Below are 144,179 nucleotides of genomic sequence, written 5' to 3'. Positions count from 1 at the left end.
TCTGACCTACACTGCCCCTGCTGGGCATCACAGAGAAAAGCGGTCCGCAGACATCGACCAAGCAGACTCGGCTGCATCCCAGTTTCTGGATGCAGTTAAAGGCCTTGTTCCATTTTGGGGTCCGATGGCAAACAGCCGGGCCATTCGACATCTATCTCAGGCAGTTGAGATAGCTTTGAATGTGACAGCTGGCATCCTCACCAACAACACTGCCGAGCTTCAGGCGGTCCGCCTCATGACTTTGCAGAATCGTCTTGTACTCGACATAGTACTGGCAGACCGCAGAGGAGCATGCCGCATCATCGGTGCCAGCTGTTGCACCTTCGTTCCTGATAGTTCACCTTCCGTTTATAAGGCAATTGAACATCTGCACAGACTATCATCAGAGATCCATCAAGAACAGGAGACTTGGACACTTGGAAGCTGGTTTTGGGGGATATTAAAAAGAGTGGGGATGGAAAGTGTTGATGATCCTCTTGATTCCAGTCTTTATAATATGTGCCTGTTGCCTGGGGATACACTGCATACCTTCTCTGTGTTCTCTATCTACGTACTCCTTATGCCCCAGAAATATGGATTCACACACAGCCCGAATAAATGTAATACGTGATACCGAGATAAAGGACATTATGGGGATCGAAATAGACTAGCAAGATGTCTTGGGAATGTTCAAAGGGAGGACTGTTAAAAGTAGAATCGACAAAGGTGTACATCATCGACGCCATCTTGCTTAACAAGAGCCACCGGCCGCACGTAAACGGCATCCATTTTAGGTGCCACAGCCATCTCACGCTTTGCGAGTCACCTACACGTCTCCCTGACTTCGCAATCATCCTCCGCGCGCTTGCAGCCCTCAAGCACACATGCTAGAGTCATAAAGCATCCTCAGGGCGACCTGCCACGGAGCCACTTCCCGTGCCGAACCCACATGCCCTTTCATCCTCCCCGCTCGAGCAGGCCCTTTTGATAACCCCCAACCGCACCTGGCCACTCGATCCGGTCCAAGGCTGTAAACCAAGCCTTGCGGACATACTTTATTGCCCCCACACTGCAGGACATGTTGCACACACAGAGATGCATGATCTTATCATCTACATAACTCTTACATCTGACCGATCCAACGCATTTACAGTCCCCATTGGAATGTCCGGCTGTGTGATACCAATCACCAATCAAGACTCGGGTGGGGGACTACCAACTGTTGGGACTCTGTGGGAACCTGCTGGGGGCGGGAATTCCAAGGATGTTTGACCACCAATAAACTTATTGTAAACTGTATATAATGTGGGACCGCGGAGACGTTGTTAGAACACCTCCTGAAGACATTGACTTGTGTCAGGCCTGTTGTGTTCTCTATTGAAGCAATAACCCCGTTCTTGCTTTCCAGATTACCAGCGCCTGTCTCTTTATTTGGTAAATATCGATATTGGGATTAAAGGCGTCCTACGCTGAACAGTCTTGTTATTCGTTAAAGATTGGCTGTTTTCCTACACATCCATGTCCACACAGTTTACCTTTACAGGTTTCTTTTGAAACCTACAAACTTTCTGAAAATGGCAATTTTTTTTACAAATGGAGCAACGTTTACTCAAAGCAGGGCAGCCTTTAAAATTCCCAATGTGAAATTTAGAACCACACCTATAACAATAGTTTTGATTTTTAGTTTGAGTTGATTTCATGGGTTTATCCTTCCCTCCAACCGCATATAAACCCTCATCGTCCCTTTCATCAGAAACCATATTCACCTTAGGAGCAGAATCTGCAATCATCACCTTCGTAGAAATTATAGATCTTTCAATACTTAAACTCAAGTCTATAACCTCTGACAAAGAAGGATTTTTACAACTGAGAATTCTTTCCTTAATTGTTGGTGAAGAGCAATTAAAAACAAATTGATCTCTAATATAATTGTCTAAAAGAGGACCAAAATCACACGAAATTGCCAAGACCCTTAATGCGGAAATATACTCTTCCACTTTGTCATCCTCTTTCTGTTTTCTTTTATAAAAATGATGCCTTTCTAACATAATGTTGGAAGATTCTTCAAATTGTTTTTTTTAATCTGGCGATGGCTTCTAGATAAGTATTCCACTGTCTATCACCCGATTGACCAGCAGGGGAAGGAATAGGTGTTAGACTATTAAAAATACGTTGGGCAGCCAAACCTAAACTACCAAATAACAATGCAAACTTACGAGGAGGAGAATATTCCGCAGCATCAATAGCTACTATGTGATTTTCAAATAACCCAAACCATTCTGCCCATAACATCACAGGTTTTCCTGTTTTTTCCAAAAAGGGAGGAGGTTGAGTAACTTCTCGCAGTGAAGACACTGTGAAAGGAAAGAGAGTAAATTCTTAGTATTCTTAACTTTAAAATCGATTACCTAACAGTAGTAATGACCCTAAGAGTTTCTATGTAAACACACTCTCTAATAAAGGTGAGCGTGTCACCGACTGTTTCCTATAAATATATCAAATAATACCAAAAAGTCTATAGTTGTAATGACCCTAAAGATTTCAATATAAGCACACTCAATGATAAAGGTGAGCGTGTCACTGACTGTTTCATTTAAGTATATCGAATAATCCCAAAAAGTCTTACTTGTATCCAAGAAAATAAATAAATTAGCAATCCAATTCTTTTTGTTCATTCGATATAACCAAACATCACGTCAAAATTGAACGAAGGAGACTGACTAAAGTTGAAAATAAGCTATGTCCAAAAACAAAATGGAGTCACGTTTATTCCTCGCTCAACCGGATGGCTTTCGGCGCACATAAGCTTGTCCTTGTACAAGTTGCACCGTCCGATGACGAATGAATGAAGTCCGACATAATGACGTGGATGATGTTCCCGCAGTTGGACGAAAGCTTCTCAGAAACACAGCCTCGCCAAACAAATCCAGAGGGTCGCGCATCTTTCAGGTAAGAAGCGCGAGGTTTAAACATCCTCTCCACTTGCTTTAAATAAAAACAAGCTGCGCGTCTTAGTAAACCAAGGTTCACTAGCACTCAAACACTGACCACTCCACTTGACAAAAACAGTTCCAACTTCCAATAACTGTGAAGAATAAAGATGGCGTAATTCACATCCGAGTGAAACCCAAGGCAGTTCAACACGAAACTTCATTCCACAACCGCTATCACTTCGGATCGTTCTTACCGTGACTTCGTTGAAAGGATCAATGATTCCTGAGTCGCAGAGTGACGTCAAGTCCATAAACAGATGAAGACCAAAAGGATCACTCGTGCAACTCCATATAGAAGCAGTACCAATATCTTGAAAATCTGCAAAAATCCATAAATGTTGCATGGGTCGGTGGGTGAAAAAGCAAGAAATCCCATTCGTCGCCAATATGTAGAAGTAGGATGGCACATAATCCAAGAGACCAATTGAAGTTGAATTAAGTAACTTTATTCCAAAGTGTTTCACGCACAGGAGGAGTGCCTCTTCAGTCTAGAGTCCAACAGGCAACTGCTGAAACCCATCGAACACAAGACTGAAGAAGACTCCATACATTCAAAGGACAACATTCTGTAAAAGGAATACATTCTAAGTTGCGCAATAAAGAAAGCATTAACACAACATATCAAATAGAAATACATCATCACTACAAGGTCCCAACCATGGTTACCTGTTCTAATGGAGATGTGTTGCGCAAGCCCGGTCCAGATTCCTCTGTTCCCGGATCTTCTTCAGGACCCGTCTGGATCTCGACAGCCCTTACAGGCCATCTACATCTCATGGCATGGTGCATTTCAGGGACTGTTGTTTCCTGCCTGGCCTTTCGGAGCAATCTGAGAGATTCCTCCTCCAGCCCTGGTCTGATACACACACAAGCATTTTGCCTCTGCTTGGCTATGCTGGCTAGGTTGGTGCGACCAACGGAATGTAAATCCACTGGGGGCCTCCATTGTCTTTGGAATACATTTCGTAGCAGAACTTGCCTCTTCAGGGGATACTTATTCTTCGGTCAACAATTACCACTCTGCCATCTCAGCGGGGCACGCATTGGTGAATGGGAAACCAGTGGGTGATCATCCCTTGGTGTGCCGGGTTATGCACGGTATTCGAATAAGTAATCCTCTAAAACACAAATATAATTATTAATGGATGTTAAAATTGTCTTTTCTTTCCTACAGCAATGGCCAACTAATTCTGATCTTTCACAGAAGCAATTGTCGGCAAAATTGACTATGCTGCTCTGTTTGGTTTCTTGCAGAAGGAGTGTTTACTCCCAAAGGAGTTTCTTTCACTTTATCTAGAATGACTAAGATGGATTCCAAAATGATTACTTAACCTCATTTTGCAAACAGCCCAAAAATGTGTATTGTGCAATGTTTGAAAGAATATGAGGACTGGACTTGAGAATTCCATCGATCTGTTGGTGGTCAGTTTTTTTTTTTTTTCCAAAAGCCTTTTAATGTTGTCTCTTCCACCACTCTGGCTAGATGGGTGAAGTGGCTTTTAGGGGAAGCAAGTGTCAATATCAATAAATTTGAGGCTCACTCAGTCAGAGGCGCAATGTCCTCCAAATCATTTTTCTTGGGTTGTCAGTTACAAGACATTATGAAGGCGCTGATTGGCCCTCAGATTCTACTTTTAAAACATTCTATTACAAACCTATTGTAGATGTAGCCTCAGTGGTGGTAAATCAACTTTGAACAAACATAATCCCAAGCCTCCGGTCCTGACATAGAATTAAAAGATTTCTAGCTAACGTGTCTAAAGATTTTTTATTCTATTAAGAACTCGGAGGTGAGGATTATCCCACCAGACTCATGTTCCAAGTTAGGTCTGTATACCGCATAATATTTATTGCCCACCCTTATGCTGAATTAATGTGTTTGACTGAATTCTTCCAATGATAAATTTAGAGTATTGGCTTAATAGACGGTGGATCTTTTGCAGTATTCATGGAAATTACAAATTCTTTCCCTCTTTTCCAGGTTCAAAGCAGAAAACAGAAAGAACAGATTTCAGCTAGTTAATTCCAGATTCCTGCCTCACCTCGGATTTTTCCACAAGCATTCCGGTTTGGGTCATCAGTCACGTGACCAGTTGGGTTCTGACCAGGAAGCTGTTTTAGCCAGCTTCAGCACGGTGATCCTGGGGACCAGTTACAGTTTGGGATGTTTTGACAAGCTAATCGGCTTAGTTTGTCAGCCGAGGGGTCAGTTGTGTTTTTACAGTTTCCAAATTTACAGCACTACAAGAATTATGAACTGTTCGCCGTAGCTGGCAAATAAAGAGGATTGGAGGTGGCGCTTGGGGAGTTTGTTGGCAGTATCGTGGCCTGATTGGTTTACTAGTAGTGACATCATATGAAGAATGATGGGAAATTTAGTTTTTTCATTTGTTAAATTTGAATTGGCTGTAGAGTTGCCGCTCTAGTGTTCGCGCTACGTCACCACGTAGCGCGAACGGCGGCCATTTTTGGGTCGACGCGCGTTAGGCGCGAGAGTCGGGTGCCGGAGCTGGTGAGACAAGCAGCTCGCTCGGCGCTCTCTGCAAATATAAGATTTGTTAATAAATGCATATAAGGAACTCCGTGTCCTGTCTTCAATCTGAGTAAACAACCTCCCTACAGTGGCGACGAGGCTTGGGATTTGGAAAAAAAAAATCGGAGGTTTGGAGAAAAAAAACCCTCATCAGGAACGGAGCAGACATACAGCACCACAAGTTGGCCACAGAAGACATCCGGCAACACAGAGAGCGTGGCAGAAGCGGCCGTGCATCACCCCGACTGGAAAAAAAAAAGAAACAAACTTGAGGAGCCCAGGTACAAGTGAACCCATTCACCAGGGCTGTGTGGGAGAAGGAAATGCGCCCAAGAAAGTGAGGCAGTGGGGGAAAACAGTACACCTGGGCAAGAATAAGGCACTAGGAAGAGTGAAAAGGGGCCACACTGCACAGGAAGATCCCCATAGGACAGGAGCGCTGGCGGAATCAGGGAGTAGAGACAGTGGTGAAGCCGGTGGTCCCCAGCTCTATCCAGAACAGGGTGAGGAGAGCAGTGCACCGGGCAGCCCCAAGAGCCAGAGCGCGGCACCAGAAAGGCGCGAAACCATGAGCGCGCAAACGTCTTCCGTGACGGCACCAATTCCTTTCCTGACCAAACCGGGAGAACCCCTAATGAAGTGGGAGGACTGGAGAGAGTACATCTCAAATTATATCGAAGTCCTGGAAGATGAAAATGAGGAGGCGTTCCCAAGTAAGAGGAAAAGAAGGATTTTGTTACACAACCTAGGCCCGGAGGGGATCAGGGTATTCAATAATCTGGTACCTAAACCACGGCAAGCCGGAGATGATGATAAGCATCATGGTGGACTCAGGATCGCCATACACGATAGTATAGAGGGCAGTATGAACAGAGAAATTCATGCCACAATTGGGTCCGCAGTTGGAACCGCCAGACATCAGGCCAGTCATGTACCTGGGGACCGCATTCCCATAGTGGGATTTAGACCGCTGAAATTTGAGTTCAGAGGACGCAGTACTGCTTGCAAATTGTACGTAGCGGAAAAAGGCCCGTCAGTACTGGGCTGGATGGACCAAGGAGACCTGCGCATCAAGCTAGACCCCGGAGGAGCAGTACAAGTACTTATGACGGAGCCGGAAAAATGGCCAGACAAAGAAAAGTGGAAAAGGGACTACCCTAAGGCGTTCGGCAGAAAGGTTGGGAAATTGGAAAGATTCTCCCACAAGATCGTCCTCAAGACGGATGCCACGCCGGTATCACACAAAGTGAGGAATGTGCCAATCGCAGTGAGGGAAGCGGTGCAACAGGAACTGCGTGAACTGGAAAGGAATGGAATAATTGATCCCATCACATGTGCAGAGTGGCTGGCGCCCCTGGTCGTGGTCATGAAACCCAGTGGCAAGGTCCGGTTCTGCGTGGACCTGCGTGAACTAAACAAATGTATTGTGGTAGAGAAGTTCCCGTTACCCGGTATCGAAGAGATGCTGGCGAAAACCAGAGAGATAAAATAGTACTCCACCATCGATTTCACGTCGGCGTACCACCAGATAGCATTACACCCGGAGAGTATGAAGCCGACGTCGTTCATAACTCCGTTCGGGTGCTACCAATTCTGCAGGATGCCTTTTGGCCTCGGGTCAGCAGCGGCTGTCTTTCAGAAACTCATGCACCGCCTCTTTAAAGACATGGAAGGGATCCAATACCTCCAAGACGACATCCTGGTAATGGCAGAGATCACCAAGACCACGACACCAAGTTGTCCAAGGTGCTGAAGGTGCTGGAGGATAAAGGACTGACTGCAGAGTGGGAGAAATGCCGCCTAGGAATGGCTTCTGTCCCCTACCTGGGACATGAAATTAGTGAACAGGGAATCACTCCAAAGAGGGAGAACGTAAGAGCAATATGTGATGTCCCTCCCCCCGTTAGCAAGGTAGAAGTACGGTCCTTTCTAGGGATGGCCGAATATTATAGCAAGTTCGTACAACACTTTGCTACCAAGACCCACCACATGCGGCAGCTTACGAGAGAGAAAACAGCGTTCGCATGGACGGAAGAGACACAGAAGGAGTTTGAAGGTGTCAAGAGGGATGTTGTCCAGGCCATACCCCTCCAAGGGTACGATCCACAGGGCCAAACGTTGGTAACAACAGACGCCAGCGACAAAGGGCTGGGAGCAGTCCTAATGCAAGACAGAGGGGGAGGAACAATGGAGACATTGAGCTTCGCTTCTAGAGCCCTGACAGACACTGAAAAGAAGTTTAGTGTCATCGAAAAAGACATACTAGCAGTGGTATGGGCCATGGGTAGATTTAGTCAGTTCTTGTGGGGCACGAGGTTCCAACTCAGAACGGACCATAAACCCTTGGTGAGAGTGCTCACGTCCAGTGGGCATGCGAGTGCCACCCCGAGAAGAGTAAAAATGACACTAAAACTGTTGGAGTACCGATACGACGTGGAATACATCCCAGGCAGCAGGAACAAAGTGGCTGATTACTTGAGCAGGACTGCAGCAATGGAAACCACAAATGAAGAGAAGGACAAGGGGGAAGAAATTGTGGCATTGATGGAGGACCCGGAGAAGGTGATCAGCAACCAAGAATTGATGGACGCGTACCAAGCGGACAGGAATATCCAGGAGGTGATAGAACACATTGTCGGAGGATGGCCTGAAAAGAGACACTTAAGTGGAGACATGAGGAAGTATTTTGAAGTAAGAGAGGAATTGTCTCTGGGCGACAAAGGAGTGTTCGTGTACAGAGGGGACAAGGTGGTACCCCCTGAAGGACTATTCCCGAGGCTACTAGCGATATTACACGAGGGCCATCTCGGCATTGGGAAAACAAAATTGAGGGCCTTCTCCTACCTGGCGGCCAAGACATGGAACTCCCTGCCCATCCACATTCGGCTGACCCAGGACCACCTCGCCTTCAGGAGACAACTCAAGACCTGGCTGTTCGAGCAGTAGCGAACCCCCTCTCCCAAGCGCCTTGAGACCCTACCGGGTGAGTAGTGCGCTATACAAATGGCATGATTGATTGATTGATTGAAACAGGGATACTGGTGGCCAGGCATGGACATACAAACAGAACAACATGTAAGGGAGTGCGACCAATTTCAACGAGCAGACAAGACAATGACACCATTGAGACCGGCCTTAGGAAAATTCGCCACCCCGAAGAACCCTTGGGAGGAACTCTCCATTGATATTTTGGGACCTATTCTGGATGAACAAGGGACTCCAAAATATATGTGTGTCCTGGTAGACAGATACTCGAAATGGCCTGAAGTGCACATCAAAGAGGAGATGGACACAGAGACTATACTTAGGTTCCTTACGACCACCTTTCTCATGGGAAGCATTCCCAAGTCCATATTGAGCGATAATGGTCCCCAATTCATTTCAGAAAAATTGATCAAATACATGGAAAGGAACGGAATCATCTCTAAACACACGTCCATATATCATCCTGCGGGGAATGGACAAGTAGAACGATTCAACAGAGTCCTAATGGGGTCCATTCAGGCAGCCATCATGATTGGAAAGGACTGGGAAAGGGAAATCTTACACATGATTTGGGCATATCTCATCACCCCCACGGGTACGGGATACAGCCCCTTCCAGATCCTTAGAGGCAGAGATCCCTTCACAAAGGACAATTTGGCATGGAAGGAGAAGACAGTGACCAGCAAATGGTCTCCTGCGATTGTACAAGCAAATTTGGAAAAAGCTCAAACAATATACTCTGAACACTACAACAAGAGGAGGAATGTAAACGACACGTCATTGGAGGAAGGAGAATGGGTAAGAGTCAAGTTGGCAGTGTTACAAAGGAAGGGGGACAGCAAATACAGCCGACCGCTCCAAGTCAAGGAAGTCTTCGATCGAGCTGCGCGATTGAGTAATGGGAATGTGTGGTCCCAGTGGACTCCAGGAGACAGGGAGCAAAGAGCCACGATGGATCAGAGCACAGATGAAAATGAGAATGCCACCCAGGAAGAAAGCATGGAAGGTATGGACACGGGGCTGGAACAAAGAGTCAGAGAAAACCCCAAGGCAGAGTCAAGAGGTCAAGAGAGAAGAGAGCCAACCAGCGGGGAGAGGCCAGGTGTCCAAGAAGGTAGAGAGAGGGGGTCCATGGAGACTGGAGGAAGACAAGAGACATCGACCCCTGTAAGGTGCACGAGGGGGGGGGGCGATTGGTGGTGAGGCCCTCCAAGTTCCGAGACTATGATATGGGTGATGGACACTGACCCCCTGAGACTGTGTTAAATTCATTGGGACAAAAAGGGGGAGATATGTAGAGTTGCCACTCTAGTGTTCGCGCTACGTCACCACGTAGCGCGAACGGCGGCCATTTTTGGGTCGACGCGCGTTAGGCGCGAGAATCGGGTGCCGGAGCTGGCGAGATACGCAGCTCGCTCGGCGCTCTCTGCAAATATAAGATTTGTTAATAAATGCATATAAGGAACTCCGTGTCCTGTCTTAAATCTGAGTAAACAACCTTCCTACATTGGCTGCTGTGAAATTTTCATAATAAACAGCGAAGAAAATGAAATCATAATCCTCGCCTCCGAGTCCTTAATAGAATTGAAAATTCTTAGACGTATTATCTAGAAGTTTTTCTTAGACTTTCCTACCCATCGGAGCTGGGTTGTAAATGTGAATAGAGGAGGCAGGAAAAGCCAAGGTGTGTGAGTGACTGAGAAACAAAGTGTTTTGCATTGCAAGGTGGTGGAAAAAGAGTTAGCAGAAGTCCTTTGAATCGGATTTGAACCAGTGACCAAAAGGACATTGGCTTTTCCACTACAGTCCTCCTTTCAACCACTGAACTATCGAAGCCTGAACTAGAAAGAACTGATGAGGCATTAGATGCCATGACAGGTGGCCCAGAGGCAGCCCATCTAGGCAGTTTTCTGTTTCTAATTCCCTCATGGGCTTGAGATAGCTGCAAACCCACCAGATAATCTAACTTGTAGGGAAAATAAGTGCGTAATTAAGTATTTGTCATGTAAATTTAATTTCAAAAATGGTTTTCAATACAATACAATAAATACCCACACAGGAAATCTTCTGAGCAGGAATGGAACTTGACAATAAAGAAAGAAAATGTGATGTTCCCAGACCAAGAATCAAACCTGGACCGCAGAGTTGAGAGCGCTAAACCCTAACCACTAGACCACCAAGAAAATATTACTCCTTTCGAAGAATATTTTATAAGATACAGTATCAGCGTCATAAGAGTTGTGTGAATATGTTGTTTTGGTTATTGACAATAAACAAACCTACATAAGGAAAAAAAGATCAGCATGATTCTCAGGGTAGCATTTACTATCACAAGGAATACATTACTTGTACAACACACCGCCTTGAGGCAGACCATGAAGAAAGAAATGTACTGCGCCTTAAATAAACTGAATTCTGATGGGGATTTCCACCAGTCAAAGATGTACAAGAGCCTCGTAACACACTAAATAGCAAAGAGGAAAAACATCAATACACAATTAACCAAGATGAATAGTAATAAGGGGGCAGATTTACAATAACTGGCGCATATCAGCACGGATGCGCCAGTTATTGTGCGCCGCAGCTCCGCCACCATGGATGTGCCGCATTTACAATGCGGCGCACCATTGGGCAAAAACGGCATAGATGCATCACGCATCTGTGCCGTACAAGTGGCGCATTGCTGGAGTTGCGTCGCAAGCGTGACGCAGCTCCAGCAATGCTCTGGGGGGGCCCTATTGTTAGAATGCTGCGTCAATCCTTACGCCTGCTTCAAGCAGGCGCAGGGTTTTGACGCAGCATGGGCCCAAAAGTAACTGAGTTAAATCTTGTAGATTTCACTCAGCCCCTTTTAGGAGGCGTTCCTGCGCCGGAACGCCCCCCCCTGCACAGGAAGGCCGTCTTCTGGCACAGGGCTTTACAACGTGGCGCATCTCCCAGAAGCATCACGTTGTAAGTACCCCGCACCATGGCGCATCTTTTGCGCCGCCGCTGCATCACAAAAGTGACGCAACGGCGGTGTAAAAGGGGCGCAAGGGGCTTGTAAATCTGCTCCTTCATTTCTAGGGATCAGTGCTTCTTCTCTGGGATCCCTGCAGGAGGACAGCTCTCAAATTTCCCAAGTGCCCACGTGCACCAGCAGCTCCCCCTGTACAGGGTTGTACTTAAAAAATGCTGGGACCTGCAGTCCTATTGTATGATGATATACATGTAATGTAATGTAATTGCCAATTTATATCGCGCAACAATCGCTCCAAGGAGCATCTAGGCGCCCGTATTAGGTCAACCAGGTCACATGTTGCCTCTCCACTTGACTTGACTAGATCTGAAATCACACTAGGCTTCTGACAGTTGTATCTTGGAGATTAAAAATCCAGGTTTTTAAGTGTTTACGAAAATCTGTTTCCTTGTCCAATGCACTCAGATATAGGACTCCAAATCCCAGAATGCAGTTTAAATAACTCACCTGTATTTGGTATTCATGCCTGGTCCTAGGAAATATAAAAGTTCTGATGAGGGTGGTGAGGTGTGTACGTCCGGGTCAGTGGTTCTTTTGCTTTGACAATGTGTTTGTAAGTTATACCATTTCACTTCAATAGATGAAAAGTTTTCCTGCGTATAAAGCAATTCCCCTTTCAGAGCCAGCCCCAAAATTCCATTTATTTAGCATGAAAAAATACTTACTTGAATACTTTTTATTTATCATGTAGGTGTTTTATTTCTCATCACGCGTTTCCTTTGTCAAGAAAGTACATAGTGGCAAAATAAAAAGGCACACATGCTGTCCAAAACGTAAAACACTTAGAAATTGCCGGTGATAGAGTTTGAAAGGTATGGCATTGAAGTACTAAATATTTTAAATTACGATGTGTGGCCACAAATAAAAAGTCTTAGCACTCGATAGTACTAGTATCACATTAATAATTGCATTTAAAGCAGATTTTACATCGTCCTACGTTTAAAATGTGGGCTGAATGTTTTAAAAGAAAAAAAAACGGTATCCTCCCCGTCGGGGAATTGAATCCCGGTCTCCCGCGTGACAGGCGGGGATACTGACCACTATACTAACGAGGATTCGACATCACCGAGTCTGCGCAGCAGCTCCTCGTTGAAGCCTCAACCCGCCCTGTCCTGCCTGTGACTGATGTTTCTCATTTTCCAGCTCCTCTACACCTACCGGGGCCCCCGGCTCTGTCTGATGATGGGGGGTTGCAGCGGGGGCTGCACACAGGGGGGTGGGGGGGGGGGTGAAAGATATTTTGCAAGATCCAGTTACAAAGAGTGTGCGTAGTTGAGGCAGGATCCAATCAAACATAGCGCATTATACAGGCAAGATGACGTCTAGGCACTCTGAAGCCACCAATGACTGATGGAAAAAATACACACCCCGGATGGAAAGAAAGCTGTCTTCTATAGGATCCAATATTTGCTGCCATGTGGGGTGCCCCCTTGAGTTTACTTCAAACCTCCACTATACACTTCCACCTACGTCCCAAAGGGACCCTGGGACTGGGAGGGGCTTTTCCAAGAGGTAGGCACCTTCCAAATGGGTTGTCAGTGCACGGGATACCCCATAAAAGCAGGAGGGCGACCAGAGACAGTCTCTGGGCAGTCCTCGCCCTCCACCCTGCCCGTGTCCCACCAGGGTCACACCTGAGCCGCCTGCCCTTCTCGCTCTGCACCTCAACTCTTCCCAGCATCATTACTTCTTTTAACTTTTTCCATCATCTACACAGAGGATAACTAATAATTCTCTCTCTCAGTTCCTTTCACAACTCACATCCAGACACCCGCCATCTCTTAGTCACCCGGAGAGCTCTTCTATGCTGAATTTTCCAAAAACAGAAAACAAAAATCCTGCTACCTCTCCCTCCACCCCTTGTGCTCCCCTCAAACATCTGAAATCTTGGGGTACAATTAAACCCTTCCACGCGCTTGAAAATGTTCATTACAAACGCTGCCACAGCAGCGGGTTTACAGATATTGAACACATGGGCCACACACACAGGAACCTCTTTCTGTACATCCCAAACCCTGATGTCTCCGCCAGTCTGTACCAAACTTGACCACAGTAACTCTCCATTAGAATGCCTCGCCCAAGATTATTTTTACCCTCTGGATACATTTATACATTTCACCTCAAGAGCTCTGTACATCTCTCCAGACATGCTCTGTCGATTGACAAACTACCTGCAGATTAAATTAAATTCCGCTCACGTTTGATAACATATTAAAACAAGAGTTCGGTGGAATCAGCACAAAGATTATGGGCAGCGGATAAAGCATCCCTGAGAGGAGAGAGGTTTTAAGGCAATGTGGGCTCTGGTCCAGGGCCCCAACCTTTTAGGGGGCCCCTGATAGAGCCAGCTCTGTTCAGCAGAGTCTTGCCCCAAAGGCCTTTAATAATTCTAAATTAGATTGTTTTACATGTCGGTTTCCTTTCATTTATTTTTAATGCAGGTGATGTGTGAGGGTCTATTACAGACATTTTGCAGGGAAATGTGTTTACATTTCATGCAACATCCATGAAAAAGTGTCTTTTAGATCAAAACATGACCTCATATATGATAAATGGGAGGGGTCTACAGAGATTATTTGCAGTCATATTAGTGAGCTGCTGCTGTGTTACAATATTGAAAATACATGTCGCTATCGCTGAATATTAGATGTAAACACCTTTAGAATTAAGAGAGTGGGCCTTTATTCTGTCAGTGACCTGGCCACAGAGGGCCTGAAAGAGCTGAAATTGGATCATACATTTAAAGCTCTTCCGAACAGAGCCCCCCAAATCCTTATGATGTCCCTGCCTGAGAGAAGAGAGAATGGGGGACACAGTCATTGCTCAAAGAAAGGCCATGGAAGCCATTAAACAGACAGAGAGAAAAATTGTCAGATTAAGAGTTACAAGGGGAGACAATGTGCCATTAGGGGAGAGGTGCTGACCTTGAAAAGAGGGAAGCAGGATGGAGTCTCAGAGTGCGCTCAACATCCTGTGATTCTGGGCGAATCCCTTAGAGGCATATTTAGCAAACTTTCGCGCAGCGCGGCAAGCCTCCTTGCTGCGCTGTGCTGCGTGAAGGAAAGGGCAGAAATGCATAGTACTTAACATGATAGGGCGCATTCCTGTCCTTTCCTTGCGCGGCGTACAATGTGCTGCCTAGCACCAGCGCAGGCTGCCTTAACTATGGGGCAAGGGGGCCTGCATTGCAGAAAGGATTGTTTGTGTGCAGGAAGGGACAATTAACTGCAGAAAAAAACATAACCTGAGGCATTTTCTGCAGAAAGAGGAAAAAACAAAGAGAAATAAAGATATTTCTCCTCCTTATGCCTCATCATGGGAGGTGTAGCTTTTTGATGCATTCCCATGTCTACCAGTAATGGTAAAGATAGGAATTGGCAAAATCCAAGGGTGGATACGTGGGAACACTCGCGCTCCAACCAGCCTCCTGGGTCAGAGTGATGCAAGGTAGTGATTTGTGCTGCGTTGCGTTACTCAACATTTGTCAAGCACTCAGTGCCATGCAAGGTGGCCTTGCGTGGCTTGATACATCTACTTTGGTGTTGCGTCACCCTCTCGTCCCGTTGTGTGGTGCAAGGACGATGCAGCACTATGATAAGTTTCACTCTAAATCTCTTCTCATTGGGCCCAAAAAATGAAAGTGACCTTGTGTAATGCAACTGGCGCTCATGCAGACCTGCCAACTTACAACAATATTTCACCAGGTGAGAAGTAGGTGGAGCCTTGACCGAGATCCACCTAAGAGGAACTCTGCCAACACCCTCAACCAACCCTCTTCCCACAAAAAGGAAAAACTGAAGCTTGCTGAGTCGGTTGCCGATGCCCAGGGGTGTTTTCACACCCTTAATAGATATCTGACCAGATTCTCCAAAAACGAGTTGGAAATCCACTCTTTGCGGTGTTTTTCAGCTCGTCTTTCCTGCCACTATGTTATATAGTTTTGGGTAGCACTGGGACGCCACGTCGCTGGGGCAGCTTTGCGCTGTACAAATCCACTAATAATAATAATAATAATATTGGCTCCTCAACGGGTGATAACATGTGGCACCATGTGAGTTGGCAGGTCAAGCTCACGTAAAGCGCTTCGATACCTGTAGGTCGAATTTGCACTATATCAGACTACATTAAAAAAAAGTTGAGTAAGCGCTACAGGGGATTGGGGTTAAGACAGATTGCACCTATCTTAAGTCCTATATTTATACAAAGATTTGTAGGTGCCACGGACCAGAGATTCAAAATCCCCTAAATCTCCAAAGACATGAAAAATGCCCTTACATATAAGCACAAAAAAAAGTTGGCCTCAAATAAATTTGTGTCATTTCCGTTGCTGAAATTATGTGAATTTTTTGAAAAATTACACAAAAGTGTTAGAACTGCTGATCTGATATTTTGCACTTGTCATTTTAGATGCAAGAATGCATTTTGCGCTTACAAAAGTAATGCAGAACTGCATGTGATGAGAAGAACAGCCACTTACATTCTGTTTGATCACGTTGTCCCCATGCTTTGACAAAAGGATTGTCCCCTGAATGGAATATCAATGACATGATGTGGCATCAAATTGTAATCACAAGCGTTTTGCGTAGCAGACCAGGCCCTGCTGCCAACTCCATGCCACGAACGACTGAAAGCTGTGCGTGGAGCAAGATGGCGCTTCTTAGTTATGGTAGTAAAATATTACTTTACGTCACAAAAAAACACTGGAAACGCAAAAAAAAAAGTTAAAGTGACGTTATCATTAGTCGAAATTATCAGTGAAAAACTCCCCCACCATGTGCTGTTGATGACCTCAAATATTACTTCACTGTAGACACCTGATCTGACATCATAGTTGACAACACTGTGCATGGCGGGGAAGCGTGTTATAGTTCCTTGAGTTAACTATAACTGGTCAATTTCTGTGGTTTTCGAAGTTTAAAATGTGATGTTTCCCCTGAGATAGTCTTATTACTATATAGTCACTTTAACTTTTGTTTTTTAAGTCATATATATTGAAGGACTGTAATATGATGTGGAGAAAATATAATGAAATGGAATTGGCAGTTATTTTGCGCTGAAAGAGCTACTATGACAGCAATTCATCAAGGATAAAAGACACATCTACACAATCCATCATGCTTTGATTATGAGACCTACTTGGAAGCATCTTAGTTTTTTGAATGTGCAAATTATGTTTCTCTTCACTTTCCTCACATGAGCCCTGAAGATATTGTTGGCTGTGACTGTATCAGAGTATCAAGAACTATTCAGGGAACTTGTACTTTGTCTGAAGGTGATTAACAAGTTACAAATGTGGGGGAGGAGCCAAGATGGCGATCGGAACAGTCGCATAACCGCCTCGCTCCGTGATCTCTTCCTCCCCGCCACCTATCCTGTATTTCATCCTGTTCGGGGTGTTCCGAATTCGGTCACTGAGGAAGAGCCTTCACTTACCATCCTTTTCTGGGGCTCTGGCGTGCAGTGATTTCGGCGTTCTGCCCTGGTCACCTTGCTGGCCTTCCCGGCCCTGACGCCGGGGCCTCGAGTGCTGTGCCTGCCCGGAGATGTTCGGAGTGCCGGCGGTCCGGAACCGGTGGAGAGACCCGATGGTGGGAGCCTGAGAGCCGCGGGCCGGAACCCCCAGGGCGGACCCGCCCCCGCTGGTGGGCCACCCCGTATGTCCGTTTGCCTGCCGGCCCGAAGAAGAGAAGCCGCGCTGTCCGGCATCCCTCAAGTGAGAAGCCCGCTCCTGTTGCTTGTCCCGCCCGGGGTCCGGTGCTGGGCTCCCCCCGAGTGTTGTGGGGGGCACGCCCGTTCTTCTGGTGACTCTCCTTTCTCCGCCGAGCGCCATCCGCCGCGGATTGGCTGTGTGCCCTGGGGCCGCCGGTGCTCCTGGTGGACTTGGAGGCGCCTGCGACGGTGGCGGCGGGTGCTGTGCTTAAGATGGCGGATGGCCCCTCGGAGTGTCTTTCTCCTGGAGACAGGGAAGTAGCTGCATTTGCTTTCTCCAGCCCTCGTTTGATTCGAGCGGCCCCTACTCGGAGTGCTGTCTGGTTTGCCCTGGCTGCTCTGCGGATCGACCTGTCCTTGAAATGCCGAGACTTGGAGTTGCGGATCGCCGCCATGGTTGCTCCGCCATTTTGTGACGCGGTGTCGTCTCCCCGAATTGTAATGGTTGAAACTTCTCCGGCGGCTGTGCTGGGATCTCCGGCTGGGTGTTCGATTCTATGGGATCAAGTGGACCCGGTGTTGATGCTGCAGTGTTTCCTACATCCTGATTTCTTTGCTTCGTGCTGGACAGCCCAGATATTGTGCTTGGCCACGTGGATCTTTGAGGAACTTTTGCATTCTGACTGCTGCAGATTTCTCCTAGTTGCTTCTTGTTGGCCGGGACGGTGTTTTGCGGAGATCCCACCGGCTTTCCCTGACTGGTATGGACCCACTGTGTTATGCTGTTTTTTGGCTGTGGCGGGGTCTGGAAGCTCGACTCTTCATAAAAGTGGACAGGGCTGATCGTGCCTGGGTGCCTGTGGGACCCTTTTTAAATGGCATCTCCGGGCCTCGTTATTTTGGATGGTTCCTGTTTTCATCCTTGTGTAGGCTTTTCTCATATCTCCTTTTCGACCTCGATTAGTGATTCATTGTTGCGGATGGGGTAGTGTTCTATGTCTCGATCGCTGGCTCCTCTCCTCTCCCTTCCTTCTTTTTCCTCTCCTTCTTTTTCTTTCTCCCCTCTCTTTCTTCGTTATTATTCCCTCTCTCTTTCTTCTATATTTCGGGTGACTCTGGGCGACAGGCACACTGTTTAGTGGGGTAGGCCGTAGCCATTACAGTGATGTAGGGTGGGGGGGGGTGTTTGTTATTTTAGTTTGTTTTATTCTATGGTCCCTTTTTGCCTTTTACCAGGGGGTGGGCTATGTCCCTTTGTGTTTACTCCTCTGTTTCGTAAGTGTCTGCACTTTCTCCTTTTTCGGGGCGGGTGGGCTGTACATGTGGCGTCCACTGTATTTGTTTGCTGGTATTTGTCCTTTATTTTGAACCTTGTATGGGCGTGAGAGGTCCTTGGGCTTTGCCCTACTGTGGTCATCTGATTGCGTGGGGGGCTGTTTCCCTCCCGCCCCCCCCTCTTTTTCTGTATATGTTGCATGACGCACTGGTAGATATGGTTGCTGCCTCCTTTATATAACGTAAAATGAAACCTTTCTTATCCTGGCGCTGGCTGTATAATGACTTTATTTACGTCCATCCTGTATTCATTTTATCGTACACATTGCTGTTGCCTTTTTTGACTCTCCTGATTTTGCGGCCGGCCCCTGTGGTTGTAGGCCTGCGCTTGTAATTCTACGTGTCTTTCAATAAAGGTTTTAAAAAAAAAAAAAAAAAAAAACAAGTTACCAATGTAAGTATCCTTGGCTGAAATGTACTGGTATAACAAGTAAAAATGGTTTTTGAAAGAGGATTTTAAAAGAAAATTGTTTTTCAATAAAAGAAAAGAAAAGAAAGAAAAGAAAAGGCAAAAAGAGTGAAGGTGCGTGGGTTAATTGATATGTAGGTAGAAGATAATGCCTCCCAGCTGATGTATATATGTGTTTCCATGAAACATATCTGTTTATTGGGTTACTGTTATAGTGGGTAGTAGCCTAGCGCAGGGCCATTCACATCTGTAACCGATTATATATTCTCAGTGGGAGAAGAGGGCGTGGCGTTGGCTGAGGTCTGTGGCTGTGGTTTCCCCCAAAAAATTGTGGTCACCTTTATTTTTTTTGGTCCGACTTTGCAAGGGAGCTGTCTCCAGACAATACGTGATCAACAGAAAAAGAGCTTTCTGAAGTACTACTGAGATGGGGGCTTTGTCCAAATGTTACATTCTTTGAGTACCTTATTTGGAAAAAATGGGGCCCCTGCCTAATAGGATGAACCCTGGCAAGGTAAATTTGTTTTTTTAAAAAGGAAAGTGCACACCGGGTTTAGTGTATTATTAATCTGAGAGTAATTTAGACATGTGTTTTACAATAAATCATTCTTCACTCATATAATTGTAGTTCATATCATTTTTTTGTTTTATTTAAGAATATTATCTGTTCTTGTTTTTTTACGTTTTTTTTTTTTTTCCTTATTATACTTTTGCACATATATATCTACTTTTTTTGTTTACCAAGGACATTGTCATATACAAAAACATTAAGAAATTATCATATAAATAATCGCTTTTCTTAAAAATCACCACATAATCATTATAAGAAACTTAATGTAAACGCAGAATTAATTCCTTCAACGCGTTTCGGCCGTCGCCTTCCTCAGGAAATCTGCCTTGTTCTTTACTATAGTTAGCAAAAGTATAATAAGGAAAAAAAACCGTAAAAAAACAGGAACTTTTTAAAAATACATTCTTTGAGTACAGCATATGATTGGACAGAAGCTGGGCGCTTCTGCTGAAAAACAGGGATTGCATTGCACGTTTTTGCCCTGTGGGAAAGCTTATAATTAGTACAGTCTAATTAAAGTGATTTTGGTAGCAAGCCAATGATCAATGCTATTGTCTGGATCTGTGTATTAATTGAAGTGACATCAAAGGCAGTAGGCCTGACTTATTTATTGTGAAAGCATATATTAAAGCCAATAGGAATTAGTAGTGAATTGATATTACACTGTGGTAAAGTCAGTAGGCCTATTTTCATGCATGAAATCTCAGACTGTCATCGTTGGCATGGGTTATGGCGATTGGTGCCCCCTCTGACAAGTATGAGGAGTAAAATATTTTCACCGTGATAATCTTGCTAAGTCATTTTAGGACGGATTATATATGATTTTGTAGCCACACGTTTGTTCTTATTTTAGTTTTACAATTGTATGTCTGATGAATACCTTGAGGGAAAGCTTTTAATCAATACAGAAGGACTGAGTTGGCTAGAGTGGCAAATCAATGATCAAGGATATACGCCTGATTGTTTCACTGGGTAGAGTTCTGTAAGAGGCCATGGGGCTAATATATTTACTATGAAAAGTTACAACAAAGTCAGCAGAACGGAGTAAAGCCTATGTGGGCACCAATAGGTATAATGATCTATTGTTATTACTCTGTTTTAAAGACTATAGACAGCTTTTTGTACATGGAATCTCACAGATAACTGCATTAGGCAAGAGTTTGAGTTTTGCTACCCATCTGAGATACCCTTGCAGAAATACATTTGCGCTGTGATGACCTTTATTAGGGTATAGTATATTGGTTTGTTCACTGTTGTTAAAATGTTTTCAGGTTTCTATTTTGTATATTATTAATGCTTATTAATATGTCTTTTTATACATTAACTTGTATATTTAGGCTGAATGATGTGTAGAAATGTGTTTATTAATATGTTTTAGTTATGCCACATTTCCTATGTAAAACGCCATTTGCATAATATGGATGCCATCTCAATCACTCACTCCTTCTCCTCTCCACACATATTCTCCCACCACAGGGGGAACACCAGAGACTTGCCTGATCCCTCGCTGTTAGAATTGGGGGTCTCTGGTTGGCGCAGGTTGGTGCTCGCGACAAGCAGGGACCCTCTCCTCTAAGTCGGGGCAAAGGATTACTCCCAGAAATAACCCCTACTCGCCCTTTAGGTAGTGTGGCGCAAGCAGTCTAGGCTAAACTCTGGAGTACATAAGGTTAAACATTTGCAACATCACACACAACGACCATCAACCCACCACACAATGACACGAGACTGTACTTCTGTAAAAATATCTTCTTTATATATATCTTTAGATCAGGCTTGTAAATACAGTCTTTGCGTAGTTTAAGAAAAATGGTTCCAGTTACTCTTTGATTATGCCACAGGTCTTTGTATCAGCGTTAACGAATCGTTCTGGTGCTTCAAAAAGGGTTGCGGACTCTTCCCTAGTCCTGGTACGTTCCTTTAGCAAGAACTTCAATCAGCCAGGGCCTCTCTGCGCCCACGATCGGACCCGGTCTGCCCGATCTCACGCTTCTAGCGAGATCGGCGGCCGGGGAGTCACTGCCGGCCTGACGAGCGCGCTGCGCGGCTGTCAGGGGAGAGAGCGGGGGCCCGGGGAGCGCTCACTGCGCGGCTCCGGGGGCTCGGCTGAAGTAGATGTCGGTGCGAGCGAGGTGGGACAGCGGCTCGCACCGCGGGACGGGAAACAGTACCTTTGTCTTTCTGCAGGGGTCGGGTGTAGGCCGGCTCGGCGGTTCACGTCGCGGTGTCTTCCTCTCGAGGTTGGAGCGAGCGGCGGCTCGGCTCTGGCTCTTAGGTTGGCGTTGCGGCGCGGGTCGGGTAGACGGCGACACACCTCAGGTCCTGGAAAAGGGGGGGGGGGCAGAGCCCCGGGTAGCAGCGTGAGGCACACACAAGCCTCTCAGGTCACAGCGGGTACTTGGCTCAGTCCGTTCTTGCGGTGCTTCGCAGTTAGGCAGGCGGTAGGGACGGTGATTAGTCCAGCGAGGCTGGGCCTTTCGGTGTCACCTGGTGCCGGCCAGCTAGCAGATGCGGTGCTCGGCGGGTCGGGGTGCCAAGGGCCTCGTAGGAGGGGCGCAGGGATTCTTTCACGGCGCGCTCCTCTTTCCTTCAGCAGCTGTGCCGATCAGGTTGCTGGCTCACAGCGGCTCCTTCTTCCAGGGGGACAGGGTAGCGCCCACTGGTCCTGGGGCGCTGGTCAGGGGGCAAGTTCACAGCAAGCCCTTGGAGATCTTGGTAAAAGTTTTAGCACAAGGTGGATAAAAGCAAAGTCTTTCAGTCTTTCTTCTCCTGCTCTCCTTCAGCAGCAAGGCACCCACTACAGGCCAGTCTCTTGGGATCAGAGTCAGTACTTCTCCTTGCAGCGTCCAGGGTCCTTCTCTTCAGGCAGAGCTTCTTCTTTGCGCAAACTGGATCTAATTTACAAGGAGCAGGGCTCCTACTTTTATACACAGTTTCTTTTGTTCTCACTGGCCAGGGGGGCCTCTGCATAACTGCTTCAGTCTCTGAGTACTTGTTGTGGGTTCTTATGACTTCTGCATTCAGTGTGAGGGCAGGCACATCAGCCGCTCCCCAGGGGGGCGGAGCCGGCATTGAGAGGGCAGGAGTGGCCTGAGTACTTTGTTGACAAGCTTCGGTCCTTCCTGGGCCAGGTGCAGGCTGAGTCATCAGTCGCCCCCCAGGGGGGCGGAGCCAGCATTGTGGTGGCAGAGCACAGCCTGATGCATCATTCAGGGGAAACTCCCACCACCCATTAAGGGGCCCTCCTGCTAATCACTACCTGTCAACTCCCAGCCCTGTCACTCACACACACCAGACAGTCAGATCCACATCCAAGCAGAGGCGGGCTGAAATGGTTAGGCAAGCAAATGCTAACTTTCTAAAAGTAGCATTTGCAAACACAGGATATTAAAATAAACTTTACTAAAAGAAGTATTTTATTATTCTGAGTTCAGGCATACTAAACATGAATTTCTACCATGTTCCCTGAGCCTGCTGGGATTATAGAGTGTAATAATTCCAGCAGCCCATCTGGCCTAGAAGGGAACAGGTAGCCTTACAATAGTGAAAAACGAATTTGGCAGTAATTCACTATTAGAACATGCCACACACATCAGGGCATGTCCTACCTTATCCTTACAATGCACCCTGCCCTCAGGCCTACCATAGGGGTGACTAATATGAAGTTTAAGGGAAGGTTTAGGGGCTGGCAAGTGTGTGCACTTGCCCAGCCAGGGTGACAGTACCAGACTGCACGCAGGATCTGCAATGGCAGACCCTAGACACATTTTAAGGCTGCTTCTGTGGGTGGCGCAACCAGCGCTGCAGGCCCACTAGCAGTATTGGCATTCACAAGCCCTGGCACTCCTAGTGCACTTTACTAGGGACTAACAGTAAATCCAATGAACCAATCATGGACATCAATCACATGTACACTTTACAGTAGGGAGCACTTGCACTGCGGCACGGGTTGGCCGTGGCGCAGTGCCCTGAGTAGCAGACACCATCAAAACATTCGAGGCACAACAGCAAAAAGTGGAAGGGAAACTCACGCCAAGGTGCCAGGTCTAACACGTGTCCCCTCCAGCTGAAATGTGGGGAGAACTACCCTTCCCCAGGGAGTTCCTCATCACTAAGGCGGAAAAATCTGGACAGACCATCAGCGTTGGCGTGATCTGTGCCAGGGCGGTGTTCCACCGTGAAGTCCATACCCTGTAGGGAGATGGACCACCTCAACAGTTTTGGGTTCTCACCCCTCATTTGCATCAACCATCTGAGGGGCCTGTGGTCCGTCTGAACCCGGAAGTGAGACCCAAACAAGTAGGGTCTTAGCTTCTTCAGCGCCCAGACCACAGCAAATGCTTCTCGCTCTATTGCACTCCACCTACTTTCCCGTGGAAGTAACCTCCTACTGATGAAGGCTACGGGTTGGTCCCAGCCCTCCTCAGTCATCTGTGAGAGAACAGCCCCTACACCATGCTCTGAAGCGTCTGTTTGCACTATGAATTCCTTGGAGAAATCAGGAGCCAGGAGCACGGGCGCCGTGCACATGGCAGTCTTCAGGGTGTCAAAAGCCTTCTGACAGGTGTCAGTCCAAATCACATTCCTGGGCTGCTTCTTAGAAGTCAGTTCTGTCAAGGGGGTCACAATAGTGCCATAGCCCTTGACAAACCTCCTGTAATACCCAGTGAGCCCCAGGAAGGCTCTCACTGCAGTCTGGGTCTTGGGGGGTTCCCAAGCCAGGATGGTCTCAATTTTGGGTTGCAAGGGTGCCACCTTGCCACTCCCCACTTGGTGTCCCAAGTACACCACGGAACCCTGCCCAATCTGGCACTTGCTTGCCTTGATTGTGAGGCCTGCCTTGCGCAGCGCCATCAACACTTCCCAGAGGTGCCGCAGGTGTTCTGGCCAGGTGCCACTGAACACTGCGATGTCATCCAGGTAGGCGGCACTGAACTCATCCAGCCCGACCAACACCTGGTTGACCAACCTCTGAAAGGTGGCAGGGGCATTCTTCATCCCAAATGGCATAACCCGGAACTGGAAATGCCCATCTGGTGTGGAGAATGCTGACCTCTCCTTTGCCCCATCGGTCAAGGCGATCTGCCAGTACCCAGACGTTAAATCAAACGTGCTGAGGAACCGGGCAGCCCCTAGCCGATCAATGAGCTCATCAGCTCTGGGGATAGGGTGCGCGTCAGTCTTGGTGACTGAATTGAGTCCTCTGTAGTCCACACAGAACCGGAGTTCAGGTGTGGCTCCCGGCGCAGCAGCCTTTGGGACCAAGACCACGGGGCTGGACCAAGGACTGCTGGAAGACTCAACCACCCTAAGAGCAAGCATCTTGGAGACCTCCTCCTTGATGCAGGCCCGTACCCTGTCAGTTACCCTGTAAGCCTTGTGCTTCACAGGTAAGCTGTCCCCTGTGTCCACATCATGGACGCACCAATCTGTGACACTAGGAACCAGGGAGAACAGGTCTGGAAACTGCCCCAGCAACTGGCGGCAGTCTTCCTGTTGCTCAGGGGTCAGGGTGGGTGAGAGGTTAACTCCATCCACTGACCCATCTTTCTCACAGGCCACTAAGAGGTCAGGAAGAGGCTCAGACTCCTCTTCCATTCCATCATCAGTGGCCAACAGCATGCCCACTTCGGACCTTTTCAAGTGGGGCTTGAGGCGGTTGACATGTAAGACCCTTAAAGGATTCCTGGGCGTCTTCATGTCCACCAAGTATGTCACTGAGCTCTTGCGCTCCACAACCTCAAATGGGCCTGTCCACTTATCCTGAAGTGCACAGGGTTCCACTGGGGCCAAGACATATACCTCCTGTCCAGGCTGAAGCTCTACCAGAGTGGCATTCTGGTCGTACCACCGCTTCATCTCCTCCTGGCTTGCTTCCAGATTTGCCTCAGCAAGTTGTCTGAAGCGCCTGGTTTGGTTTCTGAAGGCCAGCATGTAGCTATATACATTCTGGGGAGGTTTCCTGGGAGATTGCTCCCAGCCTTCCTTTACCAAACTCAGTGGTCCTCTCACGGGGTGACCATACAGCAGCTCAAAGGGGCTGAACCCTAGAGACTTCTGTGGCACCTCGCGGTATGCAAAGAGCAGGCATGGTAAGAGGACGTCCCACTTACGCCTCATTGGGCCTTCCAGGCCCATGATCATGCCCTTCAGGGTTCGGTTAAATCTTTCAACCAACCCATTTCCTTGGGGATGGTAAGGTGTGGTGAATTTGTAGGTTACACCACACTCTTGCCAAAGGGACTTCATATACTTGGATATAAAGTTGGTCCCCCTGTCGCTCACCACCTCTAGAGGGAACCCCACTCTGGAGAAAATTCCCATTAGTGCACGCCCCACCACGGGGGCCGTCACTGTCCTCAGAGGGATGGCTTCAGGGTACCGGGTGGCATGATCCACCAAGACCAGGATGAACCTGTTGCCCATGGCTGTCTTGGGGTCCAGAGGCCCAACAATATCAATACCCACTCGTTGGAATGGCGTACTGACCACAGGGAAGGGTTGGAGGGGAGCCTTGTTCTTCCCTCCGCACTTCCCGCTTGCCTGGCAAGTTGGACAGGTCCTACAATGAGCATCTGAGCTCTTGTGCATTTGGGGCCAGTAGAAGTGGGTGACAAGCCTGTCATAGGTCTTGTCCATCCCCAAATGTCCTGCTAAAGGCACATCATGAGCCAGTCCCAGTAGGAAGGCTCTGAACTTCTGGGGTACCACCAGCACACGGGCTGACCCAGGTTCAGCAGCCTTAGGCTCTGAGTACAGGAGGTCATTCTCCCAGTACACATAATGTGTTTTGGCCTGAACACCATTGGCCTGGTCTGCAGCCTGCTGCCGCATACCCACGAGAGAAGGGCATTCTTTCTGCTCCCTGCAGAATTCCTCCCTGGAGGGGCCTCCTTCTTGCTGCCAATGGGTCAGCTCAGGCAGGTCCCCCAGTTCGGCAATCTGTTCCCCAGTAGGCTCCAGGGCATCCCCCTCAAGGTCTGCTTCCTCCTGGACCGTGGGAACTTCAGGGGCCGGTTTCCCGCGCGCCCTGCGCCTTCTCCCTAAGGCCGGTTCCTGGGCCTCTCCGTCAGGCCCCAGGACCTCTTGATCACCCCTACTGGCTGCCATTGACCGGGTGGTCACGCACGCCCAGTCAGGTAGACCCACCATCTTCAGGTGAGTCGTTTTCTCCACCTTTTCCCAAGGGGAGTCCTCCAAGTCATTCCCTAGCAAACAGTCAACAGGCATGGTTTTCCTCACACAGACCTGCAGAGTACCAGAGACCCCCCCCCACTCGAAGGGAACTTGAGCCATCGGACACTGACTCTCTGAATTGTCAGCGTTGACAACCCTACAGTAGGCATGGGGTACAACCTGCTCCTGAGACACCAGGTGATGCCTCACTGCAGTCACACTGGCTCCTGTGTCTCTAAGAGCCTCAGCTTTCTTACCATTGATGGTAACCACCTGCCCATATTTTTTAGTGTTAGAGGGCAGGTAGCTTGTAGGGACCATCTCACTGTCTCCTAGTGAGACTAGGGTCATCTGAACAGGATCTCCACCCCCCGGGACCATCACTTCTCCTCCTAAGTGAACACTGGTCACTTGTCGGGGCGGAGCACCAGTGGGTGCTGGTTTTCCAAACAGGCGACACTTGGGGTCACGGGCTATGTGCCCCGGGTCACCACATTTGTAACAATTGAAGGGCCCCTTTGGAACAGGTCGACCTGTCGGGGCCCCATCCTGCTTAGGGGGTGGGGGAGGCTGAGAACCTTTCTGCTGGTCCCCTTGGGGATTACTTTGGGGGCCTTTTTGGAACCCTTTCTGTTTTCCCTTGTCCCCACCACTCTTCTGCTGGGGACCCTGCCCACCCCTGGCGGAGTCTCCCACTGGACCCTTGTGGACCCTGGTGCTGAGCCAGCGGTCCGCCTCCTCAGCAAGTTTCCTCGGGTTGGACAACTTGCTATCAATCAGGTGCTGGCGTAACTCAGGAAAACATTGATCAGACAAGTGCTCCCATGCAATTAAATCAAAGAGACCTTGAAAATCATTCACTTTGTTACCCTTCACCCAACCATCCAGTGCTCTGCAAAAAAAAGTCACAAACTCCACATACGTGTTCCCAGGCCGCTTATTACACCCCCTAAACTTCTGCCTATACATTTCAGGGGTAAGCCCATACCTGGTCATTAAAGCTTCTTTCATATGGGGATAGGATCTCTGGTCTTCAGTGGGCAAATCTAGCAGGGTGTCCCTTCCTTCGCTAAGGAACCTTCCCCATAACCCCGCTCCCCAATCCTTCTCAGGGACCCGGTGGGAAAGCATGGCTACCTCATAGGCCCTAAACCACTGTCCTATGTCATCCCCCTTAAAGAACTCTTTAACTACATCTTTGGGGATGTGCACTCTTGACTCTACCTGCACCGGCGTTGTGCTGCCACCAGAGGGAGGATGATCCAAGGCTTTCTCTTTTAGACTCATCTCCCTCATTTTCACATCAAACTCCAACTGGAGTTTTCGCTCTTCCAGAGCCATCCGTTTGCTCTCCAGCTCCAGTTGGCTCTTCACGTTTAATTCTGCCAGCTTCATTTCATGATTCCTGGTTTCTTTCCTGTCTGCCAGCTCCTCTGGCGACAGGCCTCTGCCAAAGCTATGGACGCTGCCTTCCTTGTCAGGTACACCAGTATCATCAGGTAACTCCTGATCCTCAGGTGCATTCCTAGATTCAATCCAGGCTTTCAGGGCTTTGTAGTAATCCGTCTTGTTCTTGCACCCTGCACGTGGAACCTTGAATCTCTTGGCAAAGAAGACGAGCTCATCTTTCTTGTATTCCTCCAGTTTTGACACATCCCATTCTATTTCCAACACCTCAGAGGTCACAGACGCGGTTTTCTCTACGCTGTTGGTTCCAGGCATGGCTTTAGACAAAAAGGGATCTTCTTCTAGCAGAGCAAAGTTACTTAAAAAGAAATCTGTGGCTCAGTTACTGGATTGAAATCACTGTGCAATGGTCACTAGTCAATGTATGGACACTGCAAATGTAAATTCGAGATCCTCACCGCTGCGACCAATGTTAGAATTGGGGGTCTCTGGTTGGCGCAGGTTGGTGCTCGCGACAAGCAGGGACCCTCTCCTCTAAGTCGGGGCAAAGGATTACTCCCAGAAATAACCCCTACTCGCCCTTTAGGTAGTGTGGCGCAAGCAGTCTAGGCTAAACTCTGGAGTACATAAGGTTAAACATTTGCAACATCACACACAACGACCATCAACCCACCACACAATGACACGAGACTGTACTTCTGTAAAAATATCTTCTTTATATATATCTTTAGATCAGGCTTGTAAATACAGTCTTTGCGTAGTTTAAGAAAAATGGTTCCAGTTACTCTTTGATTATGCCACAGGTCTTTGTATCAGCGTTAACGAATCGTTCTGGTGCTTCAAAAAGGGTTGCGGACTCTTCCCTAGTCCTGGTACGTTCCTTTAGCAAGAACTTCAATCAGCCAGGGCCTCTCTGCGCCCACGATCGGACCCGGTCTGCCCGATCTCACGCTTCTAGCGAGATCGGCGGCCGGGGAGTCACTGCCGGCCTGACGAGCGCGCTGCGCGGCTGTCAGGGGAGAGAGCGGGGGCCCGGGGAGCGCTCACTGCGCGGCTCCGGGGGCTCGGCTGAAGTAGATGTCGGTGCGAGCGAGGTGGGACAGCGGCTCGCACCGCGGGACGGGAAACAGTACCTTTGTCTTTCTGCAGGGGTCGGGTGTAGGCCGGCTCGGCGGTTCACGTCGCGGTGTCTTCCTCTCGAGGTTGGAGCGAGCGGCGGCTCGGCTCTGGCTCTTAGGTTGGCGTTGCGGCGCGGGTCGGGTAGACGGCGACACACCTCAGGTCCTGGAAAAGGGGGGGGGGGCAGAGCCCCGGGTAGCAGCGTGAGGCACACACAAGCCTCTCAGGTCACAGCGGGTACTTGGCTCAGTCCGTTCTTGCGGTGCTTCGCAGTTAGGCAGGCGGTAGGGACGGTGATTAGTCCAGCGAGGCTGGGCCTTTCGGTGTCACCTGGTGCCGGCCAGCTAGCAGATGCGGTGCTCGGCGGGTCGGGGTGCCAAGGGCCTCGTAGGAGGGGCGCAGGGATTCTTTCACGGCGCGCTCCTCTTTCCTTCAGCAGCTGTGCCGATCAGGTTGCTGGCTCACAGCGGCTCCTTCTTCCAGGGGGACAGGGTAGCGCCCACTGGTCCTGGGGCGCTGGTCAGGGGGCAAGTTCACAGCAAGCCCTTGGAGATCTTGGTAAAAGTTTTAGCACAAGGTGGATAAAAGCAAAGTCTTTCAGTCTTTCTTCTCCTGCTCTCCTTCAGCAGCAAGGCACCCACTACAGGCCAGTCTCTTGGGATCAGAGTCAGTACTTCTCCTTGCAGCGTCCAGGGTCCTTCTCTTCAGGCAGAGCTTCTTCTTTGCGCAAACTGGATCTAATTTACAAGGAGCAGGGCTCCTACTTTTATACACAGTTTCTTTTGTTCTCACTGGCCAGGGGGGCCTCTGCATAACTGCTTCAGTCTCTGAGTACTTGTTGTGGGTTCTTATGACTTCTGCATTCAGTGTGAGGGCAGGCACATCAGCCGCTCCCCAGGGGGGCGGAGCCGGCATTGAGAGGGCAGGAGTGGCCTGAGTACTTTGTTGACAAGCTTCGGTCCTTCCTGGGCCAGGTGCAGGCTGAGTCATCAGTCGCCCCCCAGGGGGGCGGAGCCAGCATTGTGGTGGCAGAGCACAGCCTGATGCATCATTCAGGGGAAACTCCCACCACCCATTAAGGGGCCCTCCTGCTAATCACTACCTGTCAACTCCCAGCCCTGTCACTCACACACACCAGACAGTCAGATCCACATCCAAGCAGAGGCGGGCTGAAATGGTTAGGCAAGCAAATGCTAACTTTCTAAAAGTAGCATTTGCAAACACAGGATATTAAAATAAACTTTACTAAAAGAAGTATTTTATTATTCTGAGTTCAGGCATACTAAACATGAATTTCTACCATGTTCCCTGAGCCTGCTGGGATTATAGAGTGTAATAATTCCAGCAGCCCATCTGGCCTAGAAGGGAACAGGTAGCCTTACAATAGTGAAAAACGAATTTGGCAGTAATTCACTATTAGAACATGCCACACACATCAGGGCATGTCCTACCTTATCCTTACAATGCACCCTGCCCTCAGGCCTACCATAGGGGTGACTAATATGAAGTTTAAGGGAAGGTTTAGGGGCTGGCAAGTGTGTGCACTTGCCCAGCCAGGGTGACAGTACCAGACTGCACGCAGGATCTGCAATGGCAGACCCTAGACACATTTTAAGGCTGCTTCTGTGGGTGGCGCAACCAGCGCTGCAGGCCCACTAGCAGTATTGGCATTCACAAGCCCTGGCACTCCTAGTGCACTTTACTAGGGACTAACAGTAAATCCAATGAACCAATCATGGACATCAATCACATGTACACTTTACAGTAGGGAGCACTTGCACTGCGGCACGGGTTGGCCGTGGCGCAGTGCCCTGAGTAGCAGACACCATCAAAACATTCGAGGCACAACAGCAAAAAGTGGAAGGGAAACTCACGCCAAGGTGCCAGGTCTAACACTCGCCAACGGGCGCAGCCGTGAGGGGAACGGCGGAGGCGACGCCGGACCGGACACCAGGGCACTACAATCCCCAGCAGCCTGTGGGGCGGAGGCGCGCTCGTGACGCGACGAGAGCGCCCGGAGGCCCCTGCAAAAGGCTGACCCCCCGGGAGCCCAGGGGGGAACACCAGAGACTTGCCTGATCCCACGCCAATGGGCGCAGCCGTGAGGGGAACGGCGGAGGCGACGCCGGACCGGACACCGGGGCACTCCAATCCCCAGCAGCCTGTGGGGCGGAGGCGCGCTCGTGACGCGACGAGAGCGCCCGGAGGCGCATGCAAAAGGCTGACCCCCCGGGAGCCCAGGGGGGAACACCAGAGACTTGCCTGATCCCTCGCCAACGGGCGCAGCCGTGAGGGGAACGGCGGAGGCGACGCCGGACAGGACACCGGGGCACTACAATCCCCAGCAGCCTGTGGGGCGGAGGCGCGCTCGTGACGCGACGAGAGCGCCCGGAGGCGCCTGCAAAAGGCTGACCCCCCGGGAGCCCAGGGGGGAACACCAGAGACTTGCCTGATCCCTCGCCAACGGGCGCAGCCGTGAGGGGAACGGTGGAGGCGACGCCGGACCGGACACCGGGGCACTACAATCCCCAGCAGCCTGTGGGGCGGAGGCGCGCTCGTGACGCGACGAGAGCGCCCGGAGGCGCCTGCAAAAGGCTGACACCCCCTCTCGCCCCGTGAGTCGCGCGCGGGAGAAGCCCGGGACAAGGGCGGGGCCGTCTGTGGCCGTCAGGGGCAGACAGAGGCTGGGCTGGGCCACGTCCCTTTCCACCAGCAGTGAGTACAACCATGTCAACCCGTTCTGGAAAAATTGCTCAGGAGTGAGGGTGAAAGGGGAGTTGTTGGTGGGAGCCCTGTGATTGGAACTATGGACCGTTTTATCACCAGGGTGGCGGCTGTAATAGATAAGGAGATTGCTATGTCAGAGCGCCGCCTATCTGAGGTCTACCTCCCTTCCAGACGCTCATCCTTGGGGGCCGCTGCACAGGCCCTGACACCGGCTTGTGAGCGGGTCCAACTTGTCCCCCCTTGTGATGTCCCGGGCTGCTCCTTAGACCCCTCGCAGCTCCTAGATATAGGGCAAAATATAGACAGGTTGGAGCATCTGGCCGCGCTTCTTCCTAGTGGCATTGAAGAAGTGGGTGGCCCCAGTATATCTATTCCACCAGTTTCACCTATGTTTCAAAATAAAGCCATAACACAGTCATCACTGCTAATACCGCCAACACCCACTATAGTAATTCCGGATGGGGTGCCCTGTGTATCTGAAATCGATGCAAGTAGGCAGAATAAGAAGGCTAAAAGCAAAAAGGCAGGTTACCTTAAAAAGGGTAGGTTGGTGAGACAGGCCGCGCTCTACCAAAGAACAAGAAAGCCCTTTTTCCCAGGTGGGAAACACGCAAACGGCCTGTCCCCAGAAGATAAAGTCGAGGTAGTGGGGGATGTTGTGGTCTCTCCCAAGGGATCGCCTACTAGTGATAGTACTGATAATGTCCCCAAGTTTTTCGACCCTGTGACTATTGAAATAATTTTGGAGAGGGTAAATAGTCTCTTGACGCCCCTACTTACTCAGGTTAAGGGCCTGGGGGCTAGAATAGATAAACTTGAGCAATCAACCCTCGACGGGTTTTACTCACTTAAAAGTACATTTAAACAGTTAAAAAGAGTGAGCGATAACCAGGATATGGGACTAAAGGGGAGTGTGCCCCCAGTAGTTTCCTTACCACTACAGGTAGATCCCAACCACCCAAAAAGGTCAAATAAGGTTGAAACTAATAGAGTGCAAGCTCCAGCACCCAAAAATTCGTCCCCTCCTAAAGTAGGGCCCCAATCCAAGGGAACACCAACACTCATAGAGGCTGCCAAAACTGTAACTAAGCCACTTCCACAAGTACAGCCCCAGGCAAGCAGAGGTAAATCAAAAGCCATCCAAACATCTGGCTCACAAGATAATGCTCAGAGATTAGCGACAGGGAAGGTTACCAAAATTGCTCCCCAATCAATAGCCCCAGCTACTACCACAGTGGCCCCTCAAAATTTCATACGTCGGATCCCCCCCGTAAATCTCCCGCCAGACTGTCAACCATTCGTTGCTGTTCTGGTAAACGTTCCCCCTTTAAAGGAAGGCCAGTTGGAGAACCACCATTCTCTTAAGAATAAGTGCATCCACTGGCTTAAGTCAAATAAGCCAATTCCTACTGGTGTGGAGGGGATTATTCTAAGTGTCCGCAGAGTAGGGTGGGTAGGGCATGGGAAAAAAACTCAGGAGGGGGACTGCATATTAATAAACTTTCAAGACCCCAGAGTAGTGAGCTCCATTTGTACTCCTATAAAAAACATGGATGCACCAGGGGTTAAAGTAGTGGACCTAACTTACTTTTACCCTAGGCAAATTGTCATCTTGCCTCGGGAGAGTCCAAGTACCCCTGATTTTTGCCAAAACTGGGACACACGCTGGGCTGGGGGTCTTGGGGGTAGTGGGCTGAACCCTCTGCGGGTGCCAGGGTGCTGCTGACTGGAGGAGGGCGATCCCAGGGAACATACAGATGTAGTTGCAGTTAAAGAAATTGTGAACAGAATAGACCCATTGGTAGCATCACCCTCCCGAACTACCTCCCCCTCAACTGTAAGTGTTAGTGGGAAGGTAGCCATTATGGACACTCCTCTAGATTACTGTTATTTGCAAGTCCCCTTGGTTGGGGCTACAAGCAGTAGTGTTCTTGCGACCAGTGACACACCAGCTGTGACGGACCTAGTTTTTAAGGTTTTCAGCTGGAATGTCGCAGGCATCGCAAGAAAGCTGGCTCTCCCTGATTGGAAGGCCTGGGTTGATGAACACTCCTTATGCATCTTCCAAGAGACCTGGAGCTTGGAGCCGGTACATAGGGTGGGATTTTCCTCCTACTCTGCACTTGCGCTAACCTCGGAAACAGGGAAGGGACGTCCCTCGGGCGGTCTACTCATATGGGTAGCAGCCTCCTTAGACTGCAGAATAGAGGAGCTACAGACAGGTTGTCCGGATATTCAAAATATCATTTTAAGAGACCAAAGGGGAAGAATAGTTCTAAATGTTTATAATGTTTACGCCAGAGGGACCAAGGGCGGGAGGAAGTCGCCTGTACTATCCCTCCTTGAGACCCTCCTGAATAAAACTCCACACAAGTTATGTACCCTGGTCGCGGGTGATATGAATTGTACGTTCGAGCCCTTGGGCTCCGATGTTGCCCTTGACCAGGACGAGGAGGACACTAGGATAGGGATCCCTGTATTAGAGATTCCACCTATTAGGAGATGGTCAGAAGTGGCGCTACAGCTGTATTCCCTGAGCCTCGAACTAAATCTAAGGGCAGTGAATGGAAGGACAATTTCGGACAGGGGGGGGGCCCACACTTATAATAGACCAGGACACTCCTCTAGAATAGACTACATCTTATTAGATGTATGTCTCTGGAACCATGCGAGGGATATGGTTGTGGTCCCGACGATTGAAAGTGACCACAATTCACTTTCCTTAACCATGACCCAGTGGTGGTGCCCTGTAAAAAAGGGTCCTAGTAACCCCGTATTAGCTCCCCCCGACGAGTCTGTAGTCTCACTCTGTGGAAGACGCATAAAATGGGCTAAATTGGTCCTTTCCGAGGAAAGGGTTGGAGAAATCTCAACCCTCTTAAACCAAGCAGTGACAACTCTGGGGTCTCTCTTGGAGGGGGTGGGCAGGGTGAGTGGACTCTTTGCCTCTTTAGTAGAGGCCTTGACCAATGTGTTCACCATCCCTCCTAGTAAGTCAGGAAATAAGCAAAGTAAAAAGCAGGGTGATGGTTGGTATACTCAAACGTGTAGGGTAGCTAAAACAAGGCTTGTTGAGGCAGTGAAGCATAAATCCCATAGCGGCATACTGGAAGCAAGTAAGGCCTACAATAGATCCCTTAAAACCGCCAGGATGGAGTGGGAAGAGAAATTCTGGGAAGACCTACTCCATGCTAGCAAAAGTAGGGACTCAAGGGCCTTTTGGAACCTTGTAGGTTCCCGGGACAGGCCCGAGGCAGCCATGAGACCCTGTAATATTCCCCCACAAAGTTGGACAAAACATTTTGGGGCTTTATACCTCCCGGCAGATGGGGAACTAAATGTTAGGGTGATCTCCCCACTAGCACTCGAACCCCATACCTATGATCTCTTTACATCTTTAGAGATCGAAAAAGTAATTGGGTGGGTAGCCCCCCGCAAGGCAGCTGGTCCTGCGGCCTTCCGGGGGATCTTATGCGGGCATATCCAGCGGAGTGGGGAAGGGTTATTGCAGCTCTCCTTAATGACATCATAATGGGAGGGTCAGTGCCAGACTCCTGGAAGGGGGCGGTAGTGTTCCCGATTTATAAAAAAGGATGTAGAGAATCCCCGGGGAACTACCGCCCAATAAGCCTGATAGACTCCACCCAAAAGATAGCAGGTAAAGCTATACTTGGTAGGATTTTGCACTGGGTGGAGGAAAATAAAATATTATCAGACTTCCAGGCAGGTTTTCGGGCAGGAATGGGGACAATAGAGCAGGTGTTCAGGTTGGCACTTCTGGGGTGGAAGGTGGTGGAGCTAGGCAAGGGCAGTCTATACTTGGCCTTTATAGACCTAAGGACTGCCTTTGACCTAGTCCCCCGGGAGGAGTTATGGAGGCTGCTTCATGAGCTGGGATTGCCTCCATACATCTTGTCTCTCCTCATTAGCCTCCACACCCATACCTTTGCTCAGGTCCGCTGGGGTAGAAATGGAGAACTAATAGAGAAAATACCAGTGTCTAGGGGTGTGAGGCAGGGATGCGTTTTGGCGCCCACCCTTTTCTCACTATATGTGAATGGGGTGGTGGAACATCTCCAGCAAGAACCAGCCGACGCCCCCTGTCTCGGAGGAGTGCGGATCCCCACCCTGCTTTTGCGGATGACACGCTCTTGATCTCCAAGACTCCGCAAGGCCTCCAGAAACTGCTAAACCGTTTCCAGGATTTCTGTGTTGCAAAGGGACTAGTAATCAACGTGGATAAAACTAAGTTCCTAGTCCTAAACCCTCCAAGGAAACTGGGCCGCCCGCCTATTCTTAACTCTGTTGCCTTGGAGAAAGTATCCGAATTTGACTACCTCGGAATTCGGATTACGGATAGCATGAACTGGTCACCTCACATTGCTAAGATGGTCCTCAACCACAAGACAGTAGGAGGAGCCCTCCTGAGGGAATTCCGGGCATCACCTAGGAGGTCGCTTACACCAGTAATTGACATCTACAAGGCCAAGGTAGTAACATCAGCCTTGTATGGGGCCGAATTGTGGGGGCACTGCTGCCTGGACGCCTTGGCAACAGTAGAGAGTAAGCTCCTGAAATCCATAATTGCCATCCCTCCGAGCACCCCAACAGTACCGGTGCTGTTGGACACAGGCTGTAAAAACATTAAAGACCAAGCCCGGCTTCGCCCTCTCCTTCTATGGACACGTATCTGGAGGGGTGAAGATTTAAAATCATATGCTGATGGGTTGGCGGAGATAATGAGCTTGGGCGGTTGGGCAAAAATAAGATGGTTGAGTGACACTAAAAAACTTCTGGAGAAAATTGGACTGGGGGACTTTTGGCGATCAAGATCAGCTCCACCAAAAGAGGTGATAAAGAGACTATACTGGAACTGGGTTGCGGAACAGCTAGTTACAAACCCGGAACATTGCAAGTCCACTGCTACCTTTTTAACAGTAAAAGATGTCGTAGTGTTTGAGCCCTATCTGGACCTAATTACTCTCCCATACGACCGAGCACTGTATTTTAAATTTAGAGTGGGCTCGCTACCACTTGGGGCTCTGGTATCAAAGTGGAAATCAGGTGCTCACACGTCCCCTTATTGTGCATGTTGTCCTAATAGGATAGAGTCCATTACGCATATCCTATTCGAATGCCCGGATTATGCAAAGCCCAGGAGCTTTTGGCTCAATCCCCTCTGCCAGAATATGGGCACACGTAGTTATTTAGTAGCACTGCGCATCTTAATGACGGACACATCCCCCCCTATTGTATGTGGCATGCCACATTTTTAAAACAGTTTTGGTTGATAAGATGCAAGAGATTGTCAGTAGCGGTTTAATGTATTTTTAGCTAATTTATTGTGGGCACTATATGCCCTTTTACTTTTTTAATGTGCACCTAATATTTGCCTTTTTAAAGGATGTTTTTTGTAGATTTGTAATCGGCTGTATTGCGTGTACGCTTATAAGATATCTTGCATATTGAATAAAAGCTTATCAAATCACAGTCTTTGCAGAGCACATAGGTGAGCTGATGACATATGGTTATTTCCATTGCTGTGGCTGTCCTGCTAGTCATGAACTTGTTATCGTGCAGATGTAAAATTTCATCAAATAATATTTTATCATGTTTGTTTTTACACTGGATCCATTTATTGAGAAAATGTCCTATGGTGAAAGTTTCATATTAGTTAGAACATGTTCGGATGACATTAGCATATAGGGGGTCGAATACATTTTCTTGAAAACCGGAGTGGTGCTTAGGTGTTAAGGTAATGATGCTAATGTTAAGGTTCTGATTTGCTGCAGAAATAATACTTTTGCTCACAGTATGATGAGTTTGTAGTTTCCCTAATTTGCTATGCAAGAGTTGTGTATAAGAACCCCTTCTTTTTGGGAATGAGACAGAGAGCGTAAGCTTTACTTGACGCTACTATGGATGCTGTTGAGTTTCTTACTAATTTAGATGCTTATTTGAGACTTTACATACCTTTCTGAATTTGTATTATCTGTGTAGTTTTGGATTTGAGAGCCTTTATGCATTGATTTTGTACCACTACTTTCAAACTTTAGTAATAAAACCCTTTAACATTTCATTTATTTAGAACTCAATTATTGAGTCGACTCAATTGCTTTACTCTGCTAATAAATGTTTTGAGAGGTACCTTAATGCCGGCACATAATGCTTTAAGAAACTGAGTTACAACACCGTCTCCGATCCAGCAAACCACGGGAGAACTGAATAAGGGAAATGTTGAGGTGTTCACATTTTGGGGTACAGCTTTACTACCACTGCAATTTTGCATGTAGTTTTTATTTTATGATTGTTTGCCTGATGGTTGCCTTAGAGGAAAGGTCGTGCTTAGTATGGTAGGCCTGAGTTTCTTTTTTTTTCTTTTTTTTATTGGCATTTCAACAAATTGACATACATGTCAGATTAGTCAGTAAACTTAAAACGTACAGACCACTGCTCTTCCACATTCCTCCTCCACACATGCGCTTACGTCAATATACATAGTAACATTTGAATATATTACAGTTGGCTTACACTATTCATCCACTCTGATGGTATTCAGATATTCTACAAGAAATTTCCAACAGTCCCTAGGCCTTGATCTTGCCGGTAGTTCTTCTTCATAAGTTTGTAAAGTATCCCTAGAGTAAACTAGATCTTGGAGCCATTATTTGGTCCGTGGCACATTTCTACTGCCCCATCCTAATGACACCCTACGTTTTGCCATAAGCAGAGCAATCGCATAAAACCTGCGTTTCACAGCACGGACACCTTGAAGCAGTCCTAATAAACATGTACATATATTACATTCGATATGTGTGCCCACCATAGTACTCAATATTTGTGACACCTGTAGCCAATACTCCGCTATTCCAGCACATGGCCATGCAAGGTGAATAAAATCTGCGTTTTCGCCATTACAGCGTTGACATCTGGAATTTGCTCTTAGGCCAAATCTGGAGAGTCGTGCAGGGGTAGGATACGTTTGATGCAGATATTTCAAATGCAATATTCGTAAGTTACCATTTGGTGTCAGTAAACTTGTTAGTGTTCCAGCTATGGCCCATTCTGTTCTGTCAAAGGAGTGTCCAAGCATGCATTCCATTTGTCCAGTGCTTTGTGCGCAGTATCCACTATATCTGCCTGTAAGTGACTGTATAATGTGGATACCAAGTGAGTAGGAGTAGTGAGTAACATTTGCAATGTTGTCAACTGTTGCAGTTCTGCTGGGTAAGATGGATATAACTTCTTTACTGCTCCTTGCAGTCTGTGATAAGTGAATTTAAACAGAAGTGTCTGATTACTAACAAATGACAGGTCCTCTAGTGTTTTGAATACCCCCTCACTGTACAAATCTCCCATAGTGTCTATACCCACTTGTCTGAGTAACCCCATTCCGACCTCTTCTTGCGTCACTGATAGTTGCGGGTGATGATGTAACAACAGTGCCGATGCATAAAGTGGTAGTTCATTTGCCTTTCTGCCCATCCTATTCCAAGCATCATTCGTTGTATCAATAGTATTTATATCTCTGTTATGTAGTGGTGGTCTGCGATGTGTTGTAATTGCATCCAGTGGTATTGGTGACGCGTCCCCTTCTTCAATGGCTAGATGTGTGAGATAAGGTATTTGGTGATACCAGAAATGAGCATACTGTGCTTGGGCGCATAAGTTATATAATAAAAAATCAGATACTTTAAACCCGACACGCGAGTAGAGTAATGTCAGTGTATACAGATCAATTCGGGCCTGCTTACCTACCCATATCAGTCATAGTGTCATAGTGGAGATTCTGCGGAACACTACCATAGGTGGTTTAATTGGGATAATATTAAAGAGGTAAAGGAGTTTTGGTAGAATCACCATTTTTACAATGGCCATACAGTCAGATAGCGAGAGCGGTAACTGGATCCATCTATCTATTTTCTCCTCTAATGTACTTATCACCCTCCCATAATTAGTACGGATGACCACTTCTGGGTCCCTATGAAACCATACAGCCAAGTACTTCACTGGGTCATCCTGCCACTCTAACAGGTAGTCCATCAGGTGTGGTCTGGTGGTGTCTGTCAGTGGTATAATTAGTGACTTAGACCAGTTTATCGTAAGTCCTGAGTGTTGCCCGAATTTGAGATATTCTCGCAATAATGGATTTGAGTGTTGCGCTGGATCTCTGACATATAGCACCCTATCGTCCGCGTATAATGATATATTCAATGGCCTTTGTGGAAACTGAAGTGCTGAGTCTCGGTGACCCGGTCTTATTTTACAAGCTAGTGGCTCCAGTGCAATAGCGAATAATAGAGGGGATAGCGGACAACCTTGCCGCGTCCCTCGTCTTATAAAAATAGCATCTGAGATATATTTATTGATTTTTATTCATGCTATTGGTGCCGTGTATAGCACTTACCCATTGCAAAAATATTGGGGGAAATCCCATGCATTGTAAAATCGTGTGTAGGTAAGACCATGCTATAGAATCGAAAGCCTTGGCCGCATCTAATAAGATTGCGGCTGTAATGGGATAATGCAAATAGTGTTGTGGGTTGTTGATCTCTCCGGGAAAAATCCCGACTGGTCGAGTAAAACCAGATTCGGCATCAAGGGCTTTAGTCTTGTGGCTAACAATTTAGATAGGATCTTTGTGTCCACATTTATTAGGGATAGTGGCCTATAAGAATCGCAGAGTTCCGGATCTTTGTTGGGTTTCGGAAGCGCTAATAACAGGGCCTCACTCAATGTTTGTGGTAGTATTGATTTCTCGTGGGCATCTCCATACATTGCCATTAAATGAGGGGCAATCTGATCAGAAAATGCTTTATAAAATTCACCTGTATACCCATCGGGGCCTGGCGATTTGCCATTGGGAAGTGATTTAATTACCTCCGTGACCTCCTCAATGGTAATCGGTAAGGAGAGGTACTCTCTTTGGGCATCGGACAACCATGCTATTGATACATCTTCCAGATATTGCATGATTTCTTCTGGTGAGGCCGTAGTCCTCGCCGTGTATAATTCCCCGTAGGTGGAAATGAATTCTCTCAGAATACTCTGAGTATCAAGCTGTAGCACCCTCTCTGAGTCTCTGATTCCTCGAACCACCGGCGGTGGGCATCCTGAACATATTTTAGCCGCTAACGCCGCCCCAGGCCTACCTCCTTCCCCGTACGATCTCGCCACTTGCCATTTAGCAACATATCTAAGTTCTTTTTCCGCGCATGTTTGATAGTCTGATAATGTGGATCTGATGTCCCCCAGTAGTTTAATATCCTGTGTTTCCGTATACTGGCGTTCTAATTCTCGGAGTTAATCCTCATATGTGGAGAGCTGTTGGCGTATATCTTTTAGTATGCCTACACTTGTGCTTATGCGAATCCCTCTTATGGTAGCTTTAAAGGCTTCCCATAGCAACCCTGGATCCTCCGTGGTAGGCTCATTCAGCTCAAAATATTCAGTAATGGCCTTGCTAATGGTATCCGCGTACACAGGATCAAGTAACGCTTTCTCATTAAATCGCCAGCTATATGGAGGGGGTATGTAGTGCGGTATATTGATCGTAAGTAATACCGGGCTATGATCTGATAGTGTTCTGGGTAGGTGTGATACAGAGTCTGTCCATAGTGCTATGTCGGAGGTGCCCAACCAGTAGTCTATACGTGACCAACTGTTGTGTGCAGCTGTTACGTGTGTTGCTTCCAGAAGGGTGGGATGTCTTGATCTCCATATATCAATAAGCTCTCTGTCCTCTATAATATTTTTTAGTTTACGTAGAGCTCGTTTATGAGTTTATGCCGATGTACTTGATCTCTCCACCCCCTCATTAAGCACAGTGTTGAAATCCCCTCCTCATATCAGTGGAACATCTGGTAGTTCGTTTAACTTCTGCCATACTGTTTGGTAGAACTCAGGGTCATCAATATTTGGTCCATATATATTGACCAAGTTCAGCCTCGGACCCCTCAGGGACCCCGTTATCGCAACATATCTCCCCTCTCTGTCTGTGTGAGTTTTTTCTACCTGGAAATGTAAGCCCTTCTTAATCAATATCAGGACCCCTCTTGAGTATGATGAGTAGGTAGATCCATGTGTAAACTCTGCCCACTTGTGTCCTACCCGATTAATCGTATTCGGGGCAATATGTGTTTCTTGCAGGAATGCTATGTCAATCTGTAATCTAGACAGATATAGGAAGATTTTACGTATTTTTTTCGGGTTTTTAAGGCCACTGACATTCCAAGTCAGTAGGTTTAAACGTGCAGGCAGTAATTTCTCATTAATCTTTACCATCTCAGGAACATTGGCACAATTTATCGCCTGACGGCCAGTGTATACAGTCAGTAGCCAACATCATAAGAACAGCATTATATATGAACATTTCGCTCAGGAGTACGGCAATGTATCTCAAGTGCAGCAGTCCGCAATACTTTCCCAAACTTCTTCCCTCCCCCAAACTAAACACTTTAGCATCCCAATCATGCCAAAGACATCTCCCCGTACCAACCACAAATACAGTTGAACTTTGTTTGGGGAACACCCATTTAGGGGGTCCACCGAGTGCACACATCTGCATCCAACATAGTGGATGTTGCCAGGTATACAATAACATTGCAGGTAACCAAACTTTGACGGAGGTATAATTGTGAGAAAAGTAAATAATTAAAATCGGGGATGAATGAAGGACAGGATTCGGGGGGTGAAGGTAATGAAGAAAAAGCAGAAAAGAGGTCTATGCTGTTAAGCAACGTTCCTCAAGTTTCTAAGACTTTTCAGTCAGCAAAAACCCTCTGCCGAAACCCTGGATCTTTAGATCTTCGGTCTAACGCTCTCCCAACGGAGCCATTTCGGAAGCTAGACTGTACAACACAGATGTGATTGTTCTAATTTTAGTGGAGGCACCTGGGAAGTCCTGTACATCATTGAAGAGTTTAATGGACCCGTCCCCAGGTTCACAGGACTCATCGCAGCAGACAAAGAAAACACCCTACACTGAGACAGGCCATGAAGAAAGGAATTTACTGCACCATAAATAGATGGAAATCGTGGAAAGTTTCCTTCTGTCAAAGATGTATAAGACCCTCATAACACACAACTAACTGGAGAAGACAATGTGCCTGTAAGTTATAAACCATTACACTTAAATAGATGAAAAGTTTCACCTTCGTATAAAAATAATCCTCATTCAGTCTGCCCCAACATTTCATTTATTTGGCGTGTAAAAATACTTGTTTTAATGCATTTTATCATGTACTACGTTGATATTAAAATTTAAATAACTCCCCAATTTAGACGTTTCCTTTTGCAAGAAAGTACACAGTAGCTTAAATTGAAAAGACACAAATACAATAAGTGTATCAGTTAAAAATTGCCTGTGATTGATTTTGAAAAGGTATGTGATCTCATTAGCAATTTTTTTACTTATAGGAAATGAGTTCCTTAAGATGGTTTAAAAAATTTACATCGTCCCTCCCGTCGGGGAATTGAATGCTGGTCTCCCGCGTGACAGACGGGCATACGACCACTATACTGACTAGAAACAAACGCACTAACAGATGCGAAGCCACTCCTCATGTGGCCTCCAACCCGCCTGTTCTCGACACGGCACAAATTTGTGTCATAGCTCCATTATAGGCAACACTCCCCACCCACACCACAACAGAGTATGCATGCATAAATAAATACACAATACAACTTTTGTTTGGAGAAAATATTGCTGCAGGTTTATTCCATACAAAAGTATGCAAATATGGTGGGTTATCTTACGGGCGATCCAAGGGCAGGCAGCTGAACCAACCTATGCAGCCCTGCCCGTCTGATGAGCCAAGCACTGTGGAGAACCCAATCAGCACTACCCTTATGGGGGTGATCCCCTTACTGGATCATGTGACACCCCTTATTACTCACGCCCCATTCAGGGAGGAGTGTAGCAAGACAAGACCCCGGTTGTTCAGGCCCACAACCGCCCAGAAGACTAACGGGGCGCCGATGTAATTGTTCCAAGACCCTCCCACGAGGCACTGGCACCCCTATTGTGCTCTTGCAGAGGTACCCTTCTGCACCCATACTGCTTCCAGATAGCCCTGTAACTCCGCCACAGCTCTGGAGACGACCCCCATCACTAAAGAGGACCCCACCCAAACAGTAATTTCTCACTTGCAACCTGCTATTTCCAGGGCCTCTTGCATGTCCAAGAGGAACAAGTCCATACCAACCTGTGACAAGTGGACACCATCAGCATAAAAATAGCCCGTCACCTTCATTTGGATCAGCTCCTGTCGGATAAACCCAAAGCCTCTTTGGTCTGTGAACTTGCGCATTGCACTATTCACCCTTTTGCGTGAATGTTCCACTGCTTCATTTGACTTGGCCCCGTGCCAAGTCAGGCACGGCACTATTCCAGACCAGTAGAGCTCACATTGCCCCATTTACTTGCTGATCTCCCCCAAGTCAGTCTTCATTGCCTGTACGAGAACACCCCTGCCCATGGCAATGAGATTGTTGCCTCCTAAGTGGATTACTAAGATGTTGGGGAGACCTTTCTGCCCAGCCAGACCCTGCTCTAGTGTGTTCAGGAGGCTGTTCCATCTCATGCCAGGGAAACCCCACCAGACAAACTTAGTATGTGAGAACCCTTGCATCCACTTCCTGCGTGCGGCCCACTGAGCCAGTCTGGCGACAAACGAGTGGCCGATCCCCTACACTTGGAATCCTGGCAAAATAACCAGATGTGATTTTCACACACTTATTTTATTATTCTTGGTGTTCAAACAATGCACTACACGTTATGCTACTGAAATTCACTGCACACAATATACAATTGATACCTCGTTATGCTACTGAAATTCACTGGACACATAATATACATTTGCCCCTTGTCACAGGGGGATGCAGGCTCAGCTTACATTTACCTGTCCCACTCAAGGACGAATGTAGCGTTCAAAGCGACAGAACTCCCAGCATCCCACTTTCTTTATGCTTCCCTGCCCTATGCGTGCCTTAAACGCTGCAGTGGCTGCCCCGATCCAAAACGAGTGACTAGAATACTTCCTGTCAGGACACATCACCATATCTATTTGGAATTTCGAGAGTGGCACCTGGTCTGCGTGTATTAAAAAGTAACCAGGGACATTGGGGGCGAACTGCCAAGTACTCCTTGACTCTAGAAACTGGGCAGTGCCTCTGATCCCCCAGCGGCATCAGTACTATGTCAGTCCCCGTCCTCCTTGATCAGTTTTGGATCTCCTGGATTGGATCACCAACCTATCCATCACTCTTACATCTTGGCTGCATAAGGCGTCTCCTGACTGGTCATCAGTTTTGGCCCTAGCCACCAGTTCGCTAATTCGGACTGCCCCAAAAAATGCAAGGCAGAATGCAGCCGCAAAGAGTCGGGCCTCAAAATGTGAATGGGTAACCTGGTCTACTACTTCTAGCATGCCCTGGAGTGTGTGGAAATCAATGGAAGCCCTGTTATCTGGAACTCTGACTTCTCCCCTGGCCCACCCTTTTAGAGTCGCCCTGATCAAGAAAGCCTTGGTCGGATCTTGCTCTGATCTCTCAGCTTGGCGTCATGGCTTACTGACGCCAAATGACCACGCACCCGTGAATGACTCTTCTCCTGCCCTTTTGCCCAGAGTTCGAAGCCTTGCACCCTGTGCTCTAAGGGATGTGATGATTGACCCAACGCCATTGAAATGTTCTGGAAGGTGGTGAGCTGAGATTTGTATCTTTTCCTGGTCCCCGGTGTAAGAGAACGTTTACCCATCGCTCTTAGTTGCTGTTCCATTGCAGAAGTCGCCATAGTTGCGCTGGGAAAGGGGTCATCGCTGCTCTCGCTCATGTCCAGGACTCCCAGAAATGGAGCTACTGAAATAGAGAGAGAGCGTCAGCAGCTACATTCTTGACCCCCTCAATGTGTCTCGGCTTGAACCCGACATTGCAGTGTATGCACGCCCTGATTAGCTCCCTCAAAAGACACAGCACCAGGGGGCATTTGGCTGTCTGCCCGTTGATGGCTCAACAAACACACATTCACCTCCCTCACATCTCACAAAAACCCTCTCACCTCCTAGCAGGCGCTCTCAGCAGCCCTCCTCAGCAGCAGCATCTGATGCCAGCCTCACAACAACCAGCTCCCAGGGCTGCTTCAGTCGGGGCCCCGGCCTGGCTCTCCATCCCAGGGGCCCCCGGCTCTGTCTGATGATGGGGGATTGCAGCGGGGGCTGCACACAGGGAGTGGGGAGGGAGAAGTCAGGGGAGGGAGCTGGGTTGTATAGGGGAAGAGGAGGCAGGAAAAGCCAAGCTGTGTGAGTGTCTGAGAAAGAGGCGCTTTCTATTGTTGAGTTTGCAAAAGTCCTTTGAGACGGATCTGAACCAGCAAGTTGAGGATGTCAGTCACTCCACTACAGTCCTCTCGTCTACCAAATGAGCTATCAAAGGCTTGGCTGAGTAGGGATGACAAAGCGCTATATGGCATGAGGCGTAGGCCCCGAGGCTGCTCATCTAGGTAGCATTCTGTTTCTAAACACCAACTCACTTAACAAAGATGTAAAGCCTACAATGGAGAGTTTACTTTCTACAACAACACCCCCTCACACGCCTCAAAAGGGCTGAAATGAAACAAGCACATCTTCCATTTCACTTGTTCGCAATCCACAAGCACAGTCACTTCTCAGACACATGACACTGGGAATAACACCCCTTAACTGTTGCACTAGCTCTCCTCCTGGATGGTTCCAGGGCTGTCTGTGTGGACACTATCAGGCTCTCACCCTCTGCGCACTTGCTCCTGCTACGTGTGTTCAAGAAGGTATGTTTCTGTCTTGCTCTGGCTACACATCTCCATGTTTGCCTGATTTATAATGAAGTGCCCATCTGTGTGGTGTTTCTCAAAGCAAAGCCCACAGAGGGAAAGAAACAGGCCACCTGGATTTGCCAATGCTTCTTAGATACATATGGTGAGAAAAATAAGCTTGGCGAACCAGCATTCACTTTTCAATCAGTGCCAGGGGCGACTTCTGTGCAATAGCGGAGGAACGTCGACCCTCTGCTGGCTCACAGCCAGCAAATGAAAAATAAAACAATGTTCTAACATCATTTTAGTTTTCATTTGATGGCTCTGAGCCAGCTTGTGCAGGGAGGGGTGGAGCACAGGAGGAGTGTTGTAATTTGACGGCGATTAAGTTGAGCGTTAGCGAGAGACATCTTGGTTTTACCGTTATCTTGACATTATACGGCACCCATTTTGAATTCACGGCAGCCATTTTGTCTGCCACACGCTACCTCGTGTCGACCATGTGCGTTGTCCTACCTTCCTGCTCATGGCCTTTGAATCTGCCCGGCAACAGGCTATTAATAGCATCTCTGTGTCTGCTGCTGACCGTTAGGGCCCACATCTGTTAATTGTTAACCTTAGATTGGAATGTGTTAGCCGAGACCCCAAGACTGTTAGCTCCTCCCACTGATCGATTGTGCTTCTCGATATTACCTTGTATGGACATAAAATGTGCTCTTATGCTTTGTACCGCCTTCTTTTGAGCCCCTGTGTGGGTATAAATAAACCATGTGTCCAGTAGCCTTTTGTGCTACTTCTCGCAGTACCGAAGGGTACTGGTTGAATTATAGCACAACCTCATGAGGTGTAATAAATGTTATGTTTTGTATTTCCAGTTTCCGCGCCAACTTTTTCCTTTGAAGTCTGAGGACTTTGTGCACAGAAGGGCGAACCCCTTGCACTAGCGGGTCTGGCTGAGGCCTGTACGACAAATTGGTGCCCGGCACGTGGGGCTCATCGGTTACTCGGATGCCCGAAGGATTGGTTGTGACGAAGGTTCAGAACCTCACTGAGGACGTGATCGCTGCCAGAGGAGACACGAGTCTTGGCACCCGAGGCGGTTCTTCCCTACTTCCCGATCCGACCATCCAGGCGGCGCCGGTCCTCGACTGAGATCTCTTCTGTTGGTCTGCCGTGCAGTGACCGTTTGGTCGAATTTAGAACTTGGCAGTTGGAACCTGGACAGCCTATGATTGGTAAGAGCCGTTTTGCGGCGCCTGTTGTAGGTTTTGGAATTTGGATGCCCTTGTGTGGTATGGTAGTTTTAGGAAACGCTTACCATGGCATATTTGTATTTGGCAATAGACTAGTCTACTTGGATGTGTATGTGTATGTGGGAAATATATGCGTTGCAACTCATATAGGCAGGTAATGCGAGGATTTTTTCCTCAACTTTGATTTGTATAGCGCAACGTATTAAGAAGGTACCTTAAGCGCTCTTTCCCTATAAATAGAGTATATCTTGCACTGTTTCGTTTGACATGCCTGTTTTTAGCGCACTTTGAAGGTTGTGCTGCTTTTGTAAGGGTACCAGTTTACGACTTGAGGAATCGCAGCCGGCTCCCCCCGAGGGGACGCCTAATAGAGATATGTATGTGAAGTTTGGTCTTTCTGCCATAATGTACAGCACGTTGTGGCACAAATATACCAAGAAGGATCCTGAGTTACGTTGGCCACTGCATGGGTCATTTGATGCGCGAAAGGTTGAGTATGTGGAACGGTGTTTGTTTGAGCGACGGTCTAGACGTGATATGTTTGAGAGTTTGTGATTGTGGGAGAAAGAAGTGCGACAGCAAGAGAAGCGTGAGCAAGCATTGATTGAGAAAGAGCAGCGAAAGAGTGTGTATGAGAAAGCGCTTGAGTTAAGAAAGAAGGAAGCGAAAGAACTGCAGGAGTGAGAGGAAAAAGAACATAGGTTGCAGATATCTGGCCAATATTCTGTCCGACAGCCTCTCTATCCTGTCCTTAATAAACCGCAAGATGATTTTTTGTTATTAGATCGACCTCCACCTCCGTATGTCGTTCCGTCCGCTCCGTTCGGAGATGACGAGGACTCTGGTTCGGATCAACAGAAAGCGCGGGACACCCGATCTATAATGTCTGTTGACCGTGCATCCCAACTCCAACAAGCTGCTCGTAAAGCATTACGTAGCGCTGATCCTGCTTCCGATCTTTTTGATACTATAAAGGATTGGACAGAAAAGGAGCAGATATATTTCACTGCGGCATTCGCTGATGAAGTTGTAGAAATGTTTCGGAAATATTCTTTAGTATTAGAACCTACTGATATAGCAACTGATCGTCAACACTTGCGTGATGGTTCTTTTGTTTTTTCCCAGGTAGAAGACATGATTAGACGACTGGTTAAAATACGAGATGAGGCATCCCGTCTGAAGGAGCAGAAAAAGATTGCGGACGCCGTTCCACAGTCCAATCCGCCCGGAGAGGCGCAGTCTCCTATCTTCGTGACAGATAAGATAATACCAGTTGCAATGAAACCTATGCGGGAAGCCGCGCCCTTGTATGTTCCTCCTAAAGGAGCCGGTGATAATGATGATAAAACGTCTGTGGATTCTAAAGGATATTTTATTTATAATTGGGTGTACACTCCTTGGAATAGAGCAGATGTAATGGCGCTTAAAACAGCATTGCCTGACCCGCGTAAAAATCCAGCCGCCTTTTATGAGGAAGTTGAGGGTGCTTTAAACTCTTGTACTATGACCTTATGTGATATAGATTTGTTTTTCGGTCCAATTTTGCCCCCAGACATGTGGAGAACTGTTCGAAAAATTGATGACCGTGTTACTTTTGGTGCTGAATGGAAAGATCTGGAACTGCTCGATGCGGATAGAGAGCCCGCCAAAAAACCGCATCGATTAATATTAGATCTTCCTGCCGCCATTTTGACAAAACTTAAAACGATTATCCCCCCTAAAAAGATTGATTGGACTGTTTTAGCATCGTGTAAACAAAAGACAGATGAATCGGTTTCTGATTTTTTCACACGTTTCGAAGATGCTTTTCATGATTTTAGCGGACAGTCTTTAACAGATGATACCGGCAGACATTTGTCTGTCGATAAATATGTTACGAATCTGTTACCAGGGATAGCCAGGCGTCTAAAAACTAGCAAAAGTTCTTGGACTACTTCCTCTCCGGCCTCTGTTTTAACGATGGCTCAATATTATGAGCGCCAAGAAGCGGAAGCAAAGGGGAATGAGGACAAGAAATCTAGAGAGTTAAAAACGAAAGTTATGATGGCCCAAGTTTATGGTCTGCCTTCTAGAGGTTACGATAGGGGCCCTGATAGAAACTATGATAGAGGTGGACGAACATCTCTCAATACTCCTTACACCCGTACGAATTTATCTGTCAATCAATGTGCGTATTGTAAGCAACTTGGCCATTGGATGCGTAATTGCCCATTATTACGTCCGTAGCAGGACGCCCGTGGGCGGGGCCAAGGGAGAAATGGTTCAGGATCCTCGGAGGCTCGGGGAAATGTGAATGATCGTGCTCGATCTGACGCAAATGTACGTCAACAGTATAGACAGAACACTTTTAATAGACGAAATCAATATCAAATGTCTGATTATGTTCAGCCTGATCTGTACGATTCTGCTCATGCATAGGATTGCCTAGGATGGGGTAAGGAATCAGTTGAAGTTCCAGTAGATCAGACGGGTCCCTATGTTACAGCACATGTTTTGGGTACTACTGATCGGTTTCTGGTTGATACAGGAGCTACACGTAGCGCTCTGTCTAAGCAATTGGTTCCGAGGGCTCCCCTGTCTGGCACAACTATTACTTCGATAGGTTTCGATGGAACACCTTCTCTTAGCCCATTGTCACAGCCACTTCCATTTTATGTTGATAAATTCAGTGCACCATGCCCGTTCCTGATTTCTCCTAATACACCAGACAATATTGTGGGCCTTGATATGTTGAAGCATTTTAGAGCCACGATACGATGTTCTCCTGAAGGGGTACGAGTCATTTTAAATGATAACCATTCCGATTTTGACAGAATTTGTCTTGTTAAGGAAGATGTCTCATTAGCCACACTTCCTGAATCTCTCTGGGCTACCTCAGACACTGATGTGGGTCAGATGGTCATTCCTCCGGTTCAGATTAGCGTCAAGGAGGGAGTTGTGTTGCCTCGTTTGCCACAATACAGGATTTCACAGGAAGGAGAAGAAGCACTCATACGCATAGTACATGATTTGATCAGAGTTGGGGTTGTTGAGGAAGTTCCCTACAATGTTTGCAATAGTCCAATTCTCCCGATTCTGAAAAGAGATACTGACACTCGAGTTTACAGGTTCATTATTGATTTAAGGGAGGTGAACAAGATTGTTGTACCACAGTATTCCGTGGTTTCCGACATCACGACACTCCTTACTATGGTTCCTCCGACTGCCACTACATTTTCCGTGATAGACTTGAAGAACGCCTTCTTTTCGATCCCTATTCATCCTGACAGCCGCTATTTGTTCGTTTTCACTTTGAATAATCAATCGTACCGATTTTGTAGAGTTCCTCAAGGCTATACGGAGAGTCCGAGTATCTACAGTCAAGCTTTAAAGAGGGAACTTGATTCTTTTGCATTGCCCGAAGGTGTGGCTCTCATTCAATATGTTGATGACATCTTGTTGGCAGCCGTGAGAAATGCACTTTGTCTTTGCTTTCTTTTCTTGCTTTACATCATCATAAAGTATCTCGGAAAAAGCTGCAATATTGTAGACCAAAGGTAACCTACTTAGGTCACCTTTTGTCTAAGGAGGGACGTGCATTGACATCAGATCGCATACAAGCAATTTTAGATACGCCAGTTCCCACCACACAGAAAGGAGTACGTGCATTCCTGGGTCTTACTTCCTTTTGTAGACAGTGGATTTTGGGATTTTCACACATTGTTAAGCCTTTGTTAGCACGTTTGACGAAAGATACTCCAGTACCTCTTCCATGGACAGAGGAATGTGAAAATGCTTTTCGACAGTTACGACAAGCTCTTTGTTCAGCACCAGTGTTAGGTACACCAGACTACACAAAACTTTTCACACTTTACGTACACGAGAAAGACAGATGTGCATAGTCAGTGTTGGTTCAGTTACACGGCGATAAGCAACGTCCGTGTGCATACTTCTCAGCAGTTCTTGATCCTGTTGCTAGAGCATTACATGGGTGCTTTCGCTCAGTTGCAGCAACAGCTGTGTCAATTCGACAGAGTGAGGGAATAGTTTTGTCACACAAACTGTTAGTGTTAGTAACACATGCTGTTGATGCCCTTTTGAATCAGACAAAGACGCAGCACTTAACTAGCGCTCGTCTCACGGGATATGAACTGACATTGCTAGCTCCCCACATTACATTGAAGAGATGTGCAACTTTGAATCCAGCCACTTTGTTGCCATATCCGGTGACCCAGCCTCAGTCACAAGAAACGCATGATTGTATTTTTCTGACTGAGGAACAGACAAAGGGTCGCATTGACTTACAGGATACGCCCCTTCCAGATGTGGATGGTGAATTGTGGGTTGATGGGTCCTGCCTGAAGCTACCAGATGGTACGACTTCAGCCGCATATGCAATTACCACACTTGAGACAGTAGTGGAGACAGCTCGCATACCGCAGAAATCGGCTCAAGCAGCTGATTTGATAGCTTTGACGCGAGCATGTGAGCTTAGTGCTGGTTTGTGTGTGAACATTTATACAGATAGCCGCTATGCTTTTGGAGTAGCGCATGATTTTGGCCTACTCTGGAAGGAAAGAGGCTTTCTTACATCTCACGGAATACAGATAATGCATGGAGAATTAGTGCATAATCTCTTGACTGCATTGACATATCCGAAGAAAATAGCCATAGTGAAGTGCAGCGCACACAAGACAGTAACGCCTTTGTAGACCACGTAGCACGTGAAACTGCGATGCAGAGAAACACTACTCCCATGTATGTAGTGAAGTCACAAGCTGAAAGATGGCACGATGCTAGGCAAGAAGTACGAGAGATACAGAAAACAGCTTCTGACAAGGAACGTGAGCAGTGGTCTAAATATGGAGAGTTGGATGATGAAGGTTGTTGGCGGAATAAGCAGATGGATCGATGGAAGCTGCCTATAGCTTTCGTACAGCCTATGGTTCAGATGGCACATGGGCTAGCACATGTTGGAGCTTCCGCAATAACAAGAATGCTTACGCAAGTTTGGGAGCATCCAGAAATTGCTAGCACAGCTAGAAGAGTAGTACAGTCCTGCTTGATTTGTTTGCAATACAATCCTGGAAAAGGAACACGAGTTCCATCCGAAGGTTTTGTCACACCAACTGCACCTTTTGAAGTCCTGCAGATGGACTACATTCAGCTTGAGCGGTGTAATAATTTAAAGTATGTTTTGGTGGTGGTTTGTGCTTTTAGCAAATGGATTGAAGCATACCCCACGAAAGACAATACTGCAATTACTACTGCTAAGGTTCTACTGAAGGAATTCTTCCCGAGATTTGGTGTTTGCAGACTCTTATGGAATGATAACGGGCCTCATTTTGTTGGGGAAGTTATCAAGTACGTTCTGAAGGGATTGGGAATCAAGCAGAAGTTTCATGCTGTGTTCCATCCACAATCAGCAGGATTGGTGGAAAGGTATAATGCTACTCTGAAACTGAAAATCGCGAAAATCCAAGCTTCCACGAACTTGATTTGGCCAGATGCATTGCCATTGGCATTGTTGTGCATTAGATCAGAACCACATTCTAGGACGGGTCTCACCCCGTACGAGGTGGTATTCGGACGGCCAATGAATATATAGGGAGTTCCAAAACCGAGTTCTGTGTATGATGTACCTTGTGTTTTAATGAATGACTATTTGGCACAATTAACTGATAGCTTGGTTTCCATTCATCAACAGGTTCGAGAAGCGCTCCCCGATAAATCCCAAGGTGAAGGCCATGAACTCCGTCCTGGTGACCACGTCATGGTAAAAGTTTTCGAGAGGTCAAGCAGCCTGGAGCCAAGGCGGCGTGGACCAGAACAAGTACTCCTCGCCACAAGAACGGCAGTCCGGGTTACCAACAAGAAGAACTGGGTGCATAGCACTCATTGCCGGAAGGTCTTGTCGACCTTGGTGGAACCTGCTGTGCTGACCGGAGAAAGGCCCTGCTGTATCACCTGACGGATCTTCGGAGCTCGTCCCGGACCAGACAACTCCTGGAGCAGTGCGATACAATTTGAGATCAAGAAAGTGAATTTTGGTAGTTTTTCTTTGCAAGACTGGTTGAGCAACCGCTCTGGGTAGTGGAAATGAAATGCCAATATGACACGGGAGGGGGATCAGCCCTGCGTAGTGTAGTGACACCTGCCTTGATCTGTGGTGAAGAAATCAACGTGTACCCAGGGTAAAGAGCTCATTGACTATTTTGTTTTTCTATTTTTTAGTTTGAAGATTTGACTTTGTGACTATGATAACCACTAAGAAAAAGATTTTTGGAGTATTAGGTGTTTTTGTTGTTCTGAAAATTATAGCAGTGATCACTTGGTCTGTTGCAATGATGATTCCTGCTCGTGTGTTTGTTTTGGTTCCTACTACTCCTATTCCGGAAGAGCATCAGCATTTCACTCTTCCCTATCATGAGTATAAGCATCGAGAGTCCTATTTGAATAATTCGTTTGTTCAGATGCTCCACCACACTCACAACACCACAAACACTACAAATTGTTGGATATGTGGTATGCTTCCAGCTCATCAGAAGAAAGGTGGAACACCGTTTATTCCACTTCCTTTTTCGCATAATGGTTCTTGTCGAGCTTGGTACACTCTTTTCGAACAGAAAACCTGCAGTAGGTGGACTTCTCTTCCGTTTGAATAAAGAGTGCTACCAAGATGAACATGGATATCCCCAAGCAAATGGAACTATATGGGAATGGGAAGAATACCGACCGGACAATGCTTCTACGCCTTATGTTTTCACTCACACAAAAGACTCTACCACAAGCAATGAATCTGTAATTACTGTAACACGGACAAAGGCAGACCTGTGTGTACAAATTACTGGACGAATTCCAGTTGGAACTAGTGATTGTGTTGTTGTATTAAATATGGATGGAATAAATGAGAGTACTTTCTTAGCTTCACATAACACATATCTAGTATGTGGGAGCCATGGATATCACAGATTGCCTGTAGGGTGGTCTGGCATATGTTATGTTTCTTTCTTATTGCCCCCTGTTTTTCTAGCACCTGCTTCATATCACCGAGATTTTAAACTGTTTAGGAACATTTCTATGAATCGTTATAAACGTACGATACGAATTGATGATATAGATCAGACAGACACTAGTTTGCAGCAATATCTTGATTTTAATTTAGGCTGGTTTCCTTTCGTGGGTGCCGCATTGAACAGTAGGAAAATACGACGATTGACTAGAGTTGCAAGTTGCTAGAATTGTAACTCTTCAGAACAGGATGGTTTTAGATGTTATGTTAGCAGATAGAGGAGGGGTATGTAAAGTTATCGGAAGTAGTTGCTGTGTTTTTATCCCCGACAACTCGCCTTCTGTATATGAAGCAATTCTTAAACTGCATAAAATCGCTTCTGATATTCATGTCAAAAATGGCACCTGGACTTTTGCTGGATGGTTTTGGGCTCTGGTCTCTGCTTGGGGATGGAAATTATTGACTATTCTGTGTATTGCAATTGCAGTGATTTTCACCTGTTGTATGTGTATCCATTGTGGCCCAATGCTATGTTCTATGTGTATAACTGCCTGTATACCATCTAGGAGAAATGCCATGAAAGCACAACATACATTGGATAAAGAAGTGACGAATATAATGTGTATAGATATACAAGATGAATACACAGATTACCCCAAAAGAGCATATGTCTTTAGCTAACGCTAAAAGGGTCGTCTGTTGTAATTTGACGGCGATTAAGTTGAGCGTTAGCGAAAGACATCTTGGTTTTACCGTTATCTTGACATTCTACAACACCCATTTTGAATTCACGGCAGCCATTTTGTCTGCCACACGCTACCTCGTGTCGACCATGTGCGTTGTCCTACCTTCCTGCTCATGGCCTTTGAATCTGCCCGGCAACAGGCTATTAATAGCATCTCTGTGTCTGCTGCTGACCGTTAGGGTCCACATCTGTTAATTGCTAACCTTAGATTGGAATGTGTTAGCCAAGACCCCAAGACTGTTGGCTCCTCCCACTGATCGATTGTGCTTCTCGATATTACCTTGTATGGACATAAAATGTGATCTTATGCTTTGTACCGCCTTCTTTTGAGCCCCTGTGTGGGTATAAATAAACCATGTGTCCAGTAGCCTTTTGTGCTACTTCTCGCAGTACCGAAGGGTACTGGTTGAATTATAGCACCACCTCATGAGGTGTAATAAATGTTATGTTTTGTATTTCCAGTTTCCGTGCCAACTTTTTCCTTTGAAGTCTGAGGACTTTGTGCACAGAAGGGCGAACCCCTTGCACTAGCGGGTCTGGCTGAGGCTTGTACGACAGGAGTGCTACGTGCACTCCCTAAGTGCGCATATGTGTTTGGCCGGCCGTCTCAGGTTGACCAAAACACACAAGCGCACTTAGGCTTCTCCAACCTGGCTACATTGAACAGCTGGGCTGGAGAAACACCCACAGACTCTCTGGCCTGAGCAGAGTGTTTTTTCAGCCCGCTCAGGTCAACCCCCACACTGCTCTTCTGCGCGGGATTGGATGGGACATGTCTGTAATGTGGTACCATTGTCTGCTGGGAGAGAAGAGGAAGAGGAATGCGGGAGGCAGCCGGCACCTCAAGGTAAGTTATTTAAAACATATATAAATTCTAATACCCGCACGCCTCTCCCACATTCCCTACACCACCCCACCACCCTTTCTTTGTGGCAGCTGCCACTGATCAGTGCTTTGTCTCCTGTCCCTTAAAGGTCACGTTATTATTACCAGGTGGCCAGTCACGTAAAGAAGAAATACATCGAAAAAAATACTTGTGTAATTGAAAATTCTAAAAAGTGTTTAGGTATGATAAAAAAAGAACAAAGAAAACATATCCTTCTTCGACGAGAATAGAACCATACACTAAAAGCAGAATAAAAGTCACCTTCCCTGACTGGGAATCGAATCCTAACCACTAGGACACCAGGGAGCATTCAGAGAACGTGCTCCAAGACAGTATTAGTCAGTGGCTGCATAAGCTGATATGATAGTCAATCAAGTTCTTATAAAGCCCGACTACTCACCAGTGAGGGGTTTCAAGGTGCAGGGGGGAGTTGTGGATCTGCTATTCAGTCGAAGATCCAGGTCTTGAGGTCCTTCCTAAACTGTGGCACCGACGGTGATTGCCTGAGGTTCAGAGGCAGCGAGTTCCCGCTCTTCGCAGCGAGGTAGGAGAAGGCCCTCCCATCAGCTGCTGGTAATTGTACTGTGACAACCCCAATGTCACCAGTAAAATAGGTGCGAGTATTGCAAGGAAGATTACCTTTCTGATATGCCAATGACCCATCCCTCTTTGAGGAGAGTTTAGAAGAGGTCCTTAATGCTACCATTACACAGTCAGTAAATGGGGCTCAGCAGCCCCCCTGACGCCTTTCACTACTTACCTGCAGCACTACACCCTCAACTCTGTGACCCATTCTGGTCCGATCTACACAGACAATGATGTGCTACCAAACGACTGGCCCCACATCGCAATTATGACTCGCATTTTGCACACTTTCACCTTAGATCATGCTTAATCTGCAAGGGACAGACTACCAGAGGCATTCATTCATGACTTCTATTTTTATCCTCCTTTTCCCCCCCCCTTCAGACATGGATGACTCAACTCCTCCACTCCAGAAGCAACAGAGGGCCCAGTGTGACACTTCTCGCCCCCATCTCCTCCTACATCCCTCCACCTCAGCTGAGTCCCCTAGATTTTGACACCGATACCATTATTCCCCTTCCTCCTGTCACAGATTATTCCCACAAACCCGTCCGGAAGGGATTCAATAAGGGCGTGCGCAGTAATTTCCGATCCGAATGCCCCCATCCTGACATTGCGGACAGAGTGACTGACACTCATGAGATCGATCCAAATTTAGCAACCTTCTTGAAGTGCTCTTCTAAGGATTCCAAGAAAGAGATCGACAGGTTTTGGAAAACCTGTAAAAAATAAGGTCCTTAGCGTGACAAGACCTTATGTAAATTTTTGGAGATGGCACGCCCCAACTTCTATCCTGCCAGAGCCCAGGGAGATCAATACTGTTACCAAAGAGGCCTCTCCTGAGGTCAAGAAAACTTCAATGCCTCTTCAGGTGCCGCAGGTAAGACTTCTTCCCCTTCTTTTGGTCAATTGGTGGGCAGGACATGACTCTTCCTCTAAAATTGGGAATCCATTACACAGGATCAATGGGTTCTGGAGATGGTATAGGGTTTCAAACAGTAGTTTTTCGGGACTCCCCATCAACCCCACTTTCCACGCCCTCAAACGTTTTCCCTACAAAATCAAAATTTTATTTGAAATGTACTGACCCAGCTCCTCCAGATGGGAGCGGTTGGTCATGGCTATCCAGATCCGGTGGGACTTTGCAGCAATATGTTTGTGGTTCCCAAAAAAGACAATGGGGCTCGTATGACCATCAATTTGAAGGAGTTCAACTCCTGGACTCTATATCATGACTTCAAGATGGAGAGAATTTATCTCCTCAGAGACCTCCTTCAAGACAGAGATTGGATGGTACGAATCGATCTTAAGGACTCGTACCTTTTGATCCCCATATTTTCCCCTCATCACAAATTTCTCTAATTCATGTGGGAGGGTCAATGGTTTCATTTCAAGGTCCTTCCTTTCGACCTGTCCTCAGCGCTGTTGTGTTTCACCAACGTGATGTGCCCAGTAGTGGAACAATTGTGTGCCAAAGGAGTTTCTCATGATTAAGGCTCCCTATTTCCGTGTTTACGGATTTTTACAGATAAATACAGACAGAAAACACTGTGTTTCTGTCTGCATTTATTTTTAAAAGTGGATAAGTACTGAAAAGGTTGCTTCTTCTCATGAATTGTAGCCCAACAGCTGAGCAGATGGACAGCATGGGAAATAAGCTGGTGCGGAACGTTCTATTGTGCGGGCGGGGCCGGAACGTTCAGCGGACGTGCGCATAGTGCAAGCGACGTCCGCTGAACGTGGCCCGCACGGAAGGGGTTAATAAACAAGATGAAATTACTTTAAATAATGGCATATGTCAACATACATTTGTGGTATAAAGTTAATATTTAGTGGATGTATTGTTACATAATATTTGGCAGCTAAAATAGCTAAATTACAACAGACATCAAAGAATGAGTGCATATCTATCGGTTAAATAAATATGGAAATGTACAGTTTTGCAACTTCATTTCTATATATATATATATATATATATATATATATTAAAACACAAAATAAATATGGATAAATACACATAAAATGGTCAAAAAATAAATATGGATAAATATAGACGGAAATGTTAAAAAAAGAAATAGCATAAAACCTGGAGCCCTACTCATGATTTAATTCGACAACAATCTTTTGATGACGCAGGACAAGCTTCTCCTCCTGAACTATTTTTCATAGACCATTCAACTGCTTTAAGATTTGGAATTTCTGATCAACCAAAAGATGTCCAGCCTTTGTCCCATCCAGTGCATAGAGTTTCTCTAAGACATTCAGTGGAGGCTCTCCCTTTCCCGTCAAAAGATGAAACAAATACAAAAGGAAATTCGATCAGCCCTCTCCAAAGACAGAATGCTGTTGAGAGTTCTAGCCAGAATTGTGAGGCTATTTGCCACCTCCATAAGGCAATATTCCCAGCTCCTTTACTCTGTCAAACTTTACAATGGCTAAATATCAGGCATCTTCTACGCTGTCTTTCATCTTATGAGTTAATCGTTCTCACTCCAGACTCACGAGTAGAGCTGCAAAGGTGGCTCGATCACATGGCCGCCTGGAATCGCAGGGCCATCTTTGACTCCCATCCGGATGTGGTAATCAAATCGAACGCCAGCTAGTGGGGTTGGGGAGCCTGATGCGGGAACCTCTCCATGATGGAATTCCAATGAATCTATGCTCCATATCAATTGTTTGGAGCTCTTGTTGGGTTCTTTCTCTATCAAGACTCTGATCTACAACCTTTCCAGATGTTGTGTGCTTCGGAGGATGGACAACATCTCCGCGGTCCAGTATATCAACAAACTGGGTGGGACCAAGTCCCAGGTGTTGGTGGAGATTACCAAAGAATGTTAGCACTACTGCCTTCAGCATCACATTACAGTGATTGCAGAATATCTCCCAGGTCAAGACAATATAGTGGCGAGTCGAATTTTCTGTATCTCTGAGACGCCAGCGAATGGAAGTTGCAATCGTCCATATTCATCTTTCTCCAGAAACACTGAGGCCCATGCGACACAGACCTTTTTGCCTCCTGCCTGCCCAACCAGTTACCAAAATTATTTTCCTGGTACCCGGGACCAACGGCTCTAGCCACAGACGACTTCCTGCAGGATTGGCATTGCCCTCTCCATTATGCCTTCCCTCCCTTTCTTCTGATTCCAAGAGTGTCATCCCAAACCGCAGCCAGCAAGGGGACTCATTCTGATTACTCCCATATGGAGGTCCCAACCATGGTTACCTGTTCTAATGGAGATGTCTTGCGCAAGCCCGGTCCAGATTCCTCTGTTCCCGGCTCTTCTTCAGGACCCGTCGGGATCTCGGCACTCCTTACAGACCATCTACATCTCATGGCATGGTGCATTTCAGGGACTGTTGTTTCCTGCCTGGCTCTTCAGAACAATCTGAGAGTTTCCTCCTCCGATTCTGGTCTGATACACACACAAGCGTTTTGCCTCTGCTTGACGATGCTGGCTGGGTTGGTGCGACCTTGGAATGTGGATCCTCTGGGGGGCTCCCTTGTCTTTGTAATAAATTTCCTAGTAGAACTTGCCTCTTCAGGGGTTACTTATTCTTCGGTCAACAATTATCACTCAGCCATCTCAGCGGGGCACGCATTGGTGAATGGGAAACCAGTGGGTGATCATCCCTTGGTGTGCCGGGTTATGCTCAGTATTCGGAAAGTAATCCTCTAAAACCTAAATGTGATTATTAATGGACGTGAATGTTGTCCTTTCTTTCCTACAGCAATGGCCAACCAATTCTGATCTTTCACAGAAGCAATTGTCAGCAAAGTTGACTATGCTGCTTGTAGGAAGGTGGATACCTGACTATGGTTATGCCACCCCTGGCTGGCCACCTAAATTGACACAACTAGCTGATCACTCAGCTGGGGCAAGGTCGTGTAATCACCCCTTGCTTAGGTATAGTATCCCTATACCTACCTTATATATAGACACATAGTAACCTATAAGTCAATCCTATAGTAGGCCTTAACAATCCTGGAGGCAGAGTGCTTAGTTATGTGTGAGATGGTGCTCTAGCATGAGCTGAGCCTGTCTGAAGCTTTCGTAACCATGTCCTTATAGCTGTTCTATGATATTGCCATACCATATACTTTTAAGTGCATAATAATCCTCGCGGTTAATGCTAACTTTGATTTGGCTTTATCCAAACATGTCGTGTAAGGTGTCATACGCTTTGGAATACTACCCCCTCGCCAATTCTGGCGACGGGGGTAGCATTCCACCCTTCTAGAGGGAGAAGACATGTTGAAACTACTCACCCGGTTAAAGTTAACCAGAGCCACAGCATCACAAAATGGATGCTGCTGCCACAGACACAAGTCTGACCTCCTGCTGCTGGGGGTCCTTCCAGCGAGGGAGGCTTGGACAATAGGTTTCCTGCCTGGGGAGGTGCGAGCACCACCCCAGACAGGACTTTGTGTATTAGGACAGGGAGGGTTGAATAGAATGAGACACTGCCTGGAGCACCCTAGGTGCTCCATGCATACCCCAGTTCAAACCGGTTGCTGGGGCACTCCAGCCCCAGCTCTGGCGTGAAACTGGACAAAGGAGAGAGGGTGTAACCACCCCCTTCCTGGTCCCACCCATAGGAGGGACCTAGAAAGTAATCCAGCCCCTTTTAGTTGTATAAAGGTAGGAGCGGAGTCCTGAGACTTTAGATTAATCCTGAATCAAAACTTGACACGAAACTCTGGATCTTCGACATTCTGCTGAAGCTGAAGGCTGAAGAATCTCCCTTGTGGCCAAGGAGTGACCACCCTGGGCAACCAGGCACCATCCAGCAAATCAACGGCTTGCTTTGTCGACGTTCCCGCCGGAACCCGAGCACAGAGCCTGACAAGACCCAGACTTCCAGACCTCTCTGACCCTCTCTTCATGACTGCAGCTTAGCTGAGATCCGTGGAGGCGACGAGACACGTGGGACCAGACATCTTGGAAAGCCTGCAACTTGCTAACTGTGCAGCTACTGAGGCATCCTCGAAGCTGTGCACTGGGTATTGAGAAACCCCAAACCCGAGCTCCACCTGCACCAAAGATCAGCCCTCCATCCTCCACGAGTTCTGTGTGGGGCCCTTCTGCTTGTGTTCTGCTCGACGCTTTGTCCGGTTGCTGGCCCGTTGGCTAGTAGCCTCTGTGACGACAATCCTTTTTATCTACATCGCTAGTCTGGTTGCTCCAGACTGGCCCGTGCTTCCGTGCAAAGGTGAAGCACCACAGACCTTGCTGGTCTGCACCAGAAGCCTTTGTTGTATCCTGCGTGGGTTGCCTTTGCCAAGGCTTGTTGACTCCAATCCGGAAGTCGACCCCTCCATCTGCGAGATCCTTCGTGGGACAGCTCCTCTCCAGCACCTGGTCATCGTTGACGCCTCCTGGTCTGCATGGCTGCAAAGACAAGCTTCAAGACAGCACCTGATTTCTCCTCGACGTCGTCTGGTTCCTTCCTAGTTCCACCCGGTCACTGGCTAGTGACCCAGACTCTGTCCCCTCTGCTTTCAGGTCCTCTTCATCTTCGATCCACCCTTGGATCCACCCGGACATCTTCCTCCTGGTCGCCTGCAGCATCTTTCTTCAAAGGCTCCATAGGCTTCAACGGCGAAACATCTTCACACCTATGCACCCGCCGTCGGTGGGTGAGGGAACGTGAGTATGGTATGGTAATCTTTATTGCTTAATTAATTAAAATTTTAGCAATCTGTACAAAATCATATATTTAGAACAAATTCATATTTCATTTAAAACTAAAACTCTATATTCTTAGTCTTGGTATTTCCTATTTAAAATACATACACAATGCAAACAACAAAAAAATGAAAGTAAGAAGAAAATAAAAGGGTTGTGGGGTAACGGGTACTACTTGGCAGAGTCCACCCGTTAAAAGTCAGTTACAGGCTTATTTAATTTGGCCATTAAAGCTGTTCGAGCATGATAGATGAATTTTGCGAAGTTGGCCATATGCTTCACTGTGTCCAGCAGGTATAGTTGGGAAACAGCCTCTTCTGCCGTCCGTACTCCTATTTGGAGGAGGATAGGTCTTAGATAGATTCTTCGAACTGTCAGGAGGGCAGGGCAGCATAATAAAATATGAGATAAAGATTCCCGCTTATATTGACATAGTCGACATTCCTTGATCTCTGGTGCAGCTTTAACAGATGGATATAGCTGTTTTAAGGGGAGCACATGCAGTCTTGCAGCCAGGATCCTTTGAAGGGCTTGCCGGCCCACCGACTGTACCAAGTGTGGTTTTAGACCATTTAAAATATGCGGGGAGCTTTGAGTATCGTGGAAGCCTCTGACTGTCAAGGCTTCGATGTCCAGGTTTCGTGAACGAGTTCTTACTTGTTTTCTCATGACTGTTTTTATGTTTGTGTATTTTATTATGTTCGGATCCCAGTTTTCTATTGCTAGTTCCAGATGTTCTTTAGCTAAAGTCAGGCAGTCTGACCAGGGGTTACCAGTTTTTGTGAATATTTTATTTATTACTTGCTTCATCGAATTCTCTGGAGCTGCTGTCGTTAAATAAAAGTATTTTGCCATGCCTGCCAGTTCTTCCAAGAATTGTCGGGTAAGGTTAAATTCAAGGCGAATTAGGGTATTTCTTGTACGTGCTGGTAGACAGAATAGCTTTTTATATGCTGTGCAATTAAGCTTTTCAAGGTCTTGCGACAGTTTTCCTGGAAACGCCTGTATACCGTAATTGACTAAGGGTAGCAGCTTTGCTTTCAAGACCCGTTGGATTGCCACGGTGGTCGGGCTTTCCAAGGTTGCGTTTAATTTGCAAATTGCATAGGTTACCATTTTGGCTTTCTGCATAAGCTTGAGTCGATGAACGTGAGGCCTACCGGTTTCACTAAGCCATACTCCAAGGTAATTATATGCTTGAGTCGTAGATAACGTGAGCGATCCCAGTCTCCATTTTGTTAATTTCTTATTTGGGTATCTGCCAAAAATCAGTATTTTGGATTTTGATTGGTTTGCCACCAGTTTATTTTTGGCATTGCAGTTTGCTAGGGCAGTTAGCCCTTTTTGAAGGCCGACTTTTGTATGATCCAATATGAAGAGATCATCGGCATACTGCATCAATTGAAGTCTGGTTTCCCCGATCTTCGGAGTCACCAGGTTTGCTCCCTTAAGTGCTTTACCCAAGTCAGCTGTATATAAATTAAAAAGGAGCGGGGCAAGGACACACCCCTGCTTTAGGCCTTGGTCTGTGCCAATTTTTTCCGTGGCTGTTTGGCTCGAAAGTTTGACTCTTACCCACGTCTGGGTGTACAGGGATCTGATGGCTTGTAAAAGTTTCGGACAGATATTCCAACCTGCCAGTTTGCTCCATAGGATGTTCCGGTCGACACCGTCGAATGCTGCTGTGTAATCAATAAAGCAGGCAAAGAGAGGTTGGGCACCCTGGGCCGTTGATTGTTGAGCAAGGTATGAGAGCACTATGATGTTATCTATAGTTGACCCTCCCGGGCGGAAACCCGTTTGGTGGATGGGGAGCAGGTTTTCCTTGGTTGCCCAATTTGTTAGCTCTGTAAGGAGAGAGCTTGCATATGCTTTACCTTCCACATCCAGTAGGGCAATCATTCGATAGTTCTTTGGGTCGTCGCATACCCCTTTTTTGTGGATTGGGTGTAACAGGGATCCCCTCCAGGAGTCCGGGACGTCCATCATGAGTCTGCACTCCGCATACAGCAGACTCAGGCTCTCGGTCCAAAAGTTGATGTCCTCTCTGAAGAGAGAGCCAGGCAGGCCGTTTGGTCCAGGTGCCCCGTTGGGGCGTATTTTTTTAAAAACTGCTCTCAGAGCCTTGTTTCCAGCTGGTGTTGCATTGGCGTTGAAGGGCGTTGGTTCTGTTAAATTGTCAATTAGCAGGTCATCAAGAGAGGATTTTTTACTTGGGTTTATTCCCCAGTCGTTAGTATATAGGGATTTTACGTGTGCTACCCACGTGCTCGCATCAATCGACTTCTCTCTGTAGCAAGACCCCTGGCTGAGTTTATTTATATACTGCCAAAATTCTTGTGACTTAGAAGGAGCGAGCAGTTTGAAGATTGTCAGCCATTTTTGCTCAGTTGCCTCACGTTTCACTTGCCAGACAATTTTTTTATGAGCCATGGCCGCCTCCTGTAAAACCTTTTTGTCGGTTTTTGTTCCAGTTGCCCTGTAAGCCCTGGAATTGAGCACTTTTTTGGAGCCCTTTATTGCAGGATGGAATCCCAGTTTGTATACGGTGTTGTCACGAGCTCTTTGATTAGTGTTCCCTCGGAGCTGTTGGGCAAGATCGTATGCCAGGGCACCCCATTCTCCAATTCTTCCCTGGTCCTTATGGTCAGTCTGCCACCCTTTCCAAGATGATTTCCATTCGGCAAATTTATGGATCAGGAGCAGTCCCCATTTGACTCTTTTGGGCAGATTGTATAGTTCATCTCCATTTGAGGATCCTATGTATTGAATAGGCTGTCTAAAGTTTGCGCTCATGGACAGCTCTACCAAGAGTGCAGCGTGATCACTGTCGGTCCGAGGTTGAACGGTGTAGCGTATCATGTGCTTTTGTAAGTATTCACTTAATAAGATATAGTCTATTGTTGTGTGATTGTTAAAGGTCGGGGGTATCAATACTGTTGGTTTATACTTCATGGAAATTTGATGTGTTGTTCCCAATTTATAGGCTCGCATTAGGGCATTGAGTTTTCTTGTGTTTCCGCTATGATGTTTTTCATCAGTAGGGTGCCCTATGTCATGCAAGTTAAAGTCGCCCAAAATAATTGGATCCATGGCCGCGTAACGTATCAATAGGTTTTCGATCTGTTGTAGCAGGTCGGAGAATTTATCGTTTGAATTTGTCTCGTGGTAGTTGTAATAAATATTTATAAGAAGAATTGAAGTCTGACCCTTGGGCGTTGTTAAGCCTTTCAAGATCCCTGCCAGAAACATGTCTGAGTCATGCTGTATTACTTCAAAGTTCACCTGTAATGCATGTCTGATGTAAGTTGAAATTCCCCCTGATGGTCTCCCAAAGATATTGATCTTTTTTGCGGGTTTAAAATATTCAGCGTAGTTACGTAATGGTGTTGCTGTGATGGCCCATGTTTCCTGAACACAGACTATGTCTGCTCCGACCATAAGAGCTATAGCGTCGGAGCTTTGCAGGGCTTTGTGTAACCCATTCACGTTCCAGGACATTATATTGATGATTGGATTGTTTGTTGAACTGATTTTCAAGTTTCCACATGTTTTGGAATTTGGTTGAACTGTGCGATGTCTGGTCTCTTGGTCGGAGCTGGTGGTATACGAAGCAGGTACGATGCGCCAGCTAGTGTCCTGCGTGTTCATTGTTGTGGGCAGAGGGTTATTTAACGGGGGCCCTCTAATGCTATTAGGAAGTGGAGTTTAAAGCCTGGGCCAGCCAAGACCAGTCTTTAGGGCCGTGCCCCAATATTGAGCAGGATCGGTGGCCACCTGCGGTGTGTTTAAAAATTTGTATTGAATTACTGACCAACTCAGTTGCTTGTGTGCCTCCTAGTCAACCATGTAAGATAGATCCGCAGGCGGATGGTGTTAAACGAATGGTGTGCGTGGTTTTCCTCTCCTTATCTTCGTCTCCCTGTTGTCTTGTGTTTCCTTTCAGGCTTTCCGGATATTTCATCGATGGTGGGGTTTTGATTTTTTATTCCCCAGTTGTCCAGCAGTATTTTGTGTCCCTTCAGGGCCTTCGCCATGTTGGAATTGGCGAAGGTTATCTCGGTAGTTTCGTTTTGTTCGCTAGGCCCTGTGCCAACGAATGTCACCCTCTCAATGTCCGTTGATTTTATGCTCTCCAAACCTGAAATATTTTTGCAGAGTTTCAAGAGATTCCCTCTGTTGAGGATGTCCCAGCTCCCTTGTGAGTTATATTCTGGGTATAACCATACTTTTTGATTTTCTGACTCAGAGACTAGTGATCGGGGGGGATTGATTGTATTTAATGGCGCCGTGGAAGCTACAGGGGGTTCTCTTGGGTTATGAGTGTAATTGGCCCCTGGAACCCTTTCCTCGTCAGGCCCTTTTGTTCTTGTGGCATAATTATACTGGATGGACCCAGAGGCGATCGTGTGTTCCCCCTGAAATCGATCGCCTTTGTTTCTGGCTTGGGTGGTGGTTTGTTCACCTTGAGCTTTGGATGTTAATTCCTGCTGGCTGCCATTATCGGCATCAATCTGGACTTTTTTTAGACTGTTATAGTCCTCAGCGTAGTGAGCCGGCATGGTTGGTACTTGGTTCAGTTGGCTGCGTGACACGGGAGCTCTGTCGATTAGAGTTTCGGGCAAGTTTTCCATGGGGGCGTCTGTTAAGCTTCTGTTAGGTCTTCTTATGGTGGATGTTTCATTTGTTAGTTTTTGGATGTCTTTATTTTGATCTATCGGGCTTAAGCCCCGGCCCTTCTCCTCCCCCATGTTCGATGCTTTGTGAACCTTGTTTGCAGGTGTGAACCAGTGATCAATTTTCTCTTTTGCATAACTTTTATCTTTTTTTGCTTTGTTGAGTTTTTTCAATTTTTTCTTGTTTTTCCTTGATAAAGGTTGTTGAGCTGGAAGTGGTGGAGTTAAATCGTCCAAGGTGCTGGAGCTGGTGTTAGTTGTTTGATTGGATTGAGGGTGTAAGTTTGAGTTCAGAAGGTGGGGGCTCTGTTGGCTGTTTGTTTCATATTTGGTATTGTTGGGGGTTACTTTGGGTCTCTCTGGGCTATTCCAGGCAGTCTTTGAGCATTGGTTTGGAGGCAAGTTATTCTGTAAGTTTGATTTTTTCGTCCTATTCACCTCTTGCTTAAGATCCATGACTAGGGTGTTCGTTATTTCCGGGAGTTTTTCCAGGGATTGCAGTATCGGGGAGCATCCGCAGTCCATAGTTTTCATCGTTATTTCTGTGTCCGCCTGCGCTCTGCGTATTAAGGAATTTAGGTGTTCCAATTTTAAGTCCACTGCAGAGATCGAGCTTGCTATTGTCTGCAAGATATTTATTTGGATGTCTAATTTGTCTGCATGCATTAGTGCCGCATTTCCCATTGATATCAAGGCCTCGTTAGTTACCGCAAGGTAGTTTTCTAACCTTTGTGAGGCCAGAGTGGGTTCCCAGCCTGGCAAGTGGGCATTCGAGATTGTTATGCTTTCCTCCGACCCGGGAGCCGAGTATTTGTTTCCTTGGGGTCTCGCCTCTGCGTCTTCTACCCCCAGGTTGATGGGCGTCTGCGGGGTTGTTGGGGTTATCGGATTACCCGTGGGAGCCCCAGTAGTTTTGGAGTGAGCAGGGGTTTCTATTTTAGTGTTGAGTTGTTTATTTAGTTCTCTACCCCCAGGGGGAGTAGTGTTTAATTGTTTTTCTGGTGGTACGTCAGGTGAGCTTTCAAGAACCAAAGTGTGAGCTCCTATATCATTAGCTCCAATTGGGTTGTAATCTTTTGCGGATTCTTCAATTTGTTTCATTTTGCCTTTAATAATCAAGATATTTGGGGAAAGAGGGACTGCTGGTGCAGAGTTGGGGTTAGGTGAGGTCTTTTCGGCACTGTCTGTAATTTTGCTGACATTGTTGACATTAGAACAGTGAATGGCCGGCTTGGGGACTGCAGGGGATGTGTAGATTGATTCTCCATGGGCTGGAAAGTTGTTTTGGTTCGGTTGTTGTTGCAAGTATTTCCTAATATCATTGTCTCCATTGGTGCTTTTACTATTGCAAGAGATGAGGCTGTCATCGTTGGCATTTGGCTTTTTCTTGTTGCCAGCTCTGGTGACCGTGTCGTCGTAGTATCGTGGTGTTCCTGAAGTACCAGTGACCCCATTTATACTTGTGTGTCCAGTAGCTGTTGGGGAGTTAGCTCTTTCTACTGTAGACCTGTCATGTGGAGTCGAGTCATGTCTTATGCTGTCTACGGGGTACAACATCTTGGCATTTTGACGTCTCGCTGCTTTGTGGGGACGGTAGTTAGAGAGGGGTTGTGTCAAACCGGCGTTCCTTGTCCGCATAATGGGTCTACGCCAGTTGGTACTTGGGTGCCGCCTTGGCTCTATTACGCCGTCTGATGTGTGGTGCTGTGGCAGTGATGGATGCCGCTCTTGTTCCTGCTCTGCACTGCTCAAACCAAAGCTATATGGGTCGCTGGGTGTGATGTAGATGTGAATACGGGTGAGGCTGTGAGGCTGTGGGGCTGTGAGCGGAGCACACAGGGGAAGCCTGCCGGCGGAGGTGGACCTAGTCACGTCTGCCCAGGTCTTGCCCCCCGGCTCTTACTTAGCGACCGCCTCTATCGGCAGTCGCGCTCACGTCCGTCGTTGCCGCCTGCCCTCACCTTCTTGCTGTTGCTGTTGCTGAAGTTAGTGGAAAGAGAGGAGGTATGGGCCTTCTATCGTGTGTCAATATGTCGAATTGTAGCCCTGTGTTCTGAGCTTCTAGTTGCTAGTAGTTGCTTCTGGTTGCTTCTGGTTACTTCCGGTTGCTTCTGATTGCCCACTGTGACCCCTGTGGCCCCTGAACCCACTGAAACCCCCCCTGAATAACTAGGAAAAGTCCAGTCAGCTGTGGCCGCACTTGTGCGGACTTGTGCAGGCTTGTTAGTTTTCATAGATTTTCAGTTGCTTATTGAGCGTTACAGTGGGATGGGGTGGGGTATCGGTGGGGATTTCTTCAAGGGGCCAGTGAGCCCAGTGGGGGTGTAGCTATGGTCAGAGGCGGTGGCAGTGGGGCAAAGCGGCTGGGGCAGGGGGAGAATCAGGAGCAGAGGGTTTGCAGTCTTACAATTTGCGGCAGCACTGTCCTGCCGCCTTCTGCCTTCTGTCTGAGCTCACCTGTCGCCTGTTGTCGTGGTGTGCTTTCCACCTGCCGCCTTTCGCTTAAGCCTTCTGCCCGATCTCGGCCCGCATCCATTTGCGCCATCTGGGGCCACCGGAATCCCTAGTGAAATTTTGCGGCCGTTATTTAGCTGGTTTCGGCGGCTCTCGGAGGTCCGGCGGCACAGTCTGGGGGCCCGGGTTTTCTCCTCTGCTGGCACACTGACCGCGACCGAGCAGCTCTAATGCAACTCCGTGGCAGCCCCCATGACCGAGCACCTCTAATGCGGCTCTAATGCGGCTCTGTGACTCCGACTGCCGCTGCCTCTTGCCGCTTCCTGCGAGCTGCACGCCGCTCGCTCGCCTCCTCGCTCGCCTCCTCGCTCCTGCAGCTCGTTCTCTCGTGGCTCACGTGACCAATCAGTTAGCGAGTACTTCGGTGCTCCCAAGGGTATTGACTATCCAAGTGTCTAGGTTTTTAGTTGTTTCCTCCTAGCTAGACTGGAAGTGTCTTAACTCCTTCTAAATCTAACTTCTAAGTTCCTATTGACTTTGCATTGACTCACGTGTGTGTGTAAAGACACTGCACGCGCCGCCTGTGGGCCTCCTACTTCTAAACTAAGGTTCAGATAGTGTAGCCCCAGTGATTCCCTAGGCCCTAGGCCTTTCCTTTTCTCATGACGTGGTACTTATACCACTTTCTTAGTATATGGTTTGCTGCGCCCGTAGGGCCTAACCGTAAATTGTGCAACATAATGTATTCTGACTAAGTATCTTGTTATGTGCTTTGGCCTCTGACCTCATAAAGAGTTCAGAGGAGTGTGTTAGTAAATAAATACATATATTTATATGTATCCTGTGTGGTGTCCTTTCATTTGATATTCAAGGGGTTACATATGGTAAAACAGCTGGCTTTACACGCCCTCAAGACTCTTTTAGCCTAAGACTGTTCTGTCCACGCTACCACTAGGATAGCTGGTCTATAAGGTTGACTTACAACCATCACCATAAGGGTTGTTTGGACTGGTGCAAGGTGTTCACTAGATAGTGAACATCATATACCTGGCCAACTTCTCACATTGGTGTGCAGCGGTTGGGATTAGAGCTTGCTGTTGTTTTACCACTTGTAATCTTGAGATATCATTTGAAAGATCACATAGGTACCTATAGGTACATATAAAAACAAGTCTTAGTATACTTAAGTTCTACTGAACTTAGCTGTTGTAGAGCCTGGGCCTAGCACACCCTGACTACAACTCCTAGAAAGGTTCTGGAGGAAAACAAATAGTGTAGGTAGGTGCAACACCACACCTCACTAGAAACCATGTCTCAGACAGTGAACCCCAGTGGTTCTCTGCCTGCAGAGGTAGATCCCTTGAGGACTGCTTTGAGATATGAAGCCTTAGCCTTCCAAGAATTGAGACAATTCTGTACTTCTAGAAGGCTAAAACAGGGTTCAAACCCTACCTTCAGATTCCTGGTTGAGCTCTTAGAAGAGTATGAGGCTCAACAGCCACCTAAGACAGGTGACTCAGGTAGTGCAGATGAAGTCATTCCCTCCTCAGATGATAATGCTGATACTATTGAACCAGAGGAAGAAGAGGGGGTATAAGAGGAAGATTCTGATCTAGAGACAAATAGCCAGGTCCCAGTCAGAAGACTTAGCCAGGCTAACCTAAGCATACATGGGAGTCAGTATGGGCAGCCCCCATACAGACCCCCAAGTGGGCTTAACCAGAGGCAGGGGAGAGGAAGATCCCACTGTAGGGAATCTCTCCAATCTCATGCTTCAAATGGCTCTCATGGCCTTGCTCAGAGAGGGATGACCTCCCCTCAGAGAAGGGAACATGAGGCCAAAATGAGAGAGGCTGCTCTGAGGATTGAGAGGCAAGAACTTGAAGTTGCCTTGGCCAAAGAAAAGCTTGCTCATGCTAGAGAGCACAGAGAGAGTGGGTTAGAACCCACTGGTGGCAGTAATGTCCCTAAGGATAAAAATAGGTCCTATGAGAATAGAAACCTAAGCAAGATTGTGCCCCACTACAAAGAAGGGGATGACATCCACAAATGGATAACTGCTTTGGAGAGGGCCTGCAAAGTACAGCAGGTACCCCAAAGTCAGTGGGCAGCAATCTTATGGCTCTCCTTTTTAGAAAAAGGCAGAGATAAGCTCCTCACAGTTAGTGATGAGGATGCTAACAACTACTCTGTCCTGAAGAGTGCTCTGATTGATGGGTTTGGCTTAACCACTGAGCAATACAGGTTGTTGTTCAGGGATACCCAGAAGACACAGAATCAGGACTGGACTGATTTTGTAGATTGTACTACTAAGGCTCTGGAGGGCTGGTTATTGGGCAGCAAAGTACATGACTATACAGGATTGTATAATTTGATTATGAGGGAGCAGATCCTTAGTAATTGTCATAAACAGCTTCTACACCAGCACCTGGTGGACTCTGATCTGACCTCTCCACAAGAATTGGGTAAGAAGGCAGACAAATAGGTCAGAACCAGGATAAGGCCTCAAAATCAGGGTGGTGACCAGAAGAAAGATTCTAACAAGCCTCAAGAGAAAGGTGGGGATAAATCTAAGGACAAATCCACTACAGGGCCCCAAAAATCCTCTGAGGGGGAAGGTCCAAAAATCCTTCCTCTACAGTTAAGAAACCTTATTGCCATGCCTGTAAACAGCCAGGCCATTGGATAACTGACAGCAGTTGACCCAAGGCCAGCAATAAGGAAAATATTCCTCCAAGTAATACTCCAACACCTCCTGTTACTACTAGTAGTAATCCCCCAGGTGGTGGGAGTGCCCCCAAGAATTTAGCTGGGTTTACTTGGGGAACTCAGGTGGACTCTGGTCTAACCAGGTACCCTACCACAGCTACTCTTGTCTGTGAGAATGGCATGGGGTTTGCCAACTTCACTGCTTGTCCCAACACTTTGGGAAAGTACAGACAAGAGCCCCTCATCAATGGCCAGAAAGTTAAAGCCTATAGAGTCACAGGGGCTAGCGTCACTATGGTGACTAACAGTCTAGTCTCCTCAGGACAACTTTTACCTGGGTTCACCTATCAGGTGACCAACATTGATGGAGTGCAGACAGATCATCCCACGGCAGTAGTAAATCTCAGCTGGGGAGGTGTCTCTGGCCCCAAGAGAGTGGCAGTGTCTACAAGCTTGCCTGTAGATTGTCTACTGGGAAATGATCTAGAGATCTCAGCCTGGGCTGAGGTGGAACAGGAAACCCATTCCAAAATGGTAGGCCTTCCCCAAAAGGTTAGTGGGGCTGTGATAGTCGCAGCCCCTGATCAAGCAGACTTCCCTGAACAGGTTGGCAGGGCTGTGATGGTCACAGCCACATCCAAACAGAGTTCCTTCCTGAAAAGGTTGGTAGAGCAGTGATGGTCACAGCCCAAACTCAATCAGATTTTAGTGTTGTGAAGCCTGAAACAATGGATCACTCCACTCAGACAGAGTATTGGGGAGGAAGAAAAGTCTCCCTCCCACCATACATTAGGTAAGAGTCAGCCTCCTCAGGGAACTGACCCTACCCCTTGTGAAGGAACTGCCCCAGAGGTAGTCAGGCCTAGCCTGGCAGAGCTCTTGATGTCAGTGGACCCTTCCAAGGTGGGACCCAGTCTGGAGCAGGTAACCTGCCCCTCTCTACCCTGCCTCAGTCAGTCCAGGGCTGTAGAGGTCAGGGAGGCCAGTGGACCCCAAAGGGCCCCCTCAGTCCACAGGAACTCCCCCATCAGCAGATTAGGGGCACCAAATCTAGAAACCCTAGCCAGGTGAAAATTTCAAGAACTCCTGAGGGATCTCCCTTACACAGAGTTAGGAACCTCCCCCAGATGGACTCTGTTGGGCACAGCCAAACCTGGGACCTAAGGGCCCCAAACCTGACCTGTCCCTCCAGTAAGCCAACAGAAGGGACCCAGTCTCCAGCTGTAGGTAGCCAGAGGTTGACCCTGAGAGCACAGTGCAACTCAGTCATGGAAAGAAAGGCATACATGGTGGATAGTGATTGGAGGAAGCTGAGCCCAACATTAGCGGAGCCTCACTTCAGTACTCCATTCCCACACCAGCATTTAACTTTGCCAAAACACACCACAGGTAGAGATTCCTTATGGTGGAGACCCTCTGATACCCTTAGGGTGAGGGATTGCTTAGTGGACCATGAGACAGGGGGTAACCATGCCAGTGCAGGTACTTCCTTATATGGCCACTTAGGCAATATAGGCTTACCTGGTCAAGGATAGCCTTATCTCCTTTCGTTTGGGGGAGGGGGGGGGGTTGTGTAGGAAGGTGGATACCTGACTATGGTTACCCCCAACTTTTTGCCTAGTGTTTAGCTGGTTTTCGACTTAGCTGGCCTGGGATCTTGCTATTCAGGACCCCAGGCTATCTGCTCTCTCTGTAAAATGGACTCCATGTACTGTAGGTACATACCAAATTGGATATTGGGTCACCCTTGTGAGTACATGTATAAGTGTACCATAGGTACCCAGGGCATAGGTGCACCCAAGGCCTACCAGGGGCTGCAGCATATATTATGCCACCCCTGGCTGGCCACCTAAATTGACCCAACTGGTTGATCACTCAGCTGGGGCAAGGTCATGTAATTATCCCTTGCTTAGATATAGTATCCCTATACCTACCTTATATATAGACACATAGCAACCTATAAGTCACTCCTATGGCAGGCCTTAACAATCCTGGAGGCAGAGTGCTTGGTTATGTGTGAGATGGTGCTCTAGCATGAGCGGAGCCTGTCTGTAGCTTTCGGAACCATGTCCTTATAGCAGTTCTATGATATTGCCATACCATAGACTTTTAAGTGCATTATATTCCTTGAGGTTAATGCTAACTTTGGTTTGGCTTTATCCAAACATGTCGTGTAAGGTGTCATACACTTTGGAATACTACCCCCTCGCCAATTCTGGAGACGGAGGTAGCATTCCACCCTTCTAGAGGGAGAAGACATCTTGAAACTACTCACCCGGTTAAAGTTAACCAGAGCCCCAGCATCACAAAATGGATGCTGCTGCCACAGACACAAGTCTGACCTCCTGCTGCTCGGAGTCCTTCCAGCGAGGGAGGCTTGGACAATAGGTTTCCTGCCTGGGGAGGTGCGAGCACTACCCCAGACAGGACTTTGTGTATTAGGACAGGGAGGGCTGAATAGAATGAGACACTGCCTGGAGCACCCTAGGTGCTCCATGCATACCCCAGTTCAAACCGGTTGCTGGGGCAGCTCTGGCGCGAAACTGGATAAAGGAGAGGGGGTGTAACCACCCCCCTTCGTAGTCCGACCCATAGGAGGGACCTAGAAAGTAATCCAGGACCTTTTAGTTGTATAAAAGTAGGAGGTGAGTCCTGAGACTTTAGATTAATCCTGAATCGAAACTTGACACGAAACTCTGGATCTTCGACATTCTGCTGAAGCTGAAGACTGAAGAATCTCCCTTATGGCCAAGGAGTGACCACCCTGGGCAACCAGGCACCATCCAGCAAATCAACGGCTTGCTTTGTCGACGTTCCCGCCGGAACCCGAGCACAGAGCCTGACAAGACCCAGACTTCCAGACCTCTCTGACCCTCTCTTCACGACTGCAGCATAGCTGAGATCCGTGGAGGCAACGAGACACGTGGGACCGAACATCTTGGAAAGCCTACAACTTGCTAACTGTGCAGCTCCTGAGCTACTAGCCAACGGGCCAGCAACCGGACAACGCGTCGAGCAGAACACAAGCAGAAGGGCCCACGCAGAACTCGTGGATTGTGGAGGGCTGATCTTCGGTGCAGGTGGAGTTCGGGTTCGGGGTTTCTCAATCCCCAGCGCACAGCTTCGAGGGCTGTGCGCTGGGGATTGAGAAACCCCGAACCCGAACTCCACCTGCACCGAAGATCAGCCCTCCACAATCCACGAGTTCTGCGTGGGGCCCTTCTGCTTGTGTTCTGCTCGACGCGTTGTCCGGTTGCTGGCCCGTTGTCTAGTAGCATCTGTGGCGACAATCCTTTTTATCTAATTCGCTGGTCTGGTTGCTCCAGACTGGCCCTTGCTTCCCTGCAAAAGTGAAGCACCACAGACCTTGCTGGTCTGCACCAGAAGCCTTTCTTGTATCCTGCAGGGGTTGCCTTTGACAAGGCTGTTTGACTCCAATCCGGAAGTCGACCCCTCCATCTGCGAGATCCTTCGTGGGACAGCTCCTCTTCAGCACCTGGTCGTCGTCGACGTCTCCTGGTCCGCGTGGCTGCAAAGACAAACTTCAAGACAGCACCTGATTGCTCCTCTACGTCGTCTGGTTGGATGTATGACGTTACAACGCATACTTTTACAACGCCAACCTTTGCATCGCAAGTTTTACAACGCATACCATTACAACGCATAATGCTTTTGGGCGCTGGATAGTGAATAGTTTAATTTACTATTCCAACTCCAGTCCCCGTGGACACTAGGGAAGGTTATTGTATAGTAAATTAACCTATTCCCTATCCTAGAGCGCCCCCAAGCGCTATGCGTTGTAATAGTTTGCGTTGTAAAAGTTGCGTCGTAATGGTAGTGCGTTGTAAAAGTTTTGTTGTAAAGGATGTTTCCCCCGTCTGGTTCCTTCCTGGTTCCACCCGGTCACTGGCTAGTGACCCAGACTCTGTCCCCTCTGCTTTCAGGTCCTCTTCATCTTCGATCCACCCTTGGATCCACCCGGACATCTTCCTCCTGGTCGCCTGCAGCATCTTTCTTCAAAGGCTCCATAGGCTATAACGGAGAAACCCGACATCTTCACACCTATGCACCCGCCGACCGTGGGTGAGGTAACGCGGGTACTTCAGTGCTCCCAAGGGTATTGACTATCCAAGTGTCTAGGTTTTTAGTTGTTTCCTCCTAGCTAAACCGGAAGTGTCCTAACTCCTTCTAAATCTAACTTCTAAGTTCCCATTGACTTTGCATTGACTCACGCGTGTGTGTAAAGACACTGCACGCGCCACCTGTGGGCCTCCTACTTCTAAACTAAGGTTCAGATAGTGTAGCCCCAGCGATTCCCTAGGCCCTAGGCCTTTCCTTTTCTCGTGACGTGGTACTTATGCCACTTTCTTAGTATATGGTTTGCTTCGCCCATAGGGTCTAACCGTAAATTGTGCAACTTAATGTATTCTGACTAAGTATCTTGTTATGTGCTTTGGCCTCTGACCTCATAAAGAGTTCAGAGGAGTGTGTTAGTAAATAAATACATATTTTTTTTATATATATCATGTGTGGTGTCCTTTCATTTGATATTCAAGGGGTTACATATGGTAAAACAGCTGGATTTACACGCCCTCAAGAGTCTTTTAGCCTAAGACAGTTCTGTCCACGCTACCACTAGGATAGCTGGTCTATAAGGTTGACTTACAACCATCACCATAAGGGTTGTTTGGACTGGTGCAAGGTGTTCACTAGAATAGTGAACATCATATACCAGGCCAACTTCTCACACTGCTTTTTTTGGTTTCTTGCAGAAGGAGTGTTTACTCCCAAAGGAGTTTCTTTCACTTTGTCTAGAAGGACTAAGTTGGATTCCAAAATGATTACTTAACCTCATTTTGCAAAGAACCCAAAAATGTGTATTGTGCAATGTTTGAAAGAATATGAGCACTGGACTTGAGAATTCCATTGATCGGTTGGTGGTCAGTTATTAATTTTTTTCCAAAAGCCTTTTAATGTTGTCTCTTCCACCACTCTGGCTAGATGGGTGAAGTGGCTTTTAGGGGAAGCAAGTGTCAATATCAATAAATTTGGGGCTCACTCAGTCAGAGGCGCAATGTCCTTCAAATCTTTTTTCCTGGGTTGTCAGTTACAAGACATTATGAAGGCTCTGATTGGCCCTCAGATTCTACTTTTAAAACATTCTATTGCAAACGTATTGTAGATATAGCCTCAGTGGTGGTAAATCAACTTTGAACAAACCTAATCCGAAGCCTCCGGTCCTGACATAGAATTAAAAGATTTCTAGCTAACGTGTCTAAAGATTTTTAATTCTATTAAGAACTCGGAGGTGAGGATTATTCCACCAGACTCATGTTCCAAGTTGGGACTGTAGACCGCATAATATTTATTGCCCGCCCTTATGCTGAATTAATGTGTTTGACTGAATTCTTCCAATGATAAATTTAGAGTATTGGCTTAATAGACGGTGGATCAAACATTTGCTAGCATTCGCGCCAAGAATTTTCAATTCTATTAAGGACACGGAGGCGAGGATTATGCTTCTCAATCTTTACTGCAATAAACACAGCAGCCAATGATAATGGATATTTTCATAAATAACAGTAAAACAAACTACATTTCCCATGAGTACACATGAGCATAGGCACGCCCCCATAGTCCATAAGAACCCCTTGCGTGCTCCCATCATCCTCTTTCTTTGAGGCGAACCAAGTCCAACAATAACTTGAACAATGAATAACTGGAAGAAACCAAGTTTCAGGCCAAACATCCTGTCGTCCGTCGTTGCTCAATCAGACTTCTTATCTGATCCTGAAAGAGAGGAAATAACACCACCGTAATCACTGCTTAACTGGGTGGGCAAGCTTATTTACTGTAAACTAAGCCGGGTGGGATAATCCTCGCCTCCGTGTCCGTAATAGAATTGAAAATTCTTGGCGCGAATGCTAGCAAATTTTTGTTTCTATTACAGGACCGGAGGCTTCAGATTATGCTAGTTTAAGGCTCATTAAAAACCATAGAAGTAATATCTCCCACCGGCTTATAATAAAACGTCTTAAACGTTGATTCTGAAGACCAATCTGCACATCGCATAATGTCTTGGATACTAGATCCCAAACCATAAGACTTTGACGCCATAGCGCCTCTCACTGAATGAGCATCAAAGATCTGCGTATCAATACCTGCTTCCTTCATTATGAAACAAAGCCATCTGGCAATCGTGGCAGCCGCCACAGGATTAAACGGCTTTTGCACAGCAATCAATAGCTGTGAGCAACCTTGAGGCCTCAAGGCCTTTGTACATTCCTCATATGCTTTCAAACATTTGACTACACATACTTTTTCATTGTCTCGAAATGCATTATAATCAATGTGTCTTGACATAGTTTTGGTACGACCTGTAATGGTAAAAGAAACCCCTTCCGGGGTAAACACTCTACCTGTAACGTCGAGTTCTCTCACATCCGAAGACCGTCTGCATGCTGATAGGCAAAGTAACATGGCCAATTTTGCCGATAATTGCTTCCTAGACAAAAGTGCATTATCCGGCCATCTGTTGAACAAAGAGATAACTAATGAAACATCCCACAAGCCCGTATATTTTGGTTTAGGGGGATTAGCTACCCTAATCCCCTTCAGTAGCTTACAAACCATCGGGTGCATGCCTACCGGTTTCCCGTCTATCTGAGCATGCCCCACCGAAATGGCTGAACGGAAATTGTTTACCGAGCGATAATCCAGGCCGCCAGCCGCCTTATCCGCCAAAAAATTCAACACGTGGGGTAACTCTGCCCCCACGGGATCCAGCTGTCTTCCCACGCACCAATCCATCCAGTTCTTCCAGGCCGCGGAATATCGCTTCCTGGTCGATGGTGGCCATGCTTGCTTGATAAATTCGGAAGTTTGGCTCGAAACTCCTGGCAGCTGCCACTGTTCCGTGAAAGCCTCCATGCCATCAGCGTTAGCCTGCCCTCTAATAGTAGCGGGTGCTGCTCCGGACGAGGGCACTGCAACAGCCACTCCGAGTCCGGTAGAAGCCGAGGCCGATCGCAGCTCCACTGTAACAACTTGGGAAACCAAGCCTGTGACGTCCACCACGGTGTCACCATGACCACTTCCGCCCGTTGTCTGATCACCTGAGTCATTACTCTGGGAATCAATAAGAACGGGGGAAAGGCATACTGAATCCCCTGTGACCAGTCCTGAAGGAAGGCATTGGTCGCCTTTGCCATTGGATCCGGCCTCCAGCTGAAGAACCTGGGAATCTGATAGGTCAGTCTGGAGGCAAATAGGTCCATCTGAAACGGACCCCAAATCGTCTGTAACCACTGAAAAACCTGGGGAAGCAGCTTCCAATCGCTGTAATCCCTGAGGTGCCTGGAATTCCAGTCCGCTACCTGATTGGACTGCCCCGGAATGTATTCCGCTATTACCGAGATCTGATTCTTGAGGCAATAGTGCCAAAAGTCCTTGGCCATTGGAACAAGAAGAGACGACCTCGTGCCGCCCAACTTGTTGATATACATTGTCCATCCGCAGAAGGATACAACAGGATGTCTGCCTCGGGGATAAGGTGCGAATCGCAAACGACCCTGCGAGCAGTTCTAAGCAATTTATGTGTAATGCGAGTTCTTGCGTTGACCATCTGCCTCCCGTGGAGATATCTCCGCAACGCGCGCCCCAGCCTCATCTGCTGGTGTTTGATTCGATTACCACCTCTGGCTGTGATCCGAAGATCGCTCTGCCGTTCCAGGCCTCTACATGACCTAGGCACCCCTGCATCTCGGTTCGGACTTCCTCCGACAGTGGGATGGAGTCCGTGTACAATAGACCTCTCTGAAGATGTTTGATCTTCAGGCGCTGAAGTGCCCTGTAGTGAAGGGGACCCAGGAATATTGCTTGGATGGACGAGGCTAATATCCCTACTACTCTGGCAATTGCCCTGAGTGTAACCGTCTGGTTGTCCAGCAACTTCAGAATTTCCTTCTTCAAATCCCTCAATTTTGCTTGAGGAAGACACAGCTGTGCCGTCTGAGAATCTATTGTGAACCCTAGGAAGTCTATTATCTGAGTCGGTACCAACACCAACTTCTTCTGATTGATGACAAACCCTAAGCTCTGAAGCAGCGACATCGTAAGGGTCAATTGCTGCTTGAGCGTGGACTGGCATTGTGCCAGGATCAGTATGTCGTCTAGGTAAATTATGAGCCCGACTCCTCTTTCCCTGAGGTGCGCCACCACTGGTTTCATCACCTTGGTGAAGCACCAGGGAGCTGAGGAGAGCCCGAAAGAAAGAGCCGAATATTCGTAGCACTGGCCGTTCCAGAGAAACTGCAGGAACCTGCGGTGTGGGGGAAGAATTGGTATGGACAGATACGCGTCCTTTAGGTCCAGCCGGACCATCCAATCCCCTTCTTGTAACAGATCCGCCAACAGGTGAATACCTTCCATTTTGAAATGGTTGTACGTTAGGTATTGATTGAAATCCCTGAGATTGAGCACTAACCTGTTGCCACCCCCTTTTTTCTGAACAATAAAGACGTTGCTGCAGAAACTGCGAGGTCCGCCTCGGCATTGTACAATCGCGTGTTTCTGTAGCAAGTCTGCAATTTCTTCTTCTATGAAACTGCGATCTTATTGGAAAAAATGGAGAGCAGGGGGAGGGGACACTTGTGTCGGATGAGAATAAAATTCCAACTAAAACCTTGTACAATCTGCAGGACCCAAGCATCCTGTGTCAAAGTCTGCCACTGTGGAAGACAGTGCCGTGTACGACCCCCCAGTGGAAGTAGTGAGAGATCTGTTACACTCACCTGTATTTTGCTGGGACTTGAAATTCACCCTGTTTCCCGATTGGAAACGGCCTCTGTTGAAGCTTCTGAGGGATGGGTAAAAGGTTCCACCGCGGGTGGAATCCCACTCTCCTCTTCCACGGCCATATTCGCCTCTCTGGGAGCCTTGTTGGTAGCCCTGGCCTGACGAGCGGCCCCCGCCTCGCCCGGCCCTTTTGAAAACACCCTGGGTAAGGGCTCGTTTAATACCGCTCTGGGCCTTGTCCAAAGCAGTGAATGTCCCCACATATTTGGACACGTCTTTGACAAATCAATCTCCGAACAAGTGACCATCAGCCAGGGGGCCTGGTTCTGCCTCAGCCAATTCCGCCAGGTTGCTGTCCATTCTAAGGAGTAATGATATGCGTCTCTCAGCGGAGATCGCACAGTTAGCATTGCCTTGGAGGCAGATCGCGCGCTGAGTCCAGCCTGCCAGAATGTCCGGATCCACAGGCGTTGCACCTTCTTTGGCCGCCAGAGCCATCTCTAGTATTTTGGCTAGGGGACCCACTACGTCGAGCATTTTATCTTGGCAACCTCTCCAAGCCCTGTCAAGCCCACGTTTAGGGTCCTTCGAAAACTTTTTCAGGAAGGTCAGCATGCTGGCATCAATCTCAGGAGTTTCTGCCACGTTGTCGGGCAGTTCCGGACGTGGACACTCTGATCTTAAACGATTGCGGACTTCTCTAGAGAAGCTCTTCCGCAGGTTATCATGAAGGTATTCAGACACCCCCGAGGACCGGGGGTGCATAATGTCCGAAGGGTCAAAGGTGAACGGCGAGTTGACCTTGTCCGCCGCAGCCTTAGGGGCCACTTTGGCTTTTTTCATAGGAGGAGGCTCCTCCGAAGTGTCAGTGTCAGTGTCTGTATTGGTGGTGGTCGTGTCGGTATCCACCTGAGCCTTACGCTTATCTTTCGCCTTCCCTCCTGCGTATGCGTGTTCCGCCGAACCTGACGCTGGCAGAGAAGCCAGCGTTTGAGAGTGTGGCCACTGATCTTGAGAGGTAGTGGCGGTTGAAGGGGCTTGTTCCTTCTTCTGCTTCTTTGGTTTGTCATACCCATGACGTTTTGCAAAACCTTCCAGTTGCTTCCTAATAGGGCGGAGCACCACAGCCAGTGCCTGCTGCACTGTTTGAGGAACCTTAGTCTCCATGGCTTTGTTCATCGAAGCCTGGACTGAAGCATCTAAAGCTTCAACAATGTTGTCCTCTAGTACAGCCTCCTGCTGTCCATCTCCAACTTCCTCCTCTCCTCCATAGTACCCCTCAGGGTCCTGAGCCCACTCTTCCATGGTACTGATGTAAGGTATAAAGGTACACTGGGACAGTAGCCCACTGTCTACACTCTGGAGGGATAATGGGGGGGGGGGGGGGGGTCAGCCAACAGCACACAGTCAAAGGAAACGTTACCCAAACCCCCTCAGCAAAGCTGTACTCGATATGGTCAGTGACCTGGCCCAAAATTTCCCAGAGCGTGTGCCCACTCTAAAGGCCTCTTATTTTACAACCTTGCAGTTTTTATACTGAAGGCGATCGCACAGGGAGCCTGCCGGTGTGTAGGACGCCTAGCAATGCGTCCCGAGTAAGCTTTGGAATCACGCCGAGGCGCACAGCCCAAACGCGACCAAAGCCAACTAAAAAGAAGCCCAAAACTGGTCGCGTTTGGGCGCGCGCGTCGGCCGTGAGCCACCCGGCCTTGCGTGAGGGGCGTACTAGGGGAGCCCAACGCGTGCTGAAGCGCTGCCGGTAACGGGCTCCTCTGCGTAATGCGACCGGCTCCCTGCCGGTCAGAGACCGTTAACTAGGCGCGCTGAAGCGCGAGGGCAGAAGAGGGTCTAAAAGCGGCGGAAAGCCCGCGATGCCAAAACCGGAGTCCTTGAGCGCCTCGGAGACGGCAACAAGCCCCTATGAATGCACCAATAACAACTTTCAATCGGAAGGTAAAATATAAACGCTACTAAAGCTGTAAGTAATCAATCACTTAAATACATCATAAACTTCGCTATAAACCTTCAATACAGATATAGACTGTCAATATAAGCAAAACATCCCCATGCTAAAGCAGAGTGAGGGGACCAGTAAAATAGGTGCGCTTAACTCTTGCTGTGAGCAGCAAAGAAAGAGGATGATGGGAGCACGCAAGGGGTTCTTATGGACTATGGGGGCGTGCCTATACTCATGTGTACTCATGGGAAATGTAGTTTGTTTTACTGTTAGTTATGAAAATATCCATTTTCATTGGCTGCTGTGTTTATTGCAGTAAAGATTGAGAAGCATAATCTGAAGCCTCCGGTCATGTAATAGAATCTTTTGCAGTATTCATGGAAATTACAAATTCTTTCCCTCTTTTCCAGATTCAAAGCAGAAAACCGAAAGAACAGATTTCAGCCGGTTAATTCCGGATTCCTGCCTCACCTCGGATTTTTCCACAAGCATTCCGGTTTAGGTCATCAGTCACGTGACCAGTTGGGTTCTGACCAGGAAGCTGTTTTAGCAAGCTTCAGCACGGTGATCCTGGGTACCAGTTACAGTTTTTACAGTTTCAACAAGCTAATCGGCTTAGTTTGTCGGCCGAGGGGTCAGTTGTGTTTTTACAGTTTCCAAATTTACAGCACTACAAGAATTATGAACTGTTCGCTGTAGCTGGCAAATAAAGAGGAATGGAGGTGGCGCTTGGGGAGCTTGTTGGCAGTATCCTGGCCTGATTAGTTTACTAGTAGTGATATCATATGAAGAATGATGGGAAATGTATTTTTTTCATTTGTTAAATTTGAATTGGCTGCTGTGAAATTTTCATAACAAAAACAGCGAAGAAAATGAAATCATAATCCTCGCCTCCGAGTCCTTAATAGAATTGAAAATTCTTAGACGTATTATCTAGAAGTTTTTCTTAGACTTTCCTACCCACCGGAGCTGGGTTGTAAATGTGAATAGAGGAGGCAGGAAAAGCCAAGGTGTGTGAGTGACTGAGAAACAAAGTGTTTTGCATTGCAAGGTAGTGGAAAAAGAGTTCTCAGGGTAGCATTTACCATCACAAGGAAAACATTACTTATACAACACACCGCCTTGAGGCAGACCATGAAGAAAGAAATGTACTGCGCCTTAAATAAACTGAATTCTGATGAGGATTTCCACCAGTCAAAGATGTACAAGAGCCTCGTAACACACTAAATAGCGAAGAGGAAAAACATCAATACACAATTAACCATAATTAAATAGTAATAAGGGGGCAGATTTACAATAACTGGCGCATCCCTGCATATCAGCACGGATGCGCCAGTTATTGTGCGCCATGCCTCCACCACCATGGATGTGCCGCATTTACAGTGTGGTACAAAAGGGGGTGGTGATTTACCGCTTTTGGCCGCCATAAGTGTGGCAGGGTATGCTCAGACGTGAGTCCCTTGCTCACTTTGCCACTGGATTCAAGCAAGCCGGGCTGAAGACGGCTGGAATGCCAGAAACCGGTCCTCGGAAGCTTGTTTCCGGTCCAGGGAAGACATGGCTTGGCAGTTCGGGCTGGACTGTTCCCATGAGGCACAGGGTCAGACTGATTTGCATATAGCCATGTCTGAACTGGGGTGGCAGAGTGGGCTAAAGAACGGTGATGGATTAAACCCAGATCTTTTGACTGCGTGTGAGTGTTTGATTGATTCAGATGCTCCGTCCATCACCACCCCCTTTTGTACCGCATTTACAGTGTGGCGCACCTTGGGGCAAAAATGGCATAGATGCATCACGCATCTGTGCCGTAAAAGTGGCGCATTGCTGGAGTTGCGTCGCAAGCGTGACGCAGATCCAGCAAGGCTCTGGGGGGCCCTATTGTTAGAATGCTGCGTCAATCCTTACGCCTGGCAGGCGCAGGGTTCTGACGCAGCATGGGCCCAAAAGTAACTGAGTTAAATCTTGTAGATTTCACTCAGCCCCTTTTATCAATAGCCATATTATGTTGCCTATCCTGCGCCGGAACGCCCCCCCCCCCTGCACAGGAAGGCCTTCTTCTGGCGCAGAGCTTTACAACGTGGCGCATCTCCTAGAAGCATCACGTTGTAAGTACCTCGCACCATGGCGCATCTTTTGCGCCGCCGCGTCACAAAAGTGACTCAACGGCGGTGTAAAAGGGGCGCAAGAGGCTTGTAAATCTGCCCCTTCATTTCTAGGGATCAGTGCTTCTTCTCTGGGATCCCTGCAGGAGGACAGCTCTCAAATTTCCCAAGTGCCCACGTGCACCAGCAGCTCCCCCTGTACAGGGTTGTACTTAAAAAATGCTGGGACCTGCAGTCCTATTGTATGATGATATACATATAGGACTCCAAATCCCAGAATGCAGTTTAAATAACTCACCTGTATTTGGCATTCATGCCTGGTCCTAGGAAATATAAAAGCTCTGATGAGGGTGGTGAGGTGTGTACGTCCGGGTCAGTGGTTCTTTTGCTTTGACAATATGTTTGTAAGTTATACCATTTCACTTCAATAGATGAAAAGTTTTCCTGCGTATAAAACAATTCCCCTTTCAGAGCCAGCATCAATATTCCATTTATTTAACATGAAAAATACTTACTTGAATACATTTTATTTATCATGTAGGTGTTTTATTTTTCATCACGCGTTTCCTTTCTCAAGAAATTACATAGTGGCAAAATAAAAAGGCACACATGCTGTCCAAAACGTAAAACACTTAGAAATTGCCGGTGATAGAGTTTGAAAGGTATGGCATTGAAGTACTAAATATTTTAAATTACGATGTGTGGCCACAAATAAAAAGTCTTAGCACTCGATAGTACTAGTATCACATTAATAATTGCATTTAAAGCAGATTTTACATCGTCCTACGTTTAAAATGTGGGCTGAATGTTTTAAAAGAAAAAATATTATATCCTCCCCGTCGGGGAATTGAACCCCGGTCTCCCGCGTGACAGGCGGGGATACTGACCACTATACTAACGAGGATTCGATATCACCGAGTCTGCGCAGCAGCTCCTCGTTGAAGCCTCAACCCGCCCTGTCCTGCCTGTGACTGATGTTTCTCATTTTCCAGCTCCTCTACACCTACCGGGGCCCCCGGCTCTGTCTGATGATGGGGGGTTGCAGCGGGGGCTGCACACAGGGGGGGGGGGGGGGTGAAAGATATTTTGCAAGATCCAGTTACAAAGAGTGTGCGTAGTTGAGGCAGTATCCAATCAAACATAGCGCATTATACAGGCAAGATGACGTCTAGGCACTCTGAAGCCACCAATGACTGATGGAAAAAATACACACCCCGGATGGAAAGAAAGCTGTCTTCTATAGGATCCAATATTTGCTGCCATGTGGGGTGCCCCCTTGAGTTTACTTCAAACCTCCACTATACACTTCCACCTACGTCCCAAAGGGACCCTGGGACTGGGAGGGGCTTTTCCAAGAGGTAGGCACCTTCCAAATGGGTTGTCAGTGCACGGGACACCCCATAAAAGCAGGAGGGCGACCAGAGACAGTCTCTGGGCAGTCCTCGCCCTCCACCCTGCCCGTGTCCCACCAGGGTCACACCTGAGCCGCCTGCCCTTCTCGCTCTGCACCTCAACTCTTCCCAGCATCATTCATTCTTTTAACTTTTTCCATCATCTACACAGAGGATAACTAATAATTCTCTCTCTCAGTTCCTTTCACAACTCACATCCAGACACCCGCCATCTCTTAGTCACCCGGAGAGCTCTTCTATGCTGAATTTTCCAAAAACAGAAAACAAAAATCCTGCTACCTCTCCCTCCACCCCTTGTGCTCCCCTCAAACATCTGAAATCTTGGGGTACAATTAAACCCTTCCACGCGCTTGAAAATGTTCATTACAAACGCTGCCACAGCAGCGGGTTTACAGATATTGAACACATGGGCCACACACACACAGGAACCTCTTTCTGTACATCCCAAACCCTGATGTCTCCGCCAGTCTGTACCAAACTTGACCACAGTAACTCTCCATTAGAATGCCTCGCCCAAGATTATTTTTACCCTCTGGATACATTTATACATTTCACCTCAAGAGCTCTGTACATCTCTCCAGACATGCTCTGTCGATTGACAAACTACCTGCAGATTAAATTAAATTCCGCTCACGTTTGATAACATATTAAAACAAGAGTTCGGTGGAATCAGCACAAAGATTATGGGCAGCGGATAAAGCATCCCTGAGAGGAGAGAGGTTTTAAGGCAATGTGGGCTCTGGTCCAGGGCCCCAACCTTTTAGGGGGCCCCTGATAGAGCCAGCTCTGTTCAGCAGAGAGTCTTGCATCGGTGGCCTTTAATAATTCTAAATTAGATTGTTTTACATATCGGTTTCCTTTCATTTATTTTTAATGCAGGTGATGTGTGAGGGTCTATTACAGACATTTTGCAGGGAAATGTGTTTACATTTCATGCAACATCCATGAAAAAGTGTCTTTTAGATCAAAACATGACCTCATATATGATAAATGGGAGGGGTCTACAGAGATTATTTGCAGTCATATTAGTGAGCTGCTGCTGTGTTACAATATTGAAAATACATGTCGCTATCGCTGAATATTAGATGTAAACACCTTTAGAATTAAGAGAGTGGGCCTTTATTCTGTCAGTGACCTGGCCACAGAGGGCCTGAAAGAGCTGAAATTGGATCATACATTTAAAGCTCTTCCGAACAGAGCCCCCCAAATCCTTATGATGTCCCTGCCTGAGAGAAGAGAGAATGGGGGACACAGTCATTGCTCAAAGAAAGGCCTTGGAAGCCATTAAACAGACAGAGAGAAAAATTGTCAGATTAAGAGTTACAAGGGGAGACAATGTGCCATTAGGGGAGAGGTGCTGACCTTGAAAAGAGGGAAGCAGGATGGAGTCTCAGAGTGCGCTCAACATCCTGTGATTCTGGGCGAATCCCTTAGAGGCATATTTAGCAAACTTTCGCGCAGCGCGGCAAGCCTCCTTGCTGCGCTGTGCTGCGTGAAGGAAAGGGCAGAAATGCATAGTACTTAACATGATAGGGCGCATTCCTGTCCTTTCCTTGCGCGGCGTACAATGTGCTGCCTAGCACCAGCGCAGGCTGCCTTAACTATGGGGCAAGGGGGCCTGCATTGCAGAAAGGATTGTTTGTGTGCAGGAAGGGACAATTAACTGCAGAAAAATACATAACCTGAGGCATTTTCTGCAGAAAGAGGAAAAAACAAAGAGAAATAAAGATATTTCTCCTCCTTATGCCTCATCATGGGAGGTGTAGCTTTTTGATGCATTCCCATGTCTACCAGTAATGGTAAAGATAGGAATCGGCAAAATGCAAGGGTGGATACGTGGGAACACTCGCGCTCCAACCAGCCTCCTAGGTCAGAGTGATGCAAGGTAGTGATTTGTGCTGCGTTGCGTTACTCAACATTTGTCAAGCACTCAGTGCCATGCAAGGTGGCCTTGCGTGGCTTGATACATCTACTTTGGTGTTGCGTCACCCTCTCGTCCCGTTGTGTGGTGCAAGGACGATGCAGCACTATTATAAGTTTCACTCTAAAACTCTTCTCATTGGGCCCAAAAAATGAAAGTGACCTTGTGTAATGCAACTGGCGCTCATGCAGACCTGCCAACTTACAACAATATTTCACCAGGTGAGAAGTAGGTGGAGCCTTGACCGAGATCCACCTAAGAGGAACTCTGCCAACACCCTCAACCAACCCTCTTCCCACAAAAAGGAAAAACTGAAGCTTGCTGAGTCGGTTGCCGATGCCCAGGGGTGTTTTCACACCCTTAATAGATATCTGACCAGAGCCTCCAAAAACGAGTTGGTAATCCACTCTTTGCGGTGTTTTTCAGCTCGTCTTTCCTGCCACTATGTTATATAGTTTTGGGTAGCGCTGGGACGCCCCGTCGCTGGGGCAGCTTTGCGCTGTACAAATCCACTAATAATAATAATAATAATATTGGCTCCTCAATGGGTGATAACATGTGGCACCATGTGAGTTGGCAGGTCTAGCTCACGTAAAGCGCTTCGATACCTGTAGGTCGAATTTGCACTATATCAGACTACATTAAAAAAAAGTTGAGTAAGCGCTACAGGGGATTGGGGTTAAGACAGATTGCACCAGTAGAAAGTAGGGATACCATTTCTCGTCATGCGTGTCCCCAAAAGTGACAGGTCTGTGTGTCCTTAAAAGTAACAGGTCTGTGACCCCATAAGTGACAGGGTGTTCATGTCCTTAAAAGTGACATGCATGTGTGTTTCCTTAAAAATGACAGGCCTGTGTCCCCAAAAGTGACAGGGTGTTCCTGTCCTTAAAAGTGACATGCATGTGTGTTTCCTTAAAAATGACAGGCCTGTGTCCCCAAAAGTGACAGGGTGTTCCTGTCCTTAAAAGTGACATGCATGTGTGTTTCCTTAAAATTGACAGGCCTGTGTCCCCAAAAGTGACAGGGTGTTCCTGTGCTTAAAAGTGACAGATGGTGAGCAAAAAGTTTGGTGACATGAGGAATGTGTGGTCTCCCTAACTGGAGCTGTTCTGTGGGGGATGTAGCATAAGGGGGTGTGTCAGAGCACGAGACAGTGTTAAATGTTATGTTAGCCTGGCAGGGCATTTAGGTTAAGGGAAATGTGTGCGCAAAAAGTGACAGGTCTGTGTGTCCTTAAAACTGATAGGTCACAGCCCTCTATGATGACTGTAGGTGTCCATTTGTCCCAAGGGGAGGTCTTCCAAAGGGCGGGTTTGTTTTGGGACCATCAGCGAACCAGAGTCCTATGACATTTGTATGCCATTGTTATGGTGTAGAGGTGTACGCCCCTTTTAGAGGCTGCTTAGGATACATATAAGACTTCCTTAAGAGCCTCATACAGCAAGCAGAAGCCTGAATACGAAAAGGTGCCCTCACCCCACATCAGAATGAAGAGATACAACCCATTCGTGAAAAGGCCAGTGTTAGGTGGCTCCCAACCGACTATCAATAGATATTACCGCACTTTAACTCCCCATGTAATGGACGAGGATGCTCAACAAGAAACCCCTAGGGATATGGGCTGCGACGTTACTGGTTTTGGCAATGGCATATGTAGGCCAATGGAAGCTCGCCGTCTCAAGGATTGCGTATGTCGGATGTCCCCGATTAAGGGAGACAGCAGCGAAAGTGAGGTCTCATGTAGTGGCAGCCTGCTTGCTGGCCTCAGTTCAATGGACCTGGAGGAAGCTGAAGAAGCTGTAGCACCGCCTAATACACCCGTCTATGAAGACATGGACCTTCAGGAGGATAAGGCTGCTGAGAAGGTCGATCTGCAACAGCCATCTACAAGCGTCGAAGATGATGGGGCATCACAGGACATTAGCGACTCTCAAGATTTCAGAGCCGCCGCAGATGACGATGAAAATGCGAAGGTTAGTAACATTTTTAAAAAGAGAATGTTATGAGCAGGCAATTACATAATGGTTTATTTTATTTCTTCAACTAACAAACTGTCAATATTTTCTTCTTTTGGACCCTAGAGAGCAAACACAGTCAAATACACCTACTTAATAAACTATGGTAAAAAAGATGTAGCACCTTCTATCACACCCAGCTATGATGCCATGGACCTTCAGGAGGATACGGATGTTGAGAAGGGTGTTCTGCAACAACCTGGTACAAGCGTCGAAGATGATGGGGCATCGCAGGACATTAGCGACTCTCAAGATTTTAGAGCCGCCGCAGAGAGCGGTGAATATGCAGAGGTTAGTAAGAAAATGTTATGCGCGGTCACCTACATAACAATGTATTTTATTTCTTCAACTTACAGATTGTAATTCTTTCTTCTTTTGAACCCTAGAGAGAAACCCCAAAAAGGCCTGCGTCAGAATGGCGGTCTACAAAAGCGAGCAATGTAATTTTCAATTGTCTGTGGTGCTCAAAACAGGCTGAAAGTTCCACATGCCAAAATCGTGATGGCTGCGACAAGTGTGTATGCAACTCTGACATGTGTGAAAAGGAAGATGAAGGCTTGTCCTACTACGCAAGGCAGGAAGTTAAGGCTTTCGCCGCCAGGTGGTCCTAAACTGTGTCAGGCGTGACTATTACAGCCTTTGTAACGGACAACAAATCAACGATCCGCAGCAGGAGGCTCATGAATGTTTGTGTGAATCATACAGAGCAAGGACAATACGCTATATTTGTAGTTTGATAGATCCATACAAGGTGTATAAACTGCTAAGGGTGGTGTATAGGTTGTACGCTGAAAAGAAGCTTGTCCACCCGGATATGTTGAGAATCTTGACATCTGCAATCAACGAGATCCGATATGCCTATGACCCGAGCTTAAAATTACCAGGTATGCAGGGTATGGGCACCACTTTCAACAGAAAGATGATAGAAAAACTCGTAGCACGAGGTATGTGTAATCTGTATAAAAAAAAATAGAAAAATAGGGTCTTTGGCCCCCCGAAAACTGTTTTAAACAGGGGCTTATTTAACGTTACATGATAGCGTGTATTTAGAACAAAGTAATAGAATGTTACACCTCAAGGTGACTCTGTGTTGATATGTCCTTACGACACTGTGAAAAATGTAAAGTATACTCTGTTTATGATTTGTAAAATTTTTTCTTTAATTTTTTAATAAAATGCACTTATGCAAAACAAGTGGCATTCATTGTCTGGTGTGTAGCGGACAATAACATGTCGGGGTCCCTGTTAAGAAAACTTTATTATGATACACGGGGAGTTGGAAGCTTGGGAAGCGCCGAAGCTCTATATAGAAGGGCTGTAGATGAAAACGAACCTGTAAGCAGAGATCTGGTGAAGAACTGGTTATCAGGAGAGGAGGCATATTCACTACATAAACCCGCCAGAAGACGTTTTAAGAGACGGCCTACAATCGTTAATGCACAATTAGATTATCAATGGCAGGCGGATATCATCAGCCTTCAAGATTTAGCAAAACATAACAACGGAGCTCACTATATATTAACTGTTATAGATGTGCTGTCCAAGTATGCCTACGCAAAAGCGTTACGCGATAAAACTGGGGCTAGTGTCACGGCCGCTTTTAAAGCCATCTTCGAGAAAGGGCGAATTCCTCAAAAACTACAAACCGATGCGGGTAAAGAATTCTTAAACAACACATTTCAGAAATTATTAAAGCACCACGGCGTTCAACATTTTGTAACACACACAGAGGTAAAAGCAGCGGTTGTAGAGCGGTTTAACAGAACTTTAAATTCTAAGATGTGGAGGTATTTTACGGCCCACAACACCTACAGATACGTTGATGTTCTACAGGCCTTTTTAGATGTATATAATGCCAGTTATCACAGGACCATCAAAACAGCACCAGTAGAGGTAACGCATACTAATTCGTTAGCTGTTTGGAGAACTGTGTACGGACAGAATTTCGCTACAAAGGTGAAGAAGCCTATTTTTAAAAAAGGTGATCACGTAAGAATTTCAAAATTAAAAGGGGTCTTTACGAAGGGTTACCAACAGACTTTTAGCGATGAAATATTTATAGTGGAAAGTGTGGAGCTTAAAGAGGGTTTTTTAGGGTTCAGGGTCAGTTTTCAGTTTTTGGGTAAAGGGGTATTTTTAGGGTTCAGGGTCAGTTTTCAGTTTTTGGGGTACAGGGTTAATTTGTAAAAATAAATTAAAATTATTTTTAAATTAAATTAATTAAATAAAATTACATTACATTTAATTATATTTTAATAATTTAAATTTATATTAAAAAAATATATATATATTTACCAATATTTACGTTGTAATGGTATGCGTTGTAAAGGTACTTGCGTTGTAAAATCCTGCGTTGTAATTGTATGCGTTGTAAAAGTTTTTGCGTTGTAAAAAATGCGTTGTAATGGTAGTCGTAAAAGTATGCGTTGTAACGTCATACATCCATGGCCTTCGTACACTGTGCATCGGGCGAGTGCGCCAAATCCGAGTTAGACTTGTTTACTCTAAAGCCTACACAGACAAGCATCGAAAACAGCTTCTTCATGGAGGTATCGCCTTTAGCCGCTTTGACACAATTGGCCCCTTTAGAGTTTTATGTATCAGGGTCCACGGATATGTATCTGGATCGCAACAACACGCTACTCCACCTTATGTGTAAAATTGTAAAAGCTGATGGTTCCGACATAGCAGCAGACGCTAAAGTGGCTACGATAGCTTATTCCCTCGCAACCCTGTTTAATCAGGTGGACTTCACCCTGGGCGACCGCCTCATCACACAGAACGATAACATGTACGCCTACAGAGCCTACCTCGAGAGCATTCTAAATTACAGTAGCGACGCCCTCGACACGCAGCTTTCATCGGGGCTCTTCTACAAGGACACATGTGAACATTTTGAAGTCAAGGAGTTGGACAATGAAAATCAGGGCTTTGTAAAAAGAGCCAGTTTTGTATCGGCCAGTCGCCAGTTTGACCTTCTGGGCCGCATACATTCAGACCTATTCTTCCAAGATAAACTGCTCATCAACGGAATCGATCTTAATATCAAGCTGACGCGTAACAAGGATTCATTCTGTCTCATCAGCGGGGATGCGGAACAGTACAAGTTGGACATGCTGTCAGCGAGTCTGTTTGTAAAGAGGGTAAAAGTGTCCCCGAGTGTCAGACTAGCTCACGCCGACGCTTTGCAAATATCAAACGCCAAGTACGCAGTGGAATGCTCTGAAGGTATTCAGCATCACAGCCGGTACAAGGTTAACGCAGCAACAGAATTTATTTCTGGGACAACTACCTAAGCTTATCATCATTGGATTTGTGGACAATACAGCTTTTAGCGGCTCCTACGCCGCAAATCCCTTCAATTTTAAGCACTACAACATCAACTATGCTGCGCTGGTCCACCAGGGCACCGTGATTCCTGCAAAACCGTACACCGCCAGTTTTATAAACTCCAACTACATCAGGGAATACCAGGGGCTGGTTTCGATTCGATAACCGGGAAGCATCTACGGGACTGTGGTGTAGCTGTGACAAGAGAAGGCTATGGGACCGGATACACGCTGTTCGCATTCGACCTGACCCCTGACATGGAAGACGGTGATCATTACAACCTTGTCAAAAACGGAAATCTAAAAGCTGAAATACGATTTAGTAATCCGCTACCTACGAATGTGAACATGATCGTATTCTCTGTATTTGACAGCATCATTCAGATCAACCATGCCAGACAGATTTTGTTTGACTATCTTTAAACGTTTGTGAAATGGACACTGTGCAGATACGGGACTTCTTAAGCAGGCACAAATACGCTAGGAAATATTTTTTAGGTGTTTTCCCTAGCGATGGGCTGCCTACCGAAATAGGGTCAGAAAGACCATGCACCCTAGTCTTTAACACCAATCCTCATTACAAGGGTGGAACACACTGGGTTGGCATGTTTATAGATAGTGACAAGGTTACGGTGTTTGACAGTACATCAGAGTTCCCCGAACACAGTATCTATACAAAACCCATATTCAAGTTTGTGAAAAAAGCTGCGGCGAGGATTCGCTAGCCATCACATGCGGGGAACACTGTATTTATTTTATCAGTAAAATGTCTGAGGGTACGTCGTTTAGAAATTTCTTAAATCTATATTCGAGTGACCTTGTTAACAATGACAGTATAGTTGTGAAACATGTAAAAGAGAACACAAGGGTCTCGGTCCGGCCTGTGGAAACAGAATATAGCGTCTGTCAAAATTGTAAGGGATTGTAACACATGTATGTTTAATGATGAACGTTTAAAATAAAGAATTTTTTTAAAGCACACATTCAGACTCTGTATTTCTATGCTGTCTCATACACCATAATTAAAATGTTTTAGAAAGACGAGTGAGAAGGGTTGAAAATTTATAAAAAGTGTTTATTACAAACATTATGTAGATTACGCATTATATTGACAGTCAATACTAAAGAAATATATGAAGAAAAATCACTGTTATACACGTAGCAGGCACAGTTATTCAAAAAGTCTGTAGAAACATTAAGGATTAATCCAAGTGTGGGTCTTGGACATGTGTCTTTTTCGCCGTGCTGAAGGCCCCATGGGGTTGCTGCAAGAGGGGGATAGTAGGGGCCCGTCAGAGGCGGCAGGCGATGGCGGGAGGGGAGCCGTTAAACTTTCAAGCATACGGCGGTGGTCGTTATTACCCACGAGTGTGGAAGGGATGTTGAGTTCAGCGGTCGCTTGTAGAAACTGCTCCCAGCCTCTAGGAGCATTTTGATGCGTTAGGATCTTGGGGTGAGTGAGACCTTTGACCAGATCGTACATGTGTGATCCAACAACCGGCTAGCCCTTGTAGAGAAATTCACCCCGGTCATTCCAAGCTGTTTTGTCTTTAGAAGCGGCTAGTTTACTCATCAACATTTGCGCGCCCCCCTATGCCTCTGGCTTATATTTTTTAGGAGGTCATCAACAAAAATATCCGAAGGAGGGGTCTGGGAACGCTGCGGCTGTTTGGGCGGCGTAGCATGCACAGATGCTGCTGGCTGTTCAGAGTCCGGGGCATATAAAGTTAACTTGTTTTTTTCGGTATCCCACTGTTTGTAGTAGCTTAGAACATTTTTAAGGGTGCTGGTGTAAAGGGTAGCTTTGTCGTAAGGGTTTAGATCCATTCGGTTCAAAATGTCTTTAATTTCAGCATCCAGGCGTAGAGTCTCATTACGACGTATATCCCAGGCATTGTCCGCAGTAGAGCCCAGTTTCTCCAATTGTTGCTTAGGAACCAGATACATCTTTGAGGCATGCTCCATCACAGTCCTGAGAGGAGGCTTGCAATTACGGGTATAGCTATGCCCAGCAATGAGCCTATAAAACCCCCAGACTGTTTCACCAGTTTCTTTTGGTGATGAGTGAGGCCCTTTCATTACCGAGCTTCCTGATAAGATGTCGCTTCTCCTTCAACACTTGTAACTGGCTCTTTGATATAGGCACGTTGCCTTTTAGGGTGTTTAGAGCTATTTCTGAAATGGCTGCCACTAAATCGTCAGAAGCTGCGCAGAGGAGGGCCTTTCGGTGTTTGGGACTGGCTGTTACCAACATTTTCAGAAAGGCCCAATTGCGACGTAGGCGTTCAGACATTGTGAACACCTGGGGGGTTATAAGGTCTGGCTACAAATGTCTCTAATGGTCTTCAGCGCTGCTTTTTATAGGCTCGGGACTTAGTCTTTGGGGTGTAAGCGACTGGGAGATCAGGGGGAAAAATATCCGCCCTTAGTCTGTAGTCTTCTAGAGTATTATTTTTTAAGTCGACCAGCAGGTAGCCGTGGGGTTTTGATGTAGCGTCGTTAAAGGCCTCCATGAAGAAGTGTGTCTTCCCAGGGTACATCTGCTTAGCTATGATGGATATTTGCTGCTTGTCACAGGGATTTTTAAATAAAACAAGATATGAGGCATTGAGTGCTATAGAACGGCTATTCTTACCCTTGTAAAACAAGTTCTGCACAATGTAACATATGCTTAGATTGCGGTGATGTGAATATTGAGTAAAAGCTCGTTCTAGCTCAGGATGGTCACCACCTTCGCGCATAAGGTCATCGACAATCACCATGTTTACAAGGGTCGAGGGTAGCAGCACATCATCGTTGAGATTCTCAGGTATACCTTCTATAAATCTGATATGAGGGAAGCTGCGGGACAGGTCGGTATAAAGCTCTTGCCAGCACGAATAAAGCCATATGATGTTATTAGGTGTTTGGGATAAAGCACCTGGAGCATTTACTAAGAGCTTTTTTATAAAGTAGCTTTTACCGCAGTTTGAGGGCCCTGCTAACACAGAGGAGAATGGGTGCTGTAATCGGGTGTCCATTGTGCTGGTGGTGTCCTCTCTAATGCTCCTAATATCCGTACGGCAGTGTTTTATAATCAGTAGTCAGGACCCTTTTGTCAAAAACAACGCGTAAGGTTTTATGTAGGGGCTGTGTTGTAATGTCCCACTTCTTTTTGGATCTGACTAAGCAGGGCTGGTTAACAACTATGGTTTTTATCATTTTCATGATCGGCCGCTGCAGAGTATTCATGCACCAGATCTTTCAGACTGTCAAAATTAATTTTTAGGGTGTTGCTGACGTTTAATGTTATACCTTTGACCTTCATACACACTTTGTTGGTGTTCGTTTTGTACGAGTATGTCTTAGTCCCGGCTGAGGTATATTCTATTATGTACTCATCCTTATCGAGTTCGCTGGTCAAATTACTTAGATAATTCCCAAGAGGAAGATCTTCATCCCCCGGTTTACTCGGAAAAATCACTGAGTCGGTATCATGATACAGACAACGGTCCTGGAGTTTATCCATAACACCGTAAAGCTCTAGACGGGCATGTGCAGTCGTGAAGCATGCTATAAAGATGTTTATGTTGTTACACGTTGTGGGATACTCTTTTGTGTATTTCCAGCACACAGCAGCGGTCTCGTCATCGATAAACTCGCAGCTGGACACCTCGTAACAAGGTGCAAAAAAGTACTTAAACAGTTCGTCAGGATCTGTTATTAAGGTCGTATTTGACATGTTTGTATGCTGTGCGAATTTTCCCCATAAGGAGTTGAGACAGAGTTTGTCTCACTGTCGGCGGGCAGGGTTGACTTCTATCAAATGTGGCCGTAAACGTATACCCTCGTGCGTGTGGTAGTCATCGATGTATTTCTGCTTTGCAGCTTGACTAGTACACCATTCGGGATATCCGGAGGCCTCCTGTTTGTCTCTCAGAAACAAATTAATGTAGCGTAAAAAAAGAGACGTGTCGTGGTCCTCTTAAAATGCCACACCTCGTGTACTCTACCGAGTCTGTAGCCTTTGTCTAAGGCAGCTTGGACCTCGATGGTGCACCAGGTCCCTGTGAGCATCCTTTGTTCTTCGGTGTGACTGCAACCACCGACCTCTTTAAACACAGTGCATGTACGACAGAGGGGGAACATCAGCTTACCATCAACTCTGTATGGTAACACTGGAAAGTAAAGCTGCCTTGGAGGATAGATTTCACATTTGACTAGCCCGAAGTATTCGGAAAGGGGCTTAAAGTCTCTATATATGATGGTAGGGTGCCCTAAGGGGTACACCTTCATTTTGTTTACAAACGGGTACAGACTGGTGAAATCATAATAGTGTATTTTCTCACCCTCCCCAGCGGCCCTGTACAGCTGTATGGCATTTGTACGCCCCCCGAATAAGGCATCGCGGGGTTCCAGAGCTTGTGGTAATTCACGACTCTGAAGGAAAGAACGTAGCTCAGTGTTGGTTGCTGTCATCTCTAACCACTCGTGCTCCCATAGTACCCGCAGAGCAAAGCCACATTTTTCAACATACTGGGCCCTTATCATAGTATGTCTGTGTAAGTGTCCAAATTTGGCCCCCAGCAATCTGTTAAACTCATGAGGTTTGTAACACTGTGGACAGCCGTGGTAAAAACACCCCTTGTATTCAAAGGCAGTCGGCACGCCCTTAATTTCAGCGTACCCATCCAGGTAATAGGGACCCAGGCGGTATTCACCACCCTGTAAGGCATGCCGAATATCTATTTCTTCCTTCTCAGAGACGTACATGAGCCATTGGATAGAAGGGGTTGAATAACCTTTCTGTTTACCGTTATAGAGGTCTGGCGGCACTAGAGCGATACTTTCTGGTCTTAAAAACATGTGCTTGTAGATGGACATACACATGGAGGCCAAGGTGATGTTTTGAAAAGGGTCTATGTATTCAACCGACTTTGGCATTTGAGGTGTCTTGGGTTTCAGACCCTGACTTTCTTAGTCATTTGAGGTGTTTTGTGTTTCATGACCCTAACTTTCTTAGTCATAGACACCACAACATCTCTGAAGAGGTTGCATGCCTGTCGCAGGATCATTACATCGGCCTTGCAATAGGCTTTCAATTCGGTTTGAAAATTAAACTCCTTTTCATGGTTTTCAGAGTACCACTGTAGAAAACTCTCTTTCTCAGCAGGCATCATATAATCAACCCCGTAGCTGTCCGGAGGCGGCATGGGCCCCACATAATTCTGGTTCGCCCAAGTGTTAAAAAAGTGTGGAAAATAACCTTTACACCCGGGAAAACCAAAAGCTTTTGGTAGCTTGCTCAATTTCATGGGTAGGAAATTCAGGGTGTCTATGAATCTTATTTGTAACTGCCCAGCCATTAACAACATCAGCTTGGACCCTTGAGTGATGAGTTCTACTTGCACCTTTTCACGAATCATATTCTGTAAAATAAAGAATGAGTCGTATGCTTTAGAGTTGTGGGCAAGCATGGTATACCCCTTTGAATTTTGACTGAATGAACGTATTGAGGAAATCACCAACGCACGTTCGCCCCTCAAACTCCCAGCAGTCATCGGAAGTTAGATGGTGGGCGTAAATATAGTTAGGTTGGTGTACCCCCGTCTCCTGTGTGCACTCTATATCAAAAACAATGTAATCTTCGGTTTTGGGCTGATGTCTGCCTTTAACCATGTAACACTGGTGTACAAATCCAGCCCGACATGGAATCTGACACCTTGGATATTTCATGCCTTTGCATTTGTGCTCTGTCGACACATATCGGCCACACTCTTGACAGTCCATTTTAGGGCTGCATTTAATAGCTTCACGGTGTATGTGCAAGCAGGCTTGCGAGCGACAAAACATTTTACAGGTGCGACACATCACCTTCAGGGCATCGTCTACAACGCAACCATCCCTCTGACACATCTTACAATGTATTCACACTGATGCTGTGCCTTAGTGTTGTATATATGGTCGCAATGTGTGCACACGTACTTGACTCCCAGAAAACTTTTAAGGTTCAAGATACCGTAAAAGTGATTCTCATGGTGAAGGACATATACAGTCTTGTTTTTCACACGCTCCCCGCTCCCCGGTAGTAAAGTACTTCCAAGAACCGTTGTGATAAAAACTTTCACCGCAACGGCGAAATAGTTCTCAAAAAGACCTATGTCGCCAAAGCCGACCATGCGGTCTGGAGGTATTTCAAGAACCTCATGGGCTTCAGCTGCTCCAGACATGATGACAGCGTCGGTGATGTTGCGACCCATCAGCATTCCCACGATGCTGGCCGCCAGACATGTGTTGGCTGCTCCGTTGTTAAAGTTGAGCAGCCAACTTTGTTTCTTACCAATGATCTTACTGTACAGGACACTCTTTAAAGGCCTGGAAACACCCCCCTCACGACCCCTTACAATGAGGGCTATGACTCTGAAAGTGCCATAGGCGACTAGTTCAGCCTTACTCTGTAAAAGCTTTGACAGGTTTTCTAAAAATTCCACAGCATCAAACACATCAAGGGCCCTTCTTTTGGTGAACAACGGACTGTCAAGGCCCTGCCCCTGGAAGCGGAGCTGGAAAAAATCATTAGGACCCACATCACGTATCAACCTATCAATGAGTGATTGCACAGCCTGCTGTATGACTAAATGCCAGTGCAGGGAGGACCTTATCCGGTGTAGGTTAATAAACCTAAACTCCTCGTAGTGCTCTGTAGCGTTAAATCTCTCTACAGTACGGCTGTAGGTTCTGACGCTCTCTAAGAACACTGTCTCTGAATCCTCATCTTGAGGAATCTGCCTGGAGGGGGAGTTTGCTGCCGTATCACTTTGGGGATTCTGGTTTAGGCCGGGCTTGGGGGTCCTTTTAAGACGCCGTGTAGCGCATATTTTCGCTTTCTTTAATTTACTTATTAAAAGCCGGCGTTGCTTAGCACTATTAGCCCACTTATGTTTTTTGCGGGACCATACTTTTCTAGGTAGCCGCCCCCCTCCTACCTGAACAGTATGGTTTGTGTCGGTGTGTGATGTGCTCATAGAGACCTCTGCTACAGCCCCAGCCCTAGGGCCTTCTGTGTGTACCTGGGATTGTCATTTTGGTGCTCTACCCCGGGATCCCTCCAACTGTACCACCCAAGGGCGGTCCTCGCCTGAACTTGTGTAATGACTGGTGCATTGTACCGGTGTATGTGATTCAGGCGGTGCTTGTGAAAATATATAATCTTGCATGAGGGGTTCCATGTCCTTTTTACGGTTGAGGAAGCGTAAGAAACGCAGGGAGTTTGTCAGAACTGTGTGGACCCTGCTGCTGTATTTAGATTTACGCTTACTTTTATTAACACCCAGGGGTTGTTGGGTCTTTAAGGGCCTACGCCGGCATAGTCAAGAGGGGATACTCCAAATATCGGCCACTGTTGTTTGGCACGTTTGTATGATAACCCTTTTACACTGGTCAACCATTTGTAGTATCTTTCGCTGCGCCTCCAGCCCCGATCTGTCGACGCTACCGCACACCCCTAGTTTTAAGGTGGCGGAGTTCACTTGTCGTTTTAACTTTCTGACCACCAGTTGTATGTCTTTCACATGGGCCCCTAGTACCTCTTTTGGGTTTACAGAATCGAATTGCGGCGGATTAGGGATGAATACAGTGGCCGGTTGTATTATTATTATTATTATTAATTGGGTTTTGTTAAGCGCAAACAACCCGGAGTACACCATGCTGCAACATCCCTGGACCCCCACTCGCACCATTCGCCGCAACACCATTCTGTTGTGGAAAAGTAAATTTTGCCATGTTGTATGTGCCTACGTGTTCCCCATCTTATGTTATACGTGCATGATCGATATGCATGTATTCCCCTCTGATCGATTAAAGACGCAATTACAGTTATGTCCATCTCTAGTATGCCAGTTTCCAGTCTTCGTGAAAACAACGAATATTACAGTGTGCACGTTAATTCATTGAATTGTCCCCGTTTCTAGGCCTCAAAAGGGCCCGGACTCAGATTCAGCTCCTGTCTCCTGAACCCTCTCCGAGGAGCGATACAGCCCCCACCTGTATCCCTGACCCTTTGCTTACTTTATGCCTCGCAGTGCCCGGCCCGGCCTGGCTCTGCCTCCCAGTCTGCCAAGAGTATGTTATGTTTCTAGTTATCAGTCCAGCCCTCCTTCTCTGCATTCCTAAGCTACTGAATCGCATCAATAGTTTCCGTCATGGTCTAGCCTTTATGTCTCCATGTAAGAGAAATACTGTATTAATATTCATAGAATATTCCTCGCACACGCAATACATATAGAATTATGCATGCACCAGTCTTAGTGTCTATTAGTCTTTGCCCTGATAACTTTTGGATTCTATCAACATGTACTCTAAACACCAGATACTAGATATGCCCTGGGTACATGTCGCTCTGATACTCCAGACTTTAGTCTCCTCTTCTAGCGCAGAAGTCATAGCCCCCAGTTCTCCCTGGTAACACGTCATTGCCCATTTTGCGCGCACCACTAGGTTAGAGGTCCCAGCTGCTCAGGTAGCCCCCTCCATGTTTCCGCCCCGTTTATGACATATTCTGTTACGTTTGCATCACATGTCTATGTATACGCCCTGTACACGCCTTCTTGTTACATCATTTTGCCCTTATCTTTCGCGACTGCTACGAGTCACGCCTACTGCTACGCCTACTGTATTGAATGTAATGTATTTGTTTAAGTATATATACTGTACACCCATATTAAAAGTTGCTAGCCAATTGTCCGTTCCCAGATCCTGTCCCCGGCAACTGCCTTCATTCTATTCCCGTACAGGCTGTCCTGTTCCTGTCCTTTATGCCTGATTAAAGCCTGTTGACTCAAGATACCTCGAATCCTGACTCTTATTTATTGAGCTACCTGTTTTATTGATTATACTGAAAAATAGTACCGGTAATTAATTATTTATTTACCACATAATGGCGCCCGAGTAGGGACTTGCCCTTTCCCCACGCGCCGGAGAAGCCACGCAGGCCCCCTGATCCTCTGCAGCCGTGACGGAACCATACCGTGCACGTGCAGATATTTCTGCTTCAAGTATCCCTCAGGCCCACGGAGGAGACGGAGGTTGCGGTCCAGCGTCCAGACGAGGCGGTGAGGAACGCGGCGAGTCCCGACCAGAGCCCAAGCCGAGAGTCCAAGGTCCGAGGTATCCGGAGGCCCACCTGTAACTGAAGTCCGAAGTTCGTAGTCCGTCGTCGTAGCAGTCCAGTCCAGTCCGAGGCCTTCCGTTCTTGCTGCCCGGTGAGTACCGTTGCTGGGGTAGTATCTAGACAGGGTCAATTAATTTGTCTCTGGTCCGTGGGTTTGGGTACACAGATCCAACACGAAGTGTTCACCTAGGTGGACGCGGGTCCTGACGTGTCTCTTTATGGGACCGGTAAGTTTCGTGCTGTTTTAGCAGTGCATCTAGTCATTCCAGTAAAGTTCTGTTCTCAAGAAATTCATGTGTTCTGTCCAAACTGTTATTTTAAATGTTATTTCATGTGTTTTCAATGTCGTGGTATGAGTGATTTGTTTTTTCCAGTTATTATTGTGTTTATCGTGTATTGTATTGTGTCCAGACTCCAGCCTAAACTATGCCTCTATTCTCGAGGCTACGTCAGTAAAAAACCAGAAAAGGATTGCTAGAGGAAGCAGTTCCTGTCCCGCCTAGGGACAGTCCAGGTCATTTTATGTATCATAAGCATGGCTTAAGTGCCATATTATATCTAGACTTATGGGTGGAGTACACTAAGGAATTAGAAGAGAAATATAGATGGCCCGTATCAGGTACGTGGGATGCCGAGTGCATCATGCGAGTAGAAGAAGCATTATGGAAAAAGAAATCCAGACAGTCCCAGAAAGATGCCATCGAGTTATGGCGCAAAGAATCTCATAAAAGAACCGAAAAAGAAATCAGAAAGACAGAATTAAGTAGGGAATCCTCAGAAAGAGCCCAAGAAAGGGAATTAATCGAAGTAGGTGAACGAGTTAAAGCCGAACAGTCAGACAGACAGAGAAATGCCCTTATTAAGGGTATGTATCCTCTTCTTGCCGAGGGCTTGCCGAAAGCAACCCCGGAAGCACCATGTCATTTTCCGCCGCCATTAGTTCCGATTAAGCTACGTCACAAACCGACCACAGCTGATATTTTTCTCTCGTCCTATTTGGACGACACAGTCCCAGAATATGTAAATCCTGCTCCGCCAGCTCCCGTAAATAATGTAATTCCTGTTCCTCCAGCCACCGGGGCACCCGTTACAGCACCTGTTACGGTACCCCCGGTCCAGCCTACAGTACATGTACCAGTTACATCAGTCACTCTCCCAGCACGTACAGTACACACCGACGATTCTAGTCTAGGAGCCGCGGGGGGAAGTCCTCCTGGAACCCCGCCTCAACACAGACGTGTGACATTACTCGAGCTACATGCCCGAGCGTTACAGCGTTCGCCCAAACATCAGTCAGTTGCAGATATCAAGCGAGCTCTTACCGAATGCCGTTATGATCCAGTCCCAGGCGATGATGATATGGTCATATATTCATTGCGTGTAAGACGGGTGACCGAATATTTGGACACCCTACCGAATATGAAGGAATATCTAGACAGAATATATCGTTTCATCCGTACAGGAGCAGATCCAGCAAGTATTGGCGAAGCCATGGCTCAAAGAAAAGTCGAGATTCAGCTCATGCTTTTAAAGTTTCTAATTAATTGTTTGATAAGGGAACAAGATTATCCGGATAAAGATCCGGAAGAAATGAAAGTCCTGACCAGGTGGAGTGACCATATAGCCGAGGGAAGACACAAGACACAGAACTGTATAGAGAGTATGTACAAGAAGATCCGTAGGGAAATAATAAAGTTACACGAGAAACGAGAAGCAGCACGAGTAGACGAGAAAGCAGACAACTCTGATACCGAAGAGGTAGACGACGAGAATCCCTCCAGAATAGCGTATGTAGGTAGAACTAGACTTCCCGACCGACATTCACGCCTAGAACACAAGAAAGTTTTCCCTCCTCCAGCACCAGAACAAGGTTCTCTTGAGCAAGTATTTCAAGCTACCGATCACATTCTGAAATCACGAATCGGTTATAGTGAACTTAGTACCATGCATGAACAAGAACTAGCCCGATCGGCAGTCCGGTGGACTACTGATTCTACCACTTTTCCAAACGAAATAGTGGCACAAATGTTTCTGAAACTGCCCCCAGCCGAGCAGCGACTGGTGGGTATGTATATGATCCAGCACCTCATCACACTGTATGAGGGACAGCATTCTGATCCAGGTCCGTTACATGATGTTCTGAACGAGTTACTCCAGTATAGATGGAGAGGTCTAGGTACTGATTTAATTAGTATCATTCTAGAACAGCGCCACAAATATCGAACGTTTTTGAATCCGCATTTTGTTCATGTCTCACCTCCAGAAGGTAAATCATTTTACATAGATAGACAGCATCCGTTACGAGAAGTACACCCAGTTAGGACAACGGGTGGTGATCTAGAACGAGTATTTGTTTACACCCCTATCACAAAGATGGAACTCTTAGAGATGAAAAAGTTAATTCCCTGTCACGACAAAGATCCAGCAGGGTTCCATCGAGAATTAAAAGACATGCTCCGTATGGGAGAATACACGTATCCTGATATCATTAAAATGTTAAAGGTCCTGTTGCCCGCAGGGGTATATGAAAAACTCAAGGAAAAAGAATGGGAGGTGGGAGAGAAAAAGATAGATTGGACGGCTCTAGAAGCTGAAGATACTTCACGAGTACCAGGTACCGGTCTTGGGGGTAAAGTTAAAGAATTGCCCGAGTTATTGATACAGGTTTTGCCAAGGTTACTAGCCACGAAAAAGGAAGATTGGGATGCAATCTCAGCTTGTAAACAGAAACAGGATGAAGACACTAGTGATTTTTATTCTAGATTTGAAAAATGTTTTATTATTAACAGTGGTCTGAAAACGAGTAGTGAATCGTACCCTCATCTTTTTGTTACCAAACTAGTCGAGAATTCAAGTCCACAAGTTAAAAATCGAGTACCGAAAGTCGAAAGTAGTTGGCAAGCTAATACTCCGTCACAAATGCTACAAATGCTCCAGTATCACCAGAATAGAATCAGGGAAGAGCAAGAACACGAAAGGAGACGTATGAAAGACACAAAAATGAAAGTATTAGTTGCACAATCTGTTCCACAAGACAGTCAGAAGAGGGGTCCGAATCAAGCCAGTCATCCTGCAGCTCCCGTTAAAGGGACTTGCAATTACTGTAAACAGCCAGGTCATTTTATAAACGAGTGTGCAGTTCTGAAACACAACATAGCCACTGGTAAAACTAAAGAAAGACCACGTCCGCCTAGACAAGAACAAGTTTCACAGACTTCTCAGCCACCCCAGAATGCACAACAGACAGTTACAGCACCGCAGCCTATCGCTGCAACACAGCATGTCACACAACAGATGTACCAGTATGCCCAGTCAGAGTATCCAGAGTATCAGCAGTATTCATGAAACAGCCTAGAGAGGGAGGTAGGCTTGCCTCTCATCGAGATACCTGTAGATCAAGAGGGTCCCTATGTACACAGCCAAGTATTAGGGAAAGACAGAAAGTTTTTGATTGATACAGGGGCAAGTAGGACTACTATCAGTCATGACGAGGTTCCAGGGGCTCCGCTCTCAGGCTCTAAAAATGTTTCCCTTGGATTTTCAGGAAAGCCGATTGTTAATGAAATTTCGAAACCAGTTTCCCTAGAAGTTGGTCCATTGTCCCGAACTACTGATTTGTTACTCACGAAATCATGTCCAGAAAATTTGTTAGGCATTAAAACGTTAAAAGAATTAGGTGCAGTAATTTGCTGCTCCCCAGAAGGAGTCCGTTTGTTTCTCAGAGACTTTAAAGGTCATTATGTATTACGTGATTTTGATCCAAGATTACTGAATGTACCACAGCATTTATGGGCGCAAGGTCCAACTGATGTAGGTTGTATGCACATCACACCCCATCGTGTGACTCTCAAACAAGGTATAGTTTTGCCGCGAATCAGACAGTACAGATTGCCACCTGAGGCTGTAGCAGCCTTATCCAAAATTATTGACGAACTTATTGCTCAAGGAGTGGTTGTAGAAACTGACTCCAATGTATGTAATTCTCCTATCATTCCGGTCCTGAAACGTACTGATCCAAATGCACCTCCAGTATATCGATTAGTGATTGACCTTCGAGAGCTTAATAAATGTATCATACCCCAGTACCCACTAGTCCCAGATATTTCTTCTCTATTGACAGCCATTGATTCTGAAGCCACATTTTTCACAGTTATCGATCTCAAGAACGCATTTTTCAGTGTCCCCATTCATCCAGACAGCCAGTACCTTTTTGGTTTTTGTTTAAATGGAAGGAGCTATAAATTCACACGAGCTCCTCAAGGTTTCACAGAAAGTCCTAGTATTTACAGTCAAACACTTAAGAGACAACTAGACAATATCCACATGCCAACTGACACTGCCCTGCTCCAGTATGTCGATGATCTACTGATCACAGCCCGTTCTGAACGTGACTGCGAGCGTGCGTCACTTACGGTTCTGTATTTTCTGGCCGAGCAGGGGCATAAGGTGTCCCCTTCCAAATTACAATTCTGTGTCCAGCAAGTGATCTACTTAGGACACTTACTGTCCAAGTGGGGTAGGCAGTTGACACCAGACCGTATCCAGTTAATAGCGAGTCTTCCACAGCCCAAGACACAGAAGGAGGTACGAGCTTTTATTGGCCTCACTTCTTATTGCAGACAATGGATTCCTCAGTATGCATTTCTAGCCAAGCCACTGATACAGTTAACGACACAGGAGGCAGCCGTATCGACTGTCCTCCCTTGGACCCAGGAACATACACTTGTTTTTAATGAATTAAAGAAAGCCTTATGTCAAGCACCTGTTCTAGCAACACCGAACTACAGTAAGTCTTTTACACTCTTTGTCACAGAACGTGATGGTACTGCATTATCTGTTCTCACACAAGATCAAGCAGGACAGTACAAGCCCTGTGCTTATTTCTCGAGCACATTAGATCCAGTAGCCCAGGCTCTGCCTGCGTGCCTCAAGTCAGTTGCAGCCACAGCTCTAGCAATCAGACAAAGTGATTCCATAGTGTTAGGACATTCCCTGACAGTACAAGTTCCACACTCTGTGGAAGTTCTTTTAAACCGAACACAGACTCAGCACTTGACAATTGCACGTTTAACAGGTTATGAACTGACACTGTTCCAGCCACACATAGAAATCAGACGCTGCAACATTCTAAATCCTGCTACACTGTTACCGTCAGTTACTTCTACTTCCGCCACACATGACTGTGTGGAAGTTGTTAACATTATGACAAAGCCAAGACAAGACCTGACAGACATTGCATTACCCAATCCCGACCTGACACTTTATGTGGATGGTTCATGTATGAGAACAAGTACAGGAGAACTAGTAGCCGCGTATGCAGTGACTACCGAAACTGAAGTCGTAGAAACACATCGTATTGACATCCTGTCTGCTCAAGCAGCAGAGCTAGTTGCTCTGACCCAAGCCTGCATACGTGCCAAGAACCTGAAAGTAAACATATATACAGATTCACGTTACGCATTCGGAGTCGTACATGACTTTGGAGTGCTCTGGCAGGAGAGAGGTTTCATGACTTCTCATGGAACCAAGATTCAGCATGGTCTCCTCATTCAAGCTCTGTTAGATGCAATACATTTACCGACAGCTATCGCTATCATGAAGTGCAAGGCACATACGAAAGTTACTGACATCATTTCCCAAGGTAACGATCTAGCAGATCGAACAGCCAAGCTTACAGCTCAGACCCCAGACATTCCAGTTAACACGACACAGACACTTACTCCAGATCCGACTACTTGTATGACAGTCAAGGACCCTACACAAGACGTCATAGACATACAGTTACATGCTACTCCCGAAGAAATCAAGAAATGGTCCGAACAAGGAGGGGTCCAGACTGATCAAGGATGGTTGACGAAGGGAAAAGCCACATGGTTTCTCCCCGACTCTATGGTTCAAGTCATTATTAATACCGCACATAGTCCAGCACATCTAGGAGAAAAAGCTATGTTAGACAGTATTCAGAACCTTTGGTTCAACAAGCACTTACGAGCTGCAGCCAAGCAGAAAGTCCGTACCTGTATGATATGTTGTCAGTTCAATCCAGGTAAAAGTGTCCCGGTGGAACAAGGTGGATTCCAACCTCCTGACCACCCTTTTGAAGTCCTCCAGATGGATTATATTCAGATGGAGCGATGTCGAGGTTTCAAGTATGTCCTCGTAGCTGTATGCGCTTTGTCCAGGTGGACAGAAGCATATCCAGTTCCAGATTACACAGCCGCGACCACTGCCAGGCAGTTGGTTCGTGAATTCTTTCCCCGCTATGGACTCCCTAGGGTCGTGTATTCTGATAACGGCCAGCCATTCTCATCTGAGCTTATGAAACATGTTTCCCTTCTGTTAGGGTACCAGTGGAAGTTCCATTGTGTGCGCCATCCTGAAGCAGCCGGTCTCGTAGAGAGACATAATCAAACGTTGAAAATTCGCATTGCGAAAATATGTAAAGATAAAGGTGTAGACTGGCTAGTTGCCCTGCCAGTAGCTTTATTCTATATGAGGATGGTTGTACATTCCAGATCAGGTCTGTCCCCGTATGAGGTCGTATTCGGCCACCCCCCAAACATATGGGGTACACCTAGACCCCGCAGTATTACAGATGTTTCCAGTAATATGCTGACAGATTACCTAGCTTCCTTGATGTCTGCCCTACACTCTTGTCGTTCACAGGTTGCCGCCGCATTTCCAGACAACACCGAGGTGAAACCGCATGAAGTCATTCCAGGCGATCTGGTGTTGGTGCGGAATTTTGATCGTTCAAGTCCGCTGGAGCCCCGCTGGAAGGAGCCCCGCCTCGTCTTGCTAACTACAAGGACCGCAGTGAAGCTCGAGGGGAGAAAAGGATGGGTCCATCTAAGCCACATAAAGAAATTCCATGGAGTACGTGAAAAGACTTTTGCTAAGGACTACCTCATTCCTAAAAACTGCCTAAAAACAGACTCTGAACTTGACTCTGAACTCAAAGTTCCTCTGTTAGAGAAAACTCCGCAACAGGAGTATAAACAGAAGCTCCGGTCTAGTAAAATAAGTCAGCCAGTTTAATTGTCTAAGTCCCTCTCGGGTGAAACGGTTAGACAGGTTCCTGACATGTATGAGATAGACCCCCATAGTGAGAGAGTTAGTCAAAACTCTAAACGATGTATAATTGTTCTAAGTTTTTTATTATTTATGAGTCTAATGGTTACCTGCACAAGTTATGCTTTACATTTATGTTTTCCAATTTCACATGTAAAAATGAATTCTAATGCTACAGTAGAGCACATATTTAGTGATCTGCCTCCTCACGAGCTATCCTATCGTCTTGCTATGCGAAATAACACATTCATTAGAATGTTACACTATTCACACCAGACCAGCAATGCCACTAATTGTTGGGTGTGTGGTCGACTCCCCCCTTTCCAGACACCGAAGGGAGTTCTGCCACGGTTTCCTTATCCGTTTTCACATAATGGTTCGTGTGGAGCATGGTCCACGTTAACGTCATCCTCCAATGATATGTCCCTTCTGAATAGAACATGTTTTCCAGACAAGCAAGGTCTCTCCCATAGAACAGGGTTAGATCTAGAAAATGAAGTATATGATCTAGGTAATTATTCTTCGAATTTCATGGTCCTGAATGTTCAGTCTGATACTACTTCAGATTTGCCTGCTATTTCAGTACTACCAGTCAAAGGCGAATTATGTGTCAGAAAGAATGGTTCCGCACATGTAGGACATAGTGATTGTACTACTATTGTCGAGTATAGTGACAGTGGGAAATCTATTTTCAAAGCCTCACGTCATTCTTATTTTGTTTGTGGTCAGACCGCATATGTTCGTCTGCCCCTCGATTGGGATGGAACATGTTACATTGCCTTCCTACTGCCACCAGTTTTTCTAGCCCCATCTGATTATCACAGAAACACACATCTAGTACACGTCAGACCTAGAAGGGAGATCGAGTCCCCAATTGTCGATCAAACTGAAACTACTCTAGAACAGTATCAAGACTTTAATAAAGGTTTCTTCTTCTTTATAGGACCTGTCCAGAATAGTAAGTTAATACGTAGGTTAACCAGAACCCTTGAAGCAGTAGTGAATGAGACTACTTCTGCTCTAGGTAACTTAACTGAAGAGCAATCTACTATGAGATTTGTCGTGCTCCAGAATCGTCTCGTTCTTGACGTCATACTGGCCGATAGAGGAGGAGCATGTAGAGTCATCGGATCTAGTTGCTGCATTTTCATTCCTAAAAACGCGCCGTCTGTTTATTCAGCTATAACCAGACTTCATAAAATTGCCCATCAGTTACACCAGAATCCAGGCACCTGGACATGGTCCGGTTGGCTCTGGAGTATTATATCTGCCTGGGGATGGAAAGTATTGTCATTCCTAGGTATTGCAGTAATGATCATATTCAGTTGCTGCCTCTGTATACAATGTGGCCCTGCGATTTGCGGCATGTGTGCTACCTCTTGTATTTCTAGTCCTAAATCCCGTTCCAAGACAATTCGAGACGAGCAAATGATGCTATATGAAATGATAGATGGTATCATGAATATTGATGTTTTCTGATGGAAACGTAGGGCACAAGGAGGGAATGTGGAAAAGTAAATTTTGCCATGTTGTATGTGCCTACGTGTTCCCCATCTTATGTTATACGTGCATGATCGATATGCATGTATTCCCCTCTGATCGATTAAAGACGCAATTACAGTTATGTCCATCTCTAGTATGCCAGTTTCCAGTCTTCGTGAAAACAACGAATATTACAGTGTGCACGTTAATTCATTGAATTGTCCCCGTTTCTAGGCCTCAAAAGGGCCCGGACTCAGATTCAGCTCCTGTCTCCTGAACCCTCTCCGAGGAGCGATACAGCCCCCACCTGTATCCCTGACCCTTTGCTTACTTTATGCCTCGCAGTGCCCGGCCCGGCCTGGCTCTGCCTCCCAGTCTGCCAAGAGTATGTTATGTTTCTAGTTATCAGTCCAGCCCTCCTTCTCTGCATTCCTAAGCTACTGAATCGCATCAATAGTTTCCGTCATGGTCTAGCCTTTATGTCTCCATGTAAGAGAAATACTGTATTAATATTCATAGAATATTCCTCGCACACGCAATACATATAGAATTATGCATGCACCAGTCTTAGTGTCTATTAGTCTTTGCCCTGATAACTTTTGGATTCTATCAACATGTACTCTAAACACCAGATACTAGATATGCCCTGGGTACATGTCGCTCTGACACTCCAGACTTTAGTCTCCTCTTCTAGCGCAGAAGTCATAGCCCCCAGTTCTCCCTGGTAACACGTCATTGCCCATTTTGCGCGCACCACTAGGTTAGAGGTCCCAGCTGCTCAGGTAGCCCCCTCCATGTTTCCGCCCCGTTTATGACATATTCTGTTACGTTTGCATCACATGTCTATGTATACGCCCTGTACACGCCTTCTTGTTACATCATTTTGCCCTTATCTTTCGCGACTGCTACGAGTCACGCCTACTGCTACGCCTACTGTATTGAATGTAATGTATTTGTTTAAGTATATATACTGTACACCCATATTAAAAGTTGCTAGCCAATTGTCCGTTCCCAGATCCTGTCCCCGGCAGCTGCCTTCATTCTATTCCCGTACAGGCTGTCCTGTTCCTGTCCTTTATGCCTGATTAAAGCCTGTTGACTCAAGATACCTCGAATCCTGACTCTTATTTATTGAGCTACCTGTTTTATTGATTATACTGAAAAATAGTACCGGTAATTAATTATTTATTTACCACACTGTAACTGAGGTACCGGAGGGTTCATAGAAAGAGGGTCCCAGTGTGAACACCCCAGGGTTGCCGTGAAAGGGTCCTCACTAGATATGTCCTCTAAATCCTGATTTGACCAATCGTCCCAACCCGTACTATTATCGCCGCATATTGCTGATGGTGATGGGTGGCTTACACTGGGTGCGGGGCTGGTTGGGTCGTATGCTCCCGGTGGTGGAATAGGTGACATAAGGGTTGGGGAGTGTAAATGACCGTCAAAACAATCGGGGTCCCTATCGGCTAAGGAATGGTCGTGGTTGTGATTGGGTGAATGTCTAACAGCCGTATACAAATACCCACTGTGCGTGCTGGAAGGGTCCTTGTGCGCTGCTTCTGAGGGGCTATCAAGCTTGGCGACCATACCTATCAATGCCTTGAGACCACCACTGGTAGCTTTGTAAGGGGTGCCTGGGGGCTGAGCATTATCAGCCTCTGAGCTTCTAAGCCCAGCATGCATGATTATAGCCGGTTTTAGGGTTTGGTCTCGGGGGAACCCCTCTACAGAAGCTGCTAGTTTATTTAAAACTATAGAGGACTTCAAGGTATGGGTAGGAGATGGCATCGTAAGGGGTTTGATTAAGGGATCTGCCTGCACCCCTTGTTTCTTCTTAAGACAGGATCTTGAGAGGCGCCTCGCTTTAGGAGTTTGGGGATGTACCATATCTTCAGCGACTGTCGTTGAGGCTTTGAGAGGGTTCAGATACGCCACATCACTTTTACACTGAACAGGCCTAACTTTGTCGGGGCTTGTAAGTACGTCTTCGCTGTTGCCCCCCTCCTGGTGTAGAATAGACATTCCTGTAGGATTGTTCAACATGCTGGAGTAGGGATTGATCTGACATTTTGCAGCTGTGCCTGTTCTCTGTTGTATGTGCGTGTAGTATGTGCAGAGCTTGTCCTGGCGCACACGCCTACTCACACCTTTTGCTGCAGGCTCTGCATTCTGAACGGTCGTTGTTATATCCCTTAACGGCTTCGCAGACCTCTTGACCTCACACGTATTTTCAGCTGTGTTCTTTTGAACGGCTCCTAGAATGTAAGATAACATATATATATATATTTATATTAGAAAAAATAAAGAACATGTATAATGATGCTTACACTACCCATAGACACCCCACCACAATAATTTCTACACGTCCCCCCTTTATACAACCACTACAACACATCGGCTGCCCCCCTTCTACCTGCTAGAATAAAACACAGAGTTCTTTTTTTTCGCACCCTTTTGTAAAAACACACCTTTTAGAGGTCTTTTCCCCGCTCCTTTCTTCGTCATCTGTTCCTTTCCATATGTTGAAGCTTTCCTCTTTAGCGGTCTTTCTTTTGATGGTGGTGCAGTCTCTTGCAAAGCAGCGTCGGTCGTGCTTGTCTCTGAGGAACCTGCAAAGAAAAAATAATCACATTTGCGGTATAAACAAGTCCTTAGCAGTCCCTTCTGAGAAGCCCTCCTACAGTACGCCCCTGGGGTTATTGGGCTAACAAAGTCTAAGTCTTAGACAGTTTAAAGAACCCTGGCATTTCTTTTTGATTTACCTGAAAGAACCCCATTATCCTGAATACGTTGCGACATGTCTTGAGCCCCCAGGTATAGCTCTAGATCATCAGAATCTAGTTGTAGAGCGGCGTCATAATCTATAAAAGCATACACACATGAGAAGCCCATTAGAAAAAAGCAGAACTTCTGAGACAAGGGTGTATAAAAACTACAAATAACTATGCAACTCTAAATACATATACCTGCTTGTATGGTTAGCATTTCGTCGTCGGTGATGTCTATTACAGGGATGGCCTGTTTAGGGTTAGATAGAAAAAAAAAAAAAAAAAAGGTTTAAAACTACACCTCATAAACAAGGCCTTACAGTTTGTTATATACACCTTAGAAAATGCCAATAATAAATTCAAAATTGAAAACAGCCGTGTCTGGACATTTCATTTTTAATAAGATCCCCTCATACCTACACACAATCCCAACATAGGTACACCCCTAACCTGTGTGCATATCCATAGTATACAAACCTCAAGTTGTTCTTTATAGCCCTTTAATAAACATAGGGTTCGGGTAGAATTTTTACTTATAAACGGCAAGTAACAAAAGGATATCTCCTAGGAAAAAACCAGTCACAATCTCCCCCTAAATACGTTATGCGCATTACTGTCTACACTATATACACTCTTAAAGCTGCATTTAAAAAGGTATGTCTGGTGGTAGAAAAAACACGCATTTTAAAAATGGGCTGACTGGATGTAAAGCAAAAACATGAGAAAAACAACCCTGCGCCAGAGCCTATGCTTCTGGGCAAATCACTTAATTAATTTATTTATTTATTTATGCGTTTTTATATAGCACAGGCTTTACCTGAAGGTGTCAGAGCGCTTCATAATAGGAACAGTACTGATGCATGTGGCGTAAATTACAGGTGAACGAAATACAGAAGCAAACGTTTTGTTACATGAGGCAATAGTGACAATTGTGAGCAAACAAAATACCTGAGGTAGCAAAGGTACAGTACAGAAGGAAAAAAGTGGCATTTGTGCAAGTTACAAAAGCGAACAAAGTACAAGTAGAGGTATAATACTGTAATAAATGTCAGACACTCAAGCACAAGAACAAACATTGCGTAGGCATTGACGGCACTTTTGCAAGTATCTAAAGCAAACAAAATGTAAGAGATAGCAACCGGTTTGTTACATGGGGAAAAGTGACGTGTGCATGTTACAACAGAGAACCGACCACCGGTACAGGGGTAATACTGCAATAAATGGCCGACCTTCAGGTCGAGTTTGCGCTATATAAAATGACCCCAAAGCAAGAAATCTTGAAAGCGGCAGGACCGCTGCTAATCCGGTCCACGCAGCAGTAAACACATTTTTTTAAATTGTATTTTAATGGTTGCCCTTGACACAGTCACGGTGGAGGAATCTCTGCCTGGAGCTTCCTCGGCGTGTTTGCCCGGGCAGACACCGCCCCTCAGTGGTGTCAGGGGTGTCCCCGGTGACATCACGGTAGGGGCGGGGCATGCCCTGGCATACGCTTCGAGGAAGCTCCCTGCTGCCCTGCCACCGTTTTTTAAAAACATTTATTTTATTTATTGGCAGTCACCTTGGGGCTGTAATTGCCACTCCAGCCCCAGCGGAGCCCCCAGCCTGGTGCTCCCTTGCTGTGGGTGCGGCGATAGGCCCCAGCCCCTTCCGTGACGTCTGAGGAGTCCCGGTGACATCAGGGAAGAGGCTGGGGCCTATCGCACCAGCCAAGAAGAGGAAGCTCCACGCTTCCAAGTCTCCATGAAGACCCACGTGGGATCAATGAAAATGCCGCCACAGCCCCCAGAGCACAGCCATCGGTAAGCAGGCTCTGGGAGGCTTCAATTTGAACAAGCATTTACAATGCAACGGTTTCGCCTTTGAAAAAGTTAGAGCTATTGGCATTGTAAATGACAAAATTTTTATGTATGTGTTGGTTTTAAAAACAGATAAATAAATGGCACTGTCATTTACAATGCCAATAGCTTAATCTCTCGCAAATGCCACACACAAACACACAGACCCACACAGAGTCCCACACACATACATACCTACAGAGCCACACACAGAGCAACACACACACATACACAGAGCCACAAACACAGACACAGCCCCCCCCCCCCCCGTCAGGACGCACCCTCCAGGGCCAGCATGGACGGGAAATCCTTGCAGTTTGAGATGCCGGTGGAGTCGGTGATGCAGGTCTTCCACAAGTTGGACCAGAAGGTGGCCGTGGTGATGACTGTGCCGTCGATGCTCGACACCTTCTAGTAGTCGGTGGGCAGCGTGGAGCAGACCAGCACCCAGCCCGACAGGGCCAGCAGGACGGCCACGATCTCCCCCGCCTTGCAGTCACTCACAGGCCATGAGAATCAATGGCAGAAGTGGGCTGACCCATTGTCACATTCTATATGCTAACACGTCACAAACAGAATGTGAGTGATGTTAGAACAGACCAACGAAAAGGAATGCCCCTCTCGAAATGTATATGGATGCATGTTTTTAATACATTTTTCTGACTACAAGAGCCTGGAAAATAGCTAAATATGACAAGCCGGACCAAAAAAATTGGATTAATATACACACAAAGCTAAATCACATGCATAAAATTGGATTATCACAATGAAAATCTACTCAGGGGGGCTTGTCAGACGTGGCTAAACACCAAAACTCTTGCTGACTATTGTAATGTGTGAGATTCCATGTTCCAAAATACTTCTGCAGACTTTACCACAGTAACAAAAAGCCACCCTTAAAGACCTGTTAGCTTAACCTTATGCTTTTCATAAGAAATGTTAGACTACTGCATTTGTCAAACCATTTAATAATAAACAGATTTAATCTATGGCATCAGACATCATTTTTCGATAGGAAATTGGAAACACTCATCTACAGGCTTGACAACAGTGGAATAACAAGCCACCCGTAAAAGCCTTTCAACTCCATTGCCTTTGTTTTAACGTTCCAAGATTACCAGATCCTGGCCATCTAACATGGCATAAATTGTTTATCCCCATAACGAACTTGAGGCCTAGGCTTTCCAATACGGCATAAAGTGCAATTTAAGCACTTTTTTGTAGTGAAAGAACACATCTCCTGCCCAGTCATATCCTGTATTGAAGATAACCAACATTTAGGCAGGGCCAAAGCTCCTCTCTCAGTAGTGTTTCTTGTAACTCTTTTATGTTAATTACATGAGGTAATGAGACAGCTGTGCTGTCAAGCCAGCTCTAAAAAGAGACTCCTTATAAAGTTACATCGGTTTAGCGAAGTTTGGGGGATGGACACATGATGTAATCAATAAGAAGCTGGATCTTCCTTGTGGATTAAGAAAGTTACTTTATTGAATTAAGATAATAGTTAGTAAGTTATAACGTTAACCTCATCAGGAGCAGCTGTCCTGCTGCTCAGCCCTCACCCAACTGACATTCACAAAGCACTAGCATTCCACTCATCCAACATTCTACATCACATGCATTCTAGCTGAGCAGCAGGGAGACTCAAGATACAACATATCTCCCTTCGTTATGGGAACAATTACAATGTGAAATATAACAGAAGAATTAATTAAGATAAAGAAATACAACATATCACCCTTCGTTATAGGAACAATTACATTGTGAAAAAAATAACAGAAGAATTAATTAAGATAATGGCTACATGTAAAGAACACATAGTCATAAACTTAAAACAATGCACAAATAACGAATACGCAAAATATGCAATACCACTCTACCAATGAACTAACAAAGAAGAAAATCCTGAATCGTTATACACCGATTCACCCAACAACAAAAGAATATAAGCCTGAGGCGCTATATAACACCTCATCTCACACATCACAGCCTGAGCAGAACGTCACAAAAGATCCCTGAAATAAAGCACTATCTTTCCTCACACACCATCAACCCAAATGCCACAATTCATACCGGTTGGCCAGACCAGAACAACAAGCAGCACCCACAGGAACAAACTATAACGCCAAATATATCAGGGATCAACGTGTACGCTACAGACAATTGAACAAGCCCTTACATAACTCATTCATACATCAGATCGAGCACTTACATAACTCAATCATACACCAGATCGAGCACTTACATAACTCAATCATACACCAGAACGAGCACTTACATAACTCATTCACACTCAAATGAACAAACCCTTACATAACTCATTCATACTCCAGATCGAGCACTTACATAACTCAATCATACACCAATGAACAAGCCCTAAAATAACTCATTCATACACCAAATGAACAAGCCCTTACATAACTCACTCGTACACCAGAACGAGCACTTACATAACTCATTCACACACAAATGAACAAGCCCTTACACAACTCATTCATACACCAGATCGAGCACTTACATAACTCAATCAAACACTTCACCGAACACATACCAAACTATACTAAAACTGAGAGACTAAACAGCAGTCATCTCATACACAACACAAACCAATGAAAGGCTCACCACTCATACATAACACCTTAATAAACTCAAACACAGTGGTGAAGACCTGAGACCTTTGACCCTAACCCTTCAGACACCATTCTTATGTTTTCCGTTGCGTTTCAAGTTCATGAACACTTTCCTTTTCCAGTCACTTCTGGGCTCCCTAACCTTTGACCAGTCACAACTCCAGGGCAGATGATCCCGCTTCCAAAACTTTGACCTTTGTTCTATTATAACTTCATCTTGGCTCACCGACCAACTTCCATTAGTGAAACCAATGTCCCGATTTAATTGGGCTCTTAAACTTCTATCTGGACGCTGTTGGGAGCCTACTGCCGATAACCGCTGAGCAAAGTTAAAAACAGATGAAAGTTTTGTTGGAGACATCCTTTTGTAATTATAAAAGTTCCCAAAAACGCTCCACTCCACTCCTTTAGGTAATACACACTGTAAATAAAAGCAATTCCAGTACCTGATAAACTTCACAGTGTAGCGTCATCCACTTAACACCACTCTGTCGACAAATCTTGGATTATCGATTTCCAAAATGAAGGCACGTATATCTACGTCGTGCCGGTTGGTTCACGGCACGACTAAGCACCACAAACGCTGCACATTTGTCTTCCGTGAATAGAGTGATGAGTCGTCACAGAGGATGACACTGAAGACGACTGATGAGGTAAACCCTGGGAGTTTAGACAGACTCATGCCGATTTTAAAAGAAAACAGTAACCGTTATCATTTCCTTGCTTAATATAACGGTAAAAATTATAAAAATACTTTACTTTCATTCCCAATAGCTCAGAAGTACACGACTGACTTTTCCATCCGCTCAACATTGACGTTATGCCACCACAGCGCCGTTCCTTTTTCCCTCTTTTTTTTCAACCAAAAGCATAACAAGACTAAACACCGAGGCTCGATTTCTTGCCTCCGAGTTCAAAACTACTACATTTAACGCTGCAAGGTCTAGTGTACCTTGGGTTAATTAATTAATGCCTCTACTTGGTAAAAGGAAACGCTGTAGACATAATGCACTTCAGTTTTTTCCAAATGTAAACGCCCATCACACTTCACAGAGGCTCGATTTTATGCCTCCGAACAATCAGTAAATTTCACAAGAGTCGGTAATTTGATTAGGCTAATACAAATGTCACTAAAGATTTACTCCGTGACTCAATCTCTGCTCTCAAACAGTGCTGCTGGCATTAATCCCTTTTATTAGCGCTGAAAGATCACGCAGGCCAGAGTCAACATACACATTTCTCCGAGGTTCGAATTACTGTCATGGGTCTGGCAAACATGGGTTTCAGGGCGACCGATGTCCGGGTCACTGATGGGGTTAGATTGCCAGACAACACTCCAGACACACTTTTAAATACAATTAAAAGTCATTTACCTCGAGTATTCGTTGTTTTCTGATTTTCCTTTTCCAACAGTCAAGTAAAAGTCATTTACCTCGAGTATTCGTTGTTTTCCGATTTACAGTACCTTTCAAGATTCCTTTTCCAACAAGCTTTGACTTCTCTTTGTGTAACAGTCAAGTCTCTGTTTTGTCTTTAATTTTCCTTGAATTTGCACGCACGGGTTCTACATGGGATTTAATTGCTCCACAATGTATATTTGTACTTACTTGTGTAGTATGAACCTAGTCGAAAGTGAGTAGAGTGCGGTACTGAGTCAAAGGCAGAGACACAACCAGAAATGTAATCTAGACAACGTTCCGGGTTCTGACAGGACAGGAGTACTAATTATAATTCGTTGAGGCAAGAATCTACTTATGTGACTCAAACACACAATAATGGTCACCATGTGCTTTTTATCTGGCTGCTGGGCACACCACAAGGGGGTAATGCACATCATGCTGAATACCAAAAACTAGAAACAGCTGCCAAGTAGGCCACCTGAATGAAGTCAGCTTGGTGAGACTACTCACCTCGGAAATGGGATACTCGGGAACGAGGCATGACTGTTTAGCGCTCCGGGCAAAATGAAGGTTTGACTCTGGAGTGCTCCCTGTCCTCTAACAATAAGCTTACCTCGCCTTATTAAAGTACTGGCCATAGGCCAGTATCAGTACCCTCAGCCAGCAGAAACCTAGTGCACCTGTGTCACACCTTCTAGGTCAGAGAGGAGCAGAGTTGACAAGGCGTGGTGCAAAAATAGATGACCCAAGCCGGGGACATACTACTACATGGGTGCTTTCATCTACTGCCATCTCGACCTTATGTTTATGAGAATGAAGAGTCGAGGTAGAGAAAAGGGTCAAGTTAAAGGGAATTAGGGAGAGTGGAGACAGTTGGACGGTTAGGCACATGCTGTAGTGGTGGTGAAGAGAACATGAAGGAAAACTATATAGAAAGGAGGGTAAGTGTGAGAGAGAAAAACTGTAGAGAAGAGGGGCGACGGAGGAAACGAGACAAGGGTAAAGGGAAGGGAAGATACGTACAGATAAGGATAGAGGGATGAAGTGGAAGCAGAGGAGGGGAGAGGAAAGGAGAAAGCGGATGAGATGGCTGTAGGGAAAGAGACAAAGCATACATGGGAGGCGGAGTTTGTGAAACAGACATAAGATGGCAAGAGGTAAGGAAAGGTGGATGGGTGAAAGAGAAGCCGTGATATAAAGACAAGGAGAAATAAAAAAGCCACGTCCCAGCAGCAAGAAACAAATGAGATATCCGAAGACGGAACGAATGAACAGGCACTCACCGGCGGGAGAGCAGGCAGCATCCAGTCTGGCAATCCGCTCCCTGGCTCGCTCTCCTCTCTTCAGACGGGGCAGTCCTGGGGGGGGGCTATGGACGGAGCCTGAACTCACCGGTACCTGTGCGAGGAGGTGATGGGGAGGCCGAGGGAGCCCCTCGGCCGCTGTAGCCCTGGCTTCCGATCTCCTCTCTTCGGACGGGGCAGTCCTGGGGTGGGGTGGGGGGCAAGAGGGGGGGGGGGAACGGACGGTAAAAACGGCACGGGCACACAGACAGCGGGGAGGGGTGGGGGGGCGGGAACGGACAGCGGGAAGGCAAGGAAAAACAAGCCCTCACCTGGACTTCCTCCGGCGGCGGCCGGCCGCGGAATGGCCAAAACAAACCTCGACCAGCAAAAAAAATAAACCCCGCCCACCGCCGCACTGACGAGACAAAAGGGGCCGGATGAGAAAAATTCTCCAGAAACGCCCACGAGTCGCCTCGCAGGATGACGGACGCCTCTGTTTGCCAATGGCTAGTGTCCATTTATGGAGCTAGCCAATGGGAAACAGAGGCGGAACGAACATCCATACTGTTGACAAAAGATTTCGGCCTGGGCGGGGCACTGCAAGCAGTGCCCTCGCCAGGTCGAAACCTAAAAAGGAGCCTCGAGCCCTCGTGCTGCTCAAAACTATCCCGCAATGCCCCGGATCCTGCCACAGGAGCCCCCAGAGCTGCGCACCGTACCCAGCGGACTCTAGGGCATTTTTTTTTTTTTTAATAAAAGCGGGGCCTTAAACACACCCCCACCACGCTGCCATCCAAAACCCAGAGCCCCGCCTGGCCCCAAGGACTCTGGGGATCTTAATATGATAATTACCGGGACCTAGAGCCCCGCACCAGGAGGCCTTTATTTGTATAAGTGTGCTTGGGACCTACGCACCACAAACGAGCACCGCAAGGACCGCAGCGTGCTCCGGGGGGGGTTTATTTAAAATATGCTGGACCCTGTGACCCCACACCCCGCAGATAATGCCACACACACCTCAGGGACCTCCCGGCCCTCCGAGAGCTCTTGGCTGGCCCCAGAGGTTCGCTGCATATCCCACAGAGACCCCCCTTAATAAACTACCATAAATTCAACGGGTGCTTGTAACACCCCACACCCATGGACACCGCTGATGACCCTGCCTCAACCTGGAGCAAAGTGAACACTCCTTGTGCCCCAGGCCATCCTTGAAAACCCAATCGCATACCGATGTGTCCCTACCACACCATGGTTCAGATTGGGAAACAGCTGTTTGAATATGTATATTTATTTATTTATTTTTGCAATTTTCTATAGCGCGAACTTTACCCGAAGGTGTCAGAGCGCTTTACATAAGAACCAGTTGAGAACATAGCAAATTTTTGCTTTACATAAGAACCAGTTGAAAACTTAAGGACTTAGGATTATATGCGTTACATAGAGGATACAAACAGAAAGAAATTGCAAATGTACAAGAGGTAGAGTCACATAAGGAGGAGATACACATGGAAATACTCTAGGCATATACTGGTGATATCTCTATCTACATAGGGAGGGGATACACATGGATATACTCTAAGAGTCACATAGGAATGGTAGAGAGCACAGCGGACTACTGCATACACTAGTGATTAGAGTTATCTCTATATACATAGGAAAGGAATAAGACTGGATATACTCTAAGAGTCACATAGGAATGGTAGAGAGCATAGCGGACTCCTGCAAATTCTAGTGGTTAGAGTTATCTCTATATACATAGGGAGGGGATAAGACTGGATATACTCTAAGAGTCACATAGGAATGGTAGATATTACAAAGGTCTACTACATATACTAGTGATTAGAGTTATCTCTATATACATAGGGAAGGGATACACATGGATATACTCTAACAGTCACGTAGGAGACTAGTCGTTAGAGTTATCTCTATATACATAGGGAAGGGAAACACATGGATATACGCTAACAGTCACGTAGGAGACTAGTCGTTAGAGTTATCTCTATATACAAAGGAAGGGATATGATTGGATATACTCTAAGGGTCAGATAGGAATGGTAGAGAGAACAAAGGTCTACTGCATATACTAGTGATTAGAGTATGCAAAAAAAAAAAACACAGAGTTCCAAAAGTGTGGATGCAGTCACAGCACAAAGGGAGGGTGGGGGGGATGCAAGGGTATGGAGAGTAGGCAAAGCAGAAAAGGGAAGAACCATTTGAGGATCATCAACGGGGAAAAGGGTTAAAGGACGAGGGAATGGAATGAGGGTCAGAGTCCAGAGAAAAACTGTCCGAAATCAGCAGCAAAGTGTCGGCCAGGACAGAACAAAAAGTAAAGAAGTCCAGGAGAGAAGGTGGGAGATGAAGCTGGAGGCCAGCCGCAGGCGCGTCACCATCTTGGAGAGCTTGCGGTCAGCCGGCTCGGTGGGGGTGAGAGTGCGCCAGATGGTGAAGGCCGTGTTGAAGCTGTTGGTGCGGTCACGCGTTGGCCGTGAGGAGCTGCACGGCAGCCGGTGGGTTGTGTGTGGATTCAATCGCAAGCAGTGTGGACTCCGGGTGCAGCGGCACATTCAAAACACTGGTGCCATGTGGAGGGGGGGGGGAGGGGTGAGTGGTCCGGAGATCCGGCCCGTGTTGCAGGGCCACAGGGCATTCCAGGAAATGGCAGTGGCCCCAAACCGGCAGCAGGTCGGGAGGCAGGCCAGAAAGTCCGAGAGAGGGCCGCAGGATTAGCAGGAGGACGAAGAGAAGTTGGGGCGAGCCAGTGGAAGCGGCGATCGCCATCCGAAAGTCGCCGCCGGCCGCCATCTTAGAGTCAGGCAGGCGCTGGGAGGATTCCCTCGGTGGGGGGTCTCCACCGAAATGAGGCTAGTGGATATTATGTCAGATCGGCGAGAGTCTCGACGAGCCAGGGTAGCGCAGGACACAATCCTACCTCCCAGTGGCGGCCACATTCAGCTTGAGTCCACGGCGAGGTGCCGCCCACCATTTTGAGCGCCTCCGCCCTCTCTTCCTTCACTTCGGGAGATCGAGCCTGTCCGCCAATTTAGGAGCGATCGCTGTTTCTCCGCACATGCCCTACTCGCTCCGCTTCATGTTGGAGAGATGCGCGGTCAAAATGAAGTGCTGTAGCAGCCTAGGGCCGGGTTAGAGCAGCTCGTGGACCGGGAGCCGAGACGATCAGCGTCCGCTCGGCTCCCGGCTCCGCCCCCCAAGCAGAGCCTCTACACATGTTGGTGAGTACCTATTTGCATTATTTATATTTTTTATTTTGTAACAATGTAGAATATGTAGTGTACTCCGACACCCATAGCCCCACACCGCATTGTTGTAGGTTTGTAGACAGTGTAAAAGCCTTGCGTTACAGGATTGTTGCACCTCTAATACCCTTAGCATTACCCTCCTTAAATACAGGCCCACAGATTTGTTAAAATACCTTTAACAGGTCCCCACACCACAAAAGCAGCAGCCATAGATATCACAGCTACAGCGTAACACAGCAGTCATGTACAAACCCTAAAGCAGCCACCTTTATTCACATTACCATACAGTTCCCCCCTTGCCCTTAGTGTCTTTTAAAAACTTAAAATGACAAACACCCCTTTACACATCCAGCTTTATACACCTTAGGCACCAGACCACAACCCCCAGTATATATTATTTAAAACATTATGAACACAGTCCTACATTGCGATAGGTACCCTATTAAAACCTTATACACCTTAAAGGCCTTGCTCCCAATACTTTTAAATAAAGTCTTAAACATGCAACAATGCGCCAGCCCCCCTGTTTTACTTACATCCATAAATGTGTAGCACGCTGCATCAATCTGTGATCGGTTGTTCTGATCCATTATTCCTTGAAACTCCTGAATTGGGCCTGTGCAGCAAAACAATCCAAGTATGTCGTTCCCTCTGGATTTTTGTTTGAATGGCTGTTTCTGCTGACCCCCCCCCCCCCCAGAGTATGCTTTTATACATGGCCTGACCTGATGATTAGGTCTGCACCCCTTATGGAGGTGAGGTTTAGAACCATGTAATGGGGGCCTTTGGAGGGAACATTTTCTGACCAATGTACATCTTCTGTTTGCCCCCCTTTAACATCTGTTAATTAAACCTACTGTCTATAGTGGGGAGAGCGGTGCTCGTGACTCAATCTCTGGGGAAGATAAGCTCCTTCCGTAGTTTAGGGACATGGCGGATGCCCATGTTTTTCTAATCAAGGCTTTGTTTGTTAGATAGACTCTTAATAATATGACAGCTTTTAAACCTATTGTTTGCTGAGGGAAGGGGTGTGTAATCATCAGTGCTTGGGACTCGTGACTCGTTCTCCTGGGAAGGTGGGGCCTGGTTAATTAGTTTTTCTTTCCTCTTCTCAGCTTTACTCTGCAAACATTTAAACATGCCCGGACATCCCCCTCTTACACGAAGCCATTTAAACATGCCCAGACATCCCCCTCTTACACGAAGCCACTTTTTGCGCACACATTTCCCTTAACCTAAATGCCCTGCTAGGCTAACATAACATTTAACACTGTCTCGTGCTCTGACACACCCCCTTATGCTACATCCCCCACAGATTAGCTCCTGTTAGGGAGACCACACATTCCTCATGTCACCAAACCTTTTGCTCACCATCTGTCACTTTTAAGCACAGGAACACCCTGTCACTTTTGGGGACACAGGCCTGTCATTTTTAAGGAAACACACATGCATGTCACTTTTAAGGACAGGAACACCCTGTCACTTTTGGGGACACAGGCCTGTCATTTTTAAGGAAACACACATGCATGTCACTTTTAAGGACAGGAACACCCTGTCACTTTTGGGGACACAGACCTGTCACTTTTAAGGACACACAGACCTGTCACTTTTGGGGACACACATGACGAGGAATGGTATCCCTACTTTCTACTTGCACCTATATTTATACAAAGATTTGTAGGTGCCACGGACCAGAGATTCAAAATCCCCTAAATCTCCAAAGACATGAAAAATGTCCTTACATATAAGCACAAAAAAAAGTTGGCCTCAAATAAATTTGGGTCATTTCCGTTGCTGAAATTATGTGAATTTTTTGAAAAATTACACAAAACTGTTAGAACTGCTGATCTGATATTTTGCACTTGTCATTTTAGATGCAAGAATGCATTTTGCGCTTACAAAAGTAATGCAGAACTGCATGTGATGAGAAGAACAGCCACTTACATTCTGTTTGATCACGTTGTTCCCATGCTTTGACAAAAGGATTGTCCCCTGAATGGAATATCAATTACATGATGTGGCATCAAATTGTAATCACAAGCGTTTTGCGTAGCAGACCAGGCCCTGGCCTGAGCCCAATTCCATGCCACGAACGACTGAAAGCTGTGCGTGGAGCAAGATGGTGCTTCTTAGTTGTGGTAGTAAAATATTACTTAACGTAACAATAAAACACTGGAAACGCAAAAAAAAAAGTTAAAGTGACGTTATCATTAGTCGAAATTATCAGTTAAAAACTCCCCCACCATGTGCTGTTGATGACCTCAAATATTACATCACTGTAGACACCTGATCTGACATCATTGTTGACAACACTGTGCATGGCGGGGAAGCGTGTTAACTACAGGAGTACTGGTTTGATACAATACCGTCCAGCATTGCTTTTTCTACAACTACTACAGGGTGAGCTGCTGGTATTCTTTGTGGCTACTTTTCTTAAATGTCTTGTCCGCCACCGTATGATTCTAGATTGTACATTTTATAACACTTAAATCTGAAATTTAATACTGTAATATGTAATGTCAAGTTTTAAAACTGAATTCAATTTGTTGGTTGCTAATCGTTTTATAATTTTAAACTGTAAATATTGTATTATAAAGGGCTATTTGATTGTATTTATTTATGCACATGTATATGTCTATGTCTTTGTATGCTTTTATGATTTGCATCCAAAATCGAAATAAAGCAATATTGAATTGAATTGAGTTAACTATAACTGGTAAATTTCTGTGGTTTTCGAAGTTTAAAATGTGATGTTTCCCCTGAGATAGGCTTATTACTATATAGTCACTTTGACTTTTGTTTTTTAACTCATATAGATTGAAGGACTGTAATATGATGTGGAGAAAATATAATGAAATGGAATTGGCAGTTATTTTGCGCTGAAAGTGCTACTATGACAGCAATTCATCAAGGATAAAAGACACATTCACACAATCCATCATGCTTTGATTATGAGACCTACTTGGAAGCATCTTAGTTTTTTGAATGTGCAAATTATATTTCTCTTCACTTTCCTCACATGAGCCCTGAAGATATTGTTGGCTGTGACTGTATCAGAGTATCAAGAACTAATCAGGGAACTTGTACTTTGTCTAAAGGTGCTAAAAAAAGTTACCAATGTAAAAAAATGGATGAAATGTACTGGTATAACAAGTAAAAATGGTTTTTGAAAGAGAATTTTAAAAGAAAATGATGTTTCAATAAAAGAAAAGAAAAGAAAGAAAAGAAAAGGCAAAAAGAGTGAAGGTGCGTGGGTTAATTGATATGTAGGTAGAAGATAATGCCTCCCAGCTGATGTATATATGTGTTTCCATGAAACATATCTGTTTATTGGGTTACTGTTATAGTGGGTAGTAGCCTAGCGCAGGGCCATTCACATCTGTAACCGATTATATATTCTCAGTGGGAGAAGAGGGCGTGGCGTTGGCTGTGGTCTGTGGCTGTGGTCTCCTCCAAAAAAAATGTGGGCACCTTTATTTTTTTTGGTCCGACCTTTTTTTTGGTCCGACTTTGCAAGGGAGCTGTCTCCAGACATTACGTGATCAACAGAAAAAGAGCTTTCTGAAGTACTACTGAGATGGGGGCTTTGTCCAAATGTTACATTCTTTGAGTACAGCATATGATTGGACAGAAGCTGGGCGCTTCTGCTGAAAAACAGGGATTGCATTGCATGTTTTTGCCCTGTGGGAAAGCTTATAATTAGTACAGTCTAATTAAAGTGATTTTGGTAGCAAGCCAATGATCAATGCTATTGTCTGGATCTGTGTATTAATTGAAGTGACATCAAAGGCAGTAGGCCTGACTTATTTATTGTGAAAGCATATATTAACGCTGTTAGGCCTGGCATCCTTGGCGTGGTTTCCCCTGACTTTTTGATCTCTGCCTCCTATGTTTTTGACTCTATGCTGGATTACGTTTTGCTGGTTTAGATGCTTTGGGCACTTTGCCACTGCTGATCAGTGCCAAGGTGCAAGTGCTCCTAGTAGGGCCTGTACAGATGTAAGGGACATGCTGCAGTAGTGGATTACTGCCAAATTCGTTTTTCACTGTAGCAAGGCTACCCTGCCCATAGGACAGAATGAGGGGAGGGGGAGGGGGCATGGGTGCCTGCCTATCTTCCCCCAGGAACAAGATAGAAAATCCAAACCTGGTTTCTCTGGATTCAGAAATCCATAATACATCTTTTAGCATGGGTGGTTTTTAAATGTTGTGTCTGAAAATAGCACTTTTAGAAAGTGGCTAATTTCTTGTCCAGTCTTTCTGTGGGCCTGCCTGAGTGTTCGAGTTAGAGGGAGTGTGACAGGGTCTGGGAAAGCTCCAGCGGTGGGATGATAGCTGGCTGCCCCTGAAGGTTAGGGGGAGGAGTGGTGCTGGGCTGTTCCCTGCCTTTGCGATACCGGCTCCCCTGTCTGCTGGGTGACGGATGCCCCTGCCTCCCTGCTTCAAAGGGAAAGATTCCCCAGGACCGAGAGACTCCTGCCGCCAGAGACTGGACAAGGGCAACCCGTGCTTAAATCACCAAACCTCAAAGGCATCAAATACTATTTTCTGTATAAAGGAAAGAGCTGTGTAGATTAGAATCAGACTACTTCTGACTGAGGAGGAGAATCCCTGCTGAAGAGGACACCGTAGGAAGACCCCAGGAACAGTCCTGCCATTGCTGTGTGTCTGGAAGCTGACCTGCTGTCTTGTCTTGTCCTGCCTAAGAGGGACCGTTGGGACTGTGCTGTGTGCTTTGTCCCCCTCCTGCTGAGAAGAACTCTCCAAGGGCTAGAAGAAGAGCTAGCCTCCTGGCCCCAGAGTCCAGGGACAAAGAAACCCTGCCGTGGTTATCGCCTTTTCCCCCCTCCTGGTTGTGTGGGGGAGAATGCTGTGTTGGTGACCTGCATTTGCCGAGAGAGAGGGTGCTGCGGGAGCTCGTGGGCTCGTATCCGCTCTCCCCAAGTCCCAAACTTCAGAAAACATCGCCAAAGTTTAGGAGGCCGCCCTCCGGCCATTAAATAGGAGCGCCGTGGGCCCCTGACTCTGCCCGAGAAAACCCGGCGTCCCCCGGTGCCCCCACCATCAAGATCTGCGAGGCACCGTGAGCCGAGAAGCAGAGGCGAGGCTCGCCCAAATCGCCGCGCTGGGATTGGACGGCGGGCTCTGACATCACCGCTGGGATTTCCTGGAGCCGCGCTGCGGTTGGCTGGCGGCCCGCCGCGTCATCGGAAAGCCGCGCTGCGGTTGGTTGGCGGCCCGCCGCGTCATCTGAGAGCCGCGCTGGGATTGGCCCAGCGCGCCTGGCCCGAGCTGCGTGTCACCAGGAAGCCGAGCAGCCTGCAGCTTTCCCCCCCCCCAGGTAACGCTCGAGTGTGGGACGAGTGCGAGCGCGTCCACCTGGGGGGAGAGGGAGGTCCGGTGTGTGTGCCTCGCCCGCGCCAGCCGGCGAGGGAATCTTCAACTGCCTAACTCCTCCCTGCACCCTCGTACTGGCACCAGAGGGAAGGGAGGTACAGGAGGGGAGGACTCTACAGTTGTCAACTCCAGCAGCTCCGTAGCCCTCGGGAATGGCCGGTCACGGGGTAGTGCCTTCGTCTGTGTATCCAACCACCGGATCCCCCTGAAGAGAGGGGCAGTCCTCTGGCCCTTAAGGACTGGTCGTGGGGGAAATTGAGGTGCCCAAGTTTGGCAATAGACTCTTTTTACTGTGTAAGAACCCTTTATACAAGAGAGATGTTCCTGACTCAAGAAGCATATTTTATGTTGGTATATGTCCGTTTTAAGTCTGCCTAAGAACATATAAAAACTTGATTTTTATATTATACCAGTGTGGTGTCAGTTTGTGGTGTTCCCTCTAATTAATGTGAGTGTTGGCGCAAATACTTTACACATTGCCCTGGAGCTAAGCCTGTCTGCTCTGCCAAGCTACCAAGGGGGTGAGCAGGGATTATCTTTTGACGTACATCCACCTTGCCTTGACTAGAGGAGAGGGTCCCTAGTTTGTCAGAGGCCGTGGCCCTACCAAATATGGACCCCCAATTCGAACATTGGTGGTGTAGCGGCGGGATGAGGACGTGTGTTTGCGCCTGACCTACAGTGATTGGTGAGCACCACTAGTTTAGTGCAGACCTACAGAACCACATACCGAATTATTATTATTATTTTTTTGTGTTGTTCTTGGTCCTATTTTTGAATTTCCTTGAAGCACCATGTCACAGTCCAGGAAGGCCCTCAGTGAAAAGGTGCCCAGTGAGAAGGCACCAAGTGAGAAGGAAGACAGTACAAGGGGAGAAGTGGATTTTAACATTGAGGATCTGTATTCCTACCACAAGGATGCTCTCAGGAAGTACTGCAGAGAGTTTGGGTGCCCCATCAAAGGCAGCTCTAGAAAGGACGAGCTGCAGGACGCCTTAAAGGTCTGGTGGGAGGCCAAAGAGGCAGCGGGGACAGGTGCTGAAGAAACGGAGAATCCACCAGGGAATGGCTTTGAAGCAAAGGATCTGCCAATAGGCGGACCAGCCTCAAGGGCTGGCAGCAACCATTCCAGCAGGGGTCTCTCCCCGGAGGAAATTCAAGAGAACCAGAGAGCGCGAGAACATGAGCTGGAAGTCCTGAGACTCAAGGCCCAGATGGAAGAAAAGAAGTTACTTCTGGCCCATGAGGTGAGCATGAGAGAACTGGATCTAAAAGCTAAACAGTGGGGGTCCGGTTCGAATGGTGGCAGTGCACAGCCAGTGCATGGGCCTAGGGTATACCTCCCCAAGGACAAAGTCCAGAATTTTCAGAGGGAGGAGGATATCTATGCATGGTTCACAGCCTATGAGATTGCTCTTAAGATGGGTAAGGTGCCTATGGAGGATTGGGGGGCGGGCTTGTGGAAACATTTTGAGGCTTCTGGGAGGGATGTCCTCTCACCCTTAGAATTAGCAGGCAAAATGACCTACCCCCACATGAAGGAGGCCCTATGACTCAGGTATGGGCTTACCCCGGAGCAGTATAGACAGAAGTTTAGGAACTTCAAAAAGTTAGAGTCCAGTACTTGGGTGGAGTGTGTGAATCTGTATACGCGTGCATTGGAAGGTTGGATAAAGGGCAGCAAGGCAACTGATTATGAGGGGTTGTTCCATTTAATTAGTTGGGAGCACTTGAGCAGTCTATGTGTTCCAGAGCTGCGCCAGCATCTTTTGGATAGCAAGTTAACTGATCCCCGGTAGCTTGCTAAGGAGGTGGACCGCTGGACCAGCACCAGGGTCCACAAGGGGATCGTGGGTACCACAGCCACAGTTGGACAGGGTCCCCAGCAGAAGAGTGGGGGGGACACAGGTAACAAGAAGGAGTTCCCTAAAGGGCCCCAAAACAGTTCAGCTGGAAAGGAGTCCCCGGCCCCCCAGTCTCAGGCACCCCCTCCCCCTAAGGGTGGGCGTACCTTTCAAGGTCCCATTAGGTGTTACAACTGCAATGGGAATGGTCACATTGCCCTTAGGTGCCCCAAGAAGTCCCCCGCACCCCCTGTGGCTCCCAAACCGGGTTTGGTGAGTGTAACCTTGGGGGAGGAGTTAGTACCTAGTGGGGAGGAGGAGCTGGCAGTGATGACCCTGGTCTCTTTAGGAGACCAAGAGATGGTCCAGGAAACCTACCTGCCTGAAAACACTAAAAAGTACAGGCAGTGGGTGACCATCAACGGGAGGAAGGTGGAGGCTCTCAGAGATACGGGAGCCAGTGTGACATCTGTCAGGTGTCAGTGGGTCTCTGAGGAGCAGGTGATCCCAGATGTGTTACACCCGGTAGTGTCAGCTGACAACTCGGTGCGCCGCTGCAAAGTGGCGCAAGTTCCCTTCGAGTGGGGAGGGGTCTCAGGTCCCTTGAGAGTTGTTGTGAGGCCTTCCAGGCCGGTAGACTGTCTGCTAGGCAATGACCTGGAGAGTTCCCCCTGGAGGGAGGTGGAACGCCAGGTGCATCTGGAGATGTTGGGTTGGCCTGAGTGGGCCTGTGCGACCACTCGGTCCATGGCCGCCAGCAAGGGTGGCAAAGCGGACTTGGAGCCTGAAACAGTGGCCCAGGTACCTGCCCAGAGGAGGAAGGGCAGGGGGCGTGGGAAACTAGCCCCGGCCGTTCCCACGGTCCAGGAGGAAGCAGACCCGGAGGGGGACGCTCTGGTACCTACAGGGGAACAGGTAGCCGAACTGGGAGACTTGCCTGAGCTGACCCATTGGCAGCAAGAAGGGGGTCCCTCCAGGGAGGAGTTCTGCAAGGCGCAGAAAGAGTGCCCTTCTCTTATTGGTATGCGGCAACAGGCTGCAGACCAGGCAGCAGGTGGAGAGTCCCAACACCATCTCATTTACTGGGAAGATGGGTTGTTGTATAGTGAGCCTAAGGTCATTGAGCCCGGTGCAGCCCGTGTGCTGGTGGTGCCCAAGCGCTTCAGGACCTTCTTACTGGGTCTGGCTCATGACGTGCCTCTCGCAGGACATCTAGGCCAGGACAAGACCTTTCAACGGCTTATCACCCACTTTTACTGGCCCCAGATGAAGAAGCATGTGGGAACTTTTTGTAGGACTTGTCAGACTTGCCAGGCCAGTGGCAAGAGTGGAGGAAGGAGCAGGGCACCCCTCCAACCCTTTCCCGTGGTTAGCACCCCTTTTGAGCGGGTGGGCATAGACATTGTGGGTCCTCTGGAGCCCAAGACAGCCCTAGGCAACAGGTTCATCCTGGTCTTGGTGGACCATGCCACCCGGTACCCGGAAGCTGTCCCTCTCGGGACAATCACAGCCCCTGTGGTGGGCCGTGCATTGATGGGGATCTTCTCCCGTGTGGGATTTCCCAGGGAGGTGGTGTCCGACAGGGGGACCAACTTCAATTCTAAGTACATGAAGTCGTTGTGGGAGGAGTGTGGGGTGACGTATAAGTTCACCACTCCTTACCACCCTCAAGGGAATGGTCTGGTGGAGAGATTCAACCGGACCCTCAAAGGCATGATAATGGGCTTCACAGAGCCCATGAGGCGGAAGTGGGACGTCTTCCTACCCTGCCTACAGGGAGGTGCCCCAGAAGTCTTTAGGGTTCAGCCCCTTTGAGCTTCTGTACGGTCACCCTGTGAGAGGACCTCTGAGTCTGGTAAATGAGGGTTGGGAGAAATCCCATGGTAAGACCCCTCAGGATGTGTTCAGCTATGTGCTGGCCTTCCGCAACCAGACTCAACGCTTCAGGAAACTCGCTCAGGCGAACCTAGAAGCCAGCCAGGAAGAAATGAAAAGATGGTATGACCAGAATGCCACTCTGGTCGAATTTCAACCTGGGAAGAAGGTGTGGGTGATGGCACCAGTGGAGCCTTGTGCGCTCCAAGATAAGTGGACTGGGCCGTATGAGGTGGTGGAGCGCAAGAGCGATGTAACCTACCTGGTTAACTTTCAGTCTCCCAGGAACCCTTTGAGGGTCCTGCATGTGAACCGCCTCAAACCACACTTTGAGAGGTCGGATGTCACCATGCTCCTTGCTACAGATGATGGGATGGAGGAGGAGAGTGATCCTCTTCCTGACCTCCTGGCAGCCAAGGAACAGGATGGGTCAGTGGATGGAGTGGTTCTCTCCCCCACCCTGACTCCGGAGCAGCAGAGAGACTGTCGCCATGTGTTGGGTCAGTTTGCATCCCTGTTTTCCCTGACCCCAGGAGTCACCAATTGGTGCGTCCATGATGTGGACACTGGAGATAGCCCCCCTGTGAAACAGAAATTTTACAGGGTCGCTGACAAAGTCAGGGTCAGCATCAAGGAAGAGGTTTCCAAGATGTTAGCGCTAGGGGTGATTGAGCCATCCAGCAGCCCGTGGGCTAGTCCGGTGGTCTTAGTACCAAAGGCTGCTGCGCCCGGTGCCACCCCAGAACTCAGGTTTTGTGTGGACTACCGCGGGCTCAATGCGGTCACCAAGACTGACGCATACCCCCTCCCCCGAGCGGATGAGCTGGTGGATCGGTTGGGGGCTGCCAAGTATCTCAGTACATTTGATTTGACTTCTGGGTACTGGCAGATTGCCTTAACTGAGGGGGCAAAGGAGAGGTCGGCGTTTTCAACCCCAGAGGGACACTTCCAGTTCAAAGTCATGCCTTTTGGTTTGAAAAACGCCCCTGCCACCTTCCAGCGACTGGTCAACCAGGTACTGTCCGGACTGGAGCCATTCAGCGCCGCGTACCTGGATGACATTGCTGTGTTCAGCTCCCTTTGGGAGGAACACCTGCAACACCTCTATGAAGTGTTGAAAGCTCTGCAGAATGCAGGCCTCACTATCAAGGCCAGTAAGTGCCAGATAGGGCAGGGATCTGTGGTGTACTTGGGACACCAGGTAGGGAGCGGCCAAGTGGCGCCCCTACAGGCAAAGATTGATACCATTCTGGATTGGGAGCCCCCCCAAGACCCAGACAGAGGTGAGAGCCTTCTTGGGACTCACCGGGTATTACCGGAGGTTTGTCAAAGGGTATGGCACCATTGTGGCCCCCTGACAGGGCTGACTTCCAACAAACAGCCCAAAAAGGTGATCTGGACTGATGCCTGTCAGACAGCATTTGAAACCCTGAAAGCTGCCATGTGCACCGCACCCGTGCTCAGAGCCCCTGATTTCTCCAAGGAATTTGTGGTGCAAACAGACGCCTCAGAGCATGGGGTGAGAGCAGTGCTCTCCCAGCTGAATGAAGAGGGTTGGGACCAACCTGTGGTCTTCATCAGTAGGAGGCTACTCCCCCGGGAGCAGAAGTGGAGCGTGATTGAATGGGAAGCTTTTGCTGTGGTCTGGGCACTGAAGAAGCTAAGGCCCTATCTATTTGGGACTCACTTCCAAGTTCAGACATACCACAGGCCCCTCAGATGGTTGATGCAGATGAGGGGGGAGAACCCGAAACTGTTGAGGTGGTCAATCTCCCTACAGGGGATGGACTTTACGGTGGAACACCGCCCTGGCACAGAACATGCCAATGCTGACGGTCTGTCCAGATTTTTCCGCCTTAGCGATGAGAACTCCCAAGGGGTTGGGTAGTTCCCCTCACTTTCAGCTGGAGGGGACACGTGTTAGACCTGGCATCCTTGGCGTGGTTTCCCCTGACTTTTTGATCACTGCCTCCTATGTTTTTGACTCTATGCTGGATTACGTTTTGCTGGTTTAGATGCTTTGGGCACTTTGCCACTGCTGATCAGTGCCAAGGTGCAAGTGCTCCTAGTAGGGCCTGCACAGATGTAAGGGACATGCGGCAGTAGTGGATTACTGCCAAATTCGTTTTTCACTGTAGCAAGGCTACCCTGCCCATAGGACAGAATGAGGGGAGGGTGGGGGCGCATGGGTGCCTGCCTATCTTCCCCCGGGAACAAGATAGAAAATCCAAACCTGGTTTCTCTGGATTCAGAAATCCATAATACATCTTTTAGCATGGGTGGTTTTTAAATGTTGTGTCTGAAAATAGCACTTTTAGAAAGTGGCTAATTTCTTGTCCAGTCTGTCTGTGGGCCTGCCTGGGTGTTCGAGTTAGAGGGAGTGTGACAGGGTCTGGGAAAGCTCCAGCGGTGGGATGATAGCTGGCTGCCCCTGAAGGTTAGGGGGAGGAGTGGTGCTGGGCTGTGTCCTGCCTTTGCGATACCGGCTCCCCTGTCTGCTGGGTGACGGATGTCCCTGCCTCCCTGCTTCAAAGGGAAAGATTCCCCAGGACCGAGAGACTCCTGCCACCAGAGTCTGGACAAGGGCAACCCGTGCTTAAATCACCAAACCTCAAAGGCATCAAAGACTATTTTCTGTATAAAGGAAAGAGCCGTGTAGATTAGAATCAGACTACTTCTGACTGAGGAGGAGAATCCCTGCTGAAGAGGACACCGTAGGAAGACCCCAGGAACAGTGCTGCCATTGCTGTGTGTCTGGAAGCTGACCTGCTGTCTTGTCTTGTCCTGCCTAAGAGGGACCATTGGGACTGTGCTGTGTGCTTTGTCCCCCTCCTGCTGAGAAGAACTCTCCAAGGGCTAGAAGACGAGCTAGCCTCCTGGCCCCAGAGTCCAGGGACAAAGAAACTCTGCCGTGGTTATCGCCTTTTCCCCCCTCCTGGTTGTGTGGGGGGGGGAATGCTGTGTTGGTGACCTGCATTTGCCGAGAGAGAGGGTGCTGCGGGAGATCGTGGGCTCGTATCCTCTCTCCCCAAGTCCCAAACTTCAGAAAGCATCGCCAAAGTTTAGGAGGCCGCCCTCCGGCCATTAAATATGAGCGCCGTGGGCCCCTGACTCTGCCCGAGAAAACCCGGCGTCCCCCGGTGCCCCCACCATCGAGATCTGCGAGGCACCGGAAGCCGAGAAGAAGAGGGGAGGCTCGCCCATATCGCCGCGCTGGGATTGGACGGCGGGCTCTGAAATCACCGCTGGGATTTCCTGGAGCCGCGCTGCGGTTGGCTGGCGGCCCGCCGCGTCATCGGAAAGCCGCGCTGCGGTTGGTTGGCGGCCCGCCGCGTCATCTGAGAGCCGCGCTGGGATTGGCCCAGCGCGCCTGGCCCGAGCTGCGTGTCACCAGGAAGCTGGGAGCCGAGCAGTCTGCAGCTTCCCCCCCCAGGTAACGCTCGAGTGTGGGACGAGTGCGAGCGCGTCCACCTGGGGGGAGAGGGAGGCCCGGTGTGTGTACCTCGCCCGCGCCAGCAGGGGAGGGAATCTTCAACTGCCTAACTCCTCCCTGCACCCTCGTACTGGCACCAGAGGGAAGGGCGGTACCGGAGGGGAGGACTCTTCAGTTGTCAACTCCAGCAGCTCCGTAACCCTCGGAATGGCCGGTCACGGGGCAGTGCCTTCGTCCGTGTATCCAACCACCGGATCCCCCTGAAGAGAGGGGCAGTCCTCTGGCCCTTAAGGACTGGTCGTGGGGGAAATTGAGGTGCCCAAATTTGGCAATAGACTCTTTTTACCGTGTAAGAACCCTTTATACACGAGAGATGTTCCTGACTCAAGAAGCATATTTTATGTTGGTATATGTCCGTTTTAAGTCTGCCTAAGAACATATATAAACTTGATTTTTATATTATACCAGTGTGGTGTCAGTTTGTGGTGTTCCCTCTAATTAATGTGGTTGTTGGCGCAAATACTTTACACATTGCCCTGGAGATAAGCCTGTCTGCTCTGCCAAGCTACCAAGGGGGTGAGCAGGGATTATCTTTTGACGTACATCCACCTTGCCTTGACTAGAGGAGCGGGTCCCTAGTTGGTCAGAGGCAGTGGCCCTACCAAATATGGACCCCCAATTCTAACAAAAGCCAATAGGAATTAGTAGTGAATTGATATTACACTGTGGTAAAGTCAGTAGGCCTATTTTCATGCATGAAATCTCAGACTGTCATCGTTGGCATGGGTTATGGCGATTGGTGCCCCCTCTGACATGTATGAGGAGTAAAATATTTTCACCGTGATAATCTTGCTAAGTCATTTTAGGACGGATTATATATGATTTTGTAGACACACGTTTGTTCTTATTTTAGTTTTACAATTGTATGTCTGATGAATACCTTGAGGGAAAGCTTTTAATCAATACAGAAGGACTGAGTTGGCTAGAGTGGCAAATCAATGATCAAGGATATACGCCTGATTGTTTCACTGGGTAGAGTTCTGTAAGAGGCCATGGGGCTAATATATTTACTATGAAAAGTTACAACAAAGTCAGCAGAACTGAGTAAAGCATATGTGGGCACCAATAGGTATAATGATCTATTGTTATTACTCTGTTTTAAAGACTATAGACAGCTTTTTGTACATGGAATCTCACAGATAACTGCAATAGGCAAGAGTTTGAGTTTTGCTACCCATCTGAGATACCCTTGCAGAAATACATTTGCGCTGTGATGACCTTTATTAGGGTATAGTATATTGGTTTGTTCACTGTTGTTAAAATGTTTTCAGGTTTCTATTTTGTATATTATTAATGCTTATTAATATGTCTTTTTATACATTAACTTGTATATTTAGGCTGAATGATGTGTAGAAATGTGTTTATTAATATGTTTTAGTTATGCCACATTTCCTATGTAAAACGCCATTTGCATAATATGGATGCCATCTCAATCACCCACTCCTTCTCCTCTCCACACATATTCTCCCACCACAGTCTTTGCAGAGCACATAGGTGAGCTGATGACATAATGGTTATTTCGGATCACTGAGATAATATCGACAGACAAAATATCGAGTTTGTATCTATAAACAGGTAAGTACAATAATATCGAGTACAAAATATCGTTAAAAATATAGTTTTAAAAAATATCGACTTTATTAAAAACAGTGTTAAATTAAATAAAAATTAAAAATGAATTACTAAAATATACTTAAAAAACTTAAATTAACTTATAATAATTAAATAATTAATGAAAGTTATAAAAAAAATTACAATCATATTTGTTAAAACATATATATATATATATATATATATATATTAACATAATATAATTAATTATTATCCAACATTATTACCGTACGATAGCAGAAGTGTAAAAAATACTATTCCCACTCCACAGAGTGAAACTGTAGGGAAAGCGTTGGATAGCGTAGGGGTAAAAATTACTATTCCCACTCCAGTGGGTGCAACAGTGAGGAAAGCGTTGGATAGCGTAGGGGTAAAAATTACTATTCCCACTCCAGTGGGTGCAACAATAGGGAAAGCGTTGGATAGCGTAGGGGTTAAAATTACTATTCCCACTCCAGTGAGTGCAACAGTAGGGAAAGTGTTGGATAGCATAGGGCTAAAAATTACTATTCCCACTCCAGTGGGTGCAACAGTAGGGAAAGCGTTGGATAGCGTAGGGGTTGAAATTACTATTCCCACTCCAAAGAGTGCAACAGTTGGCAAAATGTTGGATAGCGTAGAGGTAAAAATTACTATTCCCACTCCAGTGGGTGCAACAGTAGGGAAAGCGTTGGATAACGTAGAGGTTAAAATTACTATTCCCACTCCAAAGAGTGCAACAGTAGGGAAAGCGTTGGATAGCATAGAGGTAAAAATTAATATTCCCACTCCAGTGGGTGCAACAGTAGGGAAAGCGTTGGATAGCGTAGGGGTAAAAATTACTATTCCCACTCCAGTGGGTGCAACAGTAGGGAAAGCGTTGGATAGCGTAGGGGTAAAAATTACTATTCCCACTCCAGTGGGTGCAACAGTAGGGAAAGTGTTGGATAGCGTAGGGGTAAAAATTACTATTCCCACTCCAGTGAGTGCAACAGTAGGGAAAGTGTTGGATAGCGTAGGGGTAAAAACTTACTATTCCCACTCCAGTGGGTGCAACAGTAGGGAAAGCGTTGGATAGCGTAGGGGTTAAAATGACTATTCCCACTGCAAAAAGTGCAACAGTAGGGAAAGCGTTGGATAGCGTAGGGGTAAAAAATACTATTCCCACTCCAGTGGGGGCAACAGTAGGGAAAGGTTTGGATAGCGTAGAGGTAAAAATTACTATTCCCACTCCAGAGAGTGCAACAGTAGTGAAATTAAATACTTCATATAATATTTCAATAAATATTAATTAATATCTATCAAAAATTAATTAAAAGTAATTGGGAATTTAATATAATATAATAATCAATTAAAATTACAAAATAAAATTAATTCTTACAATTATTTAACTATTAATACAAATTAATTACTAATTAACAATTTATAATTTAACAATTAAAAATTAATTTACAATAAATTCAAATTAAATACAATTAAATAAATTGTTTTATTTAATTAATTATAAATTACTTCCCATCCTATTCCCCTATAAACCCACAACCCACTACAGAAAATAAATTATTAAATTAACATAATTAGCAATTGATCAATTAAATGCAATTAATTGCCAATTAAAAGTTAAATTACCAAATATAAATTAATTAACAAATAATTAAAAATTAATAACAATAAATAAATTTACACATTTAATTAATTATAATTAAATTACTTCCCACCCTATTCCCCTATAAACCCACAACCCGCTACAGAATTAAATTACGAAAAAATAAAAAAATAAAAATGTCATTAATTAAAATTATTTATAGTATAAATACACACTTTTAACACATATAATCACATAAAAAACACTATAAAAAATGCAATATTATCAAAAATTGGATAATTTTATGAACCTATATTATATACTTCGATATTTTAAATGTCTATATTTTTAACATTCGATATTACATTACTTACCTTAAAAACGATATTTTTGATGTCTATGTTCTGTCCAGTCGATATTTTGTCCATTCGATATTTAAAACTCGATATTGTGTCCAGTCGATATTTTGTAGTCGATATTTTGACTGTGCACCGGTTATTTCCATTGCTGTGGCTGTCCTGCTAGTCATGTACTTGTTATCGTTCAGATGTAAAATTTCACCAAATAATATTTTAACATGTTTGTTTTTACACTGGATCCATTCATTGAGAAAATGTCTTTGGATGACATTAGCATATAGGGGGTCGAATACATTTTCTTGAAAACCGGAGTGGTGCTTAGGTGTTAATGTAATGATGCTAATGTTAAGGTTCTGATTTGCTGCAGAAATAATACTTTTGCTCACAGTATGATGAGTTTGCAGTTTCTCTAATTTGCTATGCAAGAGTTGTGTATAAGAACCCCTTCTTTTTGGGAATGAGACAGTGAGCGTAAGCTTTACTTGACGCTACTATGGATGCTGTTGAGTTTCTTACTAATTTAGATGCTTATTTGAGACTTTACATACCTTTCTGAATTTGTATTATCTGTGTAGTTTTGGATTTGAGAGCCTTTATGCATTGATTTTGTACCACTAATTTCAAACTTTAGTAATAAAACCCTTTAACATTTCATTTATTTAGAACTCAATTATTCAGTCGACTCAATTGCTTTACTCGGCTAATTAATGTTTTGAGAGGTACCTCAATGCTGGCACATAATGCTTTATGAAACTGAGTTACAACACCGTCTCCGATCCAGCAAACCACGGTAGAACTGAATAAGGTAAATGTTGAGGTGTTCAAATTTTGGGGTACAGCTTTACTACCACTGCAATTTTGCATGTAGTTTTGATTTTATGATTGTTTGCCTGATGGTTGCCTTAGAGGAAAGGTCGTGCTTAGTATGGTAGGCCTGAGTTTCTTTTTTTTCCTTTTTTTTTATTGGCATTTCAACAAATTGACATACATGTCAGATTAGTCAGTAAACTTAAAACGTACAGACCACTGCTCTTCCACATTCCTCCTCCACACATGCGCTTACGTCAATATACATAGTAACATTTGAATATATAACAGTTGGCTTACACTATTCATCCACTCTGATGGTATTTAGATATTCTACAAGAAATTTCCAATAGTCCCTATGCCTTGATCTTGCCGGTAGTTCTTCTTCATAAGTTTGTAAAGTATCCCTAGAGTAAACTAGATCTTGGAGCCATTATTTGGTCCGTGGCACATTTCTACTGCCCCATCCTAATGACACCCTACGTTTTGCCATAAGCAGAGCAATCGCATAAAACCTGCGTTTCACAGCACGGACACCTTGAAGCAGTCCTAATAAACATGTACATATATTACATTCGATATGTGTGCCCACCATAGTACTCAATATTTGTGACACCTGTAGCCAATACTCCGCTATTCCAGCACATGGCCATGCAAGGTGAATAAAATCTGCGTTTTCGCCATTACAGCGTTGATATCTGGAATTTCCTCTTAGGCCAAATCTGGAGAGTCGTGCAGGGGTAGGATACGTTTGATGCAGATATTTCAAATGCAATATTCGTAAGTTACCATTTGGTGTCAGTAAACTTGTTAGTGTTCCAGCTATGGCCCATTCTGTTCTGTCAAAGGAGTGTTCAAGCATGCATTCCATTTGTCCAGTGCTTTGTGCGCAGTATCCACTATATCTGCCTGTAAGTGACTGTATAATGTGGATACCAAGTGAGTAGGAGTAGTGAGTAACATTTGCAATGTTGTCAACTGTTGCAGTTCTGCTGGGTAAGATGGATATAACTTCTTTACTGCTCCTTGCAGTCTGTGATAAGTGAATTTAAACAGAAGTGTCTGATTACTAACAAATGACAGGTCACCTAGTGTTTTTAATACCCCCTCACTGTACAAATCTCCCATAGTGTCTATACCCACTTGTCTGAGTAACCCCATTCCGACCTCTTCTTGCGTCACTGATAGTTGCGGGTGATGATGTAACAACAGTGCCGGTGCATAAAGTGGTAGTTTATTTGCCTTCTGCCCATCCTATTCCAAGCATCATTCGTTGTATCAATAGTATTTATATCTCTGTTATGTAGTGGTGGTCTGCGATGTGTTATAATTGCATCCAGTGGTATCGGTGACGCGTCCTCTTCTTCCATGGCTACATGTTTGAGATAAGGTATTTGGTGATACCAGAAATGAGCATACTGTGCTTGGGCGCATAAGTTATATAATAAAAAATTAGGGACTTTAAACCCGCCACGCGAGTAGTGTATGCAGATCAATTCGGGCCTGCTTACCTGCCCATATCAGTCGTAGTGTCATAGTGGAGATTCTGCGGAACACTACCATAGGCAGTTTAATGGGGATATTATTAAAGAGGTAAAGGAGTTTTGGTAGAATCACCATTTTTACAATGGCCATACAGTCAGATAGCGAGAGAGGCAACTGGATCCATCTACCTATTTTCTCCTCTAATGTACTGATCACCCTCCCATAATTAGTAAGGATGACCACTTCTGGGTCCCAATGAAACCATACACCCAAGTACTTCACTGGGTCATCCAGCCACTCTAACGGGTAGTCCATCGGGTGTGGTCTGGTGGTGTCTGTCAGTGGTATAATTAGGGACAGACCAGTTTATCTTAAGTCCTGAGTGTCGCCCGAATTTGATATATTCTCGCAATAATGGATTTAAGTGTTGCGGTGGATCTCTGACATATAGCACCATATCGTCCGCGTATAATGATATGTTCAATGGCCTTTGTGGAAACTGGAGTGCTGAGTCTCGGTGACCCGGTCTTATTTTACAAGCTAGTGGCTCCAGTGCAATAGCGAATAATAGAGGGGATAGCGGACAACCTTGCCGCATCCCTGGTCTTATAAAAATAGCATCTGAGATATATTTATTGATTTTTATTTGT

The 144,179-nt window shown here is 46.7% G+C and overlaps 1 protein-coding gene, 1 non-coding gene and 1 pseudogene across 2 annotated transcripts; 1 reads left to right on the top strand and 2 right to left on the bottom strand.

Annotated features, from left to right (window-relative positions):
• Positions 1-78,310: 78,310 nt before the first annotated feature.
• Positions 78,311-119,646, bottom strand: LOC144807878 (uncharacterized). The gene is made up of 6 exons (XM_078673492.1): positions 119,595-119,646; positions 114,879-114,930; positions 114,675-114,773; positions 114,381-114,521; positions 114,058-114,167; positions 78,311-78,466 (listed from the first exon to the last, which is right to left on the bottom strand). Exons 1-6 carry the CDS (start codon positions 119,619-119,621, stop codon positions 78,413-78,415), a joined length of 483 nt encoding a protein of 160 aa, XP_078529618.1. The 5' UTR covers positions 119,622-119,646; the 3' UTR covers positions 78,311-78,412.
• On the bottom strand, positions 86,364-86,435 carry TRNAD-GUC (transfer RNA aspartic acid (anticodon GUC)). Its single transcript has one exon. It is a non-coding gene; the product is annotated as a tRNA-Asp (tRNA).
• LOC144807926 (uncharacterized) lies at positions 90,352-91,889 on the top strand (annotated as a pseudogene).
• Positions 119,647-144,179: the final 24,533 nt, after the last annotated feature.

Source organism: Lissotriton helveticus, chromosome 1_2 (genome assembly GCF_964261635.1).
Source record: "Lissotriton helveticus chromosome 1_2, aLisHel1.1, whole genome shotgun sequence".
Classification (NCBI taxonomy): domain Eukaryota; kingdom Metazoa; phylum Chordata; class Amphibia; order Caudata; family Salamandridae; genus Lissotriton; species Lissotriton helveticus.
The sequence above is the reverse complement of the archived record's forward strand: the minus strand, read 5'-3'. Positions and strand labels throughout refer to the sequence as shown.

Excerpts from the sequence above, each read along its gene's own strand:
- LOC144807878 (XM_078673492.1), bottom strand. The coding sequence starts at position 119,621 with ATGACGCTACACTGTGAAGTTTATCAG. Across the intron at positions 114,931-119,594 it reads TACACTGTGAAGTTTATCAG|GCCATCCCTGTAATAGACAT; the intron begins GTACTGGAATTG and ends AACCCTAAACAG. Across the intron at positions 114,168-114,380 it reads GGGGAAAAGACCTCTAAAAG|GAGCCGTTCAAAAGAACACA; the intron begins GTGTGTTTTTAC and ends CTTACATTCTAG.